Raw genomic sequence first — 144,179 nt, forward strand, 5'->3', positions numbered from 1 at the left:
ATGCAAATATTCTGTTCTTCTTCAAGTTTTCACACACTAGTTTAGCATCCATGGATGATTCTTGCTTGAGTCAATTATTACTGTGATGGTTGCAAAGTAGTAATTTTCTAACTCTCTTTGTATTTTTTAGTTGGCATTATTCATAAGCTTTTTATAATTACTATGATTGGAAATAATTTTACTCAAGAATTTGAGTCCATTTTCACTCAAAGTCAAGCAATTTTCTTTTAAATCCTAAACATCCTAAGTCCTGACCTCTCAAGTAACTGTTGGTAGAGGTTCCTAACCTTTACCTGCTGAGGGCCAACATTTGATGTTCCCCTCCCCTGTTCCCTCTGCCTCCATCCACAGCACTAAGCACAGAGTGGAAGTTGCTGATACGATAGGTAGGATGGGGAGAGAGGCAACTGCAGGTTGCCGACCAGTAAGTAGAAGGGAAGGAATGGCCACTGGTGGAGGTTGCTTGTAGGGTAGCAACCACATTCAGCTGTGGATGGACCAGGCCAAAATGACAGAAGATCAACCAGGAAACCAGGAGCAACCAGATGGGGACCAGATAGTTCCCTTATGAAGCCACATGTGCATGAACAACAGCCCCAAAGACCCATCCACCTGAGAATTACCCAAGATAATAAAGTTACATACTTCCAGCATTGCTCAAGCATGCCTGGCTGTTCCTGAGAAATTATTATTATAAGCAGACTCAAGTGACTTCAACAATAAAGACCCAGAAAGAGAAGCATTAATAATGCAACAAACGACATAAATGGAAGAAAAAAAGAAAAACACTTCACTACAATCTGGAAAGACAAAATTATCTGGAATACTTGTTACTGAGGAAATTACGAAACACTAAGTACCACCACTTATATAATAAACCAGACTGCTCATGCTAACAGGCCTTTTTTTTTTCCTACCAGTCTTTTATCTTTTCTCTATTACAATTCCTTCCAATTTTTTTGACCTTTTAAAGATCTTATAAACCTGAGTTATCCAAATAAAAATCTTAATAGCCCAAGGGGAATTTAGTTTGAGGATCTCAAAGTTCCTCACCATTTCATGATAAATCACTAAAACCCAAGTTGAGGCTCTCAGATTCTCCATTCCTCCTCTGGAATCTGCCCTTAGACAGCATGCTGTCCGGACATAAGGACACTTTCTATTTGTTACATTCTTTTTTGTGAAAGTTATAAGTTGCCAGGCAAATATTTTAAAAATATCTCTGTATTTTATACACATTTACATACCACATTCATAAAGAAGTTCCTTCTGGATTCCTCCCAGAAATGATTGGAATAGAGCATTCAGATTTTGCCTGGCTTTAGAACCAATTTTTCTCTCAAGGGGAAGTTTCTTGGGGTAGAAAAGTGGGGACAGCAGTCAGCAACAGCCCTAAGGCAGCACTGTGCCCAGGTCTGACATATCGTAATGAGGCCATGTACTTGCTGCACAGTGACGAGACAGGACTGCCAAAGAAGTGATCGTCACTCTCTGCTACCTGCCTCTCCCCTGTCATCCCCTCATCTGCAGAGGTGAGGGGAAGGAGAGGAAGCACAGGAGCTTCAACATCACCTGAAACTTGTCAGAAATGTAAATTCTCGGGCTGCAACCCAGACTTACTGAATCAGAGACTCTGGGGGTGGGACCCAGATCCCTTCATAACAAGCCCTCCAGGTGATTCTGAAACACATGAAAGTCTGAGATTTACTACTTTAAAAAAAAATACTGATGCCAGAGTATTTTTTTAAAGCTCTTGGGGTAATTCTAACATGCAGCAGGCTGGGAAGCAGAGCTAACCAAAGAAGCCTGTGTCTGGGAGGAGCCCTGGGCTCTACAGCTTCAGGACCACCTCAGCGCTCCCTGTAAAAGGACTGGGGGGCTTTAGGCTACAGACATGGTCAAGATTTGGGGAGAATTTTTCAAGACACCGGCTGAGAATACTTCCTTTCTCTTCATTTCCATAGTAGTGACACAGAGTAAGTCTCTCACATTACTTCTGAATAAGAACAAAGACGAACTGATTATCGTCTACTTTCTGGAAAGTGAAAGGAGTTCCAGCTCCACCCCAGCTGAGAATGAACATAATTAAGATTGTGCCTAAAAATCAGCTCAAGAGCTAAGCTGGTTGAATATCATAATTTTTTCCATAAACACACAAAAGCCATGGGATAAAGTCTGATTCTTCAGGAGAGTTGAATATACCATGTAAGGAAATGGAAGAAACATTTATCTAAATAAATTGGGACAGAGCATGGCCAATTTTTTTCTAGGATACCAAATGTATCATCTTTACCCAAAATATAAGAAAATGAATACTAGAACACTGTCCCACTGCATTTGTGATGCAAAAATTGCCTAGAGATAATTTGAGCCCCTCGATCTTTGTTCTTCGTGAGAAACACAAGAATAAGACCAAATCTAATTTCCTTCCACTTTGTTGAGTCTTACTTTGTTAATAAAAGCCTAAATCCATAATTTCTTTTCCTTGACAAAAGAAAAGTGAGCCAGACTACACTTTTTATAAATGAGCAGAGAAAAAGGGAGGCTTGGCCCAGATTAGCTGATTTTACTATAAACATCTAATCCACATTTATCTAACTTTAAAAGGGGGAGGGCACGTTGGTATCTCCACACATACAACATGATGGCAAAGAGGGAGGGGGAGGGCAGCCACCCTTTACTGAGGGCCAACTGTGTGCCCATGGCTGTGCAAGACCTTCAAGATAAACAGGATACTTGCCACGGTCCCCTGCTAGTGAGTCTCACGGGTTTAAAACACAAACCTGTTAGCCACAAAAACCCATGCTCTCTGTACTATACCAAAGTTGTGTTCTTGACTGGGATAATAGTTTGTTTAAAAGAAAAATAATAGGGGCCGACCCTGTGGCATAGCGGTTAAGTGCTGGCTCCGGGGGGTTCGGATCCCGGGCACGCACCAACGCACCGTTTGTCAGGCCGTGCTGTGGCGGTGTCCCACATAAAGTGGAGGAAGATGGGCACGGATGTTAGCTCAGGGCCAGTCTTCCTCAACAAAAAGAGGAGGACTGGCAGATGTGAGCTCAGGGCTGATCTTCCTCACAAAAAAGAAAAGAAAAATAATAAATTACTGAAGAAAGGTTGACCCTCATCTTCCCATCTTTGCTCCTTCTCACTTCTCAAAAATGCCTACTAAAGGGCATCTCTAACCAGTATTTATTCACTCAGTGAGTCCCTAACCACTCATTCATTCATTTAATGAGTCCCTAACATGTGCCAGGTGTGCAATCAGGGCTTTGGACACAGCATCTTCTCCACACTAGGTATGTGGCAGGTGTGACTGCCTAGTGGTTTTACTCTGACCTCCCTTTGAGGTTTCACTAATATATGGCTAGCTTCCGACACACGCAACTTAACCAGCTTTCATAACCTGATTCCATTTAGCCACGGAGCCAATAAAGCAGTAGTGCCAAGATGCCAAAAGCAGGCCAACCCAGCGCCTTCCAACACTTCCATTCCGTAGTTTTAAGCTGACATGTCCACGCGCTAATCTCACTCACTGTCCATGGTGACCAGGTGCAGTCTCTGGCCGGCCCTCAGCTGTCCGCTGGGAACATGGCCCAGGTGGGGCCACAGGGCAGCCGAACAGTGAAGCCACCCTCATCCCTAGAAGGCAAGCGCGCAAATCCAACCCGGAACTCAGGCGAACCTTGAACTCACAGCGCCAGAAGCTCGCGGCGCCCTGGTGGCAGGGCTTCCCAAAGGCTGGCTCTGGGCCTGGGGGCACTGCCCCCGAAGGGCTGCGATGACAGGCCCCGCTGCCCCGCGGCACAGCCGTGTCCCCTCCATCCCGGCGCCCAGCGCACGCCCTTCTGCCACATCCTCCCGGGCGGGCTGTCATGACCACCTGCGCCTCTCAAGTCCTGCCAGGCAGCAAAGGGTGACGGGCCGAGCGTCTAGGGCCCGCCCGGGGCGAGGGGGACCCCGGCCGCTGCCCCCGCGAGCCCGACACAAAGGCGGGCGTCGCAAAGAGGAGAACTTCCCACCCCTGAGAGCCGGGGCCTCGGCCGCGGCGCGCACTTACTGTCGGTCGCCATGGTCCGGCGAGGGGCTGCTGGGCGGGCGGCCGCCCGCGGCTGGGTACCCGGCGCCGAGCCCGGCCGGGCGCGCGCTCCTCGCCGGGCCCCGCGCGCTCGGGGGCCGCGCCGCGCACAGCCCCTCCCGCCGCGCGCCCCCGCCGCTGCCTCCAGCCCCGCCGCCCGGGCAGAGCCGGCCGAGCCCCGGCGCCCGCGGTGGAGCCTCTCCTCCCGCCTCCCAGCATCTGTCCTCCTCACCCCCTCCCCCAAAGACAATAAACGCAGCAACTTGGAACCCCGCTCCTGGCCACGCCAGGGGCGCCTCGCCAGGGTCACCTCTCCAGGCCACCTTTCCCACTATATTCCCCCGGTACACTCTTGTTTTCCTGTCACATTTTCCAACTTCCTCCTCATCACTGCCTCCAGCTTCCTACCTGTGGCTTGGGACCTAGAGTCAGGGCCCAACCCCAGCTGGAGCAAAGCAGGAAAAGGGAGTTGAGAATGGGAGGCGACGCTCAGCCAGGAGCCCGACATGAATCCTCCAGGGCCCAGAACTGTGGGAAACCCGCTCACACCATCCTGGTAGGTTCCAAGGGTCCTGTGCCCTTCCTGTTACCATCTCTTTTGTCTCCAACGTGAAAATAGCGTCTGGCACATAGTAGGCGCTCAGTAAACATCTGTCGGGTGGGTGAACGGATGACTACATGACTGGAGGCCTGTGTGAATAAATGAACCATTGAATAAATGGCCAACAGCTGATTGGATGCAGAATGGATGAGCAACTGATTGACAGATGACCCTGGGCCAAACCACAGCCCTGCCAGCTGACTAGGAGTGGACCTTTGAGTAGGTGGATCATCATGAATGAGTGAGCAAGACCATTTTTGTCCCTCTCAGGCCATTCACGGTGCAGGAGGGCCCTGAGTGAAGCTGTCTGTAAAGGTTGTATACATCTTCTTGAAGTTCAGAAAGCAATTCTGATGGACTCTTGGTGTGTCAGGGGGAGTGGTACCAGAGACCCCCAGATCCCTACATAAAGAATCAAATGGCCCAAACATGTGTCCCAAAGCATAGGGCAGGCTGTTTACTTCCTACAGACACAATCTATTTGATGCATTTGGGGGTGCACATTCAACCGAATCAGTAGGATCCCAGTTGGGCTCATCCAGTGCTGGCTAGACACTGAGAAGACCCTGGAGTAAGGCAGGGTCAGAAGCAGCTCCCATCTGGCGGGGCAGACACAGGAAACAACCAGAGAACAACACAGGAGTCCTTTCTGGCCAGTCATAGAGCACGAGTGAGGGAGATGTGGCTATTCTGATTGGGCTCCACATCCAGAACCAGGACGTTTGCAGTGGGACTCGGGGGCTTCGGTTTGTTGTCTGTTTTCAGTCCTTGTGTGTTTAACTGAGGTGACTCTGAAGCACACTTCTAGTTAACAACCACAGAGATCTGGCTCATTTGTCTTTCCTTCTGTGGTAGGCCCCAAAGCAAAAAGACTTGAAATGGGTTAGATGGGGAAAAGGAAAAAAGAATTAAAGACGACCCTGGAGTTTTGAACCTTTTGGGAGCACACAAACCAGGAGGTTAAGCCAGTTTGAGGAGGAAGACGGTGATTTGGGTTTGGACTCACGTGAGGGGTCACGAGAACATTTGTGAGGCACTTTATTCATTAAACGAATCTGCTTTTCTAAGTCAGAAAGAGGAAAAATGATAGCTCAAGGCATAAGTTCAATAAATGCTTTCTGAATGATTGAACTGTTAGATGACAGGTTTATTAGCATAGCGCCAGATGACAAATGAGAAGGGGGTAAGGAATAAGCAGATTTCAAAGAGGTGGAGGCCTTTGGTAGAGAGAATTCTCTCAAAAAGTTGGGCCATGCAGGGAATGAAAGGGGATAGAGAGCTTCAGGGGAGAGCAGGATTGAGGTAAGACTGGGTTTTTTGGTTGACTTTTTTTTTTTAAGATAGAGAATTGTTTAGAAGGAAAGATATTTCTGTCATATATATTCAAGTATGTAAAAGAAAAAACTTCATTTTTCTACAACTAAGTTAACTTTCTGGCCCAAGTCCCCATTCTACCTATTGTCAGGAAGCTTGATTTTAGCCAGTTCAGGGTAAACTCCAATTCAGAGGCAATTCAGAGATATCCCTCCCCACATTTTTTTGGAGTTGCATCCAAGTTTGGAGGAAGGGGTGGATACATCAAGGATGTGAAGAGGTATCTGGCCCTCAGTCACCATCTCCTCACTGTGAGGGACCTCTTCTGTCTGGACTTGAGAGCTCCTCATGCCTCCTCAGTCATGGATGGCCTCTAGTTATCAGTCCACGAGTGCGGCACCCACAGCTTTGTCCTCTCGCCCACACCCAGAGCCTCTCCAGGTCTGACTTTTTCTCCTTGACTTTCCCATTGCTCTTGATGAGAAAGATGGCTATTTGCCTAGGCCATTCTGAGGAAACAGGGAAATCAGAGGAGTTTCAGGCCTTTTCTAACAACCATTCCTTTCTTATCATTGCCTTACCATGATGGTGAAGGGGAACTCTTCATGGTTTGCCAACAAATAAGATGTTTAATATGATGTGAGACAAACATCCCCTTAAATCTCAATTTCCCCAACCTATCTGGAAGTTCTATCACCCACCCCACCCCCCGACCAGTCCTTGACAATGGGACTTTTCTCTAAGAAAGGGAGTAGAAGGAATGGGTATAGGATGTTTTCAACTACATGTAACCGCAGAAGGGTGGCTTAAACAGTAAGAACATCTTATTATCTCATATAACAAGGAATCCAAAGGTGGGTGGTCCCATGGTTGGTTTAGCATCTCAACAATGTCGATGAAAACTCATATTCTTTCCATCTTCCTACTGTGCCATCCTCAATTTGTCAGCAGCATTTCCCCTTTGTGATCACAATGAGACTGCTGGAGCATAAAACCTCATATCCTCATATGACAACATTCCAAAAGTGAAGGAGAGGGTATTCCTTCTCATCTCTCTCTTTTTAATCAGGGAAGACAATCTTTGTTAAAGCCCTCAAAAGCCTCCTCCATCAATTCTAGCTGTAGTGGAGGCTGGGAAAGCCATTGTCTGTTATTTTCAGCTCCTATGGCATGAGGTGGGTTCTGCTAGCAGGAAGAAAGGGGTAGGGAAGGGCTGTTGAGCACACCATCAGTGTCTGCCCTTGTCTTCTCACACCCCCAGTGGAATCTCACCTCATTGCTCTCCTTTATGACCCTTCCTTTCTCCATGGCCAAGGAAATCTATCTCCTAAGGGGCTGGAAAACTGACTCTGTATTCTTGTAAATCTATGTGTCTTGGATGTGGACCTTAGCTTTTGAAATTCAAATGCCAAGATTTTGGTTGTCTATACAACCTAAGGCCATAGATCCCAAGGTCTAGGTAGAGACAGGGAGACCCACATGGTAAAGGAAATTACGTAACAGGAATGAAAACAACATAAGTCAGTATCAAGCTAGGATTCTAGTAACTCACAAGGGGAGAAGGAGCCATTGGAGAGGAAGGATCTAAAATATAAACAAAGGCAAGAATAAGTGTTGGATAAAAGAGTGGCTGGCATCACCAGCATAGGCAGAGAGTTTCACCTTAGAGAAAAAGACTCATTTTTAGTCTCAGAAACTTAAGTTGAGAAAAAGAGTAATGACGCAAAACAGTTTTGTGGTTAGAAGAGGAAGGTTGAGGGAGTTCAGGTGTGCTATATGGTCGCCGAGTTCTCTATAATGTAGAACATATGCTTAATTGCCAAGAAGGAAGGGAGCAGAGATAAGGTTGAAAACTTAGGATGAGGGAAAGGTTTTAAGCTGCCTCTGTTAAGAAGGTGAGAGGGAATCTAAGGGATGAATAGAAGAGAAGGACTTCCAGCCTGCAGTGAGGGCCCACCTGGAATTAGACCACAGGAGCACAGGAGGCAACCATGTGGAAGCTTTCTCCAACATCACTGGGGAAAGCAGGTAATGGAAGGAGATGAGACTTGAAGGAAGGCCAAAAGGGGGAGGAATTCTACGTCACTGTGTCCCCGCAATAGCTAGCCACAGGGCTCAGGGGGGTTGGAGCGATAAGTGAAGCCACAGCAGGAGTGAGGAGGACTGGGAGAACGTGGAGAGTCCCAGGGCCTGGAGACCCTGAAAATGGCAAGTAGGAGGACACACTTGGATGGGCTGGGAGAACGTTAGCTCTTGGGGCTGTATATACATAAAGATGGTTGGGACAGAGAAGGCACAGAGAAAGGACAGGATGGAGCAATTGTTTATAAAATGCTTTAGCTAAGGTAATTTATGATTAGTGCAGGGCTCTTCTGACTTATTTGCTATAATTGTGATTCAAATGTCACCATCCACATTGCTTGAGTTCATTTCCAGCGTAAGACAGGACAAATACCTCTTAGACATGCTGCGTGGAAACTACTGTATAGGCTCTCTGACCCTTGGCCCATGACCACATCCTGTTGACTTGATCAACACTCTGGCTCTAAACAAGCAATGAGAGCAGGGAAGGCTGAGGGGCTGCAGCCTCATGCTGAGTGGGTCTGCGTCACTGCAGAGACTATTTTTGGTTGAAATAGGTCCTGCTTTGTCCCTTTGTTAGAGTAGGTGAAAATAGAAAAATTATTTTAACTATGATTTGTGCATGTAGCTTGCGAGCTACTGAGCATTTTAGCTGACAAGAGAAGAGGGGAGTTTTTTTTTTTGTGTGAGGAGGACCAGCCCTGAGCTAACATCCAATGCCAATCCTCCCCTTTTTTGCTGAGGAAGACTGGCCCTGGGCTAACATCCATGCCCATCTTCCTCTACTTTATATGGGACGCCGCCACAGCATGGCTTAACAAGTGGTGCGTCGGTGCGCACCCGGCATCCGAACCGGCGAACCCCGGGCTGCCGCAGCGGAACATGCGCACTTAACCGCTTGCGCCACCGGGCTGCCCCCGAGGGGAGTTTTTGATTGTTTGTTTTGTGCCTTTGATTTTCCTTAGGTTTCTGTATCTGTCCGAAGCTCCTGAACCCAAATACTTCAAAACATTCAAAGGCGACATGGGCTATGGTAACAAACAAAGAAAGCTTTTTAAAAAATAGCCATTAGGTAATAAATAGCATCATGTTCTGATTTAACCCTTGCAAGTCATACAGGGAATGGGCAGAAGTAAGACAGGGTTAACCGGGTACAAGTCTGGTCTGGACAGTGGAAGCCACAGCCTGGGTCCTGGCCCTGCAGTGAGGTGATTAACTTCCAGCAGAGACTCAATGGCTTGCCTGTGGCCCACTGCAGGTTGCCTCTTAGCTGGTCCATACATGATGCAAGGCAAACCTTTAAGAAATCTGTAAGGTAGGAATTTAGAAGAGAAAAACTAGTCTCAGGAAAAAATAAGGGTCTGGGGACCAGGCAGACAAATAGGTCAGAAGGATGGCTTTGCTGTTCCAAGGTCTATATGAACAAAGCATTAATTTCTTTCTCTTAATAGTGACTAAGTGCAGCCTATTTTTTAAAATAGTTTTCAACAGTCATTGAAAAAAGTCCAAAAATGTATTATCACCTCATTTCAGAAAGCAATACACAGTTATAGAAATAATACTAAAAGTCTCAAGCCACACATACTCACCCTGGGAGCAAGTATGCTTCGAGGAGGGAGAGTGCACCGGCTAAGGAATGAGTCCTGAAAGGTTCTTCTCTAGTTTTGCCAAAGGCAAGCGTAGGCCGGCCTTCATCAAGTGTGGGCCTCAGACCACCTGATCCAGAATCACCTGGAGAACTTGTTAAAAATGCACATTCTCGGGGCCGGCCCGGTGGCGCATGCAGTTAAGTGCGCGCGCTCTGCTGCGGCGGCCCAGGGTTCGCCGGTTCGAATCCCGGGCGCGCACCAATGCACCGCTTGGCAAGCCATGCTGTGGCAGCGTCCCATATAAAGTGGAGAAAGATGGGCATGGATGTTAGCCCACAGCCAGTCTTCCTCAGCAAAAAGAAGAGGATTGGCAGATGTTAGCTCAGGGCGGATCTTCCTCACAGGGAAAAAAAAAAATGCAGATTCTCAGACTCCAACCAGCACTTACTGGATCAGAAGCTGTAGCAAAGCAACCCTAGAATTTGCATATTAAATAAGGTCCCCAGGTGTTTCCAATACAACCTCACATTGGAGAACCTCTGACCCAAGTAACAGCAGCTGGTAATAAAACTACTGGGGGACCTGGAATTTCAGACCTGGGAGTTTCTGCTTTTGTCCTCTCTGACAATGGAGAGTGAAAGTATTGATAAGCTACTAAATACTGAGAATGCAGCCAAAACAAATTCAGTGTTAACAAGCTTCTTCAATAAATGGCCCTTAATTAGATCTAATTAAAGATATCCATTTAAAAATTAAAGTCCATTCCTTCTTTTTATCCTTTATAAAGATAGAGAACTAGTCACAGTTCTCAATAATTAATTCCTCATATAGTAATAAAAAGCTCCAAGAGTTATGGGGCCACATAGTTGCTTTCTATTCTCCAAGCTAAGTAACTTCAAGTCTTTGTCAAAGTACTCACTTGTAGGATATAATTTTTCAAAGCTGTGTTTTACTTCAGGAATCACTCTTGGACAAGGAGGGCATATGGCTGTCAGAAAATAAGATATCCACTTCACTTTACCTTTGAGTATTTAATTTTTTTTTTTTCCATTTGGGACAAGAGAACAGAGCTGGATAACTGTAAGGGGAAGTGTAAATAAGTTTCAAAACACTGATCTACAATATTATTATATTTAAGACTAGAATAAAATTTATGGTTTTATCAACTTATTTCTTATATAATTCTCCATAGTTCTACTTTCCAAACCTTTAAACCTCTTGACCTCTTAATCTTGTGCTCCCTCTCAGCAAACTATTCAGTTTCTCTCTGTTCTCATGCAGACTTCTGAAAAGAACAATCCACACTTCCCATCCACAGTGCATCACTTCCAATTTAATCCTCAACTCACTACTAAAATTTGCCCTCTGTATTAATCCATTTGGGCTGCCATAAACCTGGTGGCTTAAACAATAAACATTTATTTCTCACAGTTCAGGAGGCGGGTAGTCCAAGATCAAGGCACCAGCAGATTTAGTGTCTGATGAGAACCTGCTTCCTGATTCACAGAGGGCCGTCTTCTGGCCGTGTCCTCACATGGGGGAAGGGGCAAGGGAGCTCTCTAGGGTCTCTTTTATAAGGGCACTAATCCAATTCATGAGGGCTCCACCCTGAAGACCTACACACCTCCCCAAAGCCAAACTTCCAAATACCACAACATTCAGGATTAAGTTTCAATCTATGAATTTTGCAGGGACAGAAACATTCAGTCTATAGCACCCTCAATAAAGGCAGTTTCTAATTGCCAAACTCAAAGGATAATTTTCGGTCTTGAAACAGCAAATAAAACATTGCAGTAACAGAGACAGCACTTCACATGTGCCAGGCAGCAGCCTATAGCCCCAGGATGATGCTGGAACCAAGAATCTTCAGAATGTTGTCAGCAGAGCCCTTTACGAAGTGAGAAGTCCTTCAATAAGGAAAATCTGGCTTCCAGCAGCTTGATTACCATATATGGACTGATTCGAGACTGGCCACTTAGCTTCTGTCCCTAACTCCTTACATTTTGCTCTGAACTCTGGACTGGGGAGACAGATTTGAGAGCCTTGCCTCCTGTGTCCTTGCCAGTCTACGTTGTAACAAAGCCTTTTCATTTCTCAAAAGCTGGTGCCATAGTATTGGCTTCTGTGCATGTCGGGCAGCGGGCCCTTGCTCGGTAACAGTCTTTATCATATCATACTGCTGTGTGTGATGACACTCCTTATCACTCCCTCCTTGAAATTCCATTCCCTTGACTTATGTGACACTTCATTTTCCTAAACTTCCTCCTACACATCATATCATTATCAATAGTTCTTCTCCAAGACTCCTCTTCCCCTCTGGACTTTCCTTATATTTGGTGCTCCATTGGTTTATTGCTCCATCCTACACACTCCCTTGTATCCTATCATCTCTCATGGTCTCAACAACCAATTCTTTGCAACAATTCTGTGCACTCTTCCCTGAGATTCAGACTCACGTGTGTGTGGCGTCAAACCACATGGCTTCATAATGGCTTCATCACTCACCTGCTCTGTGATCTTGGGCAAGTGACTTACCATCTTTATGCCTTTGTTTCCTCTTCTGGAAAATGGTGATAAATTAATACCTTCTGGGACTTCCACTTCTGGCAGTATAACAGATCAGATACTTTCAAAGGGCATTCTCACTCTTGGGTAAATTACTACAAAAATAATTTTTTGTGTCTGTGAGGAAGATTAGCTCTGAGCTAACATCCGTTGCCAATCCTCCACTTTTTGCTGAGAAAGATTGGCCCTGGGCTAACATCTGTGCCCATCTTCCTCTACTTTATATGTGGGACGCCTGCCATAGTGTGGCTTGGTAAGCAGTGCGTAGGTCTGTGCCTGGGATCTGAACCTGCGAACCCCAGGCTGCCGAAGCAGAGTGTGCAAACTTAACCACTACACCATCGAGTGGGCTCCACAAAAATAATTTTTAATGCATTTCTGTACTCACTTGAAAGTAAGGAAAATCTCCAAGAGGAAAAAGAAAACAATGAGTTGAAAGCAGGGCAGGAGGCAGTAATCGTAAGCAAGCAGAACAGAGACGAGGGACGTAGCATTGACCTGATAACTCCTGCGATTAAGAGACCAAACTTTGAGCTTAACTTGAGACTCCGAGGACTTTAGAGGCACCAGAACAGGGGTATTCCTGGCTTTTTTTTTTAATTATAAAACTTAAGCCATTTATTGATCATTTGCTTTTCTAAAAAACACAAACATGAGAATAAAAATAAATACACCCAAGACTCACTAGTCCTTTCAAGATAGGAAGAAGCCCTGGACAGAAAGCCTGCAAGTGTTTTTCTTTATACCTAATATCTGCACTTCCTCGCACATTCCAGGGTTCCATGTTTTGTCACCTCATACAGGGGAAAGGAAACTGAAGCTACAAAAGTCATGTACAAGAGGGTCATAAAAACATTAGAGCTATTTGATGCTAATGGCTTGTACATGCTAGCTTGCAACTCTTGAGAAAGATTATCAGATAAGAACTATCAGATACCTACTCCCTACTACCTTTCATGTCACTCTTTGAAATTGCATCTTTGGGAATATTTATGTTCCTTTGTTGTAGCTTTGTTTATCCCCAAGCACACACCCTAAAAACCGCCAAAAAACAGTAAACATAAGTCTTCTCTAAAGGAAAGCATCCCAAATTAGGCCCACAGGATCCCACATGTGAGATTCAAGAAAATAGGAGCTCCAAATAAAAATCACCAAACAACAAGGATAAAAACCACCATGAGTGAGTTAGCAGAAACAACAAATAATAGACTGATTTATTGAATTTCAGATATTGAAATTATCAGATACAGAATGTAAAATAATTACGCTTTAAATATTTAATGAAATAAAAGAACTAGAGAATACCAAAAATATCCTGGCAGATGTAAATAAAACTCTCAGAAATGAAAAAACAAAGTAGATATTTAAAACTCGATGGATAGAGCCATGGCTTGGCCTGGACTTAGCTTCCCTTGGTTCCACAAATTCTAGCCTACAGAGGCCTGCCTGGAAGCGCACTCCTGCTGTGTTTTATTTTGTGTGGTCACCCTGAGTGTACAAATTACTCAAGATACTCCTCATTTTTTCAAAAGTTGATACCAGAAAAAGTGGGTAAATCCACCAAAAGGACAAAGATTTCTATCTGTACAGCCCTCAGGAAACATTCTGCATTTTTCATTTTCTTCTCTGAAGCAATAAGTCCCAATTACGGAGATCTAAAAACATTATAATATAGAGATATAGTCCTAATTCCATAAAGTGTAGTTTTGTGAATGAATTGTATTTGTAAATATAAGGGATTTTCAGAAAGAAGGCTAACAGAGTTATTTACTGGTATAATATGTATATGGGTAATTTTGTGGGAAATTCGATACTTTGTTAGGTGTCAGTGGTAACACTAAAGAAGACAAGCTATACCTTTTGATTGCTTGATTCATCTTTAATTATAAACAGAGTGAGTTTCCAGACATATGGTCTCTAAATGAAGGACAGAGTATCTAGTTTTTAAATGAAATACAAAAAGTTTCTGCTGAGAAAATTTTATAGGTAACTAGTTGAAGTTTACAGAGAGAATACCTTCAGTTAACCAAGTATAATAATATAGGCAATATACCAATTGTGCTGCAAGAAACTAAAAGATAAATCAACCATTTAAAACATTTAACAAAGGCGGAAAAGTTAATTTGTAAAACTTTAGCAAAATTCATTTAAATTATACACTATGAGAAGTTCAGGTTCAACAAATTTTGTGGGCATTGACTTCTCTAAAAATAGTTAACTGAAACTAACATAGCCCAGTTAATTAACTACTATGGTGATAAGGTATTTGAAATTAGCCTGTAGATAATGTAATTATGTGAAGGCTTTCTTTCTTGTTGTTTTCGTTATTTATCTTAAATAAGACTTTTTAAAGCCTCATATTAAAGTGCTTGTAAGAAAACACTGGTGCATATAAAAAAGTTTTCCTGATAGCATAATTTGTAATTAGCCTGATGATCAGGCTTTGTAGCTTGCAACCAAAAGCAAATTAATAACATAATTTGATTATTCTGTAGTGCTTAGCATTTTGGGAAGATTAACCTCCTCGAAAAATCAGGGATTTTTAACATATTTTCAGCAGTGCACGAACTTTTTTCAAGCCATTAGGTTAGTGTGACACTAAATTATGATCAAATAGCACTTGGGCAACCTAAATGAGTTAATAAACTCCCAAAGAATACTAAGTGGAATCTTGGTAACCTAGGAGATGCTCAGGGCACAAATCCAGTGAAGAAGGTTCAGTGACCTCTGGGTAAACAGGAGGCTATTGTCTCATTCCTTTCTATGGTAAAAACTATAGGGGACGTAACCCTTGAAAGAAGGAGAGATCCATGTATACACAACCTCCCCCCTGGGGGGCATGCCCAGGACCGTGGAAGGAGCAGGGGGAACTCGGCAGAAAGCCTGAGTCTTACTAACCTGAGGAGTCAGAGAGTGGAGGTTGAGATGGGGAATCCCTGAAAGGAGCAATTGCAGAGAGGACAAGCCCAGAATGTGGATGTAAAATCCCCTCCCACCTTAGGCTGTGAGCAGGACAAGAACTCCACTGACTCCAGGAGGGCTGAAAGTGCTGAGCAGATATTTCTGCAGCTATCTTCTCAGGGGTCACCTGAGTTCAAAGTTAAAGCCCTGCGAGGATACAGGGATGTGGCAAACACTTTAGGCTTTCCCTTAAAACGTAAGGAGGGCCACACCTTAGAAATAAGGGCCACATACCAGGACTAACGTACTTGCCCTAAAACTAAGGACAAAACCAAAATAGATCCAGCCTAACAAAGCCTACAATCAAACCTCTACAATTCTAAGATGCTGTCAGTGATTTAACTGCCTCCTAGAATGAAAGTCAACCTTCTTCAGAGGGAGATAATAGAATCCAGAGTCTCTAACATGTATCACCACACAATAAAAAACTACTAGATGGGGAAAGAAACAGGAAAATGTGACCCATAGTAAAAGAAAAAAATCAGCCAACAGAAACACATACACTGATGACCCTAATGTTGAACTAACACAGACTTCAAAATAACTAGGTAAGTATACTAAACAATCTGTAGTAAAAGATGGATATAATGGGTAAAGAAATGGAGAATTTCAGTGGAGATATGAAAACCATGAATAAGAACCAAAAGGACATCTTAAAATTGAAAAATCTGACATCGAAAATTTAAAAGTTATTGGATGAGATTAACAGCAGATTGAATACATGAGACGAAAGGATTTGTGAACTTGAAAACAAGTCAAAAGGTATCATCCAGTCTGAAGCATAGAGAGAAAAATTATTGGGGGGAAAAATGCCACAATGACCTGTAAGACAGTATCAAGCAGTGGACACACATGTAATTGGAGTCCTAGAAAGAGAAGAGTGAGACCAGTGCAGAAAAATACGTATGATATGCTGAGAAAATAAACCACCATAGGCACATCATATCAAACGACTGAAAACCAAAAATAAAGAGAAAAATCTTAAAAGCAGCCAGAGAAAAAGGACACATTATATGCAAGAGAACAACAGTAAGAATGAAAACTAACTTCTCATCAGAAACAGTGAAGGCTGAAGACAATGGAACAATCTTTCAAGTGCTGAAAGGAAAAAAGCTGCCAATCTAGAATTCTAAATCCAGCAAAAATGTCTCTCAAAACTGAAGGGGAAATAAAGACATTTTCAGACAAACAAAAGCTGATAGAATTTGTCTCCAACAGAGCTGAGCTACAAGAAATTAATTTTAAAAGAAGTTCTTCAGACTGAAGGAAAAGTATTCCAAATGAAAGCATAGATTAGCGTCAAGGAAAGAGCACCAGACAAGATTCATATGGGCATAAATGTAATATGTTTTTTCTTCTCTTATTTTTTTCTTTGTTTAAAGCAAGGTAAAAATGTATAATGAGGTTTATAACATATAGAAGTAAAATATATAACAATATCACAAAGGATAGAAGGGGGTTTAAATGGAATTACATTGCGTGAAGGATATACATTCCTAACTTATTATAGGTGGATTTTATTAAGTCACAGGTGCACACTGTAATCCCAGAGCAAACCCAGGCAGTCTGTCCCCAGAGCAATTTCTCTAACCACCATGCAATGCTGCTGTTTCTCAAGTGAACATTTTTGCCATTTGATTACTTCACAAAGTTGCAATATTGATGATAATGTACAGCATCATTATCATTTTAACCAAATCATGGTTGGACTGAGAAATCCATGAGATTCTAAAGGCCTGAACTGCTCACCTCTTCTAAGGAAAGCTGCCAGAGTTGGGTCCTTTCACATAACTTGCTGTGCCCTGTGGCTTGTGACTCTGCTACACTGGCCACACTTGATTGTACCAGGGATCTGTGTCCTAATTAAGGCCAGCCATTTGGTTGGACATAAGGAAAGCCAGAATGACCCAGTAGAATCTCTGCCCAACCTGGGCTGTCTTTTGGATTATAACTAGTAGACTCAATCAGATTCTCTTTCAGAGACAGGAGAAGTAGCAGAGGGAGAAACAGGCAGAGAGAAGCTGGCATAAGAGTAAGCACTTGTGACTACACAACAATAGACATCCATTTCGACGATGAGGACACAACGCAGCCATCTGCGCTGCTGTGTTCACTACATGACAAAAAGCGATTTTTCCAGCTCTCCAAGAAGCTGTGCCTCTGATGAGATGGTCACCTACTGTCCTCTGTATTCTTAAAATGAGCCCCCAGCATTTAAGATAAGGTGAATGTGCCTTTGTTCCTTGCAACCTAATGGAGCCTGTCCAAACTTATCTTGAAGAAAATCCAGACCTGCAATATACAGCACATTAAACCAAATAATTCAGGCATAAAAAATACCACATAAAAAGGGTTATACAGCCTGAGGCTTTGGCATTTACTTTAATACCGAGAGTTTTTTAAATTTGCAATGAAAACTACCACAGTTGTTCAAAAGATAAATGAAAATGTGAATAGCTAAGCACCCACAGAGTCCTCTCAATGCCATTTAGAAAGAAAACATTCTTTAATCTGTAATTTAATTCAAGAGTCAAGGGTAAGTTGGGAAGGCATTAATAACTCTTATTTTCCTGGGCTTTTTACATCAAAGCAAAAGTAATTTTCAGGTCATAAAGTTCATTTTTAAAAACACCTCACTTAAAGATATTTTGTCTCTCTCTATATTTGTGAATCTTTTTGTCATAACCAAAACAGGTTATAAAGAAGATCTATAGTGTACACAACTCAGTTTGAGAAAAGGCAACCAGGCACCCCTGAAGTTGACCGAGCCGTGAGAGCTGTGTCTCATAGCAATCTGAGGATGTGTAAACACGTGAGCTTTCAGTTATTATGACTGAAGAAAATCATCAGAATAATCACCCCATTAAACACTAATAATCACTTTCATTTCCTCGGCGTCCAGGTACTTTTTAAAAGCTTACACTTTCCAGCTGTAATTATTTTGAAGTTTAGCATCCATATTTTTGCATTTTCAAAGCACTATGCAGTTCTTAATATTTCTGACAAGTCAGTTAAATAGTTCTGTATTATCTTGAATTTACAGCTGAGAAAAGGATTTAAACAAAAAATTTTTTTTTATGGATACACATTGAATCAGTGGCAGAACTAGGATACAAATTTTTGACTTTCTAGTTGCTAAGTCTGAAAATTACAAGTATTCAAACCATTTAGATAAAGTTTTTAATGTGTTTCCCTATGGTATCACTGTTCTGGAAAACCTGTAGAAGACAAGTCTTTGCCTAAAAGTTGGCTCACTCTCTTTGGCAGCAGACAATACCCTGCAGATGATACAACTGTGTCTGTTTCAGGGAACAAGCACTGTAATTGGGTGTTACAGAGTTGGGGAATATTCCCCACATTAAATACATCCACTTAGTTAGGAAACCTATGAGGCATTAAGAGAAGGGGGTTGTAAACCCAGATGGGCTCTTAGGTGTGCTTACAACATAAACCCCTAACAGACCAGGCAAGGAAACAAAGACAGCACACTATTTCACACAGAAAACTGCACATTTCCAGGGTAGTTTCTTCTGAAGAAATCAATTACAATTCTTTATTTTCAAAGTGAAAAATACTGCCCTAATAAACATCCATACAAGCTCCATTTTCTTTATGGTTCCACTTCTTTTATTCATTGTTTGTTTTTCAGATACACCAAGTAAACCTGGTATATAACATTAAAACTACTATAATTCCAATTTTCTACTTTGAACAATGCTTTCATATATTAAGATTTCTGAAAGTGGTATGGTTTTAAAATATAGCTTGTGTTTATGAACACTGTCATAACCCCTCCTCCTCCACAAAAGATTAATAAATATTGACTATTAAAATCATGCATTTACAACTTACTGCAGTTATTTTATTATAATCAAGTTAGCAATAAATAGCTTAATAGGTAACCAGTATTTGGATACCACATTGTAATTCTGAAAAACCAGTTACACACAAATATTTTCTATTTGAACTGTTTAATAAGCTTCAATTTCACATTTAAAGCAAATCTATCAAGTGCTTCACATCATATCTTCAAAATATGTTCATGACAGACTTGCTCTCAGCTAAAGCCCTGCACTCTGCCCCATGTGACCATGTGACAACTCACATCGCTTAGCACAATGTTGTTACTTTTCTCTTTCTACATTTTCTGCTGTTAAGATTCAGGCTGTATTCAACTGAACAATTACAAAGATTGATTACCAGTGTAATGGAGGGTCCCTTGCAAATACTTAGTAGGAATGTAAATTGGCGGTCTTTTTGGAGTTCCATTTGGTAATAATTAACAAAATTTTATATATACATGCTGACAAGAAAATTCACATGCAGATTTATCCAACAGAAATACCAACATAAGTGAGCCAAGGTATACACACAAAGCTCAACACAGCATTGTTTGAAATAGTGAAAATGAAATGGACCTGTGCAGAAGAGGCAACAAATGAGGCCTGAGACTGCCATCCTTAGAAAGGTTTGCTTGCAAGGTTGGCCCTTGGCTGGGAACTTGGCTGGTGAATAGTTCCCTACAGTGATATCAAGCTTGCCCTGAAGACCCAACCCTGGGTATATGAAGCCATCATGGAACTGATGTACTATAAAACCCAGAGCCAGCCCGCATTGAGACTCAACTGGTTTTAAATTAAACTTTCTTTATTGTTGAAGTCATTTTGAAGCGGGATTTATTGCTTGCAGTCAAAACTATCCCTCTGGATTTCCATTTCTGTTGGCTCATATAAAAGGACACTGAAGGGGCCGGCCCCATGGCTTAGCGGTTAGGTGAGCGTGCTCCACTGCTGGCAGCCCAGGTTCGGATCCCGGGCGTGCACCGACGCACCGCTTCTCCGGCCGTGCTGGGGCTGCGTCCCACATACAGCAACTAGAAGGATCTATCCTTCTAGTAGATAGCAACAACTATCTACTGGGGCTTTGGGGGGAAAAATAAATAAATAAATAAAATCAAAAAAATAAATAAATAAAATAAAATGACACTGAATTATAGGCCAGAGCCCTGTGTTTGAATCCCAGATGCATCACTTACTAACTTTGTGAATGTGGGCAAGGCACTTACCATCCTGAGGTACAGTTTCTTCATTGTACAAGTGAAATGATACTTTGTATTTTAAAAGCACTGTTGTGAAAACATAGAGGGCAACTCACTGTGTAAGCTGTACAAGGTTTGTAAACTTTAGTGATCAGACAAGTTCTAGCAAATAACCTGGTATACAAGTGGCCAATAATGGTTCCCTGCCTCTGAGTGCCCCAACCCTAGAATATTTAAATCCCCGAAGCTCTGCCCAATGTCCACATTATGAAAACTGCCCCATTTATTCCCAGAAACATCTGAAGTCAGTCAAGGGAAACAATTTTGTTTAGCTGCTAATGTGAAAGCATAAATTCTAATAAATGAAAATTTTATCTGGGCTAGCATTAGTATTTTGATTTTAAAAGATATCACATATTTTCACTCATAGGACATTTGCAGAATTCCTGAATAGACGATGCTGGAAAACAACAGGGAGTATAATCAACTGTAAGATAGGCTGAGCCAGCCACAGGATACGGAGATGGTCTGCTATTGGCAGCAATTCAAACAACATGGCTCAAGTAATCTCCACTTAAATGTCTCAAATGAGATTAACAGAGAGGCATATTCATGAAGCTACAGAACTTTTTTCTGTAAGTACCAACTATTCTGTATCACAGACACATTCTGGAATTTACATTACCACTTTTAAAGGTTTTATTAGAAATAATCAGTACTTATATGTTGTACTTGTATTGACTAATCATATCATATGTATACATATATATGGACACATACATATATCTATACATACACAAACATACATGTGCACATACATAAACGTTAGGTCAAGGGGAGCTTTAAAACAAGCACTAAAGAATACTTAATTGACTGCAAAAGTAGAAACTGAGCTTCCTAAGTTATCAATCACATAAGTTACTGATTATGTAAGTTTCATACACTAAAAAATAAAGCAAGTAAGGCAAAAACTTAATTGCACTTAACCATACAATATACAAATAGTTCACATACATCATAAAAAAAATACATTACTAGACTGTAGATACAAAATTAGCCATTTACATGTAATACATTAATATTTCAAGAAAAAAGATTTTAAAGTGAATAGTTAATATTACCACAACTGTACTAAGACAGTATAATACCACTAAAGTGGTAAGAAATAATAATAATCTGCAAATAACAGTATTATTTCTATTATATTCTAAATCCAAATCTTATCTCCAATGATACAGATTTCATACATCTCCAATGATGCAGATTTCATACAAGAAAATATTAAAATTAAATTTCAGAGTGAAGTCTTACTCTAATTTTTTGTACTTTTATTCTAGAACTGTATTAAAGTATTGCCATTTCAAAGAAATAACCTACAGTTTCCCAGAAGAATTATTTTTAATACTGGCAGTCTTCCTGTGCAATACACAAAATATAAATCTTCTCGTCTGTCAGAAAGCTCACAATTAAGAACTCGACACCAGGCTCTTTGTTCTGTGTTTTCTTTTCCTCTTGAGTGTAGTAAACTCTAAAGACATAAAAGTAAGAAGCCTGTCAGATCTAAAAACAATAATATTACTGATAACACATTTAAACTGTATAGATGTCTAACTGGGGTAACAGGAGGAATGCCTTCACAGCAAAGGCTCAATGAAAAACTTGAAACCTGACACACACAGGATTGTTTTCTTCAAAATGATACTGCAGTTGAAAACTTACCAATGTAGATCCTAGTCATCCTAAATCCTACTTAAAATAAGCTACTCTAAATTTGTTTCATAGGGGTATGCCCACCCCATATTTACCATGGACCCAGAGTGCCAGATCTGAAACGTATCTTGGCCAGTGCTAAAAGAGATAAAGTGACTAAGATTTCAATTTCATTTCAATTAAACCTGAAAATGTAACCCAAAACACTAGTACCATACAGTTTTTTGGCTATCACAGCAGATGCCATAACCAACACTCAAATAAGTGTCCATCTAGAAACAGTTGTGAACCTAAAAGTTACTGATCATTAAAAACAAAGAAAATAATAGAAGATATAAAAACATGAAAATTATGAAAGATGTAAAGAAAAGAAATATTCCCCCCCAATGAAAAACAAGAGGGGAGTGACAGGAAAAGGAACGAGAAAAGGCGAGGAAAAAATTAAGAAGAAAAAGAAACCAGACTCCCAGAAGAGAGCTGCAGCCAGGACAGAGGGCGCAGGCTGAGAGCAAACTGCCCAGAGTGAGGCAGGTCAGAGGTTTGGAGGAGGCTTCTTTAAACAGACGAAACTGAGAAAAAGCCTAATGTGTTGGAATGTACCAAGAGGACATTTACATAACCGAAGAAGACTTTGGGGATAAGTGAGTGATAAGTACATAGAAAAAAATGAATTAATTAATAAGGCAAAGAAAAGTTTTTAATTCTCTAGGGAAAACAATAAATATACTGATTAAGAATCATAGTATATGACATGGCCCTGCTGTCAATAATGTTTTGTAAATGCTGAATACTAATCTAATACTAGTCTATACTAACATATACTAAAATACTAATACTAATCTAACTAAAATAACACTTATATTGGGAGGGTGGGGGTGAGAAGTATACATGTGTTTGGGGTGGGAGGTGAAGAATATATTAAAGAGAACTAAATCCTTGCCTTCCGTAGTGGGAAGTCAACAGATAATCCACAGAACTAAAATATGAAGAAGTGGCGATATAAATATGTTATTTAGAGACATAGAGGTAAATACCAAAATAATTAGTAAAGAGTTAAAAGCGGTTGTCTCTGGGGAGTAAGAAATGGGAGTCAGAGTCAGAAGACTGGTTTCTTATAATGAGTATTATAAAATTACTTGAGTTGTTAAACTATGTACATATGTAATTATAATTTGATGAAAACCAAATTTTTAAAAATCACAAGCTGACAGATTTTGGAATGGGACTTGCCAAGTAGCTTTAAAGATGTATGTGTGTGTGTTTAATTGTTCACTCACAATAAAAGCCACCAATCAAGACCGGAGAGAAAATTCAGTCCAAAACTCACCACAAAATTGTAAAGAACTGTTTTAGGCCAACCACAGAAGCTCTCAGATTTCTGAAGAAACAAATATGCCCTTTAATTGTCTATTCTTTATCTTCTATATGCTTCTATAGCACTTTGTTTCTCTTTGCTATAATGTAGTTTAGTTGTTTCTCTCCCACCCTAAACTGGAAGGTCCTTGGGGGCACCGACTGATCTGCTTCATTCAACAAATATTTACTTAGTCCACTATGGCCAGTCACCGTGCTCAGATCTACAGTCCCTGTGATCAAAATAAAATGGTTCTTAAATTCTTATAGGATGTATCTTTATATCCCTGTACCTAGCTAAGTGCCTGAAACACAATAGGCACTCAGTAAATGCTTGCTGAGTGAATATAGAGCTAAAATGAAAAAAAGTCATTAGGCAGTATTCTTAATACACATTATATTCATTATCATTATACACGTTATCATATCCATTATCACTGATTACTAATTATCGAGCCTAGCCTGCTAAATATAACTTATTCTCTGTAATACTATAATTATTACTGAAAATAGTTATTTAAACTATTGTTTAATACTCAAATTATGAAAACCACAGCAATACTAAAAGGTATAGCTATCTTAATTCATATTGTGCAATATACCACTATTTAGTTACAACTGTCATTTCATAGGTGAAAAATTTACATTTACTAGAATTTGAAATAAATACTTTTTAACAATAAAATCTTCACTTTTAAGTTATATCCAGAAATTCATATTTTGTGAACCTTGCTTTTAGTTAGGAATACATTCCAGACCAGACACCCTCATGACAAGGGATATTCACTTACTGATAAGGATATTTTTCCCTATCACCTCTCACCTCCACCAACCTCCACCAGCCTCTCCATATCCATTCATTTATTGTATTATAATTTACTTTAAGTGTCATGATTAACGGTATGATTAATACTAAAATCTTTCAAGGTGCCAAAGCGTCACAAGAACACACAGCCAAGTGTCATGATCTTCAAGGGTTCTAACCCTCGATGCTCCACGAGCATAACTTTCCTTCAGTAGTTTGACAAAATTTCATCTGTACCTGTTTCACTAAAACTTGCATTATCCTCTTCCTCTTCCGTAATTACAGGCATACTCAGACTTAAAGATTTATCTTCCTTATGTACATTCTGCATATCATCTGAAAACAGTTGGAAAAATAATTTTATATGAAAACAAAGAATGTTATCTTTGAGAAAAATTTTTACACAAATAATGGCATTACTGCAACAACATAAAAATTAGATGTTTAAATTGAAAGCTAAACTTGTAATGGTAAACAGAAATATGCATTTTAAAATACATATTTTTTAAAGTATTAATATATTTTTATCTATGCTTTGAAAATAATCTCTAATTCTTCCACTAACATAAAGAAAATGAAAGAAAAGGGAAGAAACAAACTCAGCCAAACACAGCTATCTTATTCCGTCCTTATCACATACGGCACGGTTACACCTGTCGACATCAGGGAATAATGACGTTTGTTACTTCAATTTTATTAATTAATCACAAATGTAATTTTAAAGTTAATAGCCTTGTTTTTGAATGCAGACACACTTTCTTTTATCACCACGTACGCTCCACAAGATATATTTCTCTGGTCATAATGTGCCACTGACTTTCCATTTTCTAAAACATTGGAGGTTTTCTGCATCAACCTTCTGTTGCCTCAAGAAATATCCTCTTCAAATTTATCAAAGACCATTGTCATATCAGGTCTCATTTAGCACCTAACTTCCATGTCCCAGCAGCAACCCCCACACAATCACCCTGATTCTTCACAACACTTGACCACCTGATATATAACAGATTAATTTCTTTCTTAGTAGTCTGCATCTTCCCTCTAAGAAGTTTCCCAAGGACAGAGCCTGGTTGGTTGAAGCTGATGTTATCTCCAGCATCTTAGAGAGTGCCTGGCATATAGTAAAGCCTCAATAAATATTAAGTGATCAAATACGGACTCAACTATTTTATAACACAATATTTCATAGAGCACATATGTTAATAAGTACCAGTCAGCACACGAGGCAAGAAATTAAATGAAAATGAGCTTAAACCCTCTGCTCTCAACACATGTATGCTGGGATCTTAATAGGGGGTGGATTTTATGGAAGGAAGAGATTGCTCTACAACGGAGTTAAGTAAACTGTAGCAATAAGCTTACATTTTAAACACAATTAAACTTGATAAAATAATACCAATTTCCCATTAAGTCATTAAAACAGAACTTTACCTTTACTTGTAAGTCCTAAGTATTAATTCCAATAATTTCTTACATGATTTTTAAGATGATAGATAATCTTTTAGAAAATCTCTTTCCATATATAATCATGTTTTTTTAGACTTTGAACATATAAAATTTTTCAGTTGCTCACAAAATTATAATCAGTACAATCTACCCAAAATTACTAATATTGTTCTTCACAATCTTTTAGCCATGTCCATCCATATCAGTTATTAATGATTTTTTAAAATCCACATTTACAACCTAACAGAATCTATCCAACAATGTCAAGGGAACGATTTCTGAGTTAAAAACTGACAGCTGAGAAATAAACCTTCATCTAGTCACATGATGATTAACTATATTTTAGAGCTCTATTTCTCCATTAAATGAATAAGTTTAAAAAATAAAAAGCAATGTTCTCTAAAGGCTCTTAAAGAAACAAATACAATGTTTCACCCACCACCGATCATGCAGCCAGGAACCAAAAGTGAGCACACAGAACTTCAGGATGTTTATCTCAAAGTCCACATATTAAATAAAGCTCAATGAACTTACAGGTATGTTCCTCAAGCCTTTATCCACAACCTGATAACATTTATTTTAAATAAAACTGAAGTGAATGGCTAACCAATTTCTTAAACCATTACAGTTAAGAAGCAGCAAAAGGGCAAAAAAATTGCTACAGGCCTGCACACTGAGAGCAGCAAGACACCCACCACAACAAATGTGACAGAGCCACTATTTTTAAAAAATAAGACAGAACTGACAAAGTACTGCAGCAAGAAGACATAAGTATAAACTGCCCCCTACACTTAACATATTTCTTGATAGGATCATTATATTCTAAAACCCAGCAAAAATAGTATGCTCATGATGATAACCCTGAGTCATAAAGAAAAAATTATGTTCAGGATATATAGTTCTAGAAAATAGGAGAGCATAAAATATATGTTAGTATTTTTATAATTATAAAAATGATAAATGCACATTGCAGAAAACTTAAACATATAAAGATGACTATAATATGTTTAGAAAGATACCAACCAGAGTAATTAAACTTTTAAAAAGTAAATTTTGACATTTAAATCATTAACCTCAGTTATCCACAAAACTAACTCCCCAGAGGGTGTCAAATGGAGAGCTGTACTATGCTCAAAGCCAACTGTGCAGTATGCAATTGTAAGTAATAGATTATTGCTCATCTCAAAACCAATGATTACTAGACATGCAGCTACACTATGACTTAAGTGCATGTCTAATCTGAGCTCCAGATCCACATTTCCAATTACCCGAGAGACAGCAAGGATAGCAGTTAAAGATTCAGGCTTGGATTCAGACAGGCTGCCACTCAAGTCTCAGCTGGATTTATTAGCTAGGTGACCTTGGACATGTGAAAAGTTTGGCAGATAATAAGTGTTACATAAATAATAGCTCCTATCATCTTCACCATCATATCATCATTACTATTACTGATGTCCTTCCCAAAACATGCATGTCATATTCTAGGAATGGTGAACAGGTATACTGTAGCTTAAATAGCACAAACTTAGGTAAATCCAATCACTCTACCGAGCACCTATTCATGTGCTAGACAGCTATTACGGGAATTGAGTCTGGAAGGGCAGATTGGGGCAAACCCTCCCCCAAAGGAAATCTTCAACCCGTGATCCTTATTTCTGTTCAAGGCACCAATGTTCCCTCAGCTGCTCAGGCATTAAGCCTCCTTGTCTCATCCCTCTCCATCAGCCTCTGTATTTGGTTACCTGTAGATACACACTGGCTCTCATATCTGTTAGTCTGCTTCTCTAATTCCTACAACCACCTGGCCAGATAGTCATTACCCCTCAACAGCCTTTTACTTAGTGTTCCTATTTTCAGTTTGTTCCCACCTACCTACCAACTACTCCCAGACTGATTTTCTTCAAAGGAAATTGGTCATGCCACTTTCTTGCTCAGAGGTCTCAGATGACTCCCCTCTGCCTACCAAATTAAGTCTAAACTTCGTGGTTCCACATTTAAGGCCTGGTCACAAGATAATCCTCAACATATTTTCTACATTATTAATAGTAACTCCTGGGGCCAGCCCGGTAGTGTACTGGTTAAGTTTGCGCACTCTGCTTGAGTGGCGGCCCAGGGTTCGCGATTCAGATCCCAAGTGCAGACCTACACACTGCTCATCAAGCCATGCTGTGGCAGTGACCCACATACAAAATACAGGAAAACTGGCACAGATGTTAGCACAGGGACAATCCTCAAGCAAAAAAAATAAATAAAGAGGAAGATTGGCAACAGATGTTAGCTCAGGGCCAATCTTCCTCAAAAAAAACACAAAACCCAGTAACTCCTTGACACATCCTTTATAATCCAGGCAAAATGGACACCTCACTCTATACTTCCAAATACTTTGCCTTTTTTCATGCCAATCCCTCTACTTGTGTTGGTCTACAGAATTACTGTTACATTTATTTTATCTTTTTTAAATCTTTGGATTTTTTTCTGACTACTAAAGGAACATATGGTTATCATAAAATTCAAACATTACAGAGATTAATGGAATTGTAAATTTCTCAGGCTCCTATCACTGAGAATTAACCACTGTTAATACTTAATAGGCTCCTAGATTTCTTCAATGATATACATTGCATTTGTGTCTACACATGTTTATTAACAGAAATTAAATCATAGTCTTCTTTAAAAAGACATTTTCACTAAGCAATGTATCGATATATTTTGGACATATTTTTATGTCAGTATATATGGAACTTTCTCCAGTTTTTTAACAACTGCAAAAGATATGGACTAACAAAAATTTTATGTACCCAATTTTTCAACGTTATACACTTGATTTGTTTACAGTCTGCCATTTCAAATAATCGTGCAATGAATGTCCTGTTTCTGTCACTTGTAAAGGATAAGTTCCTAGAAACTGAAGTGCTAAGTTAAAAGGCATGCACATTTAAAATTTTGATGGTAATTCCAAATTGCTCTCTGAAAAGGACATGCCAGTTTATATTCCCACTTAAATTCAGATTTTATCTCCTCAAACTTTCAATATCAATGCTATTCAGTTATCTTTAATCTTTGTCAATCTAATAAATTATATAAAAATCATGTTTTAATTTACATTTAATTATTAATGAAATTAATTTTGTTGTGAATTGCCTGTTTGTGTCCTAAGCCCCTTTTTTCTACTGGGTGGTGGCCTTTTTCTTAAATAAGAGCTCTCATAAAATCAGAAATTTTAACATTATCATATGTGCTGAAAATGTTTTTGCAAGATCTTTGTGTGTGTGTGAGGAAGATTGGCCATGAGCTAACATTCATTGCCAATCTTCCTCTTTTTGCTGAGGAAGATTGGCCCTGAGCTAACATCCATGCCCATCTTCCTCTATTTTGGATGCCGCCACAGCGTGGCTTTGATGAGCGGTGTGTAGGTCTGTGCCCGGAATCTGAACCTGTGAACCCCGGGCCGCCAAAGCAGAGCATGCGAACTTAACCACTGCACCACCAGGCTGGCCTGGTTTTGCAAGATCTTTCTCATTTTATGGAATATACAGTGCCTCTTTTTTAAAACATTATGAAATCAAAAATAATTTTCTACTTTAAGGAAGTGAACTTTTGATTAAAGAGAAACTATGAAGTCAGCACTTGGATCTTTATTGAGGTAGAGAATAACGAATTACCTCTGCTTCAGAGTACTTACAGTACCTTCTGAGCTACAAAACTGGTTAGCTATAACAGTGGAGCTACGATAAGATATTTTATTGTATTTTCTTTCTCAAGGGTTAAATCTTCACTGGCGCACCTTGGTAAATTCAATAACTGATCTCAGATGTGCTAAAGAATCTGTCCCTTAAAAATTAATTTCAGAGTTTATGAAAATGTTTTGGGTAACTACATTAAGTAATAAAATATGGCTTGTGGAGGAAGTGATGTTTCATAAGTTGTGCCAGTCAAACATTTACCATGAAAAGGAACTTGCACTCTCTCCTTCCCCATCTTGCACTTGCTCCTCCTCTGTCCCTCAACCACAGGAAGAAGCTTGTTTTCCAGCATGTGAGAAGGCAGCTTGACCAGCTTACCTCTCTGCTATGCTCGTATGAAGTCAGGTTGATTATTAATAAAAAATTTTTGTGCAGGCTTCTAAACCTAAGTATCTTTGATACCTCAGAAAAAGATATTTTAATCTACCAGAAGTTAATTTTTTAAATATAATCAAACTCATCAATCTTTTCCTCACGTCTTCTGGTTTGGTTTTGTTTTGGTTGTTTGTCAGATTTGTTAAGTATTACTAACATATAATAAAATTTGCCATTTTTAACGTACAGATCTAGAAGTTGGAACAAATGCATAGCTGTGCAATCCCCACTGCAACCAAAACACACAACAGTTCTCTGATGCCAAAAATTTCCCTTGTGCCCTTTTGCAGTCAAAACCTCCCTCCACCTCTAATTCCTACCAACCAATGATCTGTTTTCTGTTCTTATCAATTGCCTTTTCCAGAATGTCTTATAAATGGAATCATATAGTATGTAGCCTTTTGTGTCTCGCTTCTTTCACTCTGCACAATGCATGTGAGATTCATCCATACATGTTATTATACGTATCAGTTCCTTTATTGATGAGTAGTATTCCCCTGTATGATTATACTACAGTGTATTTATCCTATGCCCAGCTGAAGATATTTAGGCTGTTGGCAATTTTTCACAATTACAAATAAAACCACTATAAAGTTTTGCATAGAAATTTTTGTGTGAATATAAGTTTTCATTTCATTTCATTCATTTCATTTCTCTTTGGTAAGTTTTCATTTCTCGCGAGTAGGACTGCTGGGTCATATGCAAGTATATTTAACTTTATTAGAAACTGCCAGTTTTCCAAAGTGACTATACCATTTTGGATACCCACCAGAAGGTTCCAAATGTTCTGTTTTGTGTTTTTTGGTCTTATAGCCATTCTGTCAGGGAATAGTTGATTACTGTAGTTTTAATTTGCATTTTCCTAATAACTAAAGATGTTGAGCATCTTTTCATGTGTTTATTTGCCATCCACATATTTTCTTTAGTGAAATGCCTATTCAGATCTTTTACTCATTTTTTTAATTGGGTTGTTTATTTATTACTGAGTTTTGAGAGTTCTTTATATATTCTGGATATAAGACCTTTATCAGGTTTGTATTTTGCAAATACTTTCTCCCAGTCTGTGGCTTGTCTTTTCATTTTCTTAACAGTGTCTTCCAAAGAATTTTAATTTTGAGGAAGTCCAATTTATCAATTTTTTTTCTTTTATGGCTTGTGTTTTTTGTCACATAAAAAAATCTTTGCCCAGGGCCAGCCCAGTGGCGTAGCTGTTAAGTTCGTGCGTTCTGCTTTGGCAGCCTGAGGTGCGCTGGTTTGGATCCTGAGCGTGGACCTACTCACCACTCATCAAGCCATGCTGAGGCGGCTTCCCATATAGAAGAGCTACAACTCTACAACTATGATATACAACTATGTACTGGGGCTTTGGGGAGAAAAAAGAAAAAAAAAATCTGCCCAACCCAAGATCACATTTTCTATGTTTTCTTCTTCAAGTTTTATAATTTTAAGTTTAATTTTAGGTCTATGATCCATTTTGAATTAATTTTTGTTTATGATGTGAGGTATGAGATGAGGATCTGTTTTTTCATATGAATATAAAATATATCATTACCATTTATTGAAGAATATCCTTTCTCCATTGAATTGCCTTTGCACCTTTATTGAAAATAAAACCATATACGTATGGATCTATTTCTAGATTCTCTATTCTTTTCCATTGAGCTGTGTGTCTGTCTTTTCACAGCACATTGTCTTGAGTTCTGAAGCTTTCTAGTTATTTTTCAAAACTGTTTTGGCTACTCTACTCTCTTTGCATTTCCACATCTACTTAACAACCAGCTTGTTAATTTATACAAAATAACCCTGTTGGGATTTTTTTACTGGGATTGCATTTAATCTACAGAACAATTTAGGATTAGCTGGATTTTTAACAATATCCAGTCTTCTAATCTATGCAGACCATATACCTCTCTATTTATTTAAATCTTTGATTTCTTTCATCGTTTTATAGTTTTCAGATCCTGCACATATTTTGTTACCTACATAAAGAAGTAGTTTGTGTTTTTGCTATTATACTTTTAAAAAAATTTTCAATTTCTAATTATTCTGGGTTAGTATAAATACTAACCCTGTACCTTGTGACCTTATATTTTTTGTGTGTGTGTGAGGAAGATTAGCCCTGAGCTAACATCAGATGCCAGTCCTCCTCTTTTTTCTGAGCAAGACTGGCCCTGGGATAACATCCATGCCCATCTTCCTCCACTTTATATGGGACACCGCCACAGCATGGCTTGATGAGCGGTGCACTGGTGTGCGCCCGGGACCCCAACTTGCGAACCCCGGGCTGCCGCGGAAGCGGAAGTGGAGTGCGAGCACTTAACTGCTATGCCCCCGGGCTGGCCCCTCTTGTGACATTATTAAACTCACTTATTAGTCCTGGTAGTTACTGTGTAGATTTCGGGAGATTTTCTGTGTAAAAAATAACTACATTTGCAAACAGACACAGTATTATTTCTTCCTTTCCAATCTAAATGTCTATTATTTCATTTTCTTGCCTTAATGTATCGGCTAGGACCTCCAGAATGATAGGAGCAATGAGAGCAGGCATCCTTGCCTTGTTCCCAATTTTCGGAGGAAAGCACTGTTTTACTATTAAGTATGATGTTAGCTGTGGGTTTTTCATAGAAGGCCTTTATCAGGTTGAGGAAGTTCCCTTCTAACCCTAATTTGCTCAGAGTTTTTATCATGAATAGATGCTGGATTTTGTCAAATATTTTGTCTACATATACTGAAATGATTACATAGTTTTTTTCCTTTATTCTGCTAATATGGGGAATTATGTTGGTTTATTTTTTTTTTTTATGATTTTATTTTTATTTTATTTATTTTTCCCACAAAGCCCCAGTAGATAGTTGTATGTCATAGTTGCACATCCTTCTAGTTGCTGTATGTGGGACGCGGCCTCAGCATGGCCGGAGAAGCGGTGCGTCAGTGCACGCCCGGAATCCAAACCCAGGCTGCCAGCAGCGGAGCACGTGCACTTAACCATTAAGCCACGGGGCCGGCCCCTATGTTGGTTTATTTTTAATGTTAAACCAACCTTATACTCCTGGAGTAAACCCTAGTTTGTCATAATAATTATCCTTTTAATACATTGTTGGATTCAATTTGCTAATATTTTGTAAGGATTTTTACATGTATGTTCATGAGGGATTTTTACACGTATGTTCATGAGGATTTTTACATGTATGTTCTTTAGTCTTCTTTTCTTATAATGTCAATAAGCTGGGAAGTGTTCCCTCGTACTTTCTTAAAGAAGAGGATTCCTTTCTTAAATGTCTGCTAGGATTCCCAGTGAAGCCATCTGGGGATTTAATTTCTTTAGTAAACATAGAATGACTCAGATTTTCTATTTCTTTGTGTTAGTTTCAGAAATGTGTGTCTTTTAAGAAATATATCCATTTTATCTAAGCTAACTTATCTGCATAAAATTATTCATAATTTTTCCTTATTATCCTTTTAATTTCTGTAAGGTCTGCAGTGGTAGCCCCGACTAAATTTTTTGTTCCTAATTTTTTTTTACCCCAAATTCTCTTTAGGATACTCTTTAGGTGTAAAATCAGTCATTTTCAAATCATGATAATTTTGTAGCCTTTCTTTCTGATATCTCACTTCACTCTCCTGCCTAATTATGACTAGCCCTTCAAGAGCAATGTTACATAAAATTGTGATATTTCTATGTACTATCAATAAACATGAGGTGGCTTTTAGGCTAATAACGCACGGACACACAGCACACAACATTCACTCTTTTTAAAATCAGGTTAAAGAAATAACCATCTATTTCTTTTATTTGGAGCAGGGGTCGACAAACTATGACTCTAGGCCAAATCTGGCCCAAAACCTGTTTTTGTAAATACAATTTTATTGAAACACAGCCACACTCATTTGCTTATGTATTGTGTATATGTGCTTTCACGTTACAATGGCAGAGCTGAGTACTTGTGACAGAAACCATATGCCTCACAAAGCCTAAAACATTTACTATCAGGCCCTTTAAAGAAACAATTTACTAATCCCCGAGGAATTTTTTTTTAAATCAAGAATGTATGCTGGATTTTATCCAATGTCTTCCTTGGTAACTATTAAAATGACTTCACATTTTCCCCTTTAACCTATTCATATGGCAAATTATATTGATAGATTCCTAACTGCACCATCCTTGCATCCCAGAATGAGTACACTCATTCAAGTTGTTTTACATTTGGAATTCTTTTGATATATATAACTTAGGATTTTTTTAGTAATAGTTATAAGTGAGATTAGTCTTACAGTTCTCTTCACATTATCTGCTAACTTTGTAGAAAGAAGTAGAAAATTCTCCTTTTGAAGTATTGCTTGATTACCCACAGCAAATGTGGTATCCTTTCTCTGAATTCTCAGTGCACTTCAAGCAACTGTTACAAAACTTAATCATATCTGGACTATATTAAAGGTATTTAACTTCAATTCTCCCTCCACTGCCTCAATATAGGAGAAAAACATTTAAAAGATTGTACCATATCCTCATATATGCTGCAGTAGCCAGGAGTGTGTTTTATATTAGGCATGAAATATTTACTAATGTTTCTAATGCCCATTTTTTTTCCTGAGCCTGCTAATCAGATTCCAACTTTATGTATGGTATATATATATTATTTGTGTAATTTTTTTTTTTTTTTTTTTGGTGAGGAAGATCGGCCCTGAGCTAACATCTGCCAATCCTCCTCTTTTTGCTGAGGAAGACCGGCCCTAACATCCATGCCCATCTTCCTCTACTTTATATGTGACGCTGCCACAGCATGGCTTGACAAGTGGTGCGTCGGTGCGCATCCGGGAGCAGGCACTTAACCACTTGTGCCACCGGGCCTGACCCTTGTGTAATTTTTTAAAACTGCTGAAATTAATATAGTCATTTCTTTAAAAAGCAAACACCAAAGGTTATTTTATAGATACATTATTTCAAAAGAAAAGCAGGTACAGCTTAATTAGTGCAGCTAAAGGGAAATATGGTTTATAGATTGTATTACTTATCACAGCTTATTTACATGTAAGTTTGATGCACACACAAAAATTACTAATTAAGTATGCTCTGGATAATTCTAGACTGATTCTATAACTATTTAGCTATATCACTTTTGGACAAGTTATTTAATCCTTATGGGCCTAAATTTCATCATACAAAATGACAAATTTGATGATTCCTAGAGTCCCTTTCAGCAGTAAAAGTCTAAGAATCTACGATAATTTATTTTTAATATTAAATCTCACAAGGTTCTCAGTCAAACAACTATCTAATCTTTTCTGATAAAGAAAAAAATGGGGAGAGGAGGTTGTAAATGAGACCCATTTTTCCTTGTTGAGTCTCAAAAAGACTTTAGAAGTTACCTCTGTTTCTGGAAGACATCTTCCTTCCTGCTGATTTCAATGTTTCTTTGTTTCTTTTTTTCCTAGTTGTTTTGATTTGTCCTTGACCAGATGCAGAATCAGAGTCAGAAGAGTCCAGTTTGACTTGGCGATGCCTTCTTGACTTGGAAGCCTTAAGAGTTAGAAATCAAATTAACCACAGCAAATCCAACTGACAGATAATTTAGAGAAAGACAAAATACACAATCTAAGATGGGGAAAGATTTAAGGAAATACTTGTCATAAAGTACTTTACCATTATCTTAGCTTGCTTAATACTTATCGCATGTATATACTCTTTTATCTTTACAACAGGAAAAGTTCCCTGCAGCTGTCATCACCATCTACTCAAACTGGGTTAAAATGTAGTTGTTGGGTTAAAATGTAGTTTAGCTGCACGGTTGGGAAATGGAGGTGTAAAGGACAAGTACTGTTTTTACTGCCTAATAACCTATCCTCCCTTTCTTCTAATAACATTTTGTTTTCCTTAGTTACCACATAAGTTTCGAGTGGAACTATTTAATGCCTGGCTCCAGGTATGGCCATGTGGCCCCATCCAGTCAAAGTGAGTCTCACATCCCCGTGGCCACTGTGATTTGTTCAGCGTGGGTATGTGAGCTGTATCATGGCCGATATAACTTAAATTTAGAAATCTGCTTAACTATTAGTGATGCCGGCCCTGTCATCAGTTCCCCTACGTTACACCCAGCATACATGGGGTTAAAACCAAAAACACTCATCCCCTTTCCCTGCTTCTCTAAGTTGCATTCATATGTAAATGTTGGTTTTTTAAACCATTGTATCCCTGAACTTCAGAAGACATTTAGAAGTTAAAAATTGTTAAAAGGTGGCCTCTCATTGGGCTTACACTGGCTAGTTATGGGTCTTCTGAAGTTTATTACAAGGAAACTGATGTCCAGAGAATATCAAGAAGCTAAAGCTCCCCAGACCCCAACTCCTCAGCTTCCTGGCACCAGAATCCACTCTCCACCATGGAGGCGACAACCAAGGTCACCCACGGGGGATTCCCTTATCTCACCCTCCTCCCTTCCCTGCCAGCAGCCTCACAAGGCCAAATACAGGCTGGTGGGAAAGCACCGACCAGCAAGGCCACAGGCTCCCCCTCCCTACAAGCAGCCACATTCCTCACAACCTTTAAAACCCCTTCCCTCCCATCTTTCGAGGAGATGGAACAAGTTTGAGACCTCTTGTCTCTGGGTTGATGTCACCCAAAATAAAAACTCTTTCCTTGCCATAAGCCTGGCGTTCCAGTTTTATTTGGCCCCTCTTGTGTGGCGGGTAAAGAACTTGTGTCTGGTAACATTAGGAAGGAAAATTCTCCCTTTCCACTGAACCTAAACCTGGGAACAGGCAAGGCTGGAGCTGTCGTAAACAGCATTTGAAGCCAGTGAAAGCAACATGAAAGGTGAAAAACGGAGGGACAGTCCAAGGACTTTTTAGTTACATCAGTCAATGAATTCCCTTATTTGCTTAAGCAGAGTCCTGACTAAGAGTTTTCAGTTAACGTCATATATGCAGTGCAGGTATTAACAGGTGTTAAAAAGCTACCGTGCATTCTATGTTAATTATACCTCAATAAAGTAAAAAACCCACAACTATGCAAGGACACATACTTATAACAATTTATGGGGATTATAATTTGTTTAATGATTTTTAAGAAGTATTTCATAATGTCTTAAGATATACATTAAACATCACTTAGTACCATACAATATGGAAATCGTTCTAGTTTAAAAGAATTTGGAATAATTTATTTATTGTCCTTGGTGTTTTCAGTCAACAATATTTTGTACTCAATTTACTGTGGTATAGCAAATATATAACACAACTAATCTATACTCACTTTTAATTTTTTTATTTATTCTTTTTTATTTCTACAACCAGAGAATGATAGTAATTTCCCACAGAATAAAGCTATTCTTAGATTCATGAAAAAAATTCACAAAAAAAATGAGATTAAGCACATAAATTTATCAGTACTCTCTCCTGAAATCCCATTAAAATGAGAGTAAAGGAATAAAAATAAATTAACTCGGGGCTGGCCCTGTGGCTTAGCAGTTAGGTGCACGTGCTCTGCTACTGGCGACCCGGGTTCGGATCCCGGGCACGCACCAACGCACTGCTCAACCAGCCATGCTGAGGCCGCGTCCCACATACAGCAACTAGAAGGATGTGCAACTATGACATACAACTATCTACTGGGGCTTGGGGGAAAATAAAAAAAAAAGGAGGAGGATTGGCAATAGATGTTGGCTCAGAGCCAGTCTTCCTCAGCAAAAAGAGGAGGATTAGCATGGATGTTAGCTCAGGGCTGATCTTCCTCACAAAAATAAATAAATAAATAAATAAATTCACAAAACAGAGATAACAGGAAACAATGCAGCTGTAAACAAAAACAACAAACTTTTGGAAGAGAGAGAGTGATAGCTGATTTAACAGAATGAAGAGAGCTGAAACCTAATGGCCTGTATTGAGGAAGTTACTATAAAGCAAGCTGATCCAAGTGGATCAGGAATTGGAGTCATCAGAAATGGGAGTAAAAAAATGGGTAGATACGTTGAAAATCTACAAAGGGAACAGTGTCCCTTTTCCCAGTGTCAAAACTAAACAACTGACCCCCTCCTATAGAAAACAGGAGGTGTGCTCTCTGGGGAGGCTACACCAGAGAAGCTGTAGGCTTGAGGAGACTGGAAGAGCTGAGGAAGGGGACAAATCACACCTTCTACTGAAAATAGGGAGGTTCAGTGAAAACCTGCATAAGGAATGGTGAGCCTCTCGCCTGAGTCTCTCTGTAGGCTCCCAGAACACCGGCAGCTGGGCTCAGTTACCACTTTCCTCCCCTGGACAAGGGAATGGAAGACTGCTCTCTGGTAAGAATGACTAGATCCAAGAGAAATACTGAGGCTAAAAAGCTCTATCTCCACATGACCACTCTTAAATATGATGAGGATCTTCAAACATTTGAAAAAAGCCACCAAAATGAAAGACAGAGATCAAACTAAACAAAAATAGGAACTCTGAGGAAAAAGAAAGAAACTTCAAAAAACTGTAATCAATATCCTCAAAGAGATAAAGATATTGCATCCAGAAAAAAAAGATACTTTTTTTTAAGTAAGAAAAGATTCAGGGAACAAGAAAAAATCTTAGTAATGAAAAAATGTCAGAAGAAATAATAATTCAATATAATAGTTCAGAAGATGAAGTTTAAGAAATCTCCCTCAGGGGCCAGCCCCGTGGCTTAGCGTTAAGTGCGCACGCTCCGCTACTGGTGGCCGGGGTTCGGATCCCAGGCGCGCACCGACGCACCGCTTCTCCGGCCATGCTGGGGCCGCGTCCCACATACAGCAACTAGAAGGATGTGCAACTATGACATGCAACTATCTACCGGGGCTTTGGAGGGGGGAAGAAAAAAAAAAGGAGGAGGATTGGCAATAGATGTTAGCTCAGAGCCGGTCTTCCTCAGCAAAAAGAGGAGGATTAGCACGGATGTTAGCTCAGGGTTGATCTTCCTCACAAAAAAAAAAAAGAAATCTCCCTCAAAATAGAAAGATTGAGAACAGAAAAGAAAAATAAGAAAATAAAATTTCAAGAAAAGAAAAAGAGCAAAAGTGCAGTAAAGAATACTATCAAAGAAACAATACAAAAAAACTCCTCAGAACTGAAGGCTATCAGATCAAAAGGATGCCCACTGTGAGAGCCAAGGACAATGATGGAAAAAAGACCTATACCAAGTTACATTATCATGAAATTTCAGAACTCCAGGGATAAAGAGAAAACCCTAAAACCTTCTATGATCAGGAATACTAGAAGCTGGAAGACAATAATGAGCAATGGCATCAAAATTCTAGGTGAATACCAGAAGAAACAGCTAAAAGAGAAAAAGTTGAAGATGGTTGCCTCCTAAGATTAGGAATACAGGGGTGGGAAGTGGTGGAGCAGGAGATGGTTGGCTTATATAAGCTATATAGTATTATTAGACTTTTAAACTATGTACATGTATTACTTTGATGAAAAATAAAAATTTAAAAAGCAACAAGTGAATTTCTAAATTACCTTACTAAACAAATAACTTACCTGAACAACAACTGAAAAGGCCTTTGATTTTATTTTCGCTAATGATTCTGCCCTTTCACATCTCTGGAAGTAAAAATAAACAGGAAGGGGAAAAAGTTAAAACACATTAACATTAAGTGAAATTATGAAAACCCAAGTATTTGTTATCAGAAATAAGATTTGAGACAGAAAGCAGGGTAAAAGAACTAACAGTTACTGGACACATATTGAGTAAAGACACTTAAACACACACATTTTCATAGCACGTAGCATGATACCCTCCAGAGAGGTACTGATCGTTTTCATTCAGGATTTAAGGAGGATAATATGAATGAAAGCCTTGGTGACCAGGCCATTCCCTCCTCATCTGCCTATGCCCAAAGATGGCTCCTTGTCTCATCCACTGAGATGGATGAAAACTGGACACAGGAAGCAGTAAATAGTAGCTTGAGCTCCCCACTGGGTGAAAGACTGACAGGAAGTGAGAAAAGACATATTACAAAGCCTTACTCTGCCCCTGGAAGGACCGAGGGCACCTTTTACCATCATCCTTCCCTTTCCCTGCTGAACACTGTTAACATCCTCACTCCCAATCTACACCTGATGTCTCTCACAAGGTTTCCAGTAAAGAATAGACTAGCTCTTCACAGAACCCATGTTTCAGAATTTTCTGGGATTTTTATTATAATACTGACAAAGGGTAATAATGCTTGGTATACAGAATCACAGCCACACATAAAATGAAAAGAAGCTAACTAAACTATTGCCCTGTAAGCAATGATACAGTAAATTTTTCTGACCTCTGATTCTCGTGAATTTCCTTCCCTCTTTTCTTCTCCATCTTTAACTTTTGATTTTAAGGATGGATTCTGAAAGAGCAAAAATGTTATATATACACATTTACAATTAAAATTAACTAAAAATTAACTGCAAATCAATTTCATAACAATGAGAATCATTTACTTTTAATTACTGAAAAACCAAAAGATCGTTTCACGTTATTGTAGCCTAGCTTACCACCTAACATTAACATCACAGTTAGGTTTCAGAATAGTTCTAAAATTCATCAATAAAATGCCTAAATCCTCCTAACTAATGAAGAATAACACGCAGTTTATGTGGTAGTAAGAAAACTGGTTTATCCTCCTTTCCTTCAGGTTTTCAGAGGTCATGGTAATGCTCATTAAAGAGAGTTTATTTATTAAAAGAGAGTACTATAACAGATTTTTACATTAAATGCCTAGATCATTTATGTAACCCATTTGTAGCACTTCAAGTATTCAAACATTCTAAAATGTGCTCTCTCTCATTAAAATAAATGTGAGTAGAGGAAGCAAATTATTTCCTTCTTCCCAAGACCGTCATTCCTCATCACTTGCCTTTTTTATCTTTTCTAAAATTAAGTTTTGAGCCAGCTCCCTTTTTATATAATAGAAAGCCAAAAGGTGGCAACAAGTCTTTCTGAAAGACAATATATAAAATAATAACACCTAACATTTGTGAAAACACTAACACATTATCAGACCCACAGTAAGTAATCAGAAATTGTTCATTTTTTACTTTTACTTTTTCCTAGACCTATTTACTAAAATAAGATGGAGCAGTGGTTTCAAAAGTAAATTTAGTAAGGCTGGCCTTTAGGTTTCCAGAGTAAAAAAGTTTCTCTAGCTGAAAAGGTTAATGTGGAATATGGGCAGCTCTAGCATCAGTATTTGGATCAGAAAACCAAACTGAAGATTTGTGTTGATGAGATTTGTAAATGGATAAACCAAGGCAGATACAGCATGTGGCAAACAGAGAAGCACATGCCCTGTGACAATGGGAGAAGCCACTACTCAGGTCTACCTGTTTGCTGCCATGCAGCAAAGTGGGACCAGTGTTGCCAAATCTCTGGTTTTTAAGAGAAGTTGGGTGTCTGGAATTTTAAATGAAGTCCACAAATATTTAAATATTAGTTAATTTAAATATTTAAAACAATGGTAGGATCAACACTGTGACAAACAAAATCCATTTGTGTGCAGGATTCGGCCCAAAGACTGCCAGTGTGCAACCTCTGCAAAACACTAAATTATAAAGATTGTAATAAACGTGTGGTATACCAAGATTACTTATTCCTCTACAATTATACATATATTAATTATATATTATATAATTGTTATTAATTATAATTGTTTAATTATATATATAATTATACATAAAATCAGATTGTAAGGTTAAATAACATCACATAACTAACAAGTGGCAAAGCCGGAATAGAAATGACACCCTCTAAATCTTAGCGGCACAGGGAGGCAGCTACTCAACGGGCTGCCTCTTAACAGTGCCACCCACGTGGAGCCATTCGTGAGCAAGGCAAATGCAGAGGTGAGGTATCAGACAAGCCGTCGCATACCTTTCTGTCTTTGTGCCACTGCTGATGCTCCAAAACTATGTTCTTAATATTGTCAAAGAAATCATCCTTTATCAAGCTGAGGGCTTTGTCTGGATTGGACTTATCAGCTGAAATTATATGTTTCATGTTCTGATAATGATCATGAACATTCAGCATTTCCTAAAAGTGAAAAGATGAGTCTTTTATTTCAATTTTTGAAGAGAAACTTAAAGGCAAAACCAACATAAAATAAAACAACCTTCCAAAGTGACTGAGTTGATAAGGAATAACATGCTACAGTATGTTGAAAATGACATAATCACGCAAGCAAAATAGTACAACTTTATTAGTGAAGGCTGCTTTCCAGAGGTAAGGACTCATTGAATTCAACTCCAAAACATTAACTTATATACACTGTATGGAGAGACACTGGGGAAAGACCAATTAGTTAACATAGGATTGCATTCCTAGATATAACAAAAATTATTAGTAGTATAACATATCATAAAATATCACTACTGATAACCAAGATCACATTTTTATTTCATATTGTCACATCAAGGGTGTTTATATAGTTCTTTATGCTCTGCTGGAAATTCCTATATAATGACTCTCACCCAATCCTTCACAGAGATGTGCTGACTTTTAGAAACATCAAAGCCTGTGTGCCTGCCCCCATAAGCTTCATCATTACTTCAGTGATAAGATTCAGGATTAAAAGAAATAGAGGATGATTTATGACACCATTTGAGGTATCATTTATTAATTAGACCTTCCTCCCCCAAAACTCCAGCCAAATGGACAAGTCTATGAGGTAAGGAGAAAGATAGCACATTGCAGGCAGACTTAAGAAACAAGATAAAACCAGTACTGGGACTGGGCTCAAAGACCAGCAGAGAACTACTGACACTTCCATCGTAGACGGCCACTGCAACCTCTGAGTCATCCCCGAGTCAGGCTAGTCAATTCATTTCTAGTAGACCTTGATGGAATCCACAGACATCTACTCAAGGAATCAGAAACCGCTCAGTACTGGTGAGTTCTCACATATGCACCATCTTCAAAGGGAAACAGTGTCCAGGCATGGGGAGCCCCTAACTTTTTACAGTTTACAATGTGCTGTACCTCCATTATTTTACTACATGCAATACAACAGGACAGGGGAAAGAACACTACTAGCTGGACCTGATTTTGAGTCTCAGTTCTGTCACTTGCTAGATTGTGACCTTGAGCAAATCCCTCAATCTGAGAATCACATTCCCAATTTGTACAAAATTAGGTAATGCCACCTAACGCCCTGTAAAATTATTAAGTGAGCTTATATAAGTAAGAATGTTCTGTATAATGTAAAGCACTATGCAAAATTAAAGGATTAAGAAATAAAAGAAAGTGTATGGACTTTGGAGCCTTACAGACTTGAACTTGAAACATGAACTTGAACATTCAAATCCAGGGTCTGCACCTTACTTTATGCAAATTACTTAACTTCTCTAAACCTCAGCTTCCTTGTTTCTAAAATTAGGAAAATACCACCTCCTCTGCAGGGCTACTAATGATGATTAGTGAGAATAATATATGTAAAATATCTAATAAAGTTCCTGGCACATGTTGAAAACTCAACACACAATGACCATTATTATAATTGTATAAATGAAGAAACAGACTCAGAAATGAAATGATTGGTTCGAGGTCATATTTAAGTAGCAAAGTTAGAATTAAAAATCAGATGTTTTGATTTAATATCCTATTCTCTTCATTTTATTACGCCTCCTTAATCACAAAACGAGAACCAATGAGTGCCAGAGACATGACCAGAATTCAGGTCTGCTGACATGGAGACTTAATAGCATCTGCAGGCAGTCGAAGGAAAGTAGAAAAGTATTAAATGTAAGGATTATCAGTGAGAATGGGTCAAAGGCTATGCTAGTACAGGATGAATAGAGTCAACAGAGGTATTGAGAGAAAAGTCTCTCAAAGCAGATCTGTGGCAAGCAAAGACCCTAGACAAAGTCAGGATGACTTCACACAGACTACTCCATTCCTAGAAGCCTCTAGGAATAAGGATTTCATAGCTGGCCTTCTGACCCTCCTCTCCAATGACACTAAAAGAATATGGCTTTGTGTATCACCCCAGCTCTGTTCTCTAAAATCATCCATACCTGTTTGCTGACATATACAATTTTTTTTTAACATAGGAAGCTTTAATTCAACACGTTGTAGTAAAAGAGCTTAAAATCAAAAAGTGTGTTTAAGAAGGTATGTTGGAAAAAAATTAACATTCTACCACCATATTAGGCAACAATCAAAAATTATAACCAATTGGATTCAAATCATCTTTTTTCATTAGAATATTGATAAGAACAATGTCTTGCTGTTCTAAAACATCCTCTGCCTCTGTCTTTATGATTCACATCAGTACTTCTTAACAAAATCTTTATGGTACCCCAAAATCTTTCATTCTCCACAATGGCTACTCCAAACTTTCTCAATTCTCAGTTCCTTGAACCCCCATGGCCCTCTCAAAGTGCAGGCTATCAGGTCTGTTTGCCTTCTATTTCTCTTCTTCACAACAAATTATACAAATCCTTTTCACCTCCTTCCCTAAAGTTTCAAGAGGAAGAAGTGTGCCTTCTCCTGCTCAAGGCTTATCTCTCCACTGGGCTCTTCATCACAGACCCAACCACTTCCTCCACAGCAGGAACCTTGCTCTATTTTTGTGTGTGAGTGTGTGTGAGGAAGATGGGCCCTGATCTAACACCTGTTGCCAAACTTCCTCTTTTTCCTTGAGGAAGATCGTCCCTGAGCTAACAGCTGTGCCAGTTTTCCTCTACTTTATGTGTGGGACAATGCCACAGCACAGCTGGTGAGTGGAGTAGGTCCACACCTGGGATCCGAATCTGTGAACTTGAGCTGTGGAAGCGGAGTGCACGAACTTAACCACTACACCACCGGCGGTGCTTGCTCCCTCTGTTTCACACAACCTCTCCTTCCCTAAACCTAAATATATACTTTGAGTCTGTCAAATCTCGCAAACTTTTAAATGATTCCCCTCTACCAAAAAGACAAAGTACAAATTCCCTCTATTATACAAAGTTCTCTTATCACATTTATTCTTCTACATATAATCTCTCCCACCTCTTTCTCGCTGAGCCGCTAGAGGTTAAAGATCGGAATTTTTGTTATACTTTACTCCCATGTTTGCTGAATGATATATTTCTAACCTCAGTCCCAGCTCAGACAAAGCCTTTGCTGTCTAACCAATAGGCACTGCAGCCATACAGAAGCTTAGCTCCAACACTTCCTAACTTAGTATCTCTGTGCCTCAACTTTAAATCAGGGATAAAAACACCTACTTTAAAAAGAATTAACAAATAATTAAAAATTGTTTAAAGCACCTATTTTGCAAAGATGTTGTAAGGAGTAAAATAATCTACACAAAACATCTTGTATAGCTCCTGCACTATACTATGTCTTTAGACATTTAGTATTCAATTTCCTTCTAATGCAGTAATTCTTAACCTTTTTGGGGGCAAAAACACCTTTGAGAATCTGAGGATAGTTATGGTACCTCACTGTAACCAAGCATCCATACGTATGACACTCAATTTATCATACAATTTAGGGGGGAAAGTGATACATGGACCATCTGAAGGCCATCCATGGATCCCACATTAACAATTTTTGCTCAAAAATAAAGTCATTTTACAGATCAGACTCAGAGTGCTTTCAAAAATCAATTTGCTACCTGAATTACAAACACCATAGATGCAACCTGACAGGCTCAAGGTATCAGCACACGTCGGCATCTAGCACATGGAGAAATATTTGAGCAAATCAAAGATCTGATCCCTCTTTCACTCCTGACATAGGAAAAGACTGAATAAGGTTGGGAAAAAAAAAAAAGTAATATTTATTAAGAGTCTACTATGTGTCATATGCCACACACACCACTATTCAGGCATGATTCAGTTTCAATTCTCACAACTGGATGAAATCAGGACTGTAATTCTAATATTAAAGAGGGAGAAACTAAGGCTCAATGAGATTAAAAACCATGACCAAGGCCCTCCCTACACACACTCACTCGCTTATGTGCTCTCTCTCTATGAATCCATTCTTTTGAAACAGGAATGCACCATTGATTAGACGGCTGTAGCCCTGTAGTGGGGTTTTGTTTTAACCTCAGGGCAACGCTCTTCCACACACATAAAACTGTGTATCACTACTTATCCATTTGAAAGAGGATTTTTCCCAATACTGTACAACTCAAAGTACCAAAATAGATGGTAAAGCTATTTTAAGACTGTACCTCTTACACAAAATTCTTGATTTCAATTTTTTTATCAGAAAAAAATGGTGGGTTTTTAAATAAGCATTGTAAAAAAGGAACCCAGGAAATGAATTCATATTGTTAAAAAAATAAAATAAAGTCACTTTACACTCTTGTTTTATGACCTATCTAAAGTCAAATACAAATGGTGGTTTCGGTATTTGAATCTAAATATCCTGAGTCCACGTCCAGTCTTCTACATCTTTCCGTTTCTCACTGTGTTTCAAGATTTATTCCATAAATTTTGATATATTTAGGATGTATTATTTCTGATACTTTAGGGAAAATAATAAGCATTCTACGATTGGTTAAAATCATTAGAAAATTTTTCAGTATCCAGTGGATGAAGGTATAACCTCAATATACAGTTAACAATAAAACATTTTTTTAAAAATTTCAAGAGCATAAAAGCAAACTTACCTCTAATACATCAGAAGTGATAAGTTTCATGACACGATCATTTGGGTCCTTAAATTCTTCTGTAACTTCAGCTCGTTGAATTTTTTTCTTCATTCTATATGACAGCTATATGATAATGAATGTGTTTTAAAGGATATTTCTTAAGTACTGAAATAAGTAAGCCAGCAGTAAAATTTATCTATTAGTAAACATGGATGAAACAAAAGCAGCTCTAAGTATATCTTTATTAACTGATTCATTTTCTAAAGACAATTAGACTTTTGAAATAAGTCTTAAGATGCCACGACACGTGCTTACAAATTCAGATGAGAGTCAGAGACGTTACACGATTTGCCAGCGGATGGCAGAACCAGGACTAGAATCTAGTGTCTCAATTGTCATAAGACTGAAGAAATATCATATTTTATCAGTAGAAGTTTCAACTTTTCACCAACTCACATTAAAATTCCTTGGTCCTCTTTCAGTAACCTTTCTGATATTTGAATAAAGGAATGAGAAAATGCAGATGCCAAATCTAATTTCTTCTTCTAACAATCTGCGTGACACAGTATCCAGAAACACACTGCATTTAAAAGCAGAGAGGAATTTTTGTCTTCAAAAAAAAAAGTAATCAGAAAGCATTTTATCCTATTTTAAGAAGCCTCTCTACAAGTATTGGAAACTATATAATATTCTGTCCACTTTATGGAGACTGAGGTACTTTATGGACCATGAAGCATAATATCTCATTTTGAAAAACAATCTATTTTAGATAACATACCAATTTGGGCATTGCTGTAAAGTGAAATGCTTTGTCTAGTCGTAGCTTCCTAAAAATATAAGCTGCGTCAAAATGTTGTGCATTTACCAAATCTTGCTGAAATTTTAAAATTTCATCCCAATCCTTCAGGGCAACTCTAACCTGCAAACAAGAGGAGTAAAAAAGTTGTTATTAAACGTAAATCTTTTTTCACAAATGTATTATAATTTTGAAACACTGGGGTTTCTATTTAAATCTGTTTGTTGTAAAAAATATTGTACCTCTTCCATATTTCAGCTGGAAGAAAACAAGTATTACCTTTTGTTTTGGTTGACACAGCTGTGTGTTATACAATCCATATAGCAGATACAAAGCACCAACTCTGATCTGGAAGGTGTATGGAGGTAAAAAATATCGCCAAGCCAAAGCTAAAGCTTCTTTTGTAAACGTGTTCTTTTCTAAATTTCTCATTCTACCACTAGAAAACAAAGAGAAAATATATTATGACTCTAAGTAAATAATAAATGAACAAAAAATTAGGAGAGGTATAGTCTAGCAGCTGCTAGAAACTGGATGCCATTCCACATCTCATCCTTTCATAATTCAAGCACAAAGATGTAATTTTCTGCTGTGCTGCTTACACTGAGGCACAGGCACACACCAGGAAAACATGACGCATCTTCCTAAAGCAGCAACTTTAGTTGCTGAATTGTGGAGCAAAAGGGGAGGGGTTGCAAATTATTCCTGGTTAAGAATTTAAAACATTTAATATAGTAAAATAACTATGGTTATATTACAGAATAAAATACCAAAATTACATGCATTTTAATACATAATGGAGATTTTCCTCAATACTCTCAGGGATTCACACTAAACCTCATTTGTCCTTGCAACAGCCGGGTGATAAAGCTAGAGAACCACAACACAACATAAGCCACCCCCTCCTCCCAATTCTGCAGGGCAAAGCTCACCAAAGTAAAGAAGGAGCAGGTAGGAAAGCAGACTCCACTATACTCCCAAAGTCTGGGCTCTTAAAATAATAAAAATACTAAAAGAACGCAAAAATACCTACTGTAGTATTGGCAACCAAAGCAATTTCTAAAGAAAATCCTCCACTCCTCAAGCGGTCTCCACTTTTTTTCTCATTTTAGTTTTTCCTCATTAGCTAAAAATTGAAGTAACCCCAGCAAAATTTTCCTGAACTGTCACTTTCCCCAAGAGGGACACAGTGCAAGATCAAGGGTTTTGGAAACAAGCAGACATACCGGCTGCAACGTCTGCTCTACCACCTACTAGCTGTGTGATCGTGGAGAAATTACTTAACCTCCCTAAGCCTCAACTTCCCCATCTATAAAACAAGGATAATTACAGCCGCCTTTCAGAGTTGTTCTATGGATTAAATACATTAAGCTATAAATGCATTAAAAAATTAGTTCCTCTCCTTTCATTAACTGTACAACAAATAGCTCTGGATCATCCATCCCCTGCAATGTACAAACTACACAGGTAATTACTGTACATCAACCGAGAGAAAAAAGAGAACTTTCACATTTTATTCAGCAAAACAGTTTTAATCACAAGAACTCATTCATTCAGTCAATTATTTAGCCTTTTCAATATTATATGTATTATGCTAATGGAATACCAGACTCATCCAGTCACTGTTCTCACAGAGCTCTGTCAAGGGGAGGGAAAATTAAAAAATAAAATGAACACTTATTGAGTACTTACAGTGCACTTAACATACTGTAGCTCATTTAATCCTGAGCACTACAATATGTGGCATTATACTGTCCCTATTTTACAGATAAGGAAGCTCAGCCAAGTAACTCGCCCGAGGTCAGTTAGTGGACTGACTCCAATTCAAGCAGTTAGGCTCCATAATCTGTGCTCTGAACCACGACACTACACTGCCTTTTGAACTACACACTTACAATAAAATGTGGTAAGTCAAGAGATAAAATAAGCACAGACTGCTATAGGAAAAAAAGGGCGTGAACGCCTTACTTAGTCTGGAAGGGCAAAAGAAGGCTTCTCCGAGGAACTGTCCTTTGAGCTGAAACCTGAATGAGGAAGAAGGTGGCCAGGCAAGGGAGCTGGGGGACAGCTCCAGGCCGAGGGAACGCCTGTAGAGGCCACAGGCAGATGCTGGAGCAAGAACGTGGGTGCATGGAGGAGACTGGAAGACGAAGCTGCAGAGACGGGCAGAGGCCCCTCACGGAGGGTCCTGCCAGCCATGTTAGGGAATTCGAGCTGCATCCCAAAGGCAATGGAAACCACTGGAGGGTGGTAAGCAGGGGAGTGACAGGTTCAAATCTGCACTTTAGAAAGATAACTGGTTGTTGGGCGAAAAAAAACGAATTCAATAGTGCAGGGGTTCGTCTTTGTTTAGGCGTTTGTTTTTAAACACGGTGTTCTAGGAGAACAAGACTGGAGGAGAGCAAATGATGGTGACCAGGTCAGGGGGAGGCAGTGGAGATGGAGGAGAGAGAAGGGCAGTCAGGCAGAGAGACATATTTGGGAAGAGGCCGCAAAAGGACGCAGCCGAAGCCAATGACATGGCCGAGGGAAAGCGCGTAGCCCGAGCACAGGCGCAGGGGGGATGGAGAGAGCGGTCAGAGACCGCCGCTCTTCTCAGCCCTCCCAGGTGCGGCGACGCCAAAGGCAAGGAAGTAACTGCCCACGCCGCCTCTGACCCGGAGAGAGGCGCGTAGCAGACGAGAAACACCCACCAGAAGATGGTCCCGAACTTCATGCTCCTCCAGAGCTCCGTGAAGTCCTCGAAGCGCACGCTGTCCGTCTCCTGGAAGCGGCTGAGCAGCACCTCGCAGTCGGCCTGCAGGCCGGGAGGAGTCCCCATGCCGGCGATGCCCGCACCCGGCTCAGGGACCAGCCAGCGGCGGTCGCCCAGGAAACCAGGCCCGGTCGCCCCGCCCGCTACGACGTGACGCAACGCGCTCCGTGACGTGTTATCCGGCCCCTTCAGCTCCGCCTCCAGCCGGGCTCGGGCGAGCTCGCGATGCTTCCTGCGCTGGCGTGAGTGCGTGCTGCTTTAGCGGCTGCTCGCCCCGTTACTTAGAGGAGTGAGGTCAGCGCTTTGAAGTTCTTTGGAGAGGTTTACGTCTGAAGTGCCGTGTGAGCCCAAGAAGGATTTTAGGTCTACATTAGCTAGCTTATGTAAATTGGGTTTACCATTACTATCACTCTCCTTTAAGTGATCCTAGAGTGACAGAAGTCAACTTCCATAGCTAGGGAGGAACAGTTCCCAGCCTCAACCCACCCCCACGTGGAAGGAGAAGCTAAAGAAGAGGGTTTACTAGGAAGTGGACTGGACACATTCTCTTATAGTCTATACCCACAGGATACGGTGCCTAATGTACAGCTCTCTCGTTGTAGTCCCAGCAGTCTTCCGCAGCCACTCTTGAGAAGCTCTTGTGAACTTCTCCCAGCACCCCGGCACACCCCTACGCTACCATCTAGCACAGTACTTAGCAGAAAGTATATACTGTATATATACTTGCTGATTATTTGGTGAATTGGCCTTCTGTGTACACTCCATCTCCTAGCTTCTCCCAGGAGCTAGCTATGGAGTAGCATTTTCTACTTTTCACGATTTCTCTGATTGCAGGGCATGCTATTTTTATTCTTTAGGAAAGATATCCTACGAGAAAAGCATTGGGCTTTCTGTCTGCAGATTCAACTCACTTAACTTTCCTGATCATTGATCTATTTTTTAAATTTTGTGTAATGTTTTATATATACAGGGAAACTTGTGTAACATCTGAATAAGAAGCATAACGGTAAAATGAACACCTGTGTACCTTCTACGTGTGTAGGAACCAGAACATTAGCAACACCGTCCCGTCAATCTGTGAATTCCTCCTCTAACCTATTCCCCTGCCTTTACCACTATCTTAGTAACAACTACCTTATTTTGTTTCTCATTCTCTTGTAAATATTTTACCACATGTGTATGGATCGCTAAACAATATATTGTTTAGCTGTGGTTGGTTTTGAGTTCCATAAAGATGGCTAGAAAATGCAGTTTCTAATATATATTCTTTGAATTGTTTCTTAAAGCTAATGCTTCTAAGATTCAATTATGTTATTGCTCATAGCTGTAGTTCATTTATTTTCACTGTTGCCTAATATTACATCGTGTGAATATACAGTTTATCTTTTATTTTCTCAATGTAAATTTAGGTGGGTTCCAGATTTTGGTATTACGAACAGTGCTACTATGAACACTTTTGTACATGTCTGCTGTTATTTGTGGGATGACCGGAAAAAATACATGAGGCAAAATTAAATTTAAATTTCAGATCAATTTAAAAAATTATTCGTTCTTTATCTTAAATATAGTTTAACTGGCATCTTCTATTTTTGTTTGCTAAATATGGCAGTTCTACTTATATGTTGCAGGAGTCTAGAGTATATATACCTATGAGTGGAATTGTTGGATGATAATGGGTAGGAATGTAAAACTTTACAAGATAATACCAAATTATTCTCTTGAGTGGTTGAACTGATTTACACTTCACTATCAGTGGGTGAGAGTTCCTGATTCAGCCACATCATCTCAGAAACTTAGTATCTAGCTGTGGTCTTAATATGCATTCCTCTGATTATTAATGTGATTGTGCACCTTCTCAAATTCTAATTTTGTATTCATGGTTCCTCTACTGTGAAATTCCTGTTTATATACTTGTACATTTTTCCATTGAGTCATTCACCTTTTTTTATATTGATCTGTAGGATCATATTATGTATTCTGAATGTTTGTTATATGTATTATAAATATCTTTTTGCAGTTTGTGATTTGTTTTCATTTACTATCTTTATGGTGATTTTTCATGTACATAAATTCTTATTTTTAGTGTAGTCAATTTTTTAATCTTTTGGCCATAAATATTTTATTTTGGCCCCTGACTTCTGCTGGTCTGCAAACTGTTTTTCACCTCTCCATAACAGAAAATTACAGAAATTGAGAATAAGTGTTTGCAAACTTTAAATAGCAATTGTTTTTTTCTTTTTTTGGTGAGGAAGATTGGCCCTGAGGTAACATCTGTACCCATCTTCTTCTATTTCCTATATAGGACACTGCCACAGCATGGCTTGATGAGTGGTGCATAGGTCTGTGCCAGGGATCCAAACCTGCGAACCCCAGGCCACCAAAGTGGAGTGCGCAAACTTAATCACTATGCCACTGGGCTGGTGCTAACAGCATTTTGACAAAGTAATTTTATGTTGTTGAATCTAATTATTTTAAAAATGGACTTGTTTGGTATGACTTTTTAAATTTCAATTTTCCAGTAATGTATATTTATTGTAGTTTACAAAGGTATTGGTCCACAATAGATTGGGGAGAAATGGTACATTACCACAGATAGTTTGAGAAGCACTGGTGTACACTATTTCAGTCCACATTCTGTTGGCCAGAATTCAGTCGCATGGCCCTATGCAAGTGGAAAGAGACCTGGGAAATGTAGTCCATAACTGGGCAACCTCTTCCCAGCAACAACTCTCATCTGTGGGAGAGGTACCCAATCTTTGTGCCAACATCGCTACCAACATTGCTGCCACAATTTTATTCCAAAAGTCTTAAAGTATTACTCTTTACTTTTAACCCACTGTAATCCATCTAAAAATGATTTCCATTATGGTATGAGTTGAGGATTCTATTTAACTTTTTTCCATATGTATAACCATATGTATGTATATATATGTATTTTCCATATGTCTAATTTTCCAGCACCCGTGATCGAATAGTCCGTCCTTTTCCCAATGATCTAAAAAGTTACTGTGTCATGTATCAAGTGTGCACGGCTAATTGAAGCCAGTACACAACTGTTTGGCTCTGTACCTGTTGCTAACATACTAAAATAGTTCGATTACTGTTAGTATATAGTCACTGCCCTGAGCCTCCTTACTACCCTCAACCCCACAGTTTGGGCCACCCAGGTCCCTCCCCTGGAATCTCCTAACCTCCCCACAGTGCAAAAGTGAAATGGTTAAACCTGGCACAGGAAGAGGCTTCCAGTACCCATTCCAGCTTCAGTCTGTTTATGGGGTTACTATTGACTTCCAAAGGTCAATTTAGATGTCACTAAACTAATACAGTACTCTACTACAGCTGTTTAAAATAATCTTATCTAAGAGGGAGATTTAAGAACATCTCTAATCTAAGAAGAAGGAAAAATCTTATCTAAGAATCACACCTTATTCTTCTTCAGGAGTATCTTGACTGTTCTTCAGCTTTTGCTGCTTCATATAAATTTTAAATTCAACTTTTCAAATTTCTCTAATAGTGCCAGTGGGATCTGGATTGAATGGCATTAAATCTGTAAGTCAGTTTGGGAAGGAATAACATCTTTATCATATTCAGTGTTGCTATCCCATAAACATTTAAGTAATGTTTAGCATCATTAATAAAGTTTTATAATTTTTCTCCATGAACTTTTTGCATGTCTTTTCTTGGATTTATTCCCACATACCTTATGTTTTTGTGTGGCTATTGTATTTGGGATCTTTTAGTTCCTTACATTTTCTTTTTCTTTTCTTTTTTCTTTTTTTTTTTAAAGAATAAAGAGTTTATTTCTTCCCACTTAACAGTTCATAGGTGAGTGACCCAGTTTAGTGATGAGGCTCTCTTCCATATGATCACTGCAGGGACAAGTTTTTCCACTGTATTATTTTGCCGTGTTAGGACATGTAGTCATCAGCTGAGTTGCTGCCATGTCCAGGTTTCATCTGACAGAAAGGGAGCTGGAGGAAGAGGCAGGCCCAGTTAATTTTTTTTTAACTTTTTTTTATTGTGAAATTTTTGTTGTACCTTATTGTTTATCAGTCACCGTATAAGTGCATCCATCCACCCCTTGTGCCCACCCCCCACCCCCCTAGCCCCTGGTAACACCAAACAGTTCTATCTGTCCGTGTGTTGGTTTATCTTCCACATATGAGTGAAATCATGCACTGTTTGTCGTTCTCTTTCTGGCTTATTTCACTTAACATAATACCCTCCAGGTCCATCCATGTTGTTGTAAATGGGACGACTTTGTCTTTTTTTATGGCTGAGTAGTATTCCATGGTATTTATATACCACATCTTCTTTATCCAGTCATCAGTCAAGGGACACATGGGTTGCTTCCATGTCTTGGCTATAGTGAATAATGCTGCAGTGAACATAGGTGTGCATAAGCCTCTTTGGATTGTTGATTTCGGGTTTGTTGGGTAGATAGCCAGTAGTGGGATAGCTGGATCATAAGGTATTTCTATTTTTAATTTTTTGAGGAATCTCCATACTGTTTTCCATAGATGCTGCACCAGTTTGCATTCCTACCAGCAGTGGATTAGGGTTCCCATTTCTCCACAGCCTCTCCAGCATCTGTTACTTTTTGTCTTGGTGATTATAGCCATTCTAATGGGTCTAAGATGATATCTTAGTGTGGTTTTGATTTGCATTTCCCTGATGATTAGTGATGTTAAGCATCTTTTCATGTGCCTATTGGCCATCTGTATATCTTCTTTGGAGAAGTGTCTCTTCATTTCCTCTGTCCATTTTTTGATGGGGTTGTTTGTTTTTTTGTTATTCAGTTGTGTGAGTTCTTTATATATTATGGAGATTAATCGCTTGTCAGATATATGATTTGCAAATATTTTTTTCCCAGCTGGTGGGTTCCCTATTCATTTTGATCCTGGTTTCATTTGCCTTGTAGAAGCTCTTTAATCTGATGAAGTCCCACTTGTTTATTTATTCTTTTGTTTCCCTTATCTGAGTAAACATGGAATTCAAAAATATCCGTTTATGGCTGATGACGAGTAGTGTACTAGCTATATTTTCCTCCAGGAGTTTTATAGTTTCAGGTCTCGCTTTCAGGTCTTGGATCCATTTTGAGTTAATTTTTGTGTATGGTGAAAGAAGATGGTCTACTTTCATTCTTTTGCAAGTGGCTGTCCAGTTTTCCCAGCACCGTTTATTGAAGAGACTTGCCTTTCTCCACTGTATGTCCTTAGCTCCTGTGTCAAAGATTAGCTGCCCATAGATATGTGGTTTTATTTCTGGACTTTCAATTCTGTTCCATTGATCTGTGTGTCTGTTTTTGTACCAGTACCATGCTGTTGTAATTACTATCGCTTTATAGTATGTTTTGAAGTCAGGGATTGTGACACCTCCAGCCTTGTTCTTCTTTTCCAGGATTGCTTTAGCTATATGGGGTCTTTTGTTGCCCCATATGAATGTTAGTATTCTTTGTTCTATTTCTGTGAAGAATGTCCTTGGGATTCTGATTGGGATTGCATTGAATCTGTAGATTGCTTTAGGTAGTATGGACATTTTAACTATGTTTCTTCTTCCAATCCAAGTGCATGGAATATTTTTCCATTTCTTTATCTCATCATTGATTTCACTCAGTAATTTCTTATAGTTTTCATTGTATAGGTCTTTCACTTCCTGGGTTAAATTTACTCCTAGATATTTTATTCTTTTTGTTGCAATTGTAAATGGGATTGTCTTCTTGAGTTCTCTTTCTGTTAGTTCGTTGTTGGCATATAGAAATGCAACTGATTTCTATAAGTTGATTTTGTACCCTGCCACTTGGCTGTAGTTGTTGATTATTTCTAATAGTTTTCCAATAGATTCTTTAGCGTTTTCTATATATAAGATCATGTCATCTGCAAACAGCAAGAGTTTCACTTCTCCGTTGCCTATTTGGATTCCTTTTATTCCTTTTTCTTGCCTGATTGCTCTGGCCAGAACCTCCAGCACTGTGTTGAATAAGAGTGGCAAGAGTGGGCACCCTTGTCTTGTCCCTGTTTTCAGAGGGATGGCTTTCAGTTTTTCCCCATTGAGTATGATGGCTGTGGGTTTGTCATATATGGCCTTTATTGTGTTAAGGTACTTTCCTTCTATACCCATTTTGTTGAGAGTTTTTATCATAAATGGATGTTGGATCTTGTCAAATGCTTTCTCTGCATCTATTGAGATGATCATATGGTTTTTATTCCTCATTTTGTTTATGTGGTGTATCACATTGATTGATTTGTGGATGTTGAACCATCCCTGTGTCCCTGGTATAAATCCCACTTGATCATGGTGGGATATATGATCTTTTAAATGTTTTGCTGTATTCTGTTTGCCAATATTTTGTTGAGGATTTTTGCATCTATGTTCATCAGGAATATTGGTTTGTAGTTTTCCTTCTTAGTATTGTCTTTGCCTGGCTTTGGTATCAGGGTGATGTTGGCCTTGTAGAATGTGTTGGGAAGTGTTCCATCTTCTTCTATTTTTTGGAATAGTTTGAGAAGGATAGGTATTAAGTCTTCTTTGAATTTTTGGTAAAATTCTCCAGAGAAGCCATCTGGTCCTTGACTTTTATTTTTTGGGAGGTTTTTGATTACTATTCCAATCTCTTTACTTGTGATTGGTCTATTCAGTTTCTCTATTTCTTCTTTTGGGAGGTTGTATGAGTCTAGGAATTTATCCATTTCTTCTAGATTGTCCATTTGTTGGCATATAGTTTTTCATAGTATTCTCTTATAATCTTTTGTATTTCTGTGGCATCTGTTGTAATTTCTCCTTTTTCATTTCTAATTTTATTTATTTGAGCCTTCCCTCTTTTTTTCTTGGTGAGTCTGGCTAAGGGTTTGTCAATTTTGTTTATCTTCTCAAAGAACCAGCTCTTTGTATCATTGATCCTTTCTGTTGTTGTTTTTATTTCAAATTCGTTTATTTCTGCTCTGATTTTTATTAGTTCCCTCCTTCTGCTGACTTTAGGCTTTGTTTGTTCTTCTTTTTCTAATTCTGTCTGGCGTAGTTTGAGGTTGCTTATTTGTGCTTTTTCTTGTTTGTTAAGGTGGGCCTGTATTGCTATGAGTTTCCCTCTCAGGACCGCTTTTGCTGCATCCCATCCGAGTTGGTACAGTGTATTTTCATTTTCATTTGTCTCCAGATATGCTTTGATTTCTCCTTTAATTTCGTCAATGATCCATTGGTTGTTTAGTAGCATGTTGTTGAGTCTCCACAGCTTTGTCACTTTCCCGGTCTTTTCCTTGTAGTTGATTTCTAACTTCATGGCATTATGGTCTTAAAAGATGCTTGTTATGACGTCAATCTTCTTTTTTTTTAATTATAATTTTTATTTATTTATTTATTTTCCCCCAAAGCCCCAGTAGATAGTTGTATGTCATAGCTGCACATCCTTCTAGATGCTGTATGTGGGACGCGGCCTCAGCATGGCAGGAGAAGTGGTGTGTCGGTACGCGCCTGGGATCTGAACCCGGGCCACCAGCAGCGGAGCACAAGCACTTAACCGCTAAGCCACGGGGCTGGCCCAATCTTCTTAAATTTATATAAGCATGCCTTATTTCCCAACAGATGGTCTATTCTTGAGAAAGTTCCATGCAGGCTTGAGAAGAATGTGTAATCTGCTGTGTTTGGATGGAGTGGTCTGTATATGTCTAGTAAGTCCATCTCATCTAGTTTTTCTTTTAAGTCCATTATTTCCTTATTTATTTTCTGTCTGGATGATCTGTCCATTGATGAAAGTGGGGTGTTAAGATCCGCTACTATTATCATGTTGTTGTTAATATCTCCTTTTAGGTTTGTTAATAGTTGCTTTATATACCTTGGTGCTCCTGTAATGGGTGCATATATATTTAAAAGTGATATGTCTTCTTGGTGGAGTGTCCCTTTTATCATTATATATTGCCCCTCTTTGTCTCTCATTACCTGTTTTATCTTGAAGTCAACTTTGTCTGATATAAGTATGGCAACTTTTGTTTGCCATTATCTTGGAGTATTGTCTTCCATCCTTTCACTCTGAGCCTGTGTTTGTCTTTAGAGCTGAGATGTGTTTCCTGGAGGCAGCATATTGTTGGGTCTTGTTTTTTAATCCATCCCACCACTCTATGTCTTTTGATTGGAGAGTTCAGTCCATTTACATTTAGGGTAATTATTGATATATGGGGGCTTGTTGTTGTTATTTTATCGCTCTTTTTCTGGTTCGTTTGCATTTCTTTTGTTTCTCATCCCATGTGTTTCGGACTACCAATTAAGTTTGGTAGTTCTGTATGGGGGTTCTCTTAGTTTTCTCTTTCTTTATCTTGTGTGCTTCTGTTCTGATTATTTGGTTAGTGGTTACCATTAGGTTTGTATAAAAAATCTTGTGGATGTAATAGTCCATTTTTTTATGGCCTGTTAGTCCCTTAGACTAAGTTGATTTGATCCCTTTCCTCTTCCCCTTCTAAGTTATTGTTGTCACATCTTATTCCTTCCTGTGTTGTGAGTTCCTGTTTAACATGATGAGGTTATATTTATGCTTGGTGCTTACCTTCCCTTGATCTTTGGTTTTATAGTTAAGTGTTTGCTAATCTATTTTGATAGAGGACTGCAATTTTTCTGGTGTTGTTGACCTATTTTCCTCCTTGTTCAAAACTTTGAATCCCCTTTCTCTTTTTTTCCTCAGGGATGGGGGCCTTCTTGAACACTTCTTGTAGTGGGGTTGTGTCGCAATGAACTCCCTTAGCTTTTGTTTATCTTGGATAGTTATTATTTCTCCATCATATCTGAATGATATTTTTGCTGGATAGAGTATTCTTGGCTCAAAGTTTTTGTCCTTCAGAATTTTGAATATATCATTCCACTCTCTCCTAGCCTGTAAAGTTTCTGTCGAGAAATCAGCTGAGAGCCTGATAGGAAATCCTTTGTATGTTATTTTTTTTTTTGTCTAGCTGCCCTTAATATTTTTTCTTTGTCATTGACTTTTGCCAGCTTTACTACTATAAGCCTTGGAGCGGATCTTTTCGTGTCAATATATTTAGGAGATCTATTTATTTCATTCACTGGTATTTCCAGCTCCTTCCCCAGGTTTGGGAAGTTCTCAGATATTATTTCTTTGAACAAGTTCTCTGCCCCTTTTTCCATCTCTTCTCCCTCTGGGATACCTATAATCCTTATGTTGGATTTCTAATTGAGTCGGATATTTCTTGGAGAGTTTCTTCATTTCTTTTTAGTCTTAGTTCTCTTTCCTCCTCCATCTGGAGCATTTCTGCATTGCTGTCCTCAATATTGTTAATTCTTTCCTCCATATTGTCAGCTGTGATGCTTAAGGCTTCCAGATTTGTCTTTATCTCCTCTATTGTGCTTTTCATCTCTAAGATTTCTGATTAGTTTTTTTTCTTTTGTGAAGAAACTCCTGATATCATTGAATTGTCTGTCTGTGTTTTCTTGTATTTCATTAAGCTTTTTTATGATGGCTATTTTGAATTCTCTGTCATTAAGCTTATACATTTCTGTGCTTTCTGGGTTGACTTCTTGGTGCTTGTCATTTTCCTTCTGGTCTGGAGATTTAATATATTTTTTGCATGGTGCCTGTCGGTGTTGGCTTACTTTTCCTCCTAGTGAAAATGTATGGTCACAGTTTCCTCTTGATGGTGCTGGGTGGGGGTCAAGGGCTGTGTATTCTGGCCCGCCTCAATCCGCGGGCACTCTTGTCGGCCCCTGGCTGATCTGAGGCATGGCTGAGTGGAGGCTGCTGTGGGGAAAGCATGGGAACAGCTGGAGCTGGAGTGTGGGAACAGCTGAGACTGGAGCGCAGCTAGGCTGAAGCAGCTGGGGCTCGGGTGTGGGTGGGTTGAAGCAGCTGCAGCTGAAGTGCTGCTGGGCCAAAGAAGCAGGAGCTGGAACACTGCTGGGCTGAAGAAGCTGGAACTGGAGCGTGCTGAGCTGAAGAAGGAGGAGCTGGAGCACGGCTGGGCTGAAGAAGCTGGAGCTGGAGTGCACTGGGCCAAAGAAGCTGGAATGGGAGTGCACTGGGCCAAAGAAGCTGGAACTGGAGTGCGGTGGGCTGAAGTTGCTGGCGCCAAGTCAGCTGGAGCCTGAGCACAGGCCAAGCTGAAGCAGCTGGAGGCAGGGGGTGGGCGGGCGGTCAAGCCAAAGGAGCTGGGGGTGGGGCACGGTGGAGCCAGGGAAGCTGGAGCCATGGCTTGGTCCAGCTGGAATAGCTGGGGCTGTGGCATAGTGGGCCCTGAGCTTTGGCTGCCTCTGGTGTGGGGGCACAGGCTCGCCCCACTGCTGGTCAGGCTCGGACACCTGGGGGGCGCTGCCTGTGGGGGTGGGGTGCTGTCGCACTGCCCCTGCTGGTGGGGCCCGGGTGCCTGGGGGCCACTGCCTCTGAGGACAGGGCTGAGATGAAGCGCCGCTGTGCTGAAGCACCAGGCGGATGGGCCGGGTGGGGGAGGAGCGCTTACTTTCACCTCCCCTATCTCAGAGGTTTCTTGCCTTGCTGTTGCACTCTGCTCTCCTGAGGGGCTAGCTTGTTGAAACCGCCCTGGCAACAGTTCCACTCCCTCCATAGGGGGATCCCCATGGGTTGTGAGGGTTCTTGGAGAGAGCCGGTTTTCACCTTTCTGAGAGCTGCATGTTCTCAGTCTCTGGGTCACAGTCCTTGGGGAGGGAAGGGAGCACTTCCTACCTCCTTCCACGTACTCTGGGGATTCCAGCACCTCAGTCCTCAGGTGTACGGCTGCCTGGGTGCCTCAGATGTCCCCTGTATTGTGTGAATAGCTTCTATTGGAATATGAATGTCCTTTTTGTTGTGTCTTAGAGGGGGAGAGTTCAATGGAGGAAGCTCACTCCACCATGATACGGACATCACCCAGGCCCAGATTCTTAATACTCTTTCTTACATTTTCTAACTGTTTGGTTCTGATATATAAAAATGCAATTTGGGGCCAGCTCAGTGGCCTAGTGGTTAAGTTTGTGCACGCCACTTTGGCAGCCCAGAGTTCACAGGTTTGGATCCCAGGTGCGGACCTACGCACTGCTTATCAAGCCATGCTGTGGCGGCATCCCATATAAAGTAGAGGAAGATGACCATGGATGTTAGCCCAGGGCCAATCTTCCTCAGCAAAAAAAGGGGGAGGATTGGCAACAGATGTTAGCTCAGGGCTAATCTTCCTCACAAAAAAAAAATGCAATTGAATTTTATATATTGATCTAATATCTAGTCCCCTTGTTAAACTCTTGTTAATTATAATTATTTCTCTATAGATTCTTTTTTCCCCCATGTCTTTTATTTATTTATTTTTTAATTTTTATTTTTTTTAAATTTTTTGTTTATTGCAGTAACATTGGTTTATAACATTGTATAAATTTCAGGTGTACATCATTATACTTCTATTTCTGCATAGATTACATCATGTTCACCACCCAAATACTAATTACAACCCATCACCACACACATGTGCCGAATTATCCTTTTCGCCCTCCTCCCTCCCCCCTTCCCCTCTGGTAACCACCAATCCAATCTCTGTCTCTATGTGTTTATTTATTGTTGTTATTATCTACTACTTAATGAAGGAAATCATATGGTATTTGACCTCCCTCTGACTTATTTCACTTTGCATAATACCCTCAATGTCCATCCATGTTGTCACAAATGGCTGGATTTCATCGTTTCTTATGGCTGAGTAGTATTCCATTGTGTATATATACCACATCTTCTTTATCCATTCGTCCCTTGATGGGCACTTAGGTTGCTCCCAAGTCTTGGCTATTGTGAATAACGCTGCAATGAACACAGGGGTGCATGTATCTTTACGCATTGGTGTTTTCAAGTTCTTTGGATAAATACCCAACAGTGGAATAGCTGGATCATATGGTAGTTCTATCCTTGATTTTTTGAGGAATCTCCATACTGTTTTCCGTAGTGGCTGCACCAGTTTGCACTCCCACCAGCAGTGTATGAGAGTTCCCTTCTCTCCACATCCTCTCCAACACGTGCTGTTTCCTGTCTTGTTAATTATAGCCATTCTGACAGGCGTGAGGTGATATCTCATTGTAGTTTTGATTTGCATTTCCCTGATAGTTAATGATTTTGAACATCTTTTCATGTGTCTGTTGGCCATCTGTATATGTTCTTTGGAGAAATGTCTGTTCAGGTCTTTTGCCCATTTTTTAATTGGGTTGTTAGTTTTTTTGTTGTTGAGATGCATGAGTTCTTTATATATTTTGGAGATTAAGCCCTTAGCAGATGTATGGTTTGCAAATATCTTCTCCCAATTGTTAGGTTGTCTTTTCGTTTTGTTGATGGTTTCCTTTGCTGTGCAGAAGGTTTTTAGTTTGATGTAGTCCCATTTGTTTATTTTTTCTATTGTTTCTCTTGCCTGGTCAGATGTGGTGTTTGAAAAGATGTTGCTAAGACCGATGTGGAAGAGCTCTCTACTTCTTCTTGATCCAGTTTTGGAAGGTTGTATGATTCTAAGAATTTATCCATTTCTTCCAGATTGCCGAATTGGTTGGCATATAGCTTTTCATAGTATTCTCTTATAATCTTTTTTATTTCTGAGGTGTCTATTGTAATTTCTCCTCTTTCATTTCTGATTTTACTTATTTGTGCCTTCTCTCTTTTTTTCTTGGTGAGTCTAACTAAAGGTTTGTCAATTTTGTTTATCTTTTCAAAGAACCAGCTCTTGGTTTTATTAATTTTTTCTATTGTTTTTTTAAATCTCTATTTCATTTATTTCTGCTCTGATTTTTATTATTTCCCTTCTTCTACTGATTTTGGGCTTTGTTTGTTTTTCTTTTTCCAGTTCCTTTAGATGCATTGTTAGATTGTTTATTTGAGATTTTTCTTGTTTGTTGAGATAGGCTTGTATTGCTATAAACTTCCCTCTTAGAACCGCTTTTGCTGTATCCCATAAATTCTGGCATGTCGTATTTTCATTTTCATTTGTCTCCAGGTATTTTTTGCTTTCTTCTTTGATTTCTTTGTTGACCCAGTCGTTGTTCAGTAGCATTTTGTTCAATCTCCACGTATTTGTGGCTTTTCTGATTTTCTTCCTATAGTTGATTTCTAGTTTCATACCTTTGTGGTCAGAAAAGATGCTTGGTATTATTTCAATCTTCTTAAATTTATGGAGACTTGTTTTGTGGCCTAATATGTGATCAATCCTGGAGAATGTTCCGTGTGCATTTGAAAAGAACGTGTATTCTTCGGGTTTTGGATGGAATGCTCTGTATATATCTACTAGGTCCCTCTGTTCTAGTGTGTCATTTAAGGCCAATGTTTCCTTATTGATCTTCTGTTTGAATGATCTATCCATTAGTGATTCTTTTAGGTTTTATAAATAGATGATATCAGTAACTGTGAATAACGATAGTTTGCTTTTTCCTTTATAATCCTTATTCTTTTTGTTTGTTTTCTCCTCTTATTTCATTTCCCCAGCTAATACCTCCTATACTATGTTAAATATAAACAAAGGAGCATGAGTGTGTCTCTGTTTACTAGTATACCACCAGCACCCACAACTCTAGAATTTCTATCTGGTTCTTTATTAATAATTCCTATCTGTTTATATTCCGTATTTGATCAGCCATTGTCATCATACATCTTTTTACATCTTTAAGCATGATCTCTTTTGATTGTTTGAACAAATTTTTAATGGCTCCTTTAAGTCTTTTTCTGTTAAGTCTGCCACCTGGATGGTCTGATATGTAATTTCTGTTGCCTGCTTTTTGCTTGTGTATGGATCAAACTTTCCCGTTTCTTTTTATCTCATAATTTTTTTGTTAAAAACTGGATATTTTATTTTATTTTTTTGTGAGGATGACTGGCCCCGGGCTAAGATCCGTGCCCATCCTCCTCTACTTTATATGGGACGCCCCCACAGCATGGCTTGACAAACTGTGTGTTGGGCCGTGCCCAGGATCTGAACCCATGAACCCTGGGGCTGCTGAAGTGGAGAGTGCAAACTTAACCACTACACCACCAGGCCGTCCCTAAAAACTGGATATTTTAGATAATTTATTGTAGCAATACTGGATACTGGCTGCTCCCGTGGGGCTTGTTGCTTTTCTTATTTACTTATTTATTTTTTTAGTGACCTGGCTGGACTATTTTAGTGAAGTCCATTCCTCCAGAATGTGCAGCCTGTTAAGTAGCTCCTCAGAGGGTGCAGCCCTGGCTATGCACACAGTTCCCCTGGGATGACAGTGGTTTTAGCAGGGCTCTCTTTGGTTCTCTTTCCCTGATCTCTCTGTAAAGCTGTCTGCCTCTTTTGGTATCATGCCCAGCTATTAGGTTTCTCTAATTACTAGCTGATTGCTCTATTTCTTTTGACAATGTCCTGGGGCATGAATTGCTCCACGGACTAATCCAATTACATTTAGTATCCTTTGCAGAAGTAGTCTTTGAGTCCAGACTTGAGGTTTGTTCTGATCCCAAGAGGGCTCTTCTTTAGTTGTCTCTTTCAATGGCTCTCTCTGGTAACTAGCTGGCCTTCAGTTTAGCTTGTTGCTGTCATGGAGCTACCAGCCTCTTCTTAATTACTTACCACCAAAATACCCATTGTTTTCAAGAGCACCTTTAGATTTGAATTTTCTCACACTCATTAAAATAAAGTCAGTTCCTCTGGGGAGAGCTTCAGAATTCTCTGTTCTAATAGACTTTCTCTCCCCCCTGAGAAAAATCTCTGAGCCACTGCTCTGGAGCTAGGGATGGGGACAGTGGCCCACATTTCTCAGAGTGATACCCCTCCTTTATGAGCAGGGCTCTGGGAGGGAGCAGCATCTTTTGTTCTGCTCAGGCTGCCTCTCCTGGCATGGAACTCCCATCTTACATGTGAGCTGGGGTGAGGGCGATTTGGGTCCCAGCACTCTTGATCTGCCGCACGTGGGATAGAGCCTCTCTCCCACAAATAGTGTCTGAAAGAAAGAAAGGAGTTCACAATATCTCCCATCTGCAGGCCATACTTACCTGGAATTTAGCCTTTGCAACATGAAGCTAAGGAGGATGGGAAATGCTGGCAGCCTGGCATTTGGGGGCAGAGGTACCCCGTCTTCTTGACCACACCCCTTGGAGTAGAGCTTTTGTCGTGCTGAGCAGGATTAGGGAGACAGCAGGTCATGGCTCAAGTGCCACTGACTCTTGCTGTTTTTACCAAGATTCAGTGGATTTTCTTGAATAAATGTTTTTTTATCTGCGGTATTCCCTTCAGATAATTTCAAAAAACTTTAAATGGTCATTTTTAAAAATTTTCGCCAGGTGTTGTTTCTATAGTCATTTCACCATGCAGTAAGTCCATGGAGCTCCTCATGCTGCAATTTTCGTGAGGATGCATTTAAAGGCATAACTCCCGTCCTCAAGTTGCTCGCCATCGAATGTGGAACAACTCGTCTCAAGTAGATAGTTACAACTTTAGTGTGATCAATACTGTGGAAGAGGTAAGCACAGTGCAACATGAGAACACCTCAGAGAAACTTGTAACCTGGTCCCTGAGAGGATAAACTTCCTGAAGTAGAACTGAGTTGTGAAAAGTGAGGAAAGAATTAAGGAAATGAAGATGAGCCAGGAAGAATGCTATAGACGCAGAATAAAGTGCAGAGGCACAAAGAGGTAAGAGAGCAAGTTAGGAGTTTCTTTTACAGGAGCACAGGATACAAGGGAAACAAGTTGTAGAATTTGGAAAAATAGGCAGGAGATCCCAAGGCTTGGCACGCTTTGTGCTGGGAGATTTTCTCCCTGGAGTTTTCAGTGTTCCTGCACAGTCTAGAACTTTTGAGAAAAGGATGCCTGAATATCAGTCCTCAAGATAGAAAACTGAAGAGGTTTAGGGACTTACCTCCCTTGGAACCATCGGCTTACGTTCCAGGATGATAAAAGAAAGATAAAGACCTTCCCTTTATCTTTCCCCAGAGAAAATCTGCTTACTTTCCATAGCAATGTTCTGTAGGGGAGGATGGACAGATGTGCCAGCTGATATATATAACCTCCAAGTGTCATAATTTTGGGGTTCCTCCCAAACAACAAACCCTGCTGCACATACAGGTGAATACCTGGCCCTCATTTTGTAGCCCATGGAGAAATGGGATGTGGGCAGCCAGCGTTAATATACTCTGTGAATAATAAATAGCCTATTCTCTGGTCCAGCGGTCTGGTGTTTCTGTCAGTGTACACATTACCAAGCAAGGGCTTGCCACCCAATGCACACAGAAGCCAATACCATGGCATCCGCTTTTGAGAAAAGGCTTTAAAAAAAATTTATTTTTTTATTGTGGTAACATTGGTTTATAATGTTATATAAATTTTGGGTGTACCTCATTATATTTCGATTTCTGTGTATACTACATCATGTTCACCACCCAAAGACTAATTACCACCCAACACCACACACATGTGCCTAATCACTCCTTTTGCCTTTCTCCCTCCCACCTTCCCACCTAGTAACCACTAACCCAGTCTCTGTCTCTATGTGTTTGTTGTTGTTTTTATCTTCTATTTATGCATGAGATCATATGGTATTTGACTTTCTCCCTCTGACTTATTTCACTTAGCATAATACCATCAAGGTCCATCCATCACAAATGGTCAGATTTCATCATTTTTTATGGCTGAGTAATATTCCATTGTGTATATATACCACATCTTCTTTATCCATTCGTCCTTTGATGGGCACCTAGCTTGATTCCAAGCCTTGGCTATTGTGAATAATGTTGCAATGAACACAGGGGTGCATGTATCTTTATGCATTCATGTTTTCACTTTCTTTGGATAAATACCCAGCAGTGGAATAGCAGAATCATATGGTAGTTCTATACTTAACTTTTTGAGGAATCTCCATAATGTTTTCCATAGTGGCTGCACCAGTTTGCACTCCCACCAGCAGTGTATGCGAGTTCCCTTCTCTCCACATCCTCTCGAACACTTGTTATTTCCTGTCTTGCTAATTATAGCCAATCTGACTGGTGTGAGGTGATATCTCATTGTAGTTTTGATTTGCATTTCCCTGATAATTAGTGATGTTGAACATCTTGAGAAAAGGCTTTATTGAGAGGAAACAGAAGGCAAGGCTCTCAAATCTGTCTCTCCAATCCAAGGTTCAGGGTGAAATTTAAGGTGTTAGGGGCTACTAAGCTGCAGCTGGGTCATATAAGCTGATTGGCCAGTCTCAAATCAGTCCGTATATGGTAATCAAGCTGCTGGCAGCGGGATTTCCCTCATTGAAGGCCGGGGTTATCCTGGGACTATGGGTTCCCAGCTGGGAAGGTTTGATTCAACAATTACCTCTTGTAAGGGAGCAAAACTAGTTTAAGCTGGTCAATGTTTTCTGAGTTGTTTCATACACATATATAAAAATCTCAGACCCCTCACAGTTTTGGACTTAACACCAAATATAAAAGCATTTTGCACTCTCATCTGAAGACAATCAATAGCCACTAATTTAAAAAAAATTTTTTGTTAACAAAAGTAATCATAATTTGTATAAAATATTACAAAGATACAGAAGTGTGTTATGTAGGAAGTTAAAGTCCTCTGGCACTCCCCCTCCCAAGGACAATTATTGTTTTACATTCATTATACTATTCCCAATGAGGGCATTTTAAATATGGAAATAATGAAGGTGGGTATCTGAGGGGTACTGTAGATATTAAACCAATTTGCTACTTTTCCTGTTTAACTTGAGGGGTGACTCGGGGGTCTCGAGGATTTGTGAGCCTGTTTTGCGGGAGAAAGAGAGTGCCTTTGGGGAGGTTGTGATCACTGGATGGATGGCCTGGCCTTAGCAGCTGTTGAAGCCCCAGATGTCAGATTGCCCAGAGGCTTATCGGTAGTGACCACTGTTTCCCTGAAGCCCCTCCTGCCAATCTCCTTAGCTTATAAAACCCCCCTGCTTTCTGTTCTCGGGGAGGTGGATTTGAGCGAATCTAGGCTCCCACATACTCGTTTTGGCCAATTCGAATAAACCTTTCTCATCTCCAAGCACTGATGTCTCAGTGTTTGGCTTGCTGGGCATCGGGCACCGAACTTGAGATTAAGAGGTTCACTATCAATAACATAATCATAGTTCTGTTTCAGAAAGGTGAGTTTGGCACCAGTGCAGTGTGGCAGGGGTGGGGCAGAAAAGAGGGAAAGTATAGGAAACACAGGCAAGAACTGACTAGGCAGTATCAGCAGACATGTAGGGAAATGGGTGATTAAAGAATATCTAGAAACAAAAACAAAGACTTTGTGTCACTGACTTTGATGATACTAAAGCACTATTTTTAAATTTTTAGGTGTGACAATAGTATTGTGCTTATGTCAGAAAAATAATATTTTTTAGAGATACATACTAAATTATTTACAAAAGAAATTACACGATGTCTGGAATTTGCTTCAAAATAACGGGGGGTGGTGTGTAAAGGTATGAAAAAGTCATGAGTTGGTGGTTGTTAAAGCTAGTACTGTGGTTGATGCTGTGAGGAGAACCCAGATGTCTCAGGAATGAAACACTCATTCTTCTGGCTGCTGGGAGTGCAGCAGAAGATGGTCCTCAGCTGTCAGTCCTCTTTCAGGACTGTCTTGGCTGAAAAAAACTCCCTCACTAAAGGTCATGCCTTATTCTGGGGGCAGCCCACATCTAGTGACTGATCAGTGTAGGGGTGTCAAGGCCTCGCCTTCCCTGTAACAGGGGACAACACTCAAGGGCTATCCCAGGTCCAGAGCTCCCCATGTGGCTGCTGAAGGCCTCAGTTGGGACTGCATCTCGGCTCAATTTCTCTCTCCCCCACTTCTGCTTTTTCCCTTCCACATGTGTTGTTCCTTAAAGCACTCCCTAACAAATGGCCTGCCATCTCCATCTCAGTCTACTTCCCGGGGACCCCAAACTGCAAAGACACTTTGGCATCATTATACTATTCTCTTTACTTTTGCACATGTTCAGAATTTTCCACAAAGAAAATTTAAGGGGGGGTCTGGCCCTGCAGCGTAGCGGTTAAGTGTGCGCGCTCCGCTGCTGGTGGCCCGGGTTTGGATCCCAGGCGCACACCGAGGCACCACTTGTCAGGCCATGCTGTGGCGGCGTCCCATATAAAGTGGAGGAAGATGGGCACAGATGTTAGCTCAGAGCCGGTCTTCCTCAGCAAAAAGAGGAGGATTGGCAGATGTTAGCTCAGGGCTGATCTTCCTCACAAAAAAAAACTTTAAGGAAAGAAAAGGACTGAGTCAAACTGGATGTGGCGGACAAGGCTGTGGCAAGCAGCCTCTAGAGCTCTGGTTTTGGAGCCTGAGAGGTGCCATTCACTGAGCAGGGGATGCAGGAGGAGCAGCCATTTGGAGGGCACACGAGGAGTTAGTTTTTGAGAGGCCAAATTTAAGGTGCCTGTGGGCAGCAGTCTAGCCTGGATATAGATTTTCAAGCTAGACACAACTTATCAAAAGGAAAGGTAATGGTGACTTAGAACATCTTAAATGGCCAATAAAAATTCTATTTAGCTTTCAATTGTATTTGCACAATTATAGTTGAATGTATGAATTTCTCATAGAATGGGAATTAACCACATTCTTGATGGCAGGTAAACCTTCTAGAATATTTATATCACCCACAGGTCTTAGAATAACACCGTCTTAGTCCATTCAAGCTGCTTTAACAAAACACCATAAACTGGGTGGCTTAGAAACAACACATACGTATTCCTCACAGTTCTGGAGGCTGTAAGTCCAAGATCAGAGTGCTAGCATGGTTGGGTTCTAGTGTCAGCCCTGTTCCAGGCCGCAGATTGCTGGCTTCTTGTTGTATCCTCACATGGCCAAAGGGACGACTGAGCTCTGTGGAACCTCTTTATAAGGGCACGAATCTCAGTCATGTGGGTGGAGCCACCTCCTAATACTATCATCTTGGAGGTCAAGGTTTCAACATACGATTTTTGAGGGGACACAAACATTCAGACCATAGCAAACATCTTGGACTCAAGCCTTAGTAATTGTTCACTGAACGAATGGATTTCACTGGGAGAGCTCAGAAAATGGTCCTGTTTTCCTCATTCCATTCCTCTGATCATAGTTCTTCTCTGGTCCCATGTTACACAAGATCCTCTCCCACCTTCAATCATGTGTGAGTTGTCCTTGTGCAAACAGAGTGGTAAGTTTTAGGAGCAATCAAAGATGAATCAGATGGGAACCATGCTCTGAAGGAACCAAGAGTTTAGTAGGGGAGATAAGACATGCATAAGTGATCATGGAAGGTGAAAAAATGAGAGGTAAAGTAAGAAAGCTAAAGGTGACGTGACGTGGAAGTTCACAGGGGTGGCACATATTTGCAGTTGAACTTGCCTAGGAAGAGGCACAGCACCTACCCAGGCTGTGCTGGCTCCTCTCTGATTTGTGGTGTTAGTAGCTCAGTTTGATTGGTTTTTGCTTTAAATGTTCTACCAGCAGACCAGGGAGTTTATCAGGCAACAGTTTATCATGGCTTACCCCACAGCTTGTTCAGTGCTCCTGGTAAAGAGCTTGTCATAGCAGTTGTGTTACCGCACCAGGTCCATTTTTGCCCGCAGCCCAGAAGGCCAATCACCACGACAATGAGATTGCAGAGAGACAGGGTTTAATCACAAGGCAGCCAAGTGAGGAAAACGGGAGAACAAGTCTCAAATCCGCCTCCCGAAAATAGGGACTCAGGGGTATCTACGGAGAAGGGGGCAAGGTGGTCTGAAATGATTGGAGCTGAGGGGATATGAGGTAATTGATGATCTACGCAAAGCGTAGTCAGCCTTCACTGACTTCTTCACATGCCTCTTTGTAGGGCACATGTTCACAGAATGGTGGCATTAGCATGCCCTGAGGATGGGGTTCCAACCTCTTGCCGTCAAAAGGGCCCAGTTGATGGGTTGGTGGTCTCAACCCGGCCCGAAGTAGACAAGGGGTTCAGTTCCTGAAAAAAAAATAGCTCAAACACCCATTACCATGGTAACTCAGGCTCCAGGGAGATGTCATCTATAGGAACCTGGTGGGAGTCAGAGAGCATATTGCCCAAACAGCACAGTTAACAACGAGTAAGTTTATCATGCAGATTTAAGTCCTTGCCTTTCCTTCTGATAAGTTTCTAGGTAAGGCCATCCCCCCCTTCTTCCTGGTGCAGGGAAGAAGATACCTTTACAAACGGAGATTCTCTTTACAAATGTAAATGTCTCTCATAAAGTGTAACTAGAACTAAGAATGAGCTTAGCACAACCCACCCAGGTACCTGGAGATATCTATAGTAATAGCCTTTTCTGGGGGCAGGCCTTCCATCCCAAACTCCTTTGGTCAGTTGGTGGGGGTCAAAATGTCATTCAGGCAGAGACATATTTTGAGTTGGCAAATTCAAATCCCCCATAGTTACTAGCTGCTTAATCATCAATGGCTGTTTGCCGGTTTCAGTTGTATGTAAAACCATTTAAAAAAATCTGTTTCAAAGAGCAAATAATATGCAGAAATATTTGGAAAGGATCTCTACATAAAATAGTGTTTCTTAATGTTTTAATATTTCAAAGATCTCTAGAAAATAGATTTGACTTAGAGTCTAGTCTACTTGTCAGGCTATGTATGTTACTCAGCTTTTTAAAATGCATTACCCTTTGTGATAAACATTACAGGCCCCCCCCCCCCCCCCCCCCCCGCCTGTTCTCTTCCGTGGAGAAGCACCAGTTTATAATTACTTATTATATCCATAGGACCAAAAGAGTTGTAGCACTCTCCTTATATGGCATCTCTCTAATTAAATACAAACACACACGATGATTGAGGCTAACAGTTTTTATTAGTAAAAAGTATTTAAAACACCTTGACCACTTTTTAAAATTGGACTCTTACTTTCTAGGAAATTCTTTTGAAAAACCATAAACAATGAATTTTCTTGAAGGAAACAACTGAAAATAAAATGTAAAGACAGAGACAAGGTTATTTATCCTCAACAAACCTGGCTTCGTACTTTACAACAAACTGCGCAATCACAACATACTAATTTATCGTTAGTGCCATCCATCGGAGTGTGACTCCTGGTGACCCTGTGGACAGCAGAGCGGAACCCTGTTCTGTCCTTCTGCGCCATCCACTCACCCACCAGTGCTGTATGAGACACTGCTCCACTACTATTTACAGCGTTTTCACAGCCAATTTTTCTGGAAGTGGGTGGCTGGGTCCTTCTTCCTCATCTTAGTCTGGAAGCTCCACTCAAACCTGTCCACCATGGGGGACCTGCCGGTATTTGAAACATCGCAGGCACAGTTTTCAGCATCACAGCAAGACACAGCCACCACAGTACCAGACCCCACAGAGGAACCTACTAAATTACAAGAGATTAAATTTAAGGCCCCAAGTTTTTCCCTATTCTGTAAACTCACCTCCCTTTCTGTCCAACAAGTTTATCTTCTCCCAAAGGATTCTCAATAGTTGGCCTCAATAAGGGGCAGGCACACAACAAATTCAAAACCACTGCAAGACAAAAACAAAGCAAAACAAAATAAAACAACACCTGGTGCAGCTCAAGTTTCGACCTACTCAACCAGGGATACCTCAAAGTGCTTTACTTCAACTAAGCCTTTGAGAGCACCTTAAGAGGAGCATATTCAAATACACAACTCTTCCGTTTTGGACCGGATTAGTAGATGATTAATTTTTAAACAACTATTATACACTTAACCACGGTCCACAGCGTTACGAAACCTCAGATATTTTTCTTTTCTACAAAGCACAGCTTCACACAGCAACACATCAAGTCTCATTCCTTCATCCTGCCCCATCCAACCAAAAAGTTAGCGGCAGCGGCAGCGGCAGCGCCAGGCACCCGAGGCGGACGAGGCACCGCAGACAAAGGGCAGCGCGCAGCCCTCGCGCCCCCGCCCACCCCACCCGGGGCGGGGAGGGCGCCCTCCACATGCGCCGTCACACGTAGGCGAGAGCGGGCAGCAGCGGCCCACGGAGCAACCGCGGCGGCTCCCGCCCGCCGGCCCGGCCGCGGCGCCGCGGGCGGGGGCGGCGTTGCGGTGCTGCGCCCCAGCACGTACCGGGGCGTGGCCGGCAGCGCGGCGGGCGGGGCCTGGGGAAGTTTCCCCCGGCGCCTCGGGTTTCACATCCTCCTCATGTAGTACCAGCGGCACCGGGAACGGACGGGGTGCCCGATCCCTTCTGCATCCTCGGTATTTTCTCCGCTGAGGGTCTGATCGCTGCCGCTCTCAGGCACCTGCCTTTCCTCTCCGTCCCGGAATGGAGCCAAGACAAGGGAATAAAGGAAATAAAATAGTACAAGGAGGTCGGGTGTCTGGGCAGCGTCTTGGATAAAACGGTCCACCACAGGTAAGAATAAATATTATGTCCAAACCTCTGGAAGGTGTGAACACAACAAAGCTTCAGAAGGCGTTCATAGGAGGGTGTGTGGTAAGGTATAGCTTTTATCTTACAGGGAGAGTATTGCGTATCAAATTCCACAGATTGAACTAATTCTCTGTAAAACGATCTCGGACAACAGGTTCAGCGCTATTTAAAGGGATGAAATGAAATATAAGCAAAGGGGTTACTGGCCGGCTTAAAAAAACACCCGAGTAAAAGATTTTTTTCTTTACATTTTTGTTGGTTCTAGCTAGCAACATGTTCACAAAGGTTCTATTTAACCAAACCCTATTGTTGAAAAAAAGAAAAAATTCCGTGTTGTTTGCAACTTATTTTTGACCTTGCTATATTAGAAATTTTAGAATGTTTGTTTCTGCAAAGCCACTAACTTTAAGTTCATCTTTTCTTTATTTTAGAGACTGTAGGGGGAATTCAGGATTTACAATAACTGTGAGGTTATACAGACTTAAAATAAACATGTCTATTATGCCATTAAATTCACTGTCTCTGGAAGAACCATACTATACATTTGTACAGCCTTTTAGTTTAACGTGCTTTTCATACACCACCTCATTTACCCAAGTCATGTCTGCATGAATCTCTAGTTCAAACTAAAACCCCACTGAACAGCACTTCAAAACACCACTTTTACTAATTTCCATTTATATCCTGTATGATCTCATTACTTTCAGGGGACACCCACCCTCAGTTCCTTACACCCTCACTGTTTTCTATTTGCTATTTAAACAGTTAACAATGGGGAAAAGGGTACATTCTACTAGACTGGCTGGCACGGCAGGATGGTTAGCACCGTGGGCTGTGAGTCACTGATAGCCAGCTCAAATGCTCTGCACCTTGGGCCACCTGTCCAAGACTATTTTCTCATCTACAAAAATGAGATACAAGTACTAATTCCTAGGGGTTTTTGGAAGATTGTGAGATAACATGCAGAATGCTTAACACAAAGTCTAGCATATAGTACTTCAGAGATGTTAGATTCATTGTAACTCCTCATCTATGAGCCATTGTACCTGGCAGTGTAGGCTCTGGGAAACTATTTCTAGTTCCAAGGTTAATAGTGAGGCTTAGAACAAATGAACAAAATACACTAAACTCCTTTGCCATACTTTCTTCAAGTGTGAAAATAATACTGTGGTCATTCATTCACAGCAGCACCAGAGAAGGGGAAAGTATAGGCATGCACAGGGAGGGGAGAGGAATCTTAAGGGGAGAAGAGCTATGATAGAATTATAGTTGCTAGGGCAGGGTTATACTTCTAGCATAGAGGCATTATAAAGAATTCTATAAAGATGGTGTCCGAGACAGCGCACAAGGCTGGCAAGGAAGGGCTGGTTCTGGGTTTCAGACAGCTTCAAGCACTCCAGGGGTTTCTTTTCTGAATGCCCCATAGGTGGGTACTTGTTTTCTTCCAGCTCTACTGTCCTTGAAAGTGGCTGTCTCTTCTAAATCATTTCTCTCTCAGATCATTTTCCCAGATGCCTGGTCATTACATAATCTGACCACTTACTAACAGTATTTGAAAACTATACAGACACTTCTAGTTTTCAACTTAAGCAGAATTTTTGATATTTTGATCTGGGAAAATGAAACAACTACTTTACCCTAAAATACCACCTCTAGTACTATGTATCTGTATTTAAATACAGAAGCACTTTGGATCATAGTATTTACAGTGAAGTATACATGTGCCCCCCAAATCTTGGATTGAGTCTTAGTATTGTAAACTTTTGTTCCCCAATTTTCATGTAATTGTAATCACCTTTTCTTCATTCTAAGATGAACACAACCACCTAAGATCTGTGGCTTAGTTCATTTTGTCCAGGGTATTTTGTTCCTGTAACCTCATGCTGCAGGACCTAAGACTCGGGCACTACCTATGTAATTTGTCCATAAAAATAATCTGCTGTTACCTCTCGGTGCAGGGATTCACAGTGATCTTCCTGTTTCTTTTTTATATCTTTTTGTGCTGTCTTTTTTTTTAAAGAATGAGAATGTATTACTTTTATAATCAGAAAAGAAATATTATAGCTATTTCATTAAAAAAATACAGGAGAAACGGAATAAAGCTAATTAAAACATTTTAAATATACAGTATCATTAAAACAAAAACAAAGCAAGGTTTGTTCTCAGTTTGATATTAGAGTCAGAGACCTGAGTTTAAATCTTTGGTCTGCCACTTATTACCTTTAGGGCTTCAACAAATCATTTATTATTTGTGGTCTATATTTCATCTGTGAAAGGGAATAGATTAGAAATCTTTAGAGGAATTTCTTGCCCTTATAACATTGTTTGACTATAATGTTCAGGATTTGCTTCACTCATCCCATTCATATTAAAAGATTAAAATTTTTTTTTTTTTTGGTGAGGAAGATTAGCCCCGAGCTAACATCTGTTGCCAATCCTCCTCTTCTTGCTGAGGAAGATTGGCCCTGGGCTAACATCCGTGCCCATCTTCCTCTACTTTATATGTGGGATGCCGCCACAGCATGGCTTGGTGAGCAGTGCACAGGTCTGTGCCCAGGATCTGACCCTCCAAACCCCAGGGCCGCCAAAGTGGAGTGTGTGAACTTAACCACTACGCCACTGGGCTGGCCCCCAAAACATTAAAGTTCTGTTTTACTTTCATAGGTTCGTAAATTTATAAATGACAAGTTTCTTTTCTAAAAGCATACTCTTTACAGTGGAACATTATGGTTTCTTATTAACATGATATTTAGGAACACAGTATACATGAGAGTGATAGCAATAGGATGAATGTAGACATAATTGACAATGTAATTTTCATAAAATACTTAAATTGTTGGTAAATCATTTTAGGAGTTGGAGGCGTTGAAGCAAATATTATTTTAACATAAAAGCTGAGCAAGGGGGGGCCTGGTCCACAGAAGATATTTATTTGATGTAACAAAACAATACAGTTAGTGTTAGATCCAACCACAAAGAGCAAAAGGAATGAAAAATTTGTACAATGCACATAGAAAAACAAGATGTTTACTGTGACAACTATATATTTCTAAAATAATACTTCTAAAATTACTCAATTATTGAAATCTATATGAAAACAGAAGGATGTTAATAGCGACAAAGTGCATAAAACCAAACATCAAATTTTGAGCAAATTAACATACTAGGCAATTTTGCTAACAAAACATGATTTTTCTTGTTCACAATCTGCTCAAAATATCTTTATACCAACAGAGTGGGCAGAACATTTAGATTTAATATCAATTACACAATATTAGCATAAACTTCCACAACTACAGATAGGGTATTGTTTTCTTTTGAGCTGGCAAATTGACTACAGAAACATCAAGATCATTTCTCTGAATTGAGAATTTTATCCAAATAAATGCCACATACCTTCCAGATATATGCATATCTTTCTATATCATGTAAATGGCTTTACCCATTTAAATAATAAACCATACAAGCATTTAAGAATCATTATATGATTAACAATGTCATGTTCCAGGGTTTAACAATTTCATAGGCCAAAAAAAAGTTCTTCTTAAAAACTAGTTTTATAAATGCAGAATATATTGCGTGAGTAACTGCTGGTATTTTTTTAAGAAAATATATTGTGCAATTGTGGCTACCATGTACTGCCAGCAAATCATTATTGTTTATGTAAAATGTGAAAAAAACCGAGTAAAAATTTTTCAAACTGATCATGATGAAAGGTTACTTACTGCCTTCTTAAAAAATTATATTGGCATCTTATTAAAAATAATTCGATAAGGGACAAACTCCCTAGCCCAAAATAAATAAATAAAAAGGTGCATTTTAAAAATGATGCTACTGCAATGCAATGGTTTAAATACCAAAGAACTGTGAAAATGCGCTGTCTGTGATCTGGCATTAAAGAACGTACTAAAAAAGAGCATAAACGTAAATTAAGTATAAACGGGATCAAAATTGAACTAAGAGAGTTTGTGCAGTATTGTAGCCAGGCTTCTAAAATTAGATATAGAAAATATAAATAGACTGCTTTAGGTAATGAGCCACCAGTGTCCAAAAAAAGGAATGAGATTATGAAAAAGCTCAGTTAACTTGATCCAAAGCTCTGAGTAATTCTTCACCCTGCAGTAGGTTTCTGCTGCCTTGTACAGGAGCATTAACTTCACAATCATAACTGGTCAGCTGTGGTAGTCCACTCTCATCCATTGATTGCCCCAGCAGTCTACATGCTAAATCTGAAAAACAAAGAGATACCTAAGTATGCATTCACCTAGTTAATGAATATTGTTAAACACTCACTATCACTAGGTATTGGAGAAAACAATGCAAATAAGCTCTGGAAGCATTTTTAGTCTATCAGGCAAAACCCACAGCTATGGGAACAAGTAAATGCAATCAAGTGTTAACTGGTGCTACGTCAGAAGTGTTTACAGGGTACAATGAAGGCACAAAAGTTGATAAATCAATTTAGAAAAAGGCATAAAAACTTCATTACTTTTTAATCTTGCTAAGGAACAAAAATCACTCTCTCACTTGGAGTAAAGCTCTTAAATAAAAAAGTTTCATATATTTTAATTCTCTTTGTGATGTTCAAGGGCAGAAAGAATAAACTAACCAGAGGGTATTAAAATAATGGTCTTTTGCTCCATTCCATTCTGTTCACTAGATTTGCATCCTTTTATGCGTTTCCAAGAAAGTGATGTAGTAGTTGCACGATCGTCTGGCTGCTGTAATAATGCTCCCTAAAAACAGTAAAGTTATTTCAATTTTACTATGTTCAATTTTTTTAAAAATCAAAACCTTTGAAATCAGTGTAAGTTTAGTAACAATATGTAGGCAGTTTCTTAAATCAAATACTGCCCTAAATTATTTTTAATTCTTTCTCTTAATACTACTATGATAAAGTCATTTGCCACTCATTACAGCTAATGTGTCTGTAAATGCTTTCTAGTTAATTTGGTCTGAAAATATCAGTATGGATTACACTAGCATTGACTTAACCACTGTATTTTGGGGGTAAGAACAGAAAAGTAACTTAAAGGGAAGAGAACGAGACTGATGGTAAAGTTGGAGGTGGAATAAGGGGAGAACTTCACTTTTTACTCAAAATACATTTGTAACGTTTGGAATTTTTACACCAAGAATGTATTCATTAAATGTTTATATATACGTGTGTTTTTGTGAGGAAGATCAGCCCTGAGCTGGCATCTAATGCCAATCCTCCTCTTTTTTTTCTTTTTTACTGAGGAACGCTGGCCCTGAGCTAACATCCATGCCCATCTTCCTCCACTTTATATGGGACGCCGCCACAGCATGGCTTGACAACCAATGCCTCAGTGCACGCCCGGGATCCAAACCTGGGAACCCTGAGCCGCTGAAGCGGAGCAGGTGCACTTAGTGCGACACCGGGCTGGCCTTAAACGTTTATATTTTTAAGAAATAGTGAGTACAAAGTGAAAAAACCAGTGTATAACTTCTGAAAATATAACTTTAATATTTGGAAGAAACAAGGAATTACCTGTGTATATATAACTCAGAAATAGCACATTAGCTAGAAGAGAAAAGCAAACATATATTCTAACACTTACAATTCCTACTGCCTGAAAAAGTGAACCGTCATGTTCTATTTTTCGCTTTCTCTGAGCATTCTGCAATGCTAGTATCTTTGGATTTAGTTCTTCCTCAGGAATGATAGTTCTGAAAAAAATTTTTCAAATAAAAATATAATTGTTTTATTATCTTTTAAAATAGCCATCTAGCTTTTTTAAACAAAATATATAATACCTGTTTTCCAACATTCAGGAATATAATGTTATACCTAAAGGGACTTTCCTAATTACTAAAGTCAACCACCTTAAAAGCCGACGTTCAATTTTTAAAACAGAAAATTTTCTAAAATGTGTGCTTCCCTATTTATAAAATAGAACTGAACAGAACTAAATTGGTATTTTTGTTAAGTCAAAAACTGTTAAATATTAGTCTTTCATCTCATTTAATATAATAGATATTCTTGGGACTACTGTAATATAAGATTAATTTCACATTTGTATAACATTTTAGTTTATAAAACATTTCATATTTATTAGTTCATTTTAGCCTCACTCTAATCCCCAAGATAGGTAACACAGGTATATAATACCCATTTTATAAGTGAGAAACCTGAGGCCTGTCAGGTAACTCACTCAAAGGCCCACTGCTAATTAGCTGCAGATACGGAAGTATGTTCTAGGTGTCCTGATACCCACTCCCCTCCCAATGATCTTCCCACTAAGCCATTTTGTACCCTCAGTATTGATCTGGTTATCAAACCTAAACTACCTGTGCCTAAAATAAACATTAAATAGTGAAGAACTGTTTTATGTGTCAGGTATATCAATTCTGTTATATTTATTTTGTCCTTTCAAGGACTTCCCCAGCCTCTGTACATAATCATAATGGCTCCTAGCTCTCTTCTATATAGTTGAGAATGCTATATGGGTAAGTGATGTGTTACTCTAACCACTCTCCTACATGCAGTTTTGTTTTGTTCTTTTAAAAAATCTATGAAACCTCCAATATATGGACAGGCAGGTTTTAAAATTCTTGTATAAATGCATTATGAAGTGTAACTCAGTGTATTATGTAAATATCATCTTCGTAATAGTGCTTTTAATGGTTTATCTTTAATCTTTGCTCTAAACTGTAAGTCATCTGATTTAGTACAGTACTTTAATTTTGCTAATAATTACCTAGAGAAGTAGTAAAGAAAAAGCCTCCATACAGTTCTGAGAGATAAGTTCATCTCTTAAAGTGTTTAGTGCATACTATATTGGAACTGTAAAAAGAAATTGCTAAATTGACTGTTAGACTTTGGTTTTGACAAGTACACAGTTGTTCAGAAAACTGAATATCCCATAGTCCTCTGTAGCTAATAGTAAACTGTAAATTACAGGTCATTGCCATTTATATTAGCATATTCATTCATCTGTCCATCTAATAATCATTCATTGAGCAAGTACTACACGTTAGGTACTGAGTTAAGTATTAGTACCACAAAAATCTCCAAGACATTGTCATTGCTCTAGAGGAACTCAGAGTCTAAAGTCTGCTGATGACACAGTAATTCATAAAGTAATGTAAAGTACTTTACATTTTGTTCTTTGTTAGTCGAAAGCCCAGGGTCTTTTCCTAGCTCTAGGAAAAGGCCTCTCCCAGCACTCCGGGTCACAGTAGCGATACAGGGCAGAGGACAACAGCTCGGGCTCTGACAGTGCTTCTTCCTATTGCTATTGGTATCTGGCCCAGTGTCGGCACAGGAGAGGAGGAATCATTTGTCCTCCACACATTGCCCCACTGACTAGCTAAAACTTATTTCCTCTGACTACAGCCTCAAATTTAAAATACGTCAAATCCTATTACAAATTACATACAGATATTATAACTTAAAATTTGAGTGGTGTCCAGATGTTTGCTCAGATTAGCTCCATAGAAGCAATGTCATAAATCATGCTTTGATTCCTGTTGTAGCTCTTAAAAACCTATAATATAGCTAATGTTCTATAAACATTTAATGAAAAATAAAAGCAACTGTAACATAAGTAACTATACATAAAATTTAAAAAGAAGTCTTATAAATATGTATATTGAATACTGAGGATTGAAGACCATCAGGCTCAATTTGGAATGGGGAATTGGAAATACCCTTAAGTTGGAAGGGCTCTTTTCAAGTAAGCTTAAAAAGAGCTCCAAGAGATAGGAGCAGTGAGGACAGTTAACTAGTCTGATTTAAACTGCAAGAAACTGGACCAATTTTTGTACATTTACAGAACTTATTGGTAGATTTTATTTTTAAAGGTATTAGAAGACTCTCCTACGTCCTACATTTAGATAGATGATATGATTATTTTAGAGAAAATAAATACACAAACTAATTTAGAAACAGTTTCTGGAGTGCAGTTTTAAGTTCAGAATTTGTACGTCAATTTTATGTTTCTTAAAGCATATACATCAGAAAGTTTCCTGTTTAGAAATAACTTACCATCACATACATTTTCTAAAAAATAATAAAACAATTATAACTTTAATGTTACATATAAATACCTTTGACTCAAAGTGACAGATAACACGTTAGGGCTTCTTGGATGAGATTTTTCCGTCCGTTCTATGACTCCTTTTCCTGCTCTGTTTGGTGAGGCTGTCCGACTCGGAATATCACTATATGGTGATGTTGTGGCACTAGTAGTTTCTTTAGGGACATGGGTAGGAGATGGAGATGCAATCAATATTTTAATGTCTTCCATACCATCTTTTGTCACTGTTTTTAATTCATCAGTGGTGGCAGTGTTAGTGATGGTGGTAATAGTAGGTTCTTGCATTTGAGTCGGCTGGAATACTGTCACTGTGCTTGCACTTTGAGGGCTTGAAGAACTGCTTTCCAATGGTGACAACTGATCGAAGGAACGTAACTGGAAGTCATCATCCATTGGGATATAAGGAGCTAACATCTCCAAGTCTAAATCAGTGTCCTTTAAAACAACAGATACATTAGTTTCTACAATGGCCACACCTTATAAAAGAAAAAGCTAAACCCCAAGTCATTTCAGACTAAAAATTAATAAAGTTTAATATAAAATATAATAAATAAGTTCATATACCTGAGTGGAAAATGGATTCTTTGCTTCTGTGTCTTCAGCAAAAAGTTTCTCTACCAATTCCAACTTGAATTCATTGACCATATCACTATCCACATCAAAACAGTATTCACTGGGACTGTTAGGCTGTAAAAGGAATTAAATGCGTTTACTATTCCCTGAAGATGTCTGCATATGTTTTGCTACTTGTTAAAATTCTCAAACCACATCTCAGAATATACAACAAAGTCTACCTCTTCTATCAAATTTTATCTAACTAGTAAGAAGTTAAATTTTTGAGCTTAAAACTAATTTTGTCAATATACACATTTCTGACTATGTAATAAAACATCATTTATAAAATTAAAATTAAAAGATGCATTTATCTGCTTATTCTAAAGAATAAAACTCATCTAATAATACAGCTCCCACATGGTACCCAACTGGCCAATAACTAGATGATATACCCACTGGGGCCTACTTTTATATTGAGAAGGCACACTTCTGTGGTGATCTACCTGGAAATCTCACAGCCACGCTGGGAGGTAGGGGTGGAGACTTAAATTCTTTTACTTACATTCACTTTAATGAATGTACTTCTATTTTACAAGTTCTGACCAAGAATTTTAACCAAAAAACTATAACTGTGTATTCTAAGCATAAACTTTTGCCTCTCATTTTAACATTTTTGTTAGATTTATTCTTGTTAGATTAAAAACAAAATGAATCAAACATTTTTGTGCTAGGCAAATGGAGCAACCAGAGCACAGGATATTTTCTCTAGAAGGCTACGAGATGTCAAATCTCCTACTCTCAGCTTGCTAGTTTGAATCAATCAATATTTAATGTAAAATTATTTACCACTTATTAAAGTCTTATTTGTGTCTCATTTATCAAGTCATAATATTCAGATCTCGGTCACCCTACTCCTGAGCATATTTTTAGACATAGGAAGCTCTGAAATCGACTCATTCTAGATTCAGCAATAGAGATCTATGTGATACCTTTAGTCTTGGCCCAGCCTAGCCCTTAAAGACTAGTTTTATTGTGTTTATAAGAAAACTAATATTAAGACAGAATTTGAATAAAAAACAGTTAGTAGGTATTTACTCTGTGTAAGACTTGATATTTTCATGTTACACTTATCCAGGATTTCAAAACAGTGATGGAAACTGTACTAAATTGGGCCAAGAGCTTAGAGACCTTTCCCTTTTCAGCCTGTTTAAGCCTTTTGCCACTGCACAGTTCTCCAACTCAAAGGGTACTATGTATGCACGTGGAGCTATCGTAGGTACATACAGTATTGTTCTCTGTGGATGTCTAAATTCAAGACTTTTTTTGTCTTACTGATATAAATATACAGAGGAGAAACATAAGTTTACGTTTTATGTTAAGCCAGTTCCTTCCCATGTTCCTGACTATCTTTGACCCTAAAACACACAGAAGACTAAGTTAGGCTCATAATAGCTTTTGTAGCAATATTCAAGTGCTAAAATTCACACCAAAAAAACTGTGACGTGGTTCAAATTAAAGTTTGAATCAAAATTTCAAATACATTCCTGATTATTAAAATCTGAAAGTTATCCTTGTCTTATTATATGATGACACCTACCTCAGGTGAACTTTGTCTAGTGCTGCCATCAGAAGGACTAGCTGGCTGATCCTGAATCTGGGGCATGGTAAAAGAAAGTTCCAGTGACTCTGGATTTGGTTCTAATTTTAATGCAACTTCCTGATTGAGTGCAGGGTCAGCACTACTTCGAAGTGGCTTTGGAGTTTCAGAGGCAGGTAATGGAGACATTGCCAAATTTATATTCCGTATTTTTTCATTGGATAAGGGGAGCATTACATCATTATACAATGGAACGTCCTCAAGTTGTTGGTCATCAGTTTCTGTGTCTGTAGGGAAAAAAATTAGTCAATTTAGAGAATATCTAGATTTTAACATGTACAAAAATTCATGTCCCCTTTTACCAGAGGTCTGTCTAGTTCACTCAAACAAAAATGTTACCAAATTTTCCTTAATCAGAAAGTTTACAGATATTATGGTGTAACTGTAAGTCTGAGTTATCTTTCCAGTCCACTATTGACAACTCCTGTTAATCTAAATAGCATTAAAAAACCTACAATTCCAACCTTTTTATAACTTTTATGCATTAAAATTTAACATAGTTTGAAATTATAGTTTTCATTTTCAATGTTTGATATTACGGTATGACTGATTATTTATCCTTTAATGCAACTACACCTATTGCAATATAACTGCTAAACTGTGGAGAAAATATGACAGTAGGATATAGAAATAGCAGAGTAGCTGAGAAAAATTAAAGTGAGAAAAAGATAAGGACACTTTGAAGCACAATTTCCAACAATGTGACAAAAAGCAGGAATGCTGAGAAATTACATGAGCAAAAATATTTAAGCAAATACTTTCAAGAAGACTGTGAAAAAATATATATAAAACCACAATGTCCAAATGATTATCAACAAAAAATGTCAGAGTAAAGTTCAGTTAAAATGGGCTTGCAGCAACAGACATAGCTTTGGCAATTAACAAAATAACTAAAGACCCACCATTGCAGCCAAAATCTAAAGATATGATTGTGTCTCCAGCAGCTGGGGCCAGCAAAGTTAAAGCATCAGGTTCCTTCTTAAGTTTATCAAAGAGACTACTTGTATCTTCTGATTCAACTTTGGTGAATAGCTGAGTCATTTTCATATCTGAAGATTCAACTGGTTTGAGGACACATTCTGTTTGTTGAAGGGAGAAAATCAAGTCGTGCTGAATAATACCACTGTCAAAAAAGAGATTAGTAATTCTTAAATGAGCACTTGACACAATAAGGGAGGGGGATGCTCTGAAATGACTTTGTCTCTTAAATTCTGCTTCATAAAAAGGAACATTTTAAGATGCCTTGACCTATAATCTTATGCATACTTGGTCACATTCAGGGTTTAAAATACCAATATGAAATCAAGACCTATTAAAATTCAACATAATTCAAATATTTGACTAATTTGAATTAAGAAACTTCACTCTCCAATTTGGGAAGAATGGTGGTGGCAAAGAAATGTAACAGTCTAGTACATGAAGGACATAAGTAGATCTTCATAATTTTTGTGCTGACTCACATATAATGAAATTGGCACAGAAGAACTCTTTGGCACTAATATATGAGGCATGACCTAAGGATGGTCTTAGAATATCAAGATATATAGATAAATGACCAAGGTCTTTCTAAGAAGAGTGCCATATTTTCTATGGTAGTAGGAAAATGATATGGTGATACCACCTATGGGACAGAGTTGAAGACAGATGATGAACAACAGCTCCATCTTCATGTCTGACAAATGTAAATTTTATTGCTCCTTTAATCAACAAATATTAAGTGTTTACTATGTGTGAAATGAACTGAGGATACAAAGATTAAAATATTAACCCTTGCCCTCAAGTTTATAACCCAGTGTGAAAGTAGGGGTGCCAACAATTAAAATACAAAGTGATAATTGCTAAATTAGAGAAGGCTTGCTTCACAGAGAGGCCAACAAGCTGAAACCTGGGCTCAAGTAGAATTTGTTAGGCAGACTGGGGTTGGGGGAAAAAAACGACATTCCAACTAGGTGATTCTTATATAATGGTAAAGTCACAAAAGAACTCTTTGGCACTAATATCAAAACATTAAAGGATGGTGTCACAAGTGGCAAAAATGAAAACAAATGTCCAAAGTCTCCCTAAGAGAGGTGGCCATAGATTTTAGAAAGAAGGCTAAATCTATGAAAGCCTGGGAGTATAGAAAATAATGATAAGAAATGATGCTATGCAAGTAGGTGAGGGTTTATCTAGGAGGTGATAAAGGGATCCTTAAAACAATTCTAAGGAAAATGAGATGATCAGATATCCATGCAAGAAAACAGCCTGGTGGTAATGCGGAAGACCAACTAGAAGGGGGCAGTTGCCTACTGAAATAGATCAAATGAAAGATTAAGTTTATGATCATCTCCATAATATTCACAAGCCAATCAACTAAGCGAAGAGTTTATCAGTATACAAAGCCATGTATCACATTATACAGCCTTTTACAGGAATTGCAAATAGAATTTCATTTAATCCTCATTATAACCTTTTGAGATAAGTATTGTCATCTTTCCTATATGGATGAAATTCAGAGAAATGGGGAGACTTCCCCAGGGTCATGGAACTAACGAGTGACAGAGCTTTGACACAAACCTAACTATTCCAAGGCCAGTATTCTTCCAACAAAAATAGCATAGCTGCCTTTAGATAGTATATGGTGATAGCTGTATGACTAGCACAAGCTAATCCATAGATATGTTATTTTTTTCAAGGTCTTTTTAAAAATGAGAGTGGAAAGGATGGGGATAGACAGCTACTGAGAGTAATTAGTGGAATCACTATAGTATAGCTGGCCTGGAAACTCAGGTCAGAGTACTGAAAACCATAATTAGGTAGAAATGTGAAAGTAAAATAAAATTCAGTTAATGTTTACAATCTTCTCTTCCTATAAAATAACAGAGTATCCAAAAAAGAGTTACTACTTGCTCCCCCCAAATATTTATTTCCAAGCTTACCTCACAACATAATTTACACATACAATGCATTGTGGTTGAGAGTTCTTAGTGTTATATATGACAGTTGCTTGAGTTTCAACCCAGACATATCCACCTCTTTTGGCAAGCATCCTGTACTGTCCTGTGGTGACTTGTCCTTTAGTAAACACTAGGAGTGAAAAGGAAAAAGTCATGCAGCGAAAATAACTTTGAATTTTCAGTCAAATGAATGGATGCTGAATGTTGATCACTTCTTAGAAAAGGAGAGAAATATTTATTTTAATGGAATCAGTTGTAACTGTTTAAATTGAGAGAGAGGAAAAGACCAAGCATAGCTGAAAATGTACCCATTTCATTCTTCTAACCCCCTAAACAAACTCCTTTCCTTTACACTTTAAATAAAATGAAAGCAAGGAATGAGGGACAGCAGTGACTAAAATTCCTTTACTGACTTACATGTTGAAAGTATCAGAAAGACTAGAGAATGAATAATCTTGATTCCACAGAAAACATTCAAGAAAGTGGCACTGCTATCATTTCCTTAAATTCCTGCCATAGTTTCAGAGAACCAAAGATACTTCAAACAGTTGTGCTACCACATTTGAATCTCAGTTGAAATCATACTGAAGTCTTTTGGCAATTTAGGCAACCTTAATTAATTACTGATTTGGGAGAAAGTACTACATAAATAGTAATGATGATATTATGAGTAGTGGGGCCCTGACTACACACTTGGGCCCATTCTGTAGTTCAAGGCTAATCACACACAAACTCAGTGACATTCAGGCATCCCCAATCACACTGGAAAGTCATACTTAGATACAGATTCAACAGGCAAGTGAGAAATTCCAAAGTTTTACTTACCATAGGATCTTCAAATAGCATTCATTTGAGTAAAACTGAGAATTCTACCTTATGTCAAAGGTACTTATTACCACTAGTGCATGATACTAATCACCTTCACTTTACTCAACAATTATTTTCCGAGTGCCTTCTATGTGTCAACCACTGTTCTGAATACTTAGGTATGAATTCTGAAAATGATGCTATAATAGTCTATATATTTTTGAGTCTTGCATTTAAAATGCCAGGGAAATTTTATATATTATTAAACGATTCTGCTTTAACTGGTATTGGTTCTAACAAATACAAAACACAGATTTAGTGGTCAAGATCCCCTATGAAGGGGCCTGTTAAGATATTTAGTCTAGGAAGATGGGTTAATTTTAACCAAAAAGTTAGATGTATGACCAAATGGTAAAGAGATTGCAAGAGGCAAGAGTTAATTAGAATATCTATGAATTCTTCCATTGTACTTACTATCATGATGAGTTTTGGTCAGATGATCAGAGTCCAAAGCATGATAATATTCATAAATTGAGCGGCCCAAAAGTTCTTCTGGCTCATATCCCATTAATTCGGTAATTCTGTTAAGTAAAAAATGTAAGTAAGAAGAAAAAAGAGAGAGAAACTAACTAATAAAGAAAAAATTTGCTTCTCCAGAGTAACTGATATGCATTAATCTCATGGACAAGTGAATTTTCAAAAATCAAGAGCATCATTCTTTGCTTAGAATAAATTCACATCTCACCTCTAGTAACTCTACAGTCACTAAATGGGGCACCATGCATTTCTTTAAGTCCTCTGGGTTCATCCTGCTATTTGACCCTTTTATCCCCTTCACCCAAACTTGTTATGTATTTTTTATCACATTTGATTATATATACTTTTGGTAACAAGACTGGGTACTGATATGAAGTGCTGCTAAATTAAATGATAAAAGTTATAAAGGTAGTCACTGACATTTAATTTAAAATATAGATTAAATCAGTAACATTATTGTGTGTGTGTGTGTGTGTACACAAAACCAGATTCTTTACATAACAGTTCCCCGAGGCAAAGCTTCACTTTGGGGGATCCATATTCACTATAAAATTTTAATATCATGAACTAAAGGAATACCTATTACATTGGTTTTGGAAGATGCTCCTGTACTTAGTTTTTGAAATTTATTACATAAAATTATAGGAATTCATTTCAGATGACCAATGATATCAAGTTGAAAATGGACTAGAAAGTAATCCAGTTACCCCTTCTGGTTCCCTGGCAGCTCCTTTAGGACAGAGACTAGATCTTATTACTCTCTGTAACCACAGTCTGAAACGGAACCCATTCCATGAGAAAGAGAAACCTGTCTTCTTAGCACCATGCTAAACAGAAATGTTCTTTTCTGGGAGCAAAACATGAGTTAAGCTTTCCAATTTCTTAGCCTTTAGATTTCAAAGGACTTTCTGACTGAGGTGCAACCAAGTTACATAATATACTGTGTCCAAAATAACAACTACAGAAAGCACAGGGAAGATACCCTTCTAAGAAACGTATAGAAGTAATACTGTTTATGTTGTCACACTTTCAGGCAAGATTTGCCATAGTTTATTCCAAAATAAATAAATAGAAAGCTGATTTGTAAAAAACCAAAAACTAAACCAAACCAAGCCAAAATCCAGAGTTCTTTACAAAGGGATATCCCTAAACATATCTACACTAGGTGGCAGCATTTCAAAGGAAACTACTGTTTTAAAAAAAAGTCCTATTTCTTTAAGTTATGCTTTAAAAATAATTTTAATTGGTCTTATATAGGTTATATGTTTAAATAAAATTCCCATGAAATTATAATTTTTTTCATTATTTAAGCCTTTTATACCTATGTATGCCTGGCATTGTTCTAGGTGTGAAAATGCAAACACAAAACTCAACATGTGGCTAGGGCCGGCTCTGTGGCTTGGCGGTTAAGTGCGCGCGCTCTGATGCTGGCGGCCCGGGTTCGGATCCCGGGAGCGCCCGGAGGCACCACTTCTCCGTCCAACGCGAGGCCGAGTCCCGCGTACAGCAACTAGAAGGATGTGAACCTATGACATACAACTGTCTACTGGGGCTTTGGGGGGAAAAAGCTGAATAAATAAAATCTTTAAAAAAAAAAAAACAAAAAAAAAAAACTCAACATGTGGCTAATCTGCTGGTACACATACTACTTATGAAATAAAGTGGTAAGTGCAGTGATGATAATCTGCTGCAGGAATCAGAGGAACCATCTCTATCCATGAGAAAGGATGGTGTGGTAAGGGCCAGCTTCTTAGAGGAGACTTATGAGTTGAGTATAGAAGAGAGTCAGAGAGAGCAAAACCATTTCAGGAAGAAGGTACACCACAAGCAAGGCAGAGATGAGAAAATGCTTGACACTGTACAGGCAACAAAGGCTCTGATGTGGTTAGTGGGGGCAAGTGGGGAGAGATGAGGCTGGAGAAGTAGGCAGGAGGATCAGATTAATGAGGGCCTTGTGTATCATGTTAAGAAGCTCTGATTTAAACAGTCATCCATCAGTACTTCTCAATCTGAGTTGAGGTATGTCTATGACTAAGGAATAAAAGATGCCAAAACATAAAAATATAAACAGCATATATTTTCCTAGAAGGTCAGTTTTATTCACATTTGAGCAAGAAAGACAAAGTTAACTTTAGAGAATTACATAGCTTATATTCTGTACCAAAAAGGGGAGGAGTGATCCAGAAAATTTGATCAAAAATCATTTTTAATGGACTAGGAAACCTGTGATCTAAATCAACTATGCAGTATACCATTCATTCATTGTGTCTTGAGGGCAGGACCTGTTCATCTTCATGTCTACATTAGTGCCACAAACAGAGCAGATGCTCAAATAGATGTGCTGAATGAGTATAAGTGGCAATTAGTATAGGAAATAATAGCTATTTGTGGATATTTTGGATGTTAGATTTTCTTAAAATGGGGCAAAATTTTCTTCTGTATCTTTGTTCTTAGGGGTTATAGATGTGAGATGTTTCTATAAAGAGCTCTAACCAGAAAACTAACAATCTCCTGGTCAAATTCAAAACCTTACTTGGTTGATCTCTAAGCTGGCTGTCTTTCCTCCCCTGTCATGACCATTTTGCTAATTTTCTGATATGACCAGAAGGGGACTGTCACTCCCTTTCCCATTTTCTCCTTCTAGCTGCATCACTGTCCTTTCTCCCCAGCCTACCCCTATACTTTGTTACTGAGTTCAAAAAAATAAAAAATAATTCTTCAAAAAAGGATGGGCATCTCTGTTCTATCATACATTCACATGAATACTGGCAGTAAACACAATAGCTTTTTTTCTTCTTAGCTTTTCTATCTTCATCTTTCTTAAAGCTGACACCAGTGGTGGAGCATTCACTATGTGCACTAGGCACTCAACAAACTCCTTTAATCCTTACAACAGACTTTTCAAGTACGACCCTTATTTTACAAATAAGGAATGTGAGATTTAGAACAGTGAAGTTCTAAGACCAGGGCACACTGTAAGTACCAGAGCTGCAAGCCAGGACTGAATCCAGGACTATATGATTCCAAAGCCAGTGCTCGGTCATGTTTCCTTGTCCAATGGAGTGGGGGATTTATTGATTAATTAGTTATTTATTTTTGTGAGGAAGATTAGCCCTGAGCTAACATCCAATGTGAATCCTCCTCTTTTTGCTGAGGAAGACTGGCCCTGGGCTAACAGCTGTGCCCATCTTTCTCCACTTTATATGGGACGCCGCCACAGCATGGCTTGACAAGTGATGCGTCGGTGTGCGTCTGGGATCTGAACCTGTGAACCCCGGGCTGCTGAAGCAGAGCACGCGCACTTCACCACTTAACCACTGCGCCACTGGGCTGGCCACATCGATATGCACATTTTTTGATAAATAAAAAATCTCCTGTCCTCCTTTACTATTTCTATAAACAAGTTTTTTGTGTGTGAAGATGAAGGGAAGCAACTGCGGCAATTTCAACAGGAGAAGGACATGATCTAGTTTTCACATTAGGAAGTCTACATTTTTGGAAACCTAGATGACAGGTTAAAAGGGCACAAATCTGTTGGCAGAGAAGCAGCTTAAGAAACTATGACAACAGTTCAAGCCAAAGGTAATAATGAGCTGAAGAATTCGATGGCAGGAGAGCAAGGGTGCAAAGGAGGGAATGGATCAAGAGACATATGTAGATAGTAAATCTTTAAGATTTAGAGACCAATTGAGTGTAGATAATGAGGGTCAAAGAAAAGGATGACTTGCAAATTTTTACTGGCATCATGTGTCCATCTACAGTGGTATATTTAACCATGATAGGCATTATAAGAGAGAAAGCAGTTTATGAAGTTGTTGTTTTGGGGCAGTAGTGGTGCAGTTCAGTTACAGAAATATTTAGTTTATAATACAGAAGAGTATCCAGATAAAAATATCAAATTGGCAATTAAATAGAAATAGTTATGAATATAATTTGGGAAATGGCAATGGAAATAATGGGCAATTGAAGCTGCACAGGGAACATATGTAGGGTAGGGAGAGGACCGAAGACTCTCCTTTCTAGTCCATAACCAAAAGTAATCTTGCTTTCCTCAAATTATGCATTGTATGTCTTTGGAATATTTTCTGTTTAAATAAATTAGAACCCCTAAAGGAAAAAGACTTCATCTTATTAATTTCTAGATAGCACCTGGTAGAGTAAGTATTCATAGTACATAGAAAGTATTTAATAAATGTGGCTGAATTAATCCACAAAGTTAATCTAATATTACTGAGTTCTAGAATGAATCATTGTATTCAATTTGGTGGAAAGAAGCATATATAGTTTTTACTATAGTGAATAGTAAGAAATGCTGTGGACTAATTAAAAATTTCAAGTTATATTTTATATCTCCTTTACCTTTCATCACAATAAGAAAATTTCATATCCAGACTGTGACGACTGAGAAAAGTCTTGCTATCTAAAGGAATTTCAATATTTGAAGGATGAGGAATGGGTTCACAAATCAGCACCAAGCACGTCATGGGTGGTTTCTTATACCCACACTGAGACTGGTTACTGTTGGTGTCGTATACATGAATGTGACCTGTGCAGTGAAGTACCTGTGTAGGAAGAAAGCAAAGTAGTTTTTAAAAAATATACAAAACTAGAAAAACAAAATGCAGAGAGAGAAGTAGTTGAAATGATGTGGCAAGTAAGCTTTGATAAAATTTACAGTCATCAGTAGATTAGCTATACTTTTGAAAATCAATAAATGTTTTCCCTATAACACCACACATGCCCTACTCCTCAGGCACCAAAGATTACGCTTTAAAAGATCTCCTTCATACAAATCTGGGCTGATTTTTCATTCATCTGGCTATTTCTTGCTTTGATGACTGTGTTTCAACACTAAGCAAAGAAATGATACAACAATGAATAGAAAATTAAGCGCTATCAAGATTCAAACACTGGGTGGTTGGCAAAGCCAACTGATTAAGTTAGCTCAGTACACCAGTGTCACAGTTTACATAATTTAAGTTCATGCCTCAAACTGCAAACTACTACACTGTTTTGGATGTTAAATCTGCAAATGCCAAGGAACAAGTGCAGTAAGTTTTCCCTCACAATTCTAATGCTATCTTAATACTAGCAGTGTCAAGATGTATGAAGTTATCTACAAATCAAGTGCATCACCACTCACAAATCATTTTTACTCACCTTCCATGTTGCAGACTTTATGTTCATAGTTCTCCCCCGGCTAGTTAGGGTACACTTCATTCTGAGAAAAAAGCTTCGCTGTGTATTTTGCTCTTTACCCTTTTTCACAAGGCCTAAGGAAAGCATGAAATAAAGTTTAAAGACATAATTGAACATACAAATTTGTTACAGTAAGAGTAGCACAGTACCTAGCACCTAAGTGCTGTTCAAGTAAGTCTCAGCATGAACACAGTGATTCACACCCACTTTGCCCACTCCAGCACATCCAAGGCATCTAACACACTCCAGGCGTTACCAGGGGTTCACAACAGCAGTGATTCCCTGAGTTGGTGGGAGAAGAATCCATATTTGGGATAAGAGTTAATGATATCACATTCAAGCCAGTAAAGCTGATCAAATTATGAAGAAATATAAATATGGTATGAATTTACCCCATAACTGTGCTATCAGTGTACAAACACACCCAAAAAAGGAACTTCAGCGAACTCTTCCAAACCTTTACTAAATGTGTTAGCTCAATTTACAGTAAGCACTCATGTATTTATAGGACTTTTAAAATACCGAATTTCTTTTCAATAACAACATTTTTAAATATCTGATTTTTCCTTAAATCTTCCTTTATTATAAAGTAGGCAGGAAATTATTTCTACTTTGTTACTAGGAAAAAAAATGTATTGAATGACTTTTCAAAGCAAAGTTAAATAAATTCAAGTCTATTTATGTATTCCAAACTTCACATAAAAAATGAGATTACACTCAGGTGACTAAATAGCAACTTGACTTCTTATCTTTATTGATCAGTCTGATTCAAAACAAATATAAAAATATTCATTATTCAGGACTTGGACTAGATGTTGCAGGCAATATAAAGATGAATAAGACACACTGCCTGTCCTGAAAAAGTTAAAAATGTAGTAGATGTAATGAGGCCACTGACAACAATACAAGGCAGAGTTAAGTGCCCAAGACTTATAAGAATGCTTTAAAGAAGTATAGGGTGAGATCAGAAGATAACTTCTAGTCAAGAGGAAATCAAGCAGTCCTTCTTAGACAAAAAGACCTTAGAATTTCAGTAAGTAGGGATGGGTTAGAAGGGTATTCCAGGCAGAATAAAGAGAATGAAAAGCACAGAGGTGCGAAAAATAGCACATGTGAGGAAGAGGAGATAGTTCAGTTTGGCTGCAACATAAAGTACATGCAGAAGAGAATGGAGACCAAGTCAGAGGGAAGGTGAGGGCTATAACTATGGAGGCCTTGGAGGCTACTATGAGGAGTTCAGCCTTAAACACAACACAGAGCTTCTAGAGTCCTGAGGTGGGAAGCACAATCAATAATTTAAGGAACATTAATCTAGAAGCAATATATAGGATATGTTAGAATAAAGTGATGGGAATGAGGGGCTGAACATAGCAAAGTGAAAAGAAGGGTGGCAAAAGACAAATGAAGAGGTAGAATCTATAAAAGCTTGAAAATTGATGGAAATAAGGGAGGAGAGAAATTTTAAAAAGATCTAGAGATTTTAAGCCTAGTATATTGAAAGAAAAGTGTCAAGTGGAAAAGACATGATAAGTTTAAATTTAGGCCTAGTTAGCTAGAAATGCTGGACTCTTGAGGAAGAAGAGTTCTAGTTTATACTCATAATAATGGAACTAGGGAAGTTGGGGCAGTCTTGGTGCTGATACAAGTTATTTGAGTTTACTCAAATAAGGACTGAATGTGCCCTCCTAGAAGCACTTGAGAGTAGATTTTAAAAAGATGCCACAGAACCACACTGGTCTTGGTGATGGTACAGGGTGTGTGTGTGTGGGCGGGGGCCGTTGTGGTGGTGGCAGCAGAGACCCACATGTAAACTCTTTGGGGTATTTTCAGTCCTTCATAATCTAAACTTGAATTGGACTGACCTTTGAAAACCCAAAGCCTTTGAATTGGGACATGAAGATAAATTTTAAAACCAAGGTAATTGAAAAGTATTAGCATTTTCCTAATGGAAAAAAACGTTTTAAAAGAACTAAATTTTTAGTCCTCTAAAACCAAATCATATTTTATAATAATTTAATGAACTCCAAATCATTGTTTTAGAATTTCAATGTAAGAGTAATAGGACTGTGTGGTGTGAACACACCACCAGTTCTTAGTGTATCACTAAAATGTGATGTGTTGCAGCAGCCCCTCTTTTCTAAAAATGAAAATCTGCATTTTTGTTTCCCAACAAAACATTAAAAATTCATTAACTGCATTAGGAATGATTTCAAAAAATATTCCTGTGCTTTAAAGAAACATTTGGTTAAAAACATAAAACTATATTAAGTAGACTATATCTGATTTAGCATAATGCATTAACATCCTTACCAAATCAATACAAGACTTCCTAATCTCCATCCATTTATAGCCTAGCCCAAGGAAAGCATGGAGCAGCAAATACAAACATCAAAGTCTAAATACTAGAACTCATATATTAAATTCATTGACAGCCCACTTAGGCCCTTGCTCAGAATGTATTTACTTCTCCTTTATACAGAATTCTAAAAAGTATGCATTTGCTTTCCAAGTTCACAGTAAACACACAGTATGAAATTTAAAAACAGGAGAGGGCTCCTCCTGGCAAGGTGAAAAATGGCAGTAGAACGTAGTCAGAGCTGCTGAACACAGAAAGAGCTCTCAAGAACTAAGAGTGTGGACTCTGGAGCCAGTCTACTTGAGCTTAACCTACACTCTGCCATTTACGAACCAAGTAATCCTGGGCAGGTTACTCAATAACTCTGTGCCGTGGTTTCCTCAGTAAAATAGAAATAACAACAGTAACTTCACAGGGTTGTCGTGAGGAACCAAGGAGTTTAAGCACATAAAATGCAGAGACCAGTGTCCCGGCACAGAGTGATCTCTCAATACAGGTTAACTATTATTATAAATGAGATGAGATAAAAAAAGGAAACCATAAAAAAACTATTCAAAAAGTTCTATAAGCATGAGGTTGTTTAATATAGAAGCAAACAAACTCAGACTTAAATTGGAGAGCTGCAAAGAACAACTGCAGCACATAATGACAAATTTTCATTGTGGTAACTTTTCATCATGAAAAAAGGTTAAATTATGATCAGTATATTCTGTTTAACAAGGCTCAGGTATGAAAAGATTTTCTTTAACTGTTAAGTTTTTGTAATTCAAGAGGTACTTTCCCAAAATCTTGGAACATTTGATTATTTTAAAAAATTCATTCCTAAGAGTTAGAGGTCTTAGCAGGTCTCTTTTGCTGTTGCTAATGTGGGGGCAATCTGTAGTCTAATACTTTGTAATCTAACAACACAGTCTCAAATTATGTTGAACATCCTGAGAGGTCAAATAAGTGGTGATTATGTTCTTTAAAATCTGGTGAACTTTCTCTTTTCTTTTTCTTGGGCCTTTAGAAAGCTTGAACCCAAAATGGCACCTCAACTTTAATAACTGTCTAAAAGCCTATTATATGCCATATGAATTATGACTTCCCCTTGCCTTTTAGTTGTATTTTAATTTATAACTTCCTTGGTTCTGATTTTTATTTTTCCATTTTATTTTATCTATTCTTATATCTATATAATTATGTTTGGAATTAGGTGTGCTTTTAAAAAATTGTTTAGGTATTTTAAGGAAATTCCTAAAAATAGGATAACATGGATTTAACAGAGAATAGAGTAACATTTTACTAAATACAAAATGATGTTTTGTCTTAGGTTAGTACAACAGTAAAATTTTTAAATGAGTAACAGAATCCGATTAGGTAAAACCACCTGTCACATTAAATCAAACAATAGACTTTTCTTCTCACCATTTCTGTGTGTAAGCATTTCTCTCATTTCCTCATGGTCACACGGATGAGTAAAATCAAACACACTGTGTCCAGTTAGTTCAAACTGTAAACACATTTTGAAAAATTAGATCTATATCATAAAACCATAAAAAGATACAGAACGGCTCTTAATATATGTGGGTATTTTACCTGAGTCAATCCCATGTATTTGTTCACATTATCAGAAATGTAAATCATGTCACCATCATCTGTGAGAACCATAACAAAACCATCCAGAGCTTTCAAGTAAAAGCAGTTCATCTGTGCCTTCATTTCATCTTCAATGTCCAAATCACCTAAAAAGGGCAGAAGAGGAGAATAATTAGTTAAAAAGTTATACTTAATAATATTTAAATGTTTTTATAAAGTTTTCCCCAGATACTTTATCTGATATACACAGCATATATTTTTTGTGTATATTTAATTTTTGTTTCCCGTCACTCTGCTTTTAACATAGAACTCAAGGCCAGAGGACAGGAAGACTAAAATCAGATTTTCCAGATGCTTTTAATGATTATTTAAAGTAATGTAGCAAGGCAAACCATTGAAAAGAGAAAGAAGGGTCATGTTATTAAAAGGAAGAAGTAGGTAGGCAGGTAGGTAGGGCAGGAGAAAATGAGGTAGAAAAAGCCAATATCTTAAAAATTCCTGACTGAAGCTTTAAAAACAGGTAGTAAAAACGATATCATATTAAGGAAGAATTGAGATCTAAATATGATTTCTAATTACTTCTAATTTCTAATTTTTAGGGCTTTTATGCCCTTGTACAACAACTCACCAGCATCCAGAAGTTTCCTCACACGCAAATAGCTGATGGTAAGCCTCATAACAGAAGCCTTATCAAGATGAGAGCTCACATTATGAGGAAGTGGCAACTGATGAGCAAGCTCATAAAAAACTTCAGACTCTTTACTCCGCCGAGATCTGGCTGCATCTCTAGACTTTTCTTTTCGTCGTTCAGAACTTATTCTATTTAACAAAAAAGAAAGAGAAAAGAGACAAAAAATTTACATTAGTCTGCCTCTGCTTGAATAAAACTAATTTTACATTTTTCTGCTTACCATAGAAGGATTAGAAGATGCCATGTAATTAAATTATATAGAGATTTGTCTACTACATGAATGTATTTTTATAAAAGACAGCTATGCAAATTTTTGGATTACTGCAGACATAAGGAACTCGCACAAGAAGTCCAAGATGAAGCTGTAAGCCTGTTTCCTCCCTGCATGTCAAATTGGAGAGGATGTTTTTTTTGTTTTAGCAAACATCTGAAAAGTAGCCTGTACATCTAAGGCTGCATCTTCATAGCCATTCAAAAGTAGTCTCGACATACAGAAATCATGCTGAAGTGGAGGGAAACTAAAGTTGTACACAGTAACCTGAAAACAGGCATTGTTAAACAGGTAGAACAGTAATAGTTACAAACTAATTTTTGACTCCAGTTTCTTTTGACTCCAATACTTTCCACCCTCCACCTTGCACATGAGCAATACTGACTATAAGCTATAGGAGTTTATATTGGCAGCTATAATAAGCTATTCTTTCAAGGTGCTTATTCCCTTAGCAGCCCCTTATCTATTTACTGGCACAACAGGTACCAAATAAATGCAGGGGTATGGAAGAAAAAAAAGATGTGGCATAGTACTAAGAATTTAAAGGAATAGGTTAACGAAGATTAACAAAGGTGTCAATACAATGGCATATCTTTAGGGAACTCTTGCAAGAATAAAGTCAGCCAGAAAGATAGTCAGCCAGAAAGATTTTCATAAGTCATACCAAGCAGAAGTGTCTTCCTTTGCTTAACTGCATAGCAACATCTATTCCTCCTGACCCAGCTGAAGGTAAACAAGGTTAAATCTGGTTCTGTCCTTAGCTTTTTCTTTAATAGCCATTTATTAAAACCTACTGTGTGCCAAACACTACTCTACTAGGTACCTAGTTCTCTCATAACAACCTATAAGGTTTGAACCCAGGTGTTCTTTTACTCTGTTGTCTTTGGTCTTTTACAGTGTTTCATCTTAATGGAGAAGGCTGCTTGCTTCTACCTCAAATACTCAGCTGCTCTACTATGACCCTCAACCTAATCCTAAGTCAATTATTTATTAAATATTGAAAATAGCCATTACCATTTATTGAGCACTCAGCAGTATGCTAAGGACTCTGCCAGCATTATTTCACTTAATCCTCCTTACATCCTATGAAGTACCTAAGTGTCTCCACTTCAAATCTCTTCTCCCTCCAAATATCTGCAAAGCTGCAAGGTTCAATCATAGATGCAATATTCTCAAAAATCTCAGGGTTCTCAGCGTATGCTCCTGTGATGTTGCATAATAACAAGTGAATACCTAACAGCTGTATTGTGACAATAGTGATAACATAGTTTTAGCCCTTACTCAAGTTTGTGTGCTTAGCTGACTTTTATACTTTAGTAAGGGTAGAACATTCGCTGTTGTTGGTAACTGAACTTTGATACGAGAATTTCAATTCAAGCATCTAGATCAATTTAACTTGAGTATTTTTGAGATTTAAGGTAAGCTATTAAAAACTACTACTACGTGTAACTACTTATCTATGTGAATCAAGATTTTCTCAATGCCGTACAATTTTAAAAAGCCACAAAAATAAAATTAGATGCTGAGGCTACCGTGAAAATGCGACAATGTCAACAGTCTACAACTTCATTTTTTACCTGCATTTGAAAGTCCTCATTGTTCTCACTGACTTTAAGTAATTGTTTTAAATTTAAATTTAAAATAAAATGTACAGGGGCCGGCTGGTGGCGCAAGCTGTTAAGAGCGCGCGCTCCACTGCGGCGGCCCGGGGTTCGCCGGTTCGGATCCCAGGCGCTTGTCAGGCGATGCTGTGGCAGTGTCCCATACAAAGTGGAGGAAGATGAGCATGGATGTTAGCCCAGGGCCAGTCTTCCTCAGCAAAAAGAGGAGGACTGGCAGATGTGAGCTCAGGGCTGATCTTCCTCACACACACACACACACACACACACAAAAGTACAATAATAAAAGTTTTAAAAATCTATTTTACACCTATACCAGAGTTCTTGTGGGTTGGGGGAGAGACCCAGTGTGTCCCCATTGGCCCTAGCATCTCGGATACTGTTTCCCTCACTTCCTTCCCCTCTTGAATTGGCAGGTGAGAAGCAGCGATGGCAGTGGGAAACAGATTCCTATCTAGTTCAAGCAAAACCGCAAAAATCGCCAAAAAAGAGTAATGATCAATGATCTCATGATAAACCTGAATGTTAGTTCAAATACCACAGTTAATCCAGGTGATCAGAATTTTATCAGCAACTTTCATCAGACTTACTATCCCTCTTTCTCTTAATTACTCAACCAAATCTAAGCTACCAACAAATGACTACCGAAATGAACACACTTGGTGAAAAGTTTAAATCCTTATATTACCTGCTATATATTTTTAAAGGATATCTGATCAAGGTAACCATGGTGATGGATTATCTCCATATCTTTAGAAATACCTGCACTGTCCAGAACTTTGAAGATAAGGATTGTCCAAGATGTGGCAACTAAGTTTAATAAGACAAATCCATTAGAAATGTGAGCTTGGATAAAACATTTGAAAGACAAAATACTCAAGCTAGTGAAGACTGTGAAAATAAGAATTTGAGCATAAGCCAGAATTCTGGAAGAAAAATAACCCTTAATAAAACAAGTAATATGATACTTCAAGAGCTGACAAACCTAAATTAGATGAAAAAGGTGATGAAAATCAGTATGTCCTCTAGTACATAATCAATCTAGACATAAAGCAATAAGGAGACCAGCAAGAGTTAATGAAGACATTTATCTGATGTTCTTCACATGTGACTACAGGCATTCTTAAAACATTTCTAAGCTTAAAACTAAAGCTTCCAAAGTTCTTATGAGTTTCAGCATGTGAACTGCCAGCTTCCTGTCTATTCACAGCAAGGCTCTTTCTATCAGGTCATACCCCCACAGAATTTACAGTATTGACCAAGAATTATTTCCATCAGACCACGTGGTCTAGGTCCCACAGAGATGAATCCTGTACCATTTGTTTCCTTACTACTAAGGTTACACAATAAAAGGTTTATAGACCAGAAGGAAACAGGCAGATTTTCAGCATGCAAATAAGGTCACTGTATTATTCTAAATTATCAATTCCATTTATGTTGTTTGTATTAACTGCAGATCAAGTTCTGCTACTGATATGTCTGCATAAGGTGCTATTTCACAGTCTGCTAGTCATACCGGAAATCAATTAAGAGTACAGTAAAAATTCTGTCTTTTGGATTATTTGCTTACTCATTCCCATGAGTGTTCTAGAACTAATGTTTGAATAAACTAACAAAGTAGCTCAATCTTTGTGGTACTATAGTTTTCACATACTTACTATTTTATTATTATTTAACAAACAGTACTGGACAAGAAGCTAACAATTATATCTTGAAATTATTTTGTGTAGGAAATATATTTAGGAAAATAATTTAGAGCCGCTGTCTTATTAAGCTTCTTGTGTACAAAGTTCATGAATAAGCAGTAGCCATTTTACAGAGAATGCCTATTATTCTTTAGATTAACAAGAACACAAAATAATTGCAGATATTTTAAGTCATCTATCTATGTTGTCTACTAATTACACAAGAAAAGTCTATTAGAGTTCCTGATTGTAAACATATGTGACTTTAAGAACTGAAACTAGATCATAATCATTCAAAATGTTAACCGGTGATCAGACTTATTTCTAATTAAGTTAATGTATAAATTTTAAAGAAGTCTCTCAACTCTATTATTTGGTGATTTAAAACTCTTTCTGGCCTTGATGGTACAAGTTGTTGTTTCGCACTTCCTGTGTCTGTATTTCTACAGGATAGACATTCTGAAGTGAAATTCCATGATCTACAGGATGTGGCATTTAAATTTTCCTTTCCAAAAAGGTCTGTACCCATTTTCGTCTCTGCCAATCCATGAATGTGTGTATCCATTTCCCCATGCACTCTGCAGTAATATATATTATTGATCTTTTTTATCTTTCTAATTTTTGCCAAGCTGATAGGTGAAAACTGTATCTCACTGTTTTAACTGCCTGCACTTCTTAAAGTCTCAGGCCAGAGGAAATTCCAAGGAAATTTTCATGTTCTTTAGTTGGCATTTTGGCCTGCAGCTTTAAATCCAAACATCTATACACAGTGCTTACTATGTACCCAGTGGTATTCTAAACATTTTTCATCTATTAACTTATTTAATCTCTATTATTATCACCATGTTACAGATAAGGAACCTGGTTAAACAGCTTACCCAAGATTACACAGTTAATAAATGGTAGAGCCTATATTCAAACTGAAGCAGTCTGGCTCTAGAACCATGCTTTTAACACTAGACTATGCTGCCTCTCAGAAACTAATTACCAAGATAAGTATTCATAAGTCCAGGCCATTATTATAAAGTTCAAAATTTGTCTACTCCACATCTCCAAAGACATAGAGAGGTACAGGAGCTGGCTTTGGAATTTAGGACTTGATCTTAAGCTATTCAGAGGAACTCATGGCTAGGCTCTTTCCTGGAGTCAGCTTGTAAATCCAAAATCCTAATTGAAAGGCACCTACAATGACGATGCCCTCTGCTCCACTGTCCACCAGCTCTTCAAATCAAGGTAACCTTTAATGGGTACTGCCAACCACAAACAGGAAAGAATCAGAGGACAGAAATTCAATCTACCTCATAAACTCCCACTAGGCTTTATTTTTAATTTGTACAGAGAAGCTCTTTGAACATCTTAGCTCACTATTGTTGGTGTTTTATTTGCTCAACATCTGTATCCCCAAATAAAACCAATCTGCATACTCACTTCAGGAGACCTGGCTAGGCATAAGCCAAGTGCCAAGATATCTAATCACACAAAGTACCATGAGAGAAAAGATAACCTTTCCCCTTCTAACATATGTGCCAGGCACTGTGTTACGTGCTTTCAAGTATCAGCTCATTTAATTCTAACAACTCGTTGTTGTTAGTGCCTTCAAGTTGATTACAACTCCTAGCGACCCTGTGTACAGCAGAGTGGACCGTGCCAGGTCTTTCTGCGCCATCCTCTCACCTTCCAGTGATGCATCAGACAATGCTCTGCTGCTATTCATAGGGTTTTTGTGGCCTACCTTGAAGTGGGTGGCCAGATCCTTCCTCCTAGCCTGTCTTAGTCTGGAAGCTCTGCTGAAACCTGTCCACCATGGGTGACCCTGCTGGTATTTGAAATACTGGTGGCACAACTTTCAGCATCACAGTAACAGGCAGCCGCTACAGTATGACAACTGACAGACAGGTGGCATGGTTCCCTGACTGGGAAACAAACCTGGGCTGCAGTGGTGAGAGTGCTGAATCTTAACCACTAGACTACTGTAACCATCATAGACCAATGTGTACTGGCCCTACTGTATCAATAACAAAATATCAAAATTATCTTGCAGGGGCAATAAGTAAAAACTGCAAGTCATGTAGCTGGAGCATGCTCAGAAGATGGAAACCTTGTCCTCAGATGACCTCGAGCCACCTAGGAACCAAAAGTTCCTTAACTACAGAACTCAATGTGAAGAGAAAGTGGTGCAGGGAACCTAATAAGAAGCAAGTGGTCCCTTGATTTGTAGCACACTAGACTTATAAGACTGTCACACATCCACCCTCCAATCAGACTCTGCCAAGCTAGCACTTTCCATAACCACTCCCAACTCCTTAAAAGTTCATCATCGCCGCCCACCCCCTTCCCCCGACCTTCAGCTCCAGGAGACAGATTTGAGTTTTGCCTCCTATCTCCCTGCTGGTCAACCACGCAATAAAGCTCTTTCTTCTCTCAAAAGCTGGTGCCATAATCAAGAAGATGTGGTGTATATATATACAATGGAATACTACTCAGCCATAAAAAAAAGACAAAATCGTCCCGTTTGCAACAACATGGATGGGGCTGGAGGGTATTATGTTAAGTGAGATAAGCCAGAAAGAGAAAGACAAACACTGTATGATCTCACTCATATGTGGAATATAAACCAACACATGGACAGAGAAAACTGGACTGTGGTTACCAGGGGCAATGGGGGTAGGGGGTGGGCACAAGGGGTAAAGGGAGACATATATATGGTGATGGACAAACAAAAATGTACAACCCAAAATTTCACAATGTTGTAAACTATTAAAACATCAATAAAATAAAATAAAATAAAAAAAGCTGGTGCCATAGTATTGGCTTCTATGCACATCAGGCAGCAGATCCTTGCCTGGTAACACCACCAGGGCTAGACAGAACCAAGCACTAGATGGGAAGTGGCCTTTGTGAATCTCAGAATAACCTCCTTCATTCAGGAAATAGTCACTCGGTAAATATTTATTGAGCATCTATTGAGTACCATGCACTGTGTAGATAGCAGGAATATAGTGATAAGCAGAACAGCCCTCAGTGAACTTAGAGAGCCTCCCACTTAGTCTACTGAAATGTTTACCTAATGCTGCATTCCCAAATGCTGGTCGAGCTGCATCAAATTACTTGAATTCAACGTTTCAGCCTTCTGGGCTCTACCTTTGTAAATTCTGATTCAATAAATCTGAAGCGGGGCCACCAAATCTGGGTTTTTAAAAACTCCCAAGATGCATATGATACACAGTGAGATTTGGGAACCACTTACTGAACTAGTCTTCACTGTTACTTTGCTTTAATTTCTCCCTCAAATTACTACCACAATGATCCTGCCAAAATAAGAAATATGATATTATGTCCTACTTAAAATCCCATCAAACGTACACAGGACAAAGTATAATTATTTTCAAAGGAAACCCTCCCTTACCTAGTTCCCTGCTCATCTCTTCATCCTCATCGTTTCCCATATTCTTTGGCCACAATGCAGTTATTCAAAAGCATAATATTTCATCCCTTTCTGGCTTGCTCACCCCACTCTCTCTGCCTGGGGTACCCTTCTCAATATGTGACCTGGTAAATTTTTGTGAGAAACTTGCAAGACTCAACTCCAGCAGCACTTTGTCTCTGTTCTGTCTTCCAAACCTGCTCATTTCCCCTAGATCAGGCCACTCGCCTTATTTTGCTGTATTTATCTTCCTCTACAATCCTTAAAGCTTCTTGGAGGCAGGAAACTGCCTCATTCATCTCTATTCTTAGTAGGGATGTGCATAAGTTCTACCTGGCTTTAGTATTTGGCCCAAATCTGCTATTTGACCTTGACTTCAGCCCATGGAAGGTTGACTGCCCCTTCAACATTCTTTTTGGGATCCCTGAATTTGTGCTTCATCAGCACTCCTGAAATCCTACACATTACAATCATAATTGAACAGCATAACAATGTCAGTACTATCAACAAGGCATACTATTTGGACTTACTGTGATTATCTGGATATGCACTTTCAAATATAAGTAAGTATACTAAATGTAAGTTAGAGTGAAAAAAAAAAAAAAAGCTATTGATTAAAAAAAAAAAATTCACCAAGCATGTGACAGTGAATAGCAACAATATCATCACCAAGGAGTCAGTGATCTTGCCAGAGAAAAGATTTAGAGGCATAGAGAGAGAGCTGAGAAACTAGAATACCAATTTGCTGAAAAGAGGCTCAAGGTTTATTTTTTATTATTATTTCCCTTATCATTGTGATCTACACTCTAATGTCTTTTACTGTTTTGTCCTAAGCTAATGTGGTCAGGAAAATGCATGAGTTATAGTTAATGCTGTTAACCAATTAAATCAACACCTTTATCACCTTTATAAATATGTCTTCCTAGCCTAACTAGAAATGTGAGAGTTGACTCATTTTGTTTTCTACAATCTTTTTCAAGAAAGTGGTGTAATTTTCATCATAAGACATAAAAGTTTTCATTAAGTTGACTTCTAATCCTACTGGCTTTTTTTTCAAGTATTTTATGTTGATTATTAGGAGTATTATTATTAATAGGATTTGTTATTATATTTTCCATCTGGTAATTGCTATAAAACTGGAGTACTTCAAACAGATAATGTTTAATTGAAAAAAAAAAAAAAAATCCCCACTTAATGGAGGGCCCGGGTGTAGTGGTTGGGTTTGCATGCTCCACTTCGGCGGCCTAGGGTTCGCAGGTTTGGATCCCAGATGCAAACCTATGCACCACTTATCAAGCCATGCTGTGGGGCCATCCCACATATAAAGTAGAGGAAGATGGGCACGGATGTTAGCCCAGGGCCAATCTTCCTCAGCAAAAAGAGGAGGATTGGCAACAGATGTTAGCACAGGGCTAATCTTCCTCACACACACACACAAATCCCTACTTAATGGAAAAAACAGCAAAAAATCGACAATTCAAATTAAATATAAATTATATTTTCAGGACAACTAGCTACTTATTATTTATAATTATTTTCTCTGGGAAAATGTCTTCTGAGTTCTAATCAATAAACTTAAACATGAACCTTTAGGATATTCATGTTAGAGAATGTCATTCATTTATCCAACAAATATTTCTTGATCATCTCCTATGAGCCAGACACTGTTCTCAGCATGGGGCATATTGCAATGCATAAAACAAAACAAACCAAGTCCCTAACCTCATGAAGCTTACATTCTAGGCTAAATATATCTTTACATATCTTATCTTTATTCAACAGTAGTTACCAGGGTCAATGGCTAACTGACAAAACATTAGCCATAGAAATAATCTTTCTGGGGCCGGCCTGGTGGTGCAAGCGGTTAAGTGCGCGCGCTCCGCTGCGGCGGCCCGGGCTTCGCTGGTTCGGACCCTGGGCGCGCACCGACGCACTGCTTGGCAAGCCATGCTGTGGCGGCGTCCCATATAAAGTGGAGGAAGATGGGCACAGATGTTAGCCCAGGGCTGTCTTCCTCAGCAAAAAAAAGAGGAGGACTGGCAGATGTTAGCACAGGGCTGACCTCCTCACAAAAAAAAAAAAAAAAAAGAAATAATCTTTCTATAAAACCAAGTAACATAAAATTTTAGGAGATAAGACAAAGTCCATAAAAATTAATCTGTGCTTATAGAAGATGAAACAATATATTATTATGTGAAAAGAGCAAGTTATACAACAAAATTTGAGTATGAATCCATTTGTGTGTGTAATGCATGTGTATATATAAATGTGTATATCTGTACACACATAGACATATAACTTATAAATGCACAGATAAAACTAGAAAGAGACAATGATATACAGTGTTAACAAAGTTTACAAATATTAACAATGGCAGTTTCAATAGCAGATTATTTTGTACTTTAAGAAAAACTCACCAGTGAACTGACAGTATTAATGTATTATACTTAAAATTAATTTTCTGCATTTGTCAGAAAAATCTGAAAGAAGTAGTCATCTAACTTTTAAACTTGTTTTCCAGAAAGACTAATTAAAAACAAGTTAAATTTTTTCTTCATTTTGGAAATAAAGCAGGAATGATCATATTTCTTTCCAGGAAGTGGAAAGTAAAGACTGAGTAAGCAATATAATTCAATATTTTCAGTTTCTTATTCTAATCTAATTTTCAGATTTTGAAAACTAGGCATTTCATAATTTGAAATTACAAAAAAACATATAAAATGGTTTGTTTCTAAAGAAAAATACTCAGAATAAATATACTTATTCCTTGGTTTAGGTGATTATCATCTTACGAGCATGGCAATATCTCTTAAATACCCACAATTAGAGAAAAGACGGATTATCCGTCTTTCAGTAACCTCACAAAAATGCTCAGTTAAATACTTGATTTTCTAATGCTGTAGTAAAACAGAGAAAAAAGAATCACTTTCAAATTAGAAAATGACATCTATACCACATCTGAGGTAGCATTAATGTATAAATGTTCTATTTATACATCAATTAAATTTATTAGCTAATAGATTTACATCTGTTTACATTAATGTGTATTGAAGTTCTGTTTGTAAAAAGAATATGCTTTTGTTTTGTTTTGTTTTGTTTTGCTTTGTTGTGAGGAAGATCAGCCATGAGCTAACATCCATGCCACTCCTCCTCTTTTTTTGCTGAGCAAGACCGGCCCTGAGCTAACATCTATTGCCAATTCTCCTCCTTTTTCTCCCCAAAGCCCCAGTAGATAGTTGTACGTGATAGTTGCACATCCTTCTAGTTGCTGTATGTGGGACGCTGCCTCAGTATGGCCAGACAAGCGGTACGTCGGTGCGCGCCCGGGATCCGAACCCTGGCCGCCAGCAGCGGAGCACCCGCACTTAACCACTAAGCCACGGGGCCGGCCCCCATGCTTTTGTTTTTAGATTATTCCTAAATAGTGATTTAAATTAGCTCTCTCCTGGTTCAGAATTAGTATTCAACCTCTCAAAAAATCTTTGATCCCCTACTATATAAAGTACTAGATAGATAAAACCCAAAATGTGTAAGTGAAGCTTTTACTTTAAGAAGGAAGTTCTCAAACTTCCTTGCATCATAGTCACCTGGAGGGATTCTTAAAACACAGATTACTGAGCCTTCCCCCTAGAGTTTCTGATTCAGGAGGTCTGGATGGGGCCTGAGAATCTGCATTTCTAACAAGTTAGCAGGAAGTACCAATGATGTTGGTTTGGAGAACGATGAGCCTCTCTGCTCTAAGAAAATACTTTATGTGTCCTTCAAAAATGCCCAGAGAAAGTAAAAGATTGTTCATTAACACTCAAAAATGGTTTATTAAATACTTTCTCTTAAAAAACCTGCCCAAATGCTTTACAAATACAGGAAACATATCCAACTTCTAAGACATTAAGATTGCCGCATACTTAGAACTCACTAACTATAAAATACACTATGTTCTTAGACTAGATTAGTCAATGGTTGAACTGTGGTGGTACAGATCAGAATCACCAACGGATCTTTTTTTCAGATATACATGCTTACATCCCAATCCTGGAAATTCAAATTGTAGGCTTGACATGTCTGTTTAAAAAACAATCGCACAGATGATTCTGATGAGCACTCTCAGGTGTTCACGGTTTGTGTTTCATCTTTGCTTATAAAATTTACAGATTCCTGAGTCCTGTTCCAAAATTATCAAATCAGAATCTCTGGGGGTGGGTACCTGGGAATCTTTATATTAAGTAAACACCCAGGTGATTCTTAAGTCACAGAAGTTTGAGAACCATTAGCAGGTCTTATAGCAGAGGTTTAACAGGTTAGCCAGCAAATTCTGGAAAATAAGAAAAATTTATTTTTAGCTGCAACTGCATACGCATACTATGGCAACTATGTCTGTCAGGCAGAACTCTGAACTGAGTGGCCTGGGCAATACTATGTAGAGCGAGGTACAATGGCTGGGAATAAGCAGCTAGAGTGCAACTCAATGACAAGGCAACAATAAAGTATGTGCTTAATAAAACCCAATAACTGTGCCTCAAAAATATAAGATCGTGGTTAGGCTTCAAAGATGACCAAAGGAAAAATGTGATAACTGTGGAATGTTTTTTTCAATCCTCTGAAACAATTTTTTAAAAATCACCTTTTAATCTCTTTATGAAAGCCACAGACATCAAAGGGTTGAGAATCACTGTCCCTGAGTAACAGCTGTGTGTTAAAGGCTTTCCCAAATCATATCACCTACTCTATCCGTCTTGTCCCTTTGCATTACCTCCCTCTCTGCTTGTAAATGCTTTTCTGTTTCCCTTATATGCTTTCTGATAGTAACAGAACTGAGACTAAACTTTGTGTGCATGTGTATATGTGTATTCAGAAGAATGTGTCCTTAATTATTTGCTTAAATATAACAGAAGATACATGAGATATAATAATCAATTACTTATATAATAAAAAAAAAAATCACATGTATTGGAATAAAAGTATACACATAGAAATCAAACCCTGAAGATTTTTCCTATTTAGTTCTACACTCTGACCCTGCTGACACAGGAGAAGCTCTCTTGAAGCAAATGTCTGGTTCGATTCCTATACTAATCCATACAATTCAATGCTACCAAATAAATTTTCCCAAATAACCCTCTGATCCTGTTTTCTTGTCTATAAAAAGGGGATAAGTAGTAAGTGGCAGATCTCAGATTCCACCTGAGACAGAAGTCTCCATATTTAATATAGCCCATGCCTTTCCAAAAATCAGATGCTTAACATATAATTTTTAAATTAAAAGATTACAGAAATTTGGTGATGTTTTTACTTAGGAATAGAAGGAAAAGACATGATAACTACCTTCAGATATTTGAAAAGGATGTCATATGGAAGGCAGATTTGATGATTTATGCAACTCCAGAGAGTAGCGTGAAAGTTACAATGTGGTAAGGGCTTTGGTCAATAGAATTAAAGCAGTGTTGAGGGTAAACTCTACGAAAATTTAAAAATCGTGTTCTCATTTTGGTGGCAATGTAAGAAAAAGAAAAGGCATATTCTGGATCATCTAAATGATCTCTCTATAGGTCTACAGTCTTGCAATGTGTTTGAGGCTGCATTTGTTTATGTGTGCTGCATGTGTTTAAAGGATCACCTAAAAGGAACAGGGTTATATTTTTTAATGTGATATACTCAGATTGAGGTCACTGGGCACATCTCAAAGGTTCACAGGGATTACTTTGCTCCGAAAGAGATCTAAACATTAGTCAGGGTTGAGAAATGCTGGAATAAAGAACTTTCTAACATTTAGAGCTGCCAAAAATGAATAGGCTGTCTTGTAAGAGTGTTGTGTATGTGTGTCTAGGAAAACTCTCAAAGCAGATGGGCCAAATAGTAAACACAATTATAGAAGATGCTCTTGTGATGGTTGATATTATAATAAAGTAACAAAACTTAAATCCTAAAGTCAACATTTTGCAAGAACCTCAAACTTGGAATCACACTGTACCAAAAAATAAAAAATGGAATATGTTATGGATGAGCTAATTAACCCCAAAGATTGAATATTCAACTGTGGCCTGAGCCATCAAAAATTCAAAGCTGTGCTTGACAAATTAGATGCACACATCTGATGAATAAATGAACGCACAATACAGCCATGGGCCACTTAACGACGGGGATGAATTCTGAGAAATGCATCATTAGGCAATTTTGTCATTGTGTGAACATCAGGGTATACTTACACAAACCTAGATGGTACAGCCCACTACACACCTAGGCTATATGGTACTAATCTTATGGGACCACTGTCATATGTGGTCCATTGTTGATCTAAATGTCGTTATCCTGTGCATGACTGTCATCTGTTACAGGCCATAGTGATTAGGTGCTTGAATAGTAGTCTAGGGTTGAAAAACATTTTTGAATCATTGAAATAAATCAACTTGTTCACATTATCCAAGAAAATACCCCTTCCACCATTCACAGTGAAGGCTTCAACAACTGATTTGACATATAATCCATTTAAACATTTTAGCTATGTTATCTGCAAAGGCAGGCAATTTCCAACTCTGCTCTGCAAACAGGTTAAAAGACATTTAATGAATTCTTGACACCAAAAGAGCATGGAAAAGTAGACTTTCTTAATTTCCCATCCTCTAAAAGCCAAATAAATACTCTTGAGAGTATTTTTCTTCCTTTATTATTATCACTATGGAAAATGATTATTTTAGAATAATGTGTCTATACCAAAAAACAAATATCTTCATTTAATTTTCAAAGGCCAAATATTCATGGGAAAAAAAAAATCAATGTAGAGAGAAAGCAGCACTAACTATTCTTTACCACTATTATAGGTTCACTGATGGTTTGGTCCAAAGGACATAAGGCTTTGTCAGACTGTCCCAAAGAAGGCTTGAGTGATTCTAAACAACATCGTGAGACTTCAAGGGAGTAAAACTCTTCCGAAAGCAACTTAATAAATATTACAATAATATGAATATAATGATAGTTTCTAGTTTATTAAGCCCTTACTTTGTGCCAAGAACTGTACTGACTGTTTCACATGGGTTAATATCTCTTTTATCCTCACAACAATCCTGTAAGACAATTATTCTTATCCTAATATACAGATGAAGGAAGTGAGACCTAGAGAGGTAAAGCACCAGCTACTAAGTGGCCAAGTAAGCAGCCAGACTAGAGCCTAGGCTCTCAGCCATTAGTCATTACTACCTCTTTCCGAAGGAAATGAACTGAAAACCCTAATCTACAGTAGGATAGACTCTAAGCTTCCCAAAATACACAGCAAGAACAGTTGCAGAATGACTATACTTGGTAGAAAACTCTGTAGAATATGAATTCAGGTGATCTGCAACAAAAACCTATAGCCTATTCATTACAACACTAGCACTGACCAAGAGTCCTATATAACTAATAATAATTAAATAATAATTATTACTAATAATTAATAATCGACATCTAGACAATCAAATAATCTACAATAAGACATTTACTCATGTAATCAGGGAACCCCATTGACATGGTTAAAAATGAATAGTCTAAGCAGGGGAAACTGGCATTCATCCAGGAAACCGATACATGGACACTGGAAGAGAGAGGAAGTTTCTTTTCATTTTTTATCACAAACTGTATGGATACAGGCCTGGGAATGCCAGTGGCCATCTTTCATACCATACAGATAGCCTGTCAGTGGCAGAATGAGGCCAACATGCAAATAGAGCAAAGGCATATAACCCAAGTAATATTCAAGAGAAAGTCAGGGATGACACTCTGAGGACATCAGTTGAGACTCTGGATCTAATTGTCCCTTAAACCAAAGCTAGATTACATGAGACCATTTCCAGCCTTTTTCCCCTTTAAACTAGTTTGAGTTGTGTTTTGTCACTTGCAATAAAAAAAGTCCTAATGCTCTCATTCAACTGCCAATGTTTCAAATTAAAAACAAATTTTAACGATGATAAAGTACAAGAAAATGGCATTCCTATATAGGGCTAGAGACTATAAACTGGTCCAAACTTTCTGGAAGTCTGGAGTAGACTTAAGAAATGTTTGCAAAAGATGAAACAAGGGTAAAAATACTTTCCACACATTTACTGAACTGAATTTTCGCAGCCATACACTTAAGCCTCTTTTAGTAAACTTTTTTACTCAGTGTTCTGAATATACAGAATTGGTAGGCACTAACTTTTAACAAACCTTAAAGTAGGGTACTAAGTTACTTTCAAGGCCGAATACGTGTTACACAGCTGTATTTATTAACAAAATACGTCTTCTAGCCTGGTTCTAATAGATACCATATTTTTTAAACGACAAAAAATTAAAATTCAAGATCCAAGAAAGTTCTCAAGTAGCACAAGGGATTCCCAAGCATAAGAAAAATTCAATGAAAAGTGGGACACAGAAGAGGGAACAATAATGACTTCCAAAAAATCTTGTAAAAATCTTAAAATCTTTCTCTTTGTTCATTCAAATACTTACTAACAGCTCACTGTGTGGCAGTATTCTCTTTTATATCACAAGTTTCAAGTTCAGTCTATTTGTGACCTTGCCCATTGAAATATATTTCAATTTTATAATTAAAAAAGAAGACGGGGGTCACTTTAAAGATAGTTGCTTAGCATCCGAATTTACAAGAAAAGATCTATAAGAACAGAAATATGTCCAAACTCTTAAAGACTTAAACTTTCTGCCGTTAAACCTTATGCTTATTTTTACCATAGTATTTTTCAGTTGGAAGAACAAATTCTCACCAACTATTAGGAAAAGGGTAGAAGCATAGGGAACTGTCCCTAATGAGTGAAAACTGCAATATTAACTAGTAAACACTTTTAATTTGTCTAAATATATTGTGACTGTCAAAACAACTGGGTCTATAGTAAGCTATGTTCCATCACTAGATTTTTGTCCCATTTACAAAACAATAAATTTTGAAAATCATCTTTATGTTTAATATTATAACCAAGTGAAATTTTAAAATGAAGAAACACTCATAAATGACAATTGAGATCACCACAACTAAAAGGTAACATCTTGGGGACAGTTTTCTTATAAAAATAAGTCATTTCAATTATTGTTTTAAATCTTTTAAAACAAAGTTACTAATTAAATGGGGTTTTATCAACAATAGAAGAGGGATAGACCATTTTGAACAGTAAGTATTTTTCTGAAAAAGTACTGGCAAACCAAATCTTTCTAAGTCACTAGAAAAACAATTCTTACTTTAGAGGTGCTTAACTTCACTTCCAATAAAGCTTCCACTAGCAACCGTTCTCTGTCATTAGCTTTAAGTTGGTTAATTATCCACAAACAAACTCTTAAAATACAACCACTTCAACACATCCATTAGGATGGCTACTATCAAAAAAAAAAAAACCCAGAAAATAACAAGTGTTGAGGGGGATGTGGAGAAATAGGAACCTTTGTGCACTGTTGGTAGAAATGTAAAATGGTGCAGAAACTATGGGAAACAGTAAGGCGGTTCCTTAAAAAATTAAAATTAAAATTAAAAATAGGGTTACCATATGATCTGGAAATCCCACTTTTGGGGATATATCCAAATGAATTGAAAGCAAGATCTTGAAGAGATATTTATACCCTCATGACCACAGCAGTACGATTCACAATAGCCAACAGGTAGAAGCAACCTAAGTGTCCATCTAAAGATGAATGGATAAACAAAATGTGGTATACAACTGAATATTATTCAGCCTTAAAAAGAAAGGCTACAACATGGCTGAGCCTTGAGGACATTATGCTAAGTGAAATAAACCAGTCACAAAAAATCAAAAGCTGTATGATTCCACTTATATGAGGTATTTAGGAGTCAAATTCACAGGAACACAAAGTAGAATGATGGTTGCCAGGGGCAAGGAGGAGGGGGAAATTGGGATTATTTGTTTAATGGTTACAGAGTTTCAGTTCTACAAAATGGAAAAGTTGTGGAGATTGGTTACACAACAATGTGAATATACTTAACACTACTGAACTGTACACTTACAAATGGTTAAGATGGGAAATTTTATGTCTTTTTTTTACAATTAAAAAAGAACACAATCACTTCAAAAGCTATAGAAAAAAGAAAGTCATGAGGTAATCACTTAAATTTTGTTTTTATAACTTTAGATTTTTTGTATTATATTTTTCTAAAGGGGTCATGTCTGGCAAATAGATATGGGTTTATTAATTTTTATTGCAGAAAACACAAATTTTAATATAAAACTCAATGCACACACAAAACAGTTAATTCTTGATGCTCCAAAAGACAGAGGAATACAATTACTTTTAAAATGTCCAGACCCACAATTTAAAAATTCTCACCATACTTTTACCAAAAATACTGAGCAACAAGAAGACTGGCTTATCTTACTTTCAAATTCTTTTTCTAACCCTCTAGTTAAGCAGAAAATACTTAACACATACACAAGTAGCAGAAGGCTGGGTAAAATCCACTAACTGGATTAGTCCCAACATTTAAAAAAAAGAAACAAGAAAAAAAGAGAACGTCCTTCTTATGAACTAAAACCAATTTCTTAATAGAAAACAAATCCAGCAGCACATTTATTTTCTCCTAGTTGAGAAACAGACCTATGTTAACAATCTTAGATAAGAAAAGAATATTATTTTAAGAAGTATCTAAATTTTTAAAAATTATACTTTAAGACATGTCTATGAACAAGCATAGTAATCTAACCCAAATCTTGAACATCCATGCATGATAACAGTTTTTTATCTCACCACCAAACACAAAAAACTATTAAGAGTTCTTCAGAAGAAATTCAGGTCAAGAGACTAATTCCTCTCAGCCTCCCTCACACCATTCTTAACATACAACAATGGAATGTAGCCACAAAATCTTAACCTCGAGCCCAAACACCATCAGAGCTGCAAAGACAGTGGAAGCCAACAGGTAGAAAGGCTGGACATTCTCACTGCACAAAACGTTTTGCAGTGGACCACAGGAATGAACTACCACACTTTATCAGTCTAAAACAACACAACAGTTAAGTAAAGACATACACATGGACAACTGCACTAATACAGATTTCATACAAATGGAGCCACAAAAATTAAACTAACAATACAGGCTTGAAGCCTTGCCTTGAGGTGGAAGCCAAGGGTCTTAACTCTGGAGCAATTTATAAGTAAAGGATACTTTTTCTACCATGTAGGTTCATATGCTTTACTGGGAGTATTTTATCAACTCATCATGTTTAGCAAGGATTAATAGTTATAAAATTGTCTACTTTAAACTGTGGTGTCAAGACATAACATGTTTTAAGTTACCGCCAGTCCTAAGACTGCTGTGCCTTGCTCATATCTTGCTGAAACGAACAGTGTGACTAGTATATGTGTTTATGAAGTCTTTAACGTCCAAGGCAAATTCAAAGTAACCTATTTGGGGAGGAAACAAAGGGGTAAGGTAGTGTGACAATGGGGGCCTAGGGTACACAGGAAATCAGATATTCAAGAAGAATAATTGATGCTAGATGCCAACACAACTCAGAGATGTACTGTTTTAACCAGAAAGAACTCCTTTTAAAGCTCTGGATCCAATGTTAGTCTTTTCATTTTTAGGAGGTATAGAAAAAATGCACGAAAGTGGGAGAAGAGGATCTAAAACAAAGAAATATTTGGAAGAATTTACAAAAAAGTTTTTAAGCGTTGTGGAAGTTTAAACTAGAACTTTAACAGGTGATGCCTATTTTCAAGTGCACAGTGTTACCAAGACTCCTAAACCAGGTCCTGGGCATTATCTCATTTAATCTTCACAACGACTGCTACGATGGGGGCTATGATTATCATTTCAAAAGGATGAAATAGGCTCAGAAAGCATTCAGTAACTTACTCAAGCTCACAAAGCTGACAGAGTGAAAATGATGCACTCTTAACTCAGAAGTGTCTGGCTCCAGATCCTATGCTCTTAACCACCAAGCATGCTCTTCTTCCAACTAAGAAAATGAGAGAGCTTCTTGACTTTTAATGACCAAAGTTAAAGAAGGAAGTTAAGGAATGTTCATTCTCAGACATTTTACTTGAATGATCCAATAATTATTTGTTTTGGAAAACTTTGAAGGAGTCTGGCCTGAAACCTGAAACAGAACAATGACATTTCTTTGAAACCTAAAAATCTGTATCAGTGTACTGTTAAACAAGTCCAGCCCCTACTACTAAGGAATCAACATGAATCGCCCTATGTTATCTCTTATAACCATACCTATCCTCTGTTCTGATTTCTTCCAATCCTTCAGCTTTTGAGTTTCTAGACCTTCAAAAAAGACAAATTTGTCTACATAATCTGGACTCTGGAAGGCTCATTTAAACGGAAAAATTGTAAGGAGAAAATCCCTGCCCCTCAATCTCTCAGTTATCTTTTCAAAAAGTTTTAAAATTATTAGTTAGAAAAGGATAAAAACCAGACATCTCTAACAAATAGCATCTAAAAGTTGAGTAGCCACCATTTATTAAGTGATTAACTTAATTTTTCAGTTATAAGAACATCTATATCAAGAAATATGATTCAATCAGATCCAAATTTGCTAAATTTCCAAACGAGAAAATTCCTTAAATAACAGATGAGTCTGGAAAAATCTAAGAACTAGTTTAGAATTGAGAGTGATGCACAACAGCTAATTAATTCATTTTTATTAAAGCTGCCTTTGATAGTCTCAACTGATGAACTGCAAAGGAGAAATAAGTACAATATTGCATATAAAAAGGAAGTGATTGGTGCATAACTTGATGCATAGTATTAAGTATAATTCTGCATATAAGGACAAAAAATTGGCACTACAAAGAGGTAATCTGTCTTAGGTTTACAATACAGCAGCCTCATCATTTCATCAAAAGCACTGTAATCAGTTCTGCAAAATTAATTGAAATTAATTCCTGGCAACTCTTGGAATTAAGTCTAGACCTGTTTACTCACTTTTTGAATTTTATAAGTGCTTTCTCTGGTGTACACAAACTGAGAACTTATCATTCTATTGAATAAGGACCAAAAAAGGATCTACAAAATAGCAAGAACATAAACAAGTTTATCTTCTGCTGATACTCATTAGGGAAGTTAATCTCTCCCAGAAGAGTGGAAGGACTTAACAGTAAAGCCAGTCTACTAACCACAACTCTTACTATAAATCTTCAATTACTTAAAATGATTTCCTCAAAGGTTAAAATACCAAAGTGGACCCAACTGTACGTGGGGGGATGGAGGGGGATCACTCTTAACCCCACCGGTTCGAGTCACAATTCTTAATCCTATAATGTATCACTCAGACGCAAACTTAAAAGTGTTTTAAAAACTTGCATTAAGTTCTAACTCGATAATTATTTACTGCGGATATATTTTGAAGGTTTCCCTTTAATATACTTCAACTTCAGGAAAATGAGACAGTTCTAAAAATGTTGCAACATTTTAGTGCTGCATTTCATACGCTCTGATCAGATACCTTTTTTCCAATGTCATTAACAACGATTGCCCAAATTTAGCCAGCCGCTACATTTTCACCGTAATATTTTCAAGAATGAATGAGGCATCTATTCATTTATAACGTCTGGGCTTTCTTGACAGGTGATAGAAACACAAGTATCCAATTCTGATGTTCTCTTTAAAATGTTGCTGTTTCTCTCAATTCCCGTTACTCCCCCTCTAAGTCAAGGCAAGTTTTTCAAGGCCATTAAAACAAAACCAAACCTGCACGTGCAAACTCAAAAGTTAGCATCTTCAGGCCACCGCGGCAAATCCCGAACGCACAAAGGCAAGCCCCGGCCGCGCTGGACCAGCGCAGGGCCGCAGCACGAGCCCCCGGGCCAGGAGCCCAGCGCCTGGCGCCTCCGGGAAGCCCGGACCCGCGCGCAGGGTCCGCCCCGGGGCCGAGTTTTCAATGGAACCGGAGAGGATGGGGGCGGGAAGAGCGGAAGCTCGGGTGCAGCGCGGCCACCGGGCTCGCTCCTCTGCCCGGGGTTTCCAAGCCGGGGAAGTCCACCCGGATCGGGCGCCGGCGAGCCGGGGTCTGAGGCGGGGGGGGCGGGCGGCGCGAGGCCCCGCGGCCGGGCGGGGCGGCCGGGCGGGCTCAGCCCCCGGCCCCCGAAAGCACTTTCGACGCGTCTCCCACCCCCCACGACAAGATGGCGACGCGGCCAGGGGAGCCGGGCCGGCGGGGCCGGGGGAGAGGGAGGAGAGAGGAGAGCAGGCAGAAACAAAAAGGCGGCCCCCCCCGGAACGCGAGGCCCGCCCGCCAGCCCGAGACGGCGGCGGAGGGCGGGCGGGGGCGGCGGCGGGGAGCGCGGCGGGCGGAGGGAGTGGGCTTACTTTTTCTTGTCGTTCGCGCCGCCGGCGCCCTCCATGGCGACTCGGGCCCCGCGATGCCTCCCGGCCGGCGGCCCCCAGGCTCGCTCCGGCCTAAGCGCTGGCTCCCTCCACACGCGGGAGAGATGGCGAGGCACGGCCGGAGGTGGGGGATGCGAGGCGGGAAACCCTCCGTGAGACGAGAGGCAGGAGAAGCGGGCTGCAGTCGCAAGGGGCCCGGTCCGGCTCAGAAGAGCCTTTCCTCGGGCTGCTCGTCAGGGCCCACCCCGACGCGTTGGCCGAAGCGGCGGCGAGGACGATCCTCGCGTCCCCTCGGACGAAGCGGCTCTGTGCTCTGACGAGCTGAGGCAGCGGCAGGGGGCGGGCTAAGGCAGGGGCGCGCTCGGGGGGCGCACGCGCGGGGGGGGGGGGTAGTGTGTCGGGGGCGCGCCCGACCGCGGAGCCCGGCGCGCGCTCACGCAAGCCCGCCTCACCTGAGGGGGAGGCGGGTTCCTTGAGAGCCAATGGCGAAAGACGCAGGCGGCCAGTCCCCACCCCAGCCCACGTCTCTCTCAGCCAATCAGGAGGCGGTCAGCTGAGACACAGCTGGGAAGCGCCGCCGCGCTCACGTGCTCGTCTGTGTGCAGCGGCGGAGGGAAGAGAAGAGCTGGGGGCGCGGCCAGCGTGGGTCTGGGGACTCGGCGCCTTCTCCCTGGGAAGGCAGTGGCTGGCTTTGGGAGGCGCTGCTGAGAAGAGATTTCGATTTCTGGGTCCCAAGCCTGCCTCACGTTTCCTGCTCGGTGCGGCAAGTCTCCCGCTCTCTTTTTCCTCGGCGGCTATGCCGTACAGGGTTGCCGCCAGCTCTGCTGAGTCCTAGTTCAAAAAAACAGACTTTTCGCGTCGTGGCAGCGAACTCTGGTACCTTTGCTTAGATGTGTTACAATGAGGTCTTTCTTGCCAGGTCGCCCAGCCACGGGCCATGTCACCGACCACATTCTGCCATAGAACACAAGAGTACCCTCCTTGTCCACTAAGTTTTTCTGTGAAGTTTGATTACTGAACAAATGCAAATAAAAAGATAAACTCCTCTTGCTGTAAACCTCTCAAGGGAAGTAGGTAGCAGGAAATCTTAAAATATGAAATTATTTTAAGCATTTACAAATAGGTATAAGTGGCTTTAATAAAAGAGCATAAACCTGAATTTCAGAGGAAGAGTAGGAAAAACAGCTTTAGATAGGCTTTTATTTTACTTTCCTGTTGCTTTTAAAAGAGCCGAAAATAATCTTAGAAGGATTGGGAAAAAAGGGGAAGATGACCCTTGATTGAGACTAACCACCTTGAATTGAGTTCACTGTGTAGACTAGAAAGAGAAAGGATTCTTCAAACCCCTCGCTGAGACCTGGGCAGGGGAACGCTGAACCCGAGTTAACACTTTATGATGGAGGCCAGTATTGCTTGTTTGCTAACATGACTTTGCAAGCTACTGGATAAGACAATCACTTTTTGGCTTTGGAAGCATACATTTCAAGACTGTCAGTCTTTTAAATGAAAAAAGAATGTGTTTTGAGCTCAACAAAGAAGCATTGCACATATATCTCCACTTGACACTAGATTACAGTATTTTGCTTCTCACCTTTGCATTATTAGTTATATTGTTACAATGTGGCTTTGGGTTGTGTATTAATTAATGTGGATATCTGTAGTAGGTTTCAATTATATTGGTGTGTGAACACAATGGTCTGTATAACATAGCATTAAACTCTGAGAAGACAACAACGGATTCACATAGCACCTCTCTGTAACTGGTCTGTAGACCCATAAAGATATGGTTAAAGAGTGATCTTAATGCTACTTTTTCTTCAGATCTACCATGCTGAATGATATGTATTCTTGAAAAGTACTGGAGAAAATGCCTGAAAAGAGGAAAGGACCGAAAATAATTACTCATGTTTTCTTTTTTAATTGTGGAAAGAATAAACGTAAATTACAAACCTTTTAGTTTAACATTCTGAAAACTCAGTGTTAAGAACACTGGTGCCAGAGTCAAAAGTGAGCTTGCAATACAGGCTCTGACACTTACTAATTCATTTAACCTCTCTGTGCTTCAGTTTACTCACTTGTGTCTATGCCACAGAATTATGGGATGATTAAATGAGATAGTACATGTAAAGCACTTAGAACAATACCTGACACATAGTAAGCAATCAATAATTGTTAGCCATTAGTATTGTTGGTGGTCTTGTTTTCATTATTCTTATTATTACCCCCAAATTTGTGCCTCTGCTAGCAGTAATTACTTAGGCTTCTGCCACAGGTTAGCTAGTTTTAGCTATCCAAAAATGTCAATTATGTTCATATACATCCACATATATTCCCTATTTTAAACTTTGGAACTGCCCACGGTGTTCCCACCCTCCTACACAAGCACAGTTGCAGAAATCTTCAATCATTTCCTTTGTCATTTACTTGTAAGAAATTCTCTCTGTTTTAGTGTTTGTTACATTTAAAAAATGAGCATTTTGTAATAGCAAATCTAAGTCATTTTTTAAAAAATTTTGAGCATTTCAAAAGTTTAAAGTAGAAGGATAATTCAAACAGCAAAATATATTTTTGAACATTCATTAAATTTACCCCAAAGTTCAATTTTCCTTTCCAGAAATGTATAAAATATGGTATTTTATGTGTATATGTATACATATGTATGTATAAATGTGTATACACACACATACATATATGAACACGGAAAGTGGTAATATTCAACCAGCTTGTTTTCATATAATTACGAAGGAGCCAAATAGTATTCCTTAATTCAATCAATCCTGTTAAATAACAGAATTCTAAAAAACAAAATTTTCTATGGGATAAAATTGTAAATCATCCTCTTTACAACCACCTATTAATAAATGCATTTAGGTTATTACAATGAACATAAATCTTAATGAAGAGTCTCATTCAATCACCTTCTAATCTTTGTAAGTGTTCAAATTTCATTCCAACTCACTTTGCAGAACTTTGTAAGTAGACTGAAAGATTATTGCAAATGACTCAATTGACCCTTAACCCATATTTAGTAGGAAGTTGGGCAGTGAGTCAGGAGGAAGCAAGATAAAACTTGAAATTTGGATTACTACTAAATAGTATAGAACATTGAGCCTTTTAAAGAGTGAAACACATCAGAAACAGATAATTTAGAATGTATCAAACTATATAAGAACACCTGGTGGTCAATAAGTGATTCTTGATCTTTTAGTACCCTTAGTCCCTCCACCACCACCTTGACCTATTCTAGTACAACAACAACAAAAAAAAGCAATCATCTGGAAAGTTCTTAGAATAGACATTAAAAATCTTTTTTCAAAAATCAAAACAAAATATGTATATTTGTCTGAGTTTCTGGAGAATTAGACTGAAAATTTGACACTAGCATTTTTCAATTATAATAGACATTTTAAGAGTAAATTTACAAAGGAATGCCAAAAGATTTTCAGTCTCTAGTCCAACATGCAAAGAGCTTGGGAGCTCCCATCCTTACAATAAGAAAAAAAGCTGAACAAACTGAAAACCAACAACTCTTCTTAAATCTATCAGAGAACTGAGGTCACAGGACAAACTCCTACCTGAAAACTAGAGAGACAGACAGACAGATATAAAGAAGCACAGCTTACCAAAGGATCACAGTTGACCAGGAGCCAAAGTCAGCAGCTGAAGCCAACAGCACAGTTGGAGCCAATATCAATAGGAACACATTCAACTATAATTGAGGAATTGCTGGAGGCTCTGTTTGGACCAGCTTGAGAGTTAAAAACTCCAAGGGGGCTCAGCCGTAGAGGGGCCCTAGAACTTTCCTGAGTTTTACTTCTAGGAGCCCTAACAGAGTCTTACTGTGAAGATGTGAGAAGCGTCTCCTCTTGCTTTTTGCAGGGGGAAAGGAAAATTAACCCTTTTGAAATACTCCCAGAGCTCTCTCTTTTTCTGAACCAGGTCTGCCCTCAAGGGAAACTATTTTACCGGAGCCTAACCCACCTTGGGGAAGGAAAACACTCAACTCCAGCCCCCTATAGCCTTCAACATGGGAGAAGGGAAATGCTCAACTCAGGCTCGCTAGAAGACTGAGACATAATTATAAGACTATAGAATGCTTCCCCTCCTCCCGCACCTCACCAGAACACCACATCAGTAGGGCTCCTACATAATAACGGGGGATTACAGCTAAAGGAACTGCAAGCCTCAGACCCTATTTAAAGAGTCACTAGGGACATCCAAAGACAACAAAAGAAACAAAAACAAGGACCCTAGAGGAAAGTTTAGCTTAGATACCACAGCTACAGCAAACAATAACACAGCCTAACACCTAGCCAGATAAACAAAACTTCATAGTAAAGGCCTATCTTCCTAAGTTCCTTTTACCTGATACAGCATGTCTGGCTTTCAACAAAAAAAAATTACAAGACATGCTAAAAGGCAAAAAGCATGGGCTTGGGGTACTGTGCCCCATCTCCAGCCGGCTGAGGGGGCAGCAGACTAAGATGATGGATGGTTGAGCTTTTGCTTCTTGCTGTATTTCCTTGAAGCTAATTCATTATCCTGCAGTCCCTTCATCTTCCACACAAGTCCACTCTTTCAGCCATTAACCTAATCACTCAGCTAAATAGGTTCATGAAGAGTGTTAAGTACTTCTGAATCACGTTATGACTTAGAACAGAGATGGCAAGTGAATGGCACACCATCACCCTTCTGCCCCCATGGTAGGTACGTTAACCTGCTTTAGAGTGTTTCCCACTACTCCCCGGTATATCCTCATTTCTCAAGATTCCCCCAGCAGCTGGTATAAGTGTTGAGACCTATTTGCCATCCCTGGCTGAGATACTGCTCACCTGTGGAGAAGTGTTTGCTAAGATCTTTTCTTCCCCTCTGAAAAAATAAAAGGCAAAAACACAATCTGAAGAAATAAACCAAACATCAGAACCAGACTCAGATATGGCAGAGATTTTAGAATTATCAGACCAGGAATTTAAAATAACTATGATTAATATGCTAAGGGCTCTAATGGAAAAAATGAACAATGTGGAAGAATAGATGGGTAATGTAAGTAGAGATATGGAAACTCTAAGGAAGAATCCAAAGAAAATGCTAGAAATAAAAAACAATGTAACAGACATGAAGAATGCTTTTGATGGGCTCATCAGTAGACTGGACACAGCTGAGGAAAGAATGTCTAAGTTTGAAGATATATCAATACAAACTTCCAAAACTGAAATGCAAAGAAAAAAATTAATGAAAAAGATAGAACAAGATATCCAAGAACTGTGGGACAATTACAAAAGGTATAACTTAACTGTAATGAGAATACCAGAAGGGGAAGAGAAAAAGAGGAACAGAAGAAATATTCGAAGAAATAATAGCTGAGAATTTTCCAAGAGTACTGACAGACAGCAAACCACAGATTCAGGAAGCTTAGAGAATACCAAGAAAGATATTTTTTTTGGTAAAAATCTACACCTAGGCATATCATATTCAAACTGCAGAAAATCAAAGACAAAGAGAAAATCTTGAAAGCAGCCAGCGGGGTGGAGGGCTGGAAATACCTTACCTATAGAGGAGGAAGGATAAGAATTTCAGTGGGCTTTTCTTCAGAGACCAAGCAAGCAAGAAGAGAGTCGAGTGAAATATTTCAAGCGTTGAGGAGAAAACCCACACCAACCTACAATTCTGTACCCAGTGAAATTATCCTTCAAAAGTGAAGGAAAAATAAAATTGAGGAAATTTGTTGCCAGTAGACTTGCCTTGCAAGAAATGTTAAAAGAAGTTTTTCAGAGAGAAGAAAAATAGTATAGATTAGAAACTCAAATCTACATAAAAAAAGGAAGAGTGTTATGGAAATAATAAATGAAAATAAAATAAATTTTTAAATTTTTCTTATTCTTGATTGATCCAGCAAATAACAGTTTGTTCATAAAAATAATAGCAAAAATATATTTGGTGGAGCAGCCCTGATGGCCTAGTGGTTAAAGTTTGGCACTCACCACTTTGGCGGCCCAGGTTTGCTTCCCAGTCACAGAACCACACCACCCATCTGTCAGTTGCCATGCTGTGTTGGTGGCTCACATAGAAGAACTAGAATGACTTATAACTTGGATATGCAACCATGCACTGAGGCTTTGGGGAGGGAAAAAAAGAGGAGGATTGGCAACAGATGTTAGCTCAAGGTGAATCTTTCAAAAAATATGTATATATATATATTTGATGATTATACCCTATGGATAAGTGAAATGAATGACAGCAATGTTAAAAGGAACTGGAGGGAGGAATTGGGGAAACTCTCTTATAAGGTATTTGCACTACTGGTGAAGCAGTATAATATTATTTGAAAGTGAACTTTGATTAGTCATAAATGTATATTGCAAACTCTAGGGCAACCACTAAAATTTTTTAAAAGTATAACTGATATGCTAATAGAGGAGAGAAAATGTAATCGTATAGAATGAATCATATGGAATGCTTCTTTTTAAAATCAAAGGCAGAAAAAGAGTGGAAGACAAAAAAGAAACAAAGGACAAGGGCGACAAATAGAATTCCAAAGAATCAACAAACCAAAACAAAACAAACAGAAAAACTCTACAACGAATAAGCAATTACAGCAAGATTGCAGGATATAAGGTTAATATACAAAAATCAATTGCTTTACTATATACAGAAATGAGCAATTGGAATTTGAATTAAAAGCACAACACCATTGACTATAGTTAACAGTACTGTTTTGTATACTTGAAAGTCACTATGAGAGTAGAGCTTTAATGTTCTCACCATAACAAGAACAACAACAAAATGATAATGATGTGAAGTAAAGGATGTGTTAACTAACCTTATTGTGGTAAGCGTTTCTCATTATATACGTGTATCAAATCATCACATTGTATACCTTAAACTTACACAATGTTATATATTACTTATATCTCAATAAAGCTGGGGGCGGGGGGAACACAACATTATTTACATTAGCACCAAAAAATGAAATATTAGGTAGAAATCTAACTTAATTTGTACAAAACCTATATGAGGAAAACTATAAAACTCGCATGAAAGAAATCAAAGAAGATCTGAGTAAGTGGAGAGATTTCATGTTCATGGATAGGAAAACTCAACATTGTTACGATGTCAGTTCTCCCCTCAATTGATCTATAGCCTCAATGCAATCCAACTCCCCACCAAGTCACTTTGCAATATCAACAAACTGACTCTAAAGTTTATATGTAAAGGGAAAAGATCAGAAGAGCTGACACAGTATTGAAGAACAAAGTAGGAGGACTGACAATACCCAACTTCAAGATTTACTATAGAGCCACGATAATCAAGATGGTGTGGAACTGGCAAAAGAATAGACAGACAGAACAATGGAATAGAATAGAGAGCTCAGAAATAAACCCACACAAAAATAGCCAAATGATCTTTGATAAAGGAGCAAAGACAATTCAATGGAGAAAGAATAGTCATTTCAACAAATGGTGCTGGAATAACTAGACATCCACATTCAAAACAATGAATCTAGACTCTGACCTTACTATGCCTTTCACAAAAATTAACTCAAAATGGATCCTAGGGGCCAGCCCCGTGGCTTAGTGGTTAAGTGCTAGCGCTCTGCTACTGGCGGCCCGGGTTCAGATCCTGGGCGCGCACCGACGCACCGCTTCTCCGGCCATGCTGAGGCCACGTCCCACATACAGCAACTAGAAGGATGTGCAACTATGACATACAACTACCTACTGGGGCTTTGGGGAAAAAAAAAAGGAGGAGGACTGGCAATAGATGTTAGCTCAGAGCCAGTCTTCCTCAGCAAAAAGAGGAGGATTAGCATGGATGTTAGCTCAGGGCTGATCTTCCTCACAAAAAAGAAAAAAAATGGATCCTAGACCTAAATGTAAAATGCAAAACTATAAAATTCTTGATGATAGCATGAAGAAAATCTAGGTGACTTTGGCTTCAATACCAAAAGCATGATCCATGAAAGAAAAAAATAGCTAAATTGGACTCCATTTAGTTAAAAACTTCTACTCTGTAAAAGACACTGGTAGGACAATGAAAAGACAAGTCACATACTGTGAGAAAATATTTGCAAAGCACATATCTGATAGAGGACTTGTATTCAAAATATACAAAGAACTCTTCAAACTAAACCATAAGAAAATAGACAACCCAATTAAAAAGTGGTCAAAAGATCTGAACAGACATCTCACCAAAAAAGATAAACAGATGGCAAACAAGCACATGAGAAGATGCTCAGCATCATATGTCATTAAGGAATTGCAAACTTAAATAACAATGAGATACCACTACACACTTAAAATGGCTAAAATCTAAAACACTGACAGCACCAAATGCTGGCCAGAATGTGAAGCAATAGTAACTCTCATTCATTGCTGGTAGGAATGCAAAATTGTATAGCCACTTTGGAAGACAGTTTGTCAGTTTATTACAAAGCTAAACATAGTCTTACCATACAAACCAACAATCATGCTCCTAGGTATTTACCCAAATGAGTTGAAAACTTATGTTCACACTAAAACCTGCAGATGAATGTTTGTTGCAACTTTGTTCATAATTGCCAAGAATCAGAAGAAACTAAGATTCACCAATACATAAGTGGATAAACAAACTGTGGTATATCCAGAGGATGGAATATTATTCAGTGCTAAAAAGAAATGAGCTATCAAGCCACCAAAAAACTTTAAATGCATACTACTAAGTGAAAGAAGACAATATGAAAAGGCTTCATACTGTATGATTCTATCTGACATTCAGGAAAAGGCAAAACTATGGAGACAGTAAAAAGATCAGTGGTTGGGGGATTAGAAGGAGGGGTGTGGTGCCTGCCCCGGGTCCTAGTGGTTAAGTTCTTCACACTCCGCTTTGGTGGCCTGGGTTCAGTTCCCGGACACAGACCTAGACCACTCATCGGTGGCCATGTTGTGGCAGCGACCCACATACCAAATGGGGGAAGACTGGCACAGATGCTAGCTTAGGGCAAATCTTCTTCAGAAAAAAAAAAAGGAGGAGGAGGAGGGGGGATATGCATAGGTGGAGCACAGGGGATTTTTAGGGCAGTGAAACTATTCTGTGTGATACTGTAATGGTGGATACATGACATTAGGCATTAGGCAAGACCCATTGAGCTCTACAAAACAGAGTGTGAACCCAAATGTAAGCTATGAATTTTATTTAATAATAATGAATCAATATTGGTTCATCAATTGTAACAAATGTACTAAACCAATAAAGATATCAATAATAGCTGAAACTGTTGGTTTGCAGGTGAGGGAAGAGGCAGTATATGGGAACTCTCTGTGCTTGTTTAATTTTTCTATAGATCTAAAACTGCTCTAAGAAATAAAGTCTATTAATTACAAGAAAAAAAGGAATACGCCTCCAAAGTCAAGTTATCATGTTTTCCTGAACAAAGCAACGGGCTTAAATTTGTAGGAATGAACCTTGATGAAACACCCCTTTGACTACAAAGGAAGGTGATATTTGGATATTTTTCCAACATCAAAGTTAGTTGGAAAATTCTGAAAAGCCACAGCTCCATAAGATTTTCCATTATTAGAAAGGAAAGACATAAGAGAAAAGAGAACAGAGTCTTTTATCTCTGAAAATTGATGGTAATACTACTTCCTGTTTCAAACACTTACAGGGTTTCAACATCTTTTTTCATCTGTATATAAGTTGGTACATTAATAAACCAAAGAAAGATGTTTGTTAAGAATCTGCCTTGCCTGCTTCCTATCCCCCATCCCAGACCACACCAATATGTCAGCATACTTAGATTATATCATCGTATTGTTCATTAATTCAATACATATCGTGTCCATTCTATTACGGGCCAGACATATAATTTCTATTTAATCTGCAGGTTTGTGTGCCATTGTGGAGTGTGAGATCCTTATGGATGAGAACACTTTTGTCTTGGCAGCCCCAGAATCTTGGATGGTGCCCAGCACACAAGAACAATCATTTCTTGAGCACCAGCCATATTCTGACCATTGTGCTAAGCATTTTTAGATATGCTCTTTCATTTAAGCACTATGACAGCCCTGTGAAGAGGAAATTGTGGTGATCATATTATAGATCAGTAAGTTAATGGTCAAAGAGGTAAAAATATAAAGTCACAAAGCTGGGAATCAGTGGAACCAGGATTATAGACCATGCCACTCCTTTCTACTACTCAAACTGTGATACCTGTGAGTCAGGAAATGCTCAAAGCTATGGAAGGTGGGTGTGAGGAGGACAAAACATAGTTCATCTTCCTACAGCGTCAATTTTAGAATGAGGAACAGTTGCGTAATATAACTACTTATGTATGTTCCTGGGTATGTTATACATTTGGCTAGAAAAAATTCAAATACAGCAAATGAGCAAATATAAAAAGTTCTACTGATCTCCCTTGACTGTTCTTTCTCTGTAGAGGGACCCACTGTTACCAATTATTTGTGTGTCTGTCCAGAGATATTCAATTAGCATACCAAAAGGTCTGTTTCATGTCCTTTTTTTTGTGCAAATGATAGACTGGTATACACTTTATCTGTTGAATTTATTTTATGTAACACTATTGTTTGTAGATGATCTCTTATCAATTCAATATATCTAATATTTTCAATATTTACATTAAACAGATGTGCAATGAAGTAGAATGCAAAATCACAAGAATTTTAAAATAAAACTAATGTAAAGTTAATATCTATGAACAAAGACCTTTTTTTTTTTTAGAAGCAGCAACCGAGAGGCCACTTTTTATTTTTATTTGCTGAGAAAGATTGGCCCTCAGCTAACATCTGTCGCAATCTTCCTCTTTTTTTTGCTTAAGGAAGATTAGCCCTGAGCCAACATCTGTACCAATCTTCCTCTGTTTTGTATGTGGGTCACCACCACCACGTGGCTTGAAGAGTGGTTGGTGTAGGTTTGCGCCCGGAATCCAAACCTGCAAACCCGGGCTGCAGAAGCGGAGCGCCCCGAACATAACATAACCATCACACCATGGGGCAGGCCCCCAAGACCTTTTAAATTTTATTACAAAAAAAATTGGATTTCACTAGGCAGGTTAGAAAAGAGACATTTAACAGCTAGAAAGACAAACTTGTACTTTATAGTTTGCTTTGGGAATACCCTACCATGTCAAATTCCTTATCTGTTTGTGAAAGCTAGCAACCTTAAATGAATTACAAATAGAGAAAATTGCTTTCTACCTATATTCACTATTCCAACGAGGTAAACAATTATTTTTTCTTTCCTTTGTCCTTACTATCTTTAGAGCAACTACTCTGATTTCACATATCATACATCACTTTTTCAGTTGCAAGAACACAAAACCCCTTCATTGTAAATAACTAACAATTTTAAAATCTAGTTCAAACCAACTTATTTCCAGCTGATTTCTATGAAAGGAAGAGTGAAAAGTACACTATGAATATAAGAATTCTTTAGTAAGAGAATTAAGAATTCGCTTGCTCGATTTTGAGCATTTATGGTTGTGATATGAATTAATATTGTATAATTATTCTTTATTTGGGGCAAAAATTCAGATTTACTCACATATCTCTAGAGGAGAAACATCTTCAAGTGCTATATATAGTCTGCTGAAGTTCTGCCAAAACTCTGCTAAATGATAAGCTCATGCTAGACTGTACCCTTGCAGAATTTCTGTGCCACTCCATCTAACTTCATTTGAACGCTATAAGGAAAACTTCTTTTTTGTAGAATGATACAGGCAGTCAGATGATGGAGGGTAGGTGAGAGAATCTCAAAATAAATCTTAGGACAGAAGTGCTTACTTTTATAAACTGTTTGTGCGATATAGTTATCTCTCCAAAACAACTGTGGTTTCTATCAGGAAGAAAACACTACCACTACATTAAAAATGGCAGTGAATATGGCATTTAAAAGGTATTTTTCCTCTAGATGTTAATTTCTACTCCAAGTTGTATCCTTTTTATCCGGGCATTAAAAAAACATTTTTTTTTTTAAATCAAAACCTGTGATAGAAAAGTTAAAGCAGAAAGAAAAGAAGGATCTTACATTACTTAATATTTATCGTAGCTTGGTTTTCCTTCCATGTGCACTAAGCCACTGGCAACTCATATTTTCAAAATTTTGGGTGGATAATGTTTTCCCTTTGATTTTTTGTGGCTAATGAAGAAACATTAGCTGTTTGGCTCTTATATTGGAAAACTTATAAAGGTTCCTCTGGTTAAGTGTGTCAGAACTTGCCTATGAAGAACCAGAGGCAGTCACAAGAAGTTGATTAATTTTATACCTGGACTTGCAAAGACAGGTTAGCTACTCTCCTGTGTGAGTGTAAATTACATGGCAGGACCAAATAAGCCAAAGCTTCATAGCATTATCTTATTATCAGGGCTCATGACATTAAGCATGCACTATGTGCCAAGGTTTGGGGCGGATCTTGGGAATTGTAGACGTTGTCTATCATTATGTCAGCCAACACCTTCTAGTCCTGACTCTCACCTCCACTTCCCATTTCCTGTCCACTCTTCTGGGATTGTGAGGGACAAAAGGAAGACAATCCAGTGAGTCATTAAAAGTTTTTGTATTTGGACAGATAAGCATCTGGATCCATGAGCTGATTGTTCCCTCCACACACCCCATGTGGCCAGGCAGCAGAACATCTGTGATCCTTGCTGCATGGACATTCTCCAAGCACTTTCCAGATCCTGTTAGCAAGATCTGTGGCATCTAGGTTCAGGGACAAGAGTTTATCTCAAGGTTTTGTTGCTACTGGTACTTCATTGATACTTTCTGTTGGAGCAAAGAAAAGTCCCAGAGCTTGGCTATCCTAGGACCTGCAGAAGGAAATAGCTGAGAAGACTATGTCGTGGGAAAACAGGAGTCCATCCTAAAACACTATCATATTGGTGCGCTGGTGGATATACTAGTATGTCCATATTTCAAAACACATTGAACTCACATAAAATAGGTTTATTCTATTGTATGTGAATTATACCTCAATAAAGTTGATTAGAACTGACACTATCATAGAGAGACTGACCACCTATTCACTGTACCACTCTTCTAATTTCTGGCCTTTTCTTTGGTATCATCCCCACCAGGCTACATTTCAACTATCAATTGGTCGATCACCCGAATGTTGTCTACACCTTAGCCTTTGGTTGTTCTTCTTGGCTCTCTCTATGGCCCATTGGCTCCCGGATCCCAGCTTCATTTTTCAGAGATTTACACACCCTCCTCTCACTAGTCCAACCAGAAAAATACACATAGCAGCTGATTTCCAGCTAGCATAAGGGAGAAGAATTTAGAAGGATAAAATAGCTGAATGAATTCCCTCTGCTCCAAAATGTGGAGGGAAAATGGAACGGCCAGACACAGATGTTAAAAGCTGGCTCTTTGCTCCTTCCTGCTCAACCAAGGGCTGCTCCGTGTTTAGGGAATGAACACCAACAAGGGTATTAGCAAAATACGTGTGTCACTGAGTACAGGGAAATACCTGAGACATACAGGTGGTTCTCATATTGCATGTGGGCTTCCATAGGTATATTCTTAAATGGCTTAAGGACTTGGAAACTACCTATAGGAAGACTAAAACTTGCATATTAGTCCAATATGCAACTTCCAGCTAAAGAAATACACTGCCAAGGAGAGCATTAGCTATATGTTCTATGAGCTTGAGAGAACAGGTTACTTTTAATACATATATTGCTTTTATTCCTAGTATTTTAGTAGAATATAAGCTCTATTATGGCAGTGATTTGTGTGTCTTGTTAAATGTTGTATCTTCAGTGCCTCAAATAGTGCCTAGCACAGAAAAGGAACTTGATAAATACCATTTTGTTGGTCTACTAAAAACTGGGCTCCATGAGCACTAGTGTGTAAAAGCTCTGGAAATAAGGAGTGGTGTGAATAAACACCACACAACTTACTTGGAGGCCCAGTGAATAAGCATGGTAGACAACTGTTCATGTTGAATAACCTCTGAAAAAGAAGATGTCACGTCCTCGAGAGCTCTCTTCTATGACATAGTGAAATGAGGATGATGTGGGGACCAGGGTGACCTTTATACCACCCACAGTCTAGAGAACTTACCCTTCTTTGGGACTCACTTTCCTCATGCGAAAAATGAGGGATTTGAGCTATATAATCTCCTAAGTCCCTTCCAGCTCTAGAATTTGATGACAAAGCTCCTCTAAAATAATTTACCTCACATAGCATTTAAAGGAATAAGACTGAGAAACATAGAGTGACTGTTGTAACTTAGTAGGTAGACAATTAAAGTCAAAGACAAAATTTTTAATTAAACATTATAAAAATAAGAATTCTTCGCATTTGAATAGTACATTTAATAATTTCAAAGCACTTTCACATCTATCATCTTATTTGATATTCCAAGCTACCTTGCTAAACTATTTAATATAGTGCACTAAGAAATAGGTTCACGGCATGAGATCACACAGAAAACTAATGACAGAGATAAGACTAGAATCCAAATTTCTAGAATCCTAGTTTTAATTTTTTTCCTTCTAAATATATATATATTTTAAGTTGTCCAGAAAAATCTTTTACATTTCCTTTGAGAATGTAATAGGGCGTCCTAGCTTGGCCCAAACTGAGATTCTAATGCAGCTATGGGCAGAGACAGGCAACTTCCTTTCAACATGCATCTATTCCATTTGATTTGATTTACACAGATGCTGATAAGCCTTTTGGGAAAATAATTGAGATAGTGTCAATTATTGGATGTCAGGCATATATAGGCACCTATGGATTAGGCAGAACTCAATGGGAGCAAATTAACAATAAAAGGACAGCTGAATCTCAAAGACAATTTATCCTGTTGAGAGAAAGTCTGGTGTGGATTGGATTTAGCAATATAAGATAAGGGATTGAAGAGAGCAGTTCTGGATTTTTTTTAACACATTAGAGTTTAAGACTATTGCTGTGAGACCCTCTAACAGCATATTACAAAGGGGAGAAATCTGTTTCCCTTCTCACTTTGCAGCTCACTGCTGCTGTACTATTACACGCAGCAAGAGTTGAGAGCACCGGTAGCTGGAGTGGGTGGCAGGGATCTGTACCTGGTGTAGAACATCAGCATGGCAGAGGCAAGCAACAACATTAAAGCAGATCTCCAACTGGCATGTAACCTCAGCAGAGCCCCAGCATGGCAGACACCAGCCATAGGAAAGAAAGTGAATGACCTGGACTAATTAGTTACTGCATGGGTGATACTCCTCTGGGACTCACAGAAATACTCTAGGGAATTGGAGTTCCTACCTAAACAGGTAGGGACTTCTACCAACAAAATGTCATGCAGGATTACAAGACAATGAATTTTTTCTGGATTTTGGCTCTTAAGCCATGCTGCTCTAGCTTGCTTTCTGGTTAGAAGTTTGACTTCTTAAACTATCTGAAAAATTCTTAAGCTTGTTCTCAGTGTGTGATCCATTGATTTCAGTTAACTCCTTTATCCCATGAAATCATTTTCTCATTAAATTGATTTAAAATATTTCCAGTTTTTCAGTGAAGGTTGTTAAATTTGCATATTTATCATAATTTCACTTGAAGTGGAAATGATACTACAAGTTTCTGAAAAATTCAAACCATCGTACATAAACTGTTTTTTGTGTTTGCTGATCTCATTTGCTAAATCTGTCTCCTTGGCTTTCTGAAAAATGAATTATCATATCAAAAAAGTTTACAAATCTTGTTAGTTTCCTTCAGAAAGCCATCTGACTTCTGTTTGTAGAAGAAGCCTTGTATACCGTTCCTTAACAACATTAAATTTTCTGCAAAGGTAATCATATTCGTTATGTGACTTTATTTTATTAATGGTTCTAAGTACAATAGTGAGATAAAGAACTGCACTAACATTTTTTGCAACCAATTGATGTCAATGCACAATGCAGTTTATTGCAAGAACTTGCAGGACATACTTTCTTTACATGGGCTGTAAATCTTCATGTCTTCCAACTGTGCGATTTGCTCCATCAGAAGAAAAGGACACCTAATTATCCAATGGTACTTGTGTTTCATCAAACCAAAATTTTTTAGCCACAGAAACAGACACTCTAGGGGCCGGCCTGGTGGTGTAGTGGTTAAGTTTGCGTACTCCACTTTGGTGGCCTGGGTTCGCAGGTTTGGATCCCAGGTATGGACCTACACCACTCATCAAGCCATGCTGTGGTGGTGACCCAGATACAAAATAGAGGAAGATGGGCACAGATGTTAGCTCAGGGCCGATCTTCCTCACCAAAAAATATAGAAAACAAACAAAAAAATTTTTTTTTTGGTGAGGAAGATCGGTCCTGAGCTAACATCCACCAATCCTCCTCTTTTTGCTAAGGAAGACCGGCCCTGGGCTAACATCCATGCCCATCTTCCTCCACTTTATATGGGATGCCGCCACAGCATGGCTTGATGAGCGGCGCGTCGGTGCACGCCGGGATCCGAACCAGCGAACCCAGTGCTGCCGCAGCAGAGCGCGGCAAAAAAAATGTTTTTTAAAAGACGCTTTAGTATAGTCAGTTTGTAAAGAATTTACAAACATCCCTTCCTATAATTTATAATCATTTTAGAGATAAATAATTGCCATTAGCAGGGCCTTTTTGTCTTCTACAAAATAGAAAATTTTCTTGTTTTTAATGTGCCAATTAACTGCTTTTCAATGTTAACTGACAACTCATAGACATATCTTTGAATTGAATCATTGCTCAGTGGCAGTTCTTTTAAAATACTGGATTTTCCTGCATCACTATTAATTGCAGTCTCTGTATTCATACGACAGTCTCAGCAACTGTGTGAACACTACCCGGGTTTTGCAATGATTTCTGCAATTTTATAAGACCCAATCATTCCATTGTCATTTGTTTGTGTGTTATTCTTAACTAAGGAAGTAGCAGTGTTACATAGCTCAAAATTCTGTTTTAAAGTCTTGAAATATTCTATACATTTACCTACTTTATTAGAACGTTTTCTTTCAAGTGATCAGAAAGTCTTAACGGTTTCATACCGTAGTTGCAAAAGATCTATCACAATATATGACATATAGACTGTCTTGAGTTGAATGGGCTTTCGATAAAACCATAGACTAATATTCAGTAAGATAGTATAGACATCTTTTCTTTTTGTACTGGTTGAAGGACTTTTGTAGAATTAAATAATAAAATATAAACTATTTTTACTTAATTCTCAAAGTCCTAGTCACACACATAAGCGCTGAGGATCAAATACAGACAACATCTACAAGGTAGTCATTGACAGCCAATGGGCACATGCAGTCCACTCTCGCCATGTAACTTCCAAATAGAGAAATCCATAGAGAGAAAATCTGCCAATCATAGCCATTACTCACCATAGTTTTGTAGCACTCATCTTACATACCTTTTGTGTATTTTCCATGAACTCAATGTCAATGCTGCTCATGTGATGCCCAAAAAATCTAATAAGAGAAATGAAATATTAAGGAATACAATTTTGTCAGGTAGTGTTGAGCTTTGGAGAACCAAAAACCATTGTAATATCTAGAATCACCCAAGAATCAATTTTTACCCTCTTGTAGGCAACATGGCCATCATTCAAAATGCGTGTACTAGAGATATTTGTGGTGGGAAAAGACATCATTTGTAGTTCATGGCAAGTCTCAAAAGGAAAATCATAATGTAAACCTCTGGAGTTCTGGCACAAGGCCATGCCTTCTGCTGCAAAGAACTGTAAACTGTTCAAAAACCACTCAGTGGTCTATTGGGCCGTGGTAGAGACAGAGCTTATGACCACCAGACATCAAGTAGCCATCTGGCTAGCACTGCCCATCACAAGCTGGATTCTTTCAGACCTGCCTAGGGACCCACTTTACAGCAAAGGTGTACAGCAGTGGCACATGGCCGTGGGCTCCATTGTTTCTATCGCATACTGTATCCCTCAGAAGCCATCAGCCTGATAAAGAGGTGAAACAGCCTCTTAAAGATGCATCTGAGATTCCATCTTGGAGATGATACCCTGTAAGATTGGCACCATCTCCAAGGATGCTGTGTAAATCATGAATAACAAACGTTATATGGTACCTCTCTATCTCTAATAGGTAAAATACAAGAGTTTGGGAACCAAGGAACGGAATGGGACTGTTCCTTTATATCATCACTCCCAGTGACCCATTTGAGAAATCTGTACTTCTCATCCCTGCTTTGGGCATTGTCGGTCTGGAGGCCCTATTACCAGAGGACATAATAAGAGGCTCATTGCATTTTAAGCTTCAGCTTTCAGCTGGTCATTTTGGGCTCCACATGCTAAGAGACTAGCAGGGAAGTAAATGAATCACTATCCTTGCAAGAGTAATTGCTTCTATTCATCAAGAGGAGGTAGGGCTACTGCTCCACAGTAGGGGCAGAGGAGAGTATGTTTTGCATTCGGGTGATCCACTGGGGCCTCTCTTGGTTTTCTCATGCCCTCTTGTTGAGAGTAGTTGGACACCATCAGCAGCTACTACCTGAGGAGGGCAATGCTGACTAGAGGCTCAGAGTCCTCAGAGATGAGGGTCTGGTTTACCTAGTAGGCAAGTTGCATAGATCAAAGAGGTGCTAAATGAGGGTGGATGGTGGAGGATGATGATGAGTATCAGTTACTGCTCTAAGATCAATTGTGGCATCAGGAGCTGTACTTCATCCCACTAACCTTTCTAAGTTGCCCAGAAAACATGAGGTTTCCCAATCAAACTTCTAGAGAAGCTACTTCTAGGTGGAGCAGACTTGTAAGAAACAAGTAGGCTGCGCTGTGCGATGGTGGGCTTTGGTGGATTCCATGGTGCTCCACCCGGATGCCCTCTTCAGGGCTCACTCATCCAATCTCAACTGCTGGGAATATCAACTAACAGCTTGCAGCTGTGTCTCTCATAAGGCATTGCCCTCAGTCATAGAGAATGGCCTCACCACATGCTGTACCCTCTCCTATGAAGTGACCTGAAGCCAGTGCCTGGCTGATGTGGGAGTACAAAGGCACAGCCCAATTGCCTAAATTCAGGACAACTCTGAAAGGCCGTCCCAGCTCCAGAACTCACTGCTGGATTAGCTGAAGTCTCAGTTGCAAATGCTTAGTGAACTAGCTTCTCCCTCTGCCCAATGCTATTTTCCTCTCTTCTTTGTAGGGGTATCTTCTTAAGAGGTCTCCCCAATAAGCCTTCTGCATTCAACTTTTGGTTTCAGAGTACGTTTCCAGGAAAGCCAATCTCAGACACTGTCCTAGAATATAACCCAAAATTTCCTGACAAACTAATCCTAGCAGTCACCATCAGTTGCAACCAGGTGGTCAAAATCGAAAACTTTGCTTATGACATCATTATTTTTGACTTCAGATAAAATACATGTTTATTGGTTCATTTCTGTTTTAAGAAATCGTTTGCTTTTTGTTTTTTTTTAAATGTAGTTTACCTAAACAAGCACAACAAATATTTGTAGAACTGTAGCAGAGCTTCGTGGAAAAGTACAAGTGTTTACCGCTAAGTAGAGAGTTGACTGATTTTTAGGGGGAAATACGATGTGGTGGTGGTGGTAAAAGGGCAAGAAGGATCTGTCCTCTTTTCATCTCTTTATTTCATGTATGTCGTTTCTAAAATAAAGGCTTTGGTTACTGGTAGCTGAGAGAAAAGTGCTCCTCGTTTAAGTCACGTAAAAAAATGAGGTCCCTAGACTTGTAGTAGTCTTGAGACAGTGCCTTATCGTTAAACACTTCTGCTAATTTTTACATTTAAGGCTTATAAGTTTATTATTTATTCTTGTAAAATGAGCTTTTCAACTTTCTACCTCATAATTACCTGTTGTAAAGAAACGAATTTATAGAAAGATTAACCTAAGCCCAATCTGACTTCAATTATGTTCTGTGCTGTTTAGGAGGGAGATTACTGAAGGTCATGTGCACTGCCAGGGATTCCTAGCCCAGGGGAATTTTATGGCATGCTAAGTGGAAGCCGTGTTAATTCAAGAAATTCTTTGAATACCTCTTAAAAAAAATCATCAAAAGTACCGCTCTGAGGCCAAAATACCCAGCACATTGTATAGGTGCACTAAAAGCCCTTCATATATATTAATCATAAGAACTGAGACCCATCTGATTGTGGTCTAAGTGCACTGGTTTACAGATGAGCCTTTTGAGGCACATGGAGATTATTTCTATCTATCAGCACTTCTTCAAGCAGATTGTACTGTAATTATGATTGATATTTGTAAAAATAATCCTCAGGTAATGAAAACCTTAAAGAAAGATTAAATTATCTTATGGATAGTTGAGTAGAGTATTGATTATGTTCCACCCTACAGTTCTCTAACTCCATGGTAAACATGCACAGTATACATGGAAACTCTGTTAAGCAGATGGTTCCATCCTATCACCTTGCTGATAGGTTGTCCCCTCCCCGTCCCTATCAGCAACTGTCTTTGCCGACATTTCACAAGAAACTAGAGGTGGATGGACAAGCACTCAGTCTACTTCTTGCAGCCCCCTTAACACATTTACTTGCACCTACCCCTGTCTTTATCTCTTTGTCTTGAGGAAGAGACATCTCTCCTACTGCCAGTAGCTAATCTCTGCCCTTGTGTTTGGATTCCATCACCTGCCCTCTCTTCAGGGATCTGGAAACATCATTTATCTCCTCTCTCACTTGTATCCTCAATCTCTACACTGATTCTTTCCCCTCAGAGTACAAACAGGCTCAGCTGCCTCCCACCTCAAAAAGAGACTCTTTCAATAGCCCCTCCAGCTGTCGCTTGATACTGCTTTCCCTTCACAGCCAAACTTTCTTAAAAGAGTAGTCTACATTCATTGTCTCCACTTTTCATTTCCTGCTCACTGCTTATTCCTATTGTCTTCTTCTCTTATCACTCCCGGAAACTGCCTTTCCCTAAGTTTTAAATTGCTTAGTTCAATAAACATTTAGTGTTCTTATCTCACTTTATTGATCTGCAGAATTTGACACTGTTGATTACTTCCTCCTTCTTGAAACACTTCCTTTGATTTCTAGAATACCACCCTTTGCTGGCGTTCCATTTGCCTCTCGAGTTGCATCTTCTTTATTTTATTTTATTTTATTCTGTTCTACTCTATTCTATTTTTCTTTGTTTTCTTCAGACTCTTCTCACTTATTCTCCTCCACATTTCACTATGGAAAATTTTAAGTTAGAGAAAGTTAGAAGAATTGTGCAGTGAACATCCAATATACCCTTCCCTTTCTCAGTTTATCTTCTCACTCTCATAGCTACTCCTATCCCATATATCCAATTTAGACCATTTCTGAGTTGATAAATAAATGAAAAGCAATAGGATATATTGGAGTATATGAAGAAGCCATTTGGTTTAAAATCAATTCAGCCTGACCTTGTTTTTCCAAAAGGGCCTGATGTGGCCTGTTGAGCATGAATTGTACATCAGCTTTAAACATTTACTATGCTGCAAAGACAAGGAGGACGTCCTTAAAGATAGGGATGTAGCTTCCCCCATATTGGCATTTCCTTAAGGATAAGCATCTCTTCCTGGAAACTAAGGATTAACTGCTGAACTTCTGTGCTCACCTTGTGACCACTGACCTGCTGACCACCAACCTGCTCTGCCAGCTAAGCATCTCGTCACAGTAGTAAAAGAGATACTCCTGTCATATGTGATGCATGCTCTTTGTTCCAAGATGGTATATAACCACTCTGTAGATCCCATTTCTTTGGTGCCCTTCATTTCTTGGGGAAGGAAGGCCCTGGGCTATAGTCCTTAGACCTGGCTCATAATAAACTCATCTCAATTTCTATTTGTAGATTGATTATGGATTATTTGTGTCGACAGAGTTCAGATCTGTTTAGTCCAAATGGACATTTCTACCTTGACGGCCAAAAGGCATCTCAAACCCAACATGGTGAAACTGAACTCATAATTCCAGATTCACTCTTTATTTTCCCTTTACTTTCCCTTTCAATCAGTCACCAAGTCCAGTCGATCCTATTTCTTTAATATCTCTTCACTCTGCCCAAGTTCAGGCCCTAATCATTTCTTGTCTCACTACTCTTCCTGCAGTCAGCCTTGCTTGTCTCTCGCTCACTCATCACATAAGTGCCAGAGTGTCATTTGGAAACGCAAGTGTGATCGTCTTGATGCCTTGTTAAATATCTTTTGAGAATTTCAGTTTAAGCTCTTAACTCTTTGGCAAGGCCCTTCATTATGCCTAATTAGCTTTATCTTTCACTATCTTTGCTCTCAAACTTTATGAACTAGGCTATATAAAGCTACTTAAAGTTCCTGGAATGTGCCTTTGTGTTCATACCATGCCAACTCTTCTCACTGGCATGCTTTCCCTTACTTTTTCACCTAATTGTTGTCTTTCCAACTTCAAACAACTTTTCCAGTTTGTCCTTCAAAATACAGTTTAGATACTACCTTCTCTGGGAAAATTCCCCAACCTTCCCTTCCTACTATTCTACCACCCCCAGGCCTGGGTGAGATGCTCTTTATAAGGCACCTTCCCATAGCACGTTGTGCTTATTAATTAATTGATTGAATCATTTTAGAAAGATTTGAAGCCCTACAGTGTGCTGGGCACTGTGTTAGGTGATGGGAATACAGCAGTGAGTAAAATGGAGCTCCTGCTCTCAAGGAACTTACACATAATTTAAGGATTTAGATCAGTAGAGAGACAATTGTGATGAAGTGTGATTAACTCATGAGAGAAGTATGCAAAAGGCCTCTGGGGATACTTAGAAGGGATCCAAGTCCAGACTTGGAGAATGAAGAATGGCTATTTGGAGGAAGATTCAGCTAAGATATGAAGGAAGAATAGGATAAGTTAGGGGTTGGGAATGGGTAAAGGAGGGAATGGCTGGGGAAGAGGAAGGAGAGGGGGAACATGGTTCAGGGTGATGGTTAGTGTAACCATCTGGATGGCTCATCTAGGGTAGGGGACACTACCTGGCCCAGTGCCTGACAGAGAGTAAGCACTCAGTGAACATTTATTGATTGAGTGAATGCATGAATGAATTAATGAATGAGGCTGAAGAAAAGGGGGCCAGATTAGAAGGATCTCATACGAAAAAGAATTTGGATTTTATTCTGAGGACACTCCATTGATACTCCATAGAAGAAAAACTTTAAGCAAGAGGTTGACATGATAAGATCTGTACTTTATAAAGATTATTATGGGTAAAATGAATTGGAAGGAGAGCAAGAGGCAAGTCCAGCAGCAGGAGATCAGTTAGGATGCTGGTATGGTCAATGATGTCAGAGATAATGGTGACCTGAAAGAAGGATGTGCACTTCTCCAAGAATGAAGAAGAATGATTGTTTTGAGAGATTAAGGAGACAGAGGTCAAAGGGCTTGGTGATTGATTGTGAGAATGAGGATGAGACAGCAATCAAGGATGATATCCAAGTTTTTGGCTTGGGCAATTGGCAGCAATCATTAAGATAGGAAACAGAGGAGGATGAATGGTTTCTGGTGATAGGGTTGGGCTATGAGAGAGATGAAAAGTTCAGTTTTGAACACTTTGAGTGAGTTTAAGGCATGTGTTGGTCCTGGGCCTGTTTGCTCACAGATCATTTTCCTTGCTCTTTCCCTGCTCTGTTGTGTATCACCAGGAGCTGATTTGCCGGCTACAATTCCCAGGCTCCCATGTTAGCTGGCTTCTGGCTTCGTTTGGGCAATGGAAGGCATTGGCAAGGGATTAGAGAAGAAGAGGAGAGGGAAAGCCACGATATTATTCCTTCTCCCTTTCCGCCTCTGGCAGTGTCTCCAGCAGCAGCTGCATCTGCTCTGTGGCCCCATCTCCCTCTGACAGGCTTTTTCCAGTCTCCTCCAGTAACCTCATCCCTTGCATTCTAGTGACACGGTCACCTTCCTTTGTTCCTCCAGTCTAGGGGGTGATAGTGGCTTCTTGCTTTTGCCAGACTCAGAGTTCCTTTAGAGTCTCCTGTTCAGCCTCCCAGCTCTTCTCTCTGCTGTGTAGCATTAAACTTTCTCTGTTTGAAATAATGAGAGTGGTTTCTGTTTTTCTGAGGAACATCCAAGTGGAGATATCCAAAAAGCTGCTGAGTATGTGGAAGAGATAACTGAAGCTTCCATCATAGCACTTACTTCTCTGCAGGGCAATTTTCTCCTTGCCTGTCTGTGTCCTGCAGCAGCCTCAGAGATCCTTAAGCGCAGAAAGACTAGCTTATCTCCGTCCATATTCCCAGGGCCAACTCAACACCTGGCAGAGAATAGACACTCAATAATATTTGCTTATTGAATGAAGAAATGAATGCATAAACCCTATACATTATTTTTAGGTGATAATTATTTGTGGATACAATTTTACAATAAGATTGAACTCAATCTACCTGGGGAGTGCCCAATCCGAATTAAAAAGAAATCTGAAGCACTGAATATTTGTTAGCACATGTGGTTTTATTGCCCTCAGGGTGGCCGTGATACTAAATGAACAGCAATAAGTTGCCCCAGTTAAGTCATTTATTGAGTAGATAAGAATAATTAGAAGTCATTGCAGTTATGTATCGAACTGTGTATATAAAGGTTATTGCTAAATAAACGGAAGATAGCAGGTTCGTTTAAATTGGTTAAACCTTCCCCTGAATCTCCTAATCTTGGATACACAATCAATTTCCCTAGATCTGCAGAGGTAACCTCAGCCAAGGTCAGTATTACCAACTCTGAGCTGTGGTTGAATAAACCGGATGTTACAAACAGGGCATTACAAAGTGTAGATGTTGACTTTGACCCAGAGGAGAGTCAAGTCTGTCCCTGCGAACTGTGGATCATGGGCTTTTCTTCTGTCACTAGTGAGAGGAGCCATGTGGGGCTCCAGGGCCCGGGCATATGTGGCGTGCTGCTGGATCTGTGGTTGGGAGGGAGGGAATGAGGCCAGTGACACTTTAGCTTGTCCTCGGTTTTCTGTTGGTGGAGAACCCATTGGAAACATTTCCTCCTGCTTCCTACATCAAAAAAGGGAAGCCAGAGTAAAAAGCTAGGGAAAGTGAATCCTTGATATTTTACTTCGAGTGGCAGTGACAAATCTTATATTTTAGAAACATTTTTTTTTTTAGGAAATTGTGTGTGTGTGTGTGTGTGTGTGTTTTGGCAGGGAAAGGTTTGCCCTGAGCTAACATCTTTTGCCAATTTTCCTTTTTTTTCCCCTCACCAAAGCCCCAGTATGTGGTTGTATATCCCAGTTGTAAGTTGTTCTAGTTATTCTGTATGAGCCGCCGCCACAGCATGGCAACTGACAGACTGGCAGTGCCGTTCTGAGACCGGGAAGTGAATGCAGGCCACTGAAGTGGTAAGCACTGAACTTTAATCACTAGGCCATCAGGGCTGGCTCTAGAAACATTTTAATTTTGTAAAAAAACAACAACACAGATTTATCACAAAACTGAAAAATACAGATAAGAAAAAAATGAAATAAATCATTCCTAATTCCACT

At 38.8% G+C, this 144,179-nt stretch overlaps 2 protein-coding genes, 2 long non-coding RNA genes and 1 pseudogene across 4 annotated transcripts; 2 read left to right on the top strand and 3 right to left on the bottom strand.

The window, feature by feature from the left end:
* Positions 1-18,365: 18,365 nt before the first annotated feature.
* Positions 18,366-49,883, bottom strand: SNAPC1 (small nuclear RNA activating complex polypeptide 1). Its single transcript, XM_004426222.3, has 10 exons — positions 49,712-49,883; positions 47,298-47,457; positions 47,001-47,141; positions 46,241-46,345; positions 41,512-41,670; positions 39,920-39,988; positions 39,141-39,203; positions 35,028-35,178; positions 24,334-24,432; positions 18,366-21,756 (listed from the first exon to the last, which is right to left on the bottom strand). Exons 1-10 carry the CDS (start codon positions 49,837-49,839, stop codon positions 21,695-21,697), a joined length of 1,137 nt encoding a protein of 378 aa, XP_004426279.1. The 5' UTR covers positions 49,840-49,883; the 3' UTR covers positions 18,366-21,694.
* A 21,629-nt stretch (positions 49,884-71,512) lies between these two features.
* On the bottom strand, positions 71,513-72,707 carry LOC147913935 (uncharacterized). The gene is made up of 2 exons (XR_015556025.1): positions 72,115-72,707; positions 71,513-71,968 (listed from the first exon to the last, which is right to left on the bottom strand). It is a non-coding gene; the product is annotated as an uncharacterized LOC147913935 (long non-coding RNA).
* Positions 72,708-72,811: 104 nt separating this feature from the next.
* Positions 72,812-103,465, top strand: LOC106801189 (uncharacterized). Its single transcript, XR_015556172.1, has 2 exons — positions 72,812-73,066; positions 103,080-103,465. It is a non-coding gene; the product is annotated as an uncharacterized LOC106801189 (long non-coding RNA).
* Positions 75,994-119,079, bottom strand: HIF1A (hypoxia inducible factor 1 subunit alpha). Its single transcript, XM_087448405.1, has 15 exons — positions 118,750-119,079; positions 97,401-97,591; positions 96,773-96,918; positions 96,602-96,686; positions 92,800-92,912; positions 91,999-92,201; positions 87,577-87,683; positions 86,278-86,425; positions 84,262-84,482; positions 83,300-83,586; positions 81,712-81,834; positions 81,158-81,582; positions 78,667-78,775; positions 77,694-77,820; positions 75,994-77,313 (listed from the first exon to the last, which is right to left on the bottom strand). The coding sequence occupies exons 1-15, from the start codon at positions 118,782-118,784 to the stop codon at positions 77,162-77,164; spliced, it is 2,472 nt and encodes an 823-aa protein (XP_087304531.1). The 5' UTR covers positions 118,785-119,079; the 3' UTR covers positions 75,994-77,161.
* Positions 100,010-100,678, top strand: LOC147913936 (polycomb group RING finger protein 5 pseudogene; annotated as a pseudogene).
* Positions 119,080-144,179: the final 25,100 nt, after the last annotated feature.

This window comes from Ceratotherium simum, chromosome 24, assembly GCF_057802395.1.
Source record: "Ceratotherium simum simum isolate JZ-2026a chromosome 24, ASM5780239v1, whole genome shotgun sequence".
Taxonomy (NCBI): Eukaryota; Metazoa; Chordata; class Mammalia; order Perissodactyla; family Rhinocerotidae; genus Ceratotherium; species Ceratotherium simum.

What these genes read in the sequence shown, in the direction of transcription:
- HIF1A (XM_087448405.1), bottom strand. Translation starts at nt 118,784, where the DNA reads ATGGAGGGCGCCGGCGGCGCGAACGACAAGAAAAA. An exon ending in CTAGACAAAGTTCACCTGAG is followed by an intron (nt 81,835 to 83,299) that starts GTAGGTGTCATC and finishes TTCCTTTTACAG; the next exon opens with CCTAACAGTCCCAGTGAATA. An exon ending in TCTGTCACTTTGAGTCAAAG is followed by an intron (nt 78,776 to 81,157) that starts GTATTTATATGT and finishes AATTTTTTTCAG; the next exon opens with AACTATCATTCCTGAGGAAG.
- SNAPC1 (XM_004426222.3), bottom strand. Translation starts at nt 49,839, where the DNA reads ATGGGGACTCCTCCCGGCCTGCAGGCCGACTGCGAGGTGCTGCTCAGC. An exon ending in TTACAGCAATGCCCAAATTG is followed by an intron (nt 46,346 to 47,000) that starts GTATGTTATCTA and finishes ATTATCATATAG; the next exon opens with CTGTCATATAGAATGAAGAA. An exon ending in AGTGGCACAAAGACAGAAAG is followed by an intron (nt 39,989 to 41,511) that starts GTATGCGACGGC and finishes TTGCTCTTTCAG; the next exon opens with AATCCATCCTTAAAATCAAA.